Raw genomic sequence first — 144,179 nt, forward strand, 5'->3', positions numbered from 1 at the left:
CTGGGCTTAACCTTAGCTAAGCCACAGCCATTTTTTTAGCGTTTCCTTCTGGACACGCCACCGAAAGCGTGGCGCTGGCGTTGGAAACAAAACCGTGCAAATAAGTGATCTATCTCGAAATATGCATGTGAAAACCGATTGTATTATACTTTTCTTTCAAATGAGGAATGTTATAGCAAACATTTATTCCCGTACTTTAAAGAGCGTTTGTGGGACTACCGAATTGTACAAGTTTGTCTGGCAACATTGGGCTTCTTTTACCGCGTTGGCTGCAGCGTTCCCACCGTAGGGTGCGCACAACAAGTACAGGTTGTCTTCCCACAGTAAGCGTCCATGTGTCCCTCTCCGACTATTATAACCACGGTTTTTTGCGTGCGCCCAGGGCTGTTCTGTAAGCGCGATGGTCGTCGATGCTCAAAATTCCGCGCGCGGTTTTCGTCGTCTGCTTGACGAACGCCTGTAAGCGTCATCATGTGACATCCGCGACACGTTCGAAGTGCTTATGAGAGCACTGAAGAAAATGAGCATTACTGGGCGCACTGCACCTTCTGTAAGACGTAACGTAATTTTTACGATGAGCCTAGGTGACGTAAAAATAGGCAGTTGCTCATTTATTTAATATATAATTCTTGGCGCCCACTGGTTTCGAGGCTACTCTTTTTAGGCAGTAAAAGGGATCGACCAACTCTGTTTCCAGAAAAGGCCGCTTCTGAAAAAGTGATCGCTCCTTGTCGTATGTCTGCGTGCGAAACTCCTTTTCGGGAAAAGTCTTTCTGTTAAAAAACATTCATGAGCCCGTGTGACAGGGGCATGATGTTTAAACCCTCGAGAGGGAGGTATAAGGACCTGATTTTACGCAGTCTGTGTATTCTCAAAAAAAGATATAAGTTTGTGAGAACTCTAAATGTTACGTCAGCCTTATATACAACACTGGTGACCTGATAGCAATTTAAGCACGACTATTGAGGAGTAATCTTCACAAGTATATCATCTATTTCACTTTAAGAATGAGCATTCATTGAGTGGAGAAAACTGGAGTGAAAAGAAGTGCAAATACTCAATCCATCCAAGTAACAAATATGAAATAATACAAACATCTTACTAAAAAAAAACATTTAACAGAACTTTTCACGAAGGTGCCCCAGCGAGAAAGTAGCTTCAGTGTTCGAGATAGGGTGCTACAGATATTTGGCACCAACATCCCTTAAGGACGCAGTGACTCAAAAATCTTCTGTCACTTGTATCATGTACAAATGCAAGTAAGTTAGGAGAAATGTCATTCATTTGCAAATTAAGTGTTTATTTTCAGTGACTGTGTGCAGCAGCAGCCCTGTGCGCAGCGAGAACGTTCCCTATCAGTCAGTCATCCGGAGGGCGATGATGCTGCAGAGAGTGAAAAAAACGCATGTTACATTGTTGGTAGAATATATCTGGTGTATTTCTATAAAATATCTGTGTATGCGACGCTCAGTATCAGTAACTGAATGAAACCAGTTTTCGTCCCACTATGTCATGAAGCATGCATATGTGTGTATCACAATGTTGGCAGAGTGGAAGGATAATTGGGCGTGAATATGCCGTAGAGTGCGTGGAAGGTTCACTCGGGAAACGGTGGCATGCGGAATAATGTGTGCCGCCTCGTATTGTAGCACGCCATGTGACCGCTGCTCATCACTTTTTTCGGTATTTTCAGGACAGACTATCATCTTTGACGCTGGCAATAGTGTCATATATGACAACTGCGCTTATGAGGTGATGAGCACTGGTCTAATAAAAAAATGCCGCTTAAGCCAACATTTCGACAAGGGGAAACTTTTCTTCGTGAGGCCACCAACTGTTTTCCATAGCAAACACAAAATAATGTCGAAGAATTTTTTCCTATGACGTAAAAGATGCTTTCTTTCAACTAGTGTCCTCAAAAAACATAATCACTCTCAAAGCCTATTTATACAGACAACATAGTTCTTATGTCTCTGTTTACATTTAGTCGAATTTAACATAAATAATTTATTAGTGTTTTAGAGCTTAACTACTGCAACAGAGAAATGCATCGCGAATGGGTAAATCATAAACGCGCAGCTTATCTTGCAGTAGCTTTGGCAAGCGCAATGTTGCAGTTATTATGAAATATTCCAGATTAAACAATTTCGCGTTCTGGTCTCTTAGTGATGCGTTGAAAATCTGTCTATACAACTGCACTATGCTTACCACAACGACACACTCGTTGCCCAGCATCCTTGTCGCAATGCATAATACGTGGCGCTTTGCACTTCTCTCCCCACGACAATGAGCATGCTGTCTGATGTAGCACTGTACAAAAGTAAAACAAAAAAAAACTTATTTGCCACTGACCACAATGCCGAACCAACTGAGATGTGCAGACATTTACCAGTCATCAAAATGATTTTCTGAAGCTCTCTAATGTCTTCAAAAAAGGTGGTTACTATGTGCAGCCTTCTGTAAACTCCTATCATTAGCCACAGGAAATAAGCGCACTCCTGCAATCAAATATGTAGAATTACCAGAGCTTTGACCTAGCTTTACATTCTTGTCCAATAATTGTACCTGCTCATTTTAAGAATCATCACATTTTTGTTCACCTGATATACCCATATTCTCTATTTCCGAGATAAACGTAGCAATGACAATGCTATTTTGGTAAATCTAGTACATGCTGTGTGAGTGCGAATACACAGAGTGAACTCTGGAAGATTGTCTAGTTTTATAGAGACGACATGGGTACCAGGGTGCCACTTCATGAGAATACCCGTGTAAGAACTTCAATTTTCAAGGTCTCATAGGCCTCTCAAGATCTCAAAGTCTCAGGACCCCCCTTCCACGCATACGCGTAGCCATACCAGGAACGCTAGTGTCCTGCCATTTACCCACAATATTTGAAGCACAACAATTTCTGGCGTCTAAATTGGAAGAAGGCTCAATGCATTCCCAACATATGATACATACACAATGCAATGAATGGTAGTGCTCACCTCTATCGTCATAGAATAGCTGAGGGCATTTCCCTTATAGGCACTTGCCATTATTATTTATTGGTTTTTATTTGGCAAAATTACAAGCATTCCAAATTTTTCCAACTTGACGTGGTTCTCCAACAATTTATTTATGACTTGCTACCCTTTTAGCAATGCTCCTATTTAGATACGACATTTAATCTTGCTGATACGAGACGATTTCGTACCGCAGCTTTACTAAAGTATCTACAGCTTGAGCCTCATAAGTGCTCTGAAATGCTTACCACATTTGCACTGGCACTCAGGGTACATCACCAGGCAGCACAACTTGGTAGTACTGACGTCACATGGAGTTGACGGCAAGGAACACGAACGACCATTCATTCCTCCTGGTTGAAATGGTGGTGCAAATGCAAGAATCTCAAATAATCTTCCCCACTATGTTTTGCACATAACAGGGAAGCGTAGGAAGAATGAATTCGTCTGCTTCTGTACCCTCCAAGCCGGCACAAACACCAGTGTAAATATTTACCCGTTGACTTAGGTGGACGCCTAAAAGGCTTCCTTCCACTTCGTCTCCGTGTTTTGCGACACAATTTTAGAAAATATACCATAATTTAAAGTGCAGCAAACTGAGATGGTACCACTATTTTAAGCCGGCGAGGAACACGAGGCATACTAGAAAAGAAAACGGGAGAGAGAGCCAGAGGCTGAGATGGTATAAGAAAATACTACTGAAAATCTATCTGTCACAAAATACTGGGGAAAAAAATCACGGCACTTGCCCGCTGAAATCCCTGTTTCTCTTTGCCCTCCGGAACTAGTGGTCGGTGGCAGGCCTTCCAGTTGTGGTCGCTGAACTGCTTTAAAAATTGGTGAGACAAGGTTACATTCGTAGGTGTAGCCTCAAAAATTAAACTAACATTGCCAAAACGGAGTTTTCAGAAATGTGATTTCTGTATAGTTTCGATGATTCAGTATTATGAAATGTAGTCGTGAAGCTGTAGCCCTGTAGTTAGTAATTAGCCCCAATCGTAAACTTGACAGATCTTTTCCGATAAATGTTTCGCTCCCTGTTTTTCATCGCAATTGAAAAACCATTTTTGGAAGATGCTTAGGCTTCGCCTTTAAGAGTGGAACGCGATGGCATTCAAAGATCCGTGACTGCTTCTCATGCTTCATGGTAACTACACCTCGTGTAAGCATGTTTTATGGGAAACACTGGTGGCGAACACAATGCATTAAGGCGAGCTTTCTGGTAGAAACGTCACCTCTTGCGTGGGCTTCGCGTGAGCTTGTTTCGCGCTTTAGTCTGAGAAAATTATAGATAAAATGCGTGCGCTGCCGGTGTTTTGTTTCATGACTTTTGTTTTTAGTTGTGATCCTCACGATTCTCAGCTATCACTTTGTAAATAATGTAACACAAAGTATGAGCAACTTTACTGAGAGAAGAAGAAATTCAGTATCGTATATATATACACGGCAATTTTCGCTCACAGAACACACGACGCCAAACACCGATCGCCGACACTGGATTTTTTGCAACACGGGGCCTTTAATGCTACCGCTTCGAAAAATTGTCCTTGGTGAGAAATACAACCTAAGACGAACACCTTCCTAGGGCAGTAGCATTGCAAAGTAAAGGAGGTTAGGAAGATCGCAAGGCCTTGCCGCTATAATCCTCAACTCTATATACCGGGACACTCTCTCTGGATCTGTATAGTAAATCTGAATCAGTATCTTTCTGAATGTGCCAAACTTGTCCTGTGAAAGCCCCCAAAGAGGGTGAAGGTTCATGAAATTCAAATTTTTTAACCACCTATATGGACCACGAAGCAACAAAGAAAGCCCCTTTTTCTCTTTCTCACTCCCTCATACGCATAAGTTTCAAAACTAACCAAGGTATATTATCAGGCGGCTTCAAGCGAATCGTCTGAAGTACACGCAAACATTAACAAAAACTTTTGCGTTCATTATTGGTTTCTTCTTTAGAAGTGACCATTAGAAGAAAATACCAAAGACAAATGTCTTCGTGTGATCTCAATGACTCCGTTTGTGGATTGTGCCTTAAGAGAAAAGCACCACAAAAGTGGACAAAATTAGCAAGAACAGCTGTTATAAAAATACTCATAGTTCATAACACCTAAACCTGCATTAATATTTGCTCAGCAAGTAATTTAGTGGCCCGAAGTTAGACAGCAGTGAATACGTCTAGCTCAATACAACAATCAAACTAAAGCACTTTACCTAGGAGGCGCAGCTAAATTACAAGTTTGTTTGAAGGTTTAAAGAGAAGACAGAAAGTAAAAGAATTATAGCCGAAACAAAAACGAGAAAAGTGACCACTAGCACACCGATACTTGCAGTATCAGTGACAAACAATCTCACTAGTAAGAGCTGGCAGAGAAGCCACGTGCAGCCTTTGGACCGAAGGGCCTAAAGGAAATCGTCCACGCGTCTCCTATAGGTTTCTCTACTTGCTAGGGCTGATCGGGTACGTGACAGCTTGTTTCCTTTGCACGTATTTCTCTGTAGAAATACATTATATAATAATAATTTACATTGCATTCTCTCTAGTACTCGGCATTCCTCATGCATTGTACTTAAGCTGTATTATTCTATTTCTGTAGTTAGACTTCATGCCTCTTGATAGTAGTTACTGAAATCCAACCATCTTAGAAAGAAATATGATAGCAAAGAAGTATGATATCTATAATACCACTCTACGTGGTACTTCAACGTGCAAAGCTCTCATACTCGTGTTTGCTGTGCCTCCTATTCCAGGTCGTAAAATTACAACTGTTGTCGGAATAAAGTGACACGACCAAGAAATACTGACGCGTAGAAATGCAAGTAGAATACACACAAAATCTCGCAGGAGTGGCATTGGGATCGCAGCTAGTGGGGTGACCATGAATTGACCAGAGTTGGGTAGTTTTGCAATGTTTTCTTCTATAGCTAGGTTTGCTGACTAATAGCATGGTCAGAAAAAATGTGTTTTCTTGAGACACACTACAATCTGCAAAAGCGTCTTTTTAACAATGTCAATTTCTTTTATTCGTGAGCTTGATACTCTGAAACGTGGATGGTATTCGCAGGATAATATTTAGTCGAGTAATTACCGAAAGTATTCTATACAACAGTGAAATTGATTTTATTGATGGTTTTTATTGAGAAAAAGTAACTGTTCAATTCGCGTCATATTCACCCGAAACAAACTTCAAGAATGACACTGATTTAGAGATGTGCGGCCCCACAGGGAGCACCCAGAAACGCCTCTAATGTTTAAGGTAGTCGACGCTTTGTTGTCTCTTTGTTTTATTTGAGTTCTCACATATGAAATCTCAACGTCTCATTTTAAAACTTGCTATTTTTATCATTTGATCCATGCAGACATGCCTTCTGAAATCACTTGGCTCATTTTTTTAAGTGCAATGTGAGCACTAAAGTAATGAAAAATTTATTGCTGATATATTTTAAAAATCTCTCATGGATCTTTCCTGTCAGGCTAATATTCACCTCTTCGAGTGATGCAACTCCGTAATTAGATTTAACTGCACACGGCAAAGGCAATGTTCTTTTTTACTTCGAGTGAGGAAACATTAAACTGAAAGCAATTCCTACTGTATTAGTCAAACATCGTTCTACAATGCCGAAAGAGCCGATCTTAGCGAGAGGCGAGGCTTGATAAGCCAGAAAAGGCATCAAAACAAAAGAAGTGTGTGTCGACGTCATTTTGCAGTTTAAACACTAGCCAGCCACGACGTCATAGATTTTGATGGCTGCTGCTAAAGTTTACTTAACGATTGGTCGATGAGGATTGACTACATTGTATCGTAAAAGACACAAAGATGCAGTTTAAAAGCTTTAACTAACGTTTGCGCCCCGAGAATGACGAAAATGCGAGAGAGTGCACTGAAATCTCGAGCTTCACACTAGGGCGAAATTGTTTTTTTTTTGGCGCGACCTTCAAAGCGATGGGATTCCCAACTTCGTTTTAGGTTTCAAATATTCAAACTGTTATACACAAAAAAGGCAAAATAATTTTTTTAAGGAATAATTTATTGATGAAAGCTATTTTCTTATATCTCATTAGGGTCTCTTTACTGTTAAAAATAGTCAGCCTAGGCTCCGATGGGATTGCGCTTACCACAGCGGCACACTCGCTGCCCAGCTGTCTTGTCGCAGTCGATGACACGTGGTAGTTGGCATTTACCTGCCCAAGACGCTAAGCAGGTTGTATCATGAGACACTGTAAGGATGAAAAAAAAAACTTAATATATCTGTGATGAAATTCATAGCTTCGTACTTAGGCGCGAAACCAGAAATATTTCTATTTAGGAAAGCTTTCGCCATCACAAACTCAGTGAACTCCAAAACCAACGCACCCTGAATTCACCGGTACATCATGATCATCTCCGTCTCTAGGCTTATGTTGAAGCTATCGCCTTAAAATAAATTCTCATGTATTACGTACTAAAGTGGTCATATATATATATATATATATATATATATATATATATATATATATATATATATATATATATATGTATGTATTTATATGTGTGTGTGCGTGTATGAGCAATGAGGCTCCGGAATAATTGGGACAGCCATGGGTGATTTAAGCACGATCTCAAAAATGAATACATCAACCTTTTGCATTTCATCCCCTTGGCAAAGCGACAAATGGGGCCGGAATCCTACCGACAAGGTCTAGCTGAGCAGCACATTGCAATGAGCACTCGGCTACAGAGAGGCTACTGGCGTCCTGTCAGATTGCTAAGCATTATCTAGTGACCCAATTATGGGTCGAGGTAAACGTTGTAATATAATTTTTTTACTAACACTTAGAAGCGTTCGCAATTATGTCTATACGTCATGCTGTAAAGCGTAGATGGTACGGTGCTAAAATGATGTAAATGTCTTAAATGCCCATATTTCATGTGCTCGCGTCCTCCACCATTTGAAACTGTAAAGCGAACAAAACGTTAAAAAATGCTGAACTGGGTGAGTCGGTATCGAGTCATGAAAAGAAAACCATGAGTACTAAATGCCGACAAAAGAGCATTGGGCAAGCGATTCGTCCTCTATTATAAAATTGTCTCTCACCCTTCGCGCGGTCATAAGCGTCACAGAAAAAAATGAAGGTCTAGCTCTTTCCAAGAAGGAATTCGACCTCGTGAATGAAATCGTTAGCTGGTGATTATGCGTCATATGCTGAGAATTAAGGTGAATTTTGGACAAAGACTTTGGACAAAATGTTGGAGTAGCAGAACACGTTTTGCTGATTTAGCTAAGAAAACTCATCGCGCATCATAGGCAGACGGAGCGTTGAATTGCGCTCCGTTAAGCTGAAACTCTATATATTTGTAAAACTTATGTTACTATTCATTGAAAAAACAGGAAATATTACCGGCGCATGCCACAGATATTGTATAGCACACGTCCACTCTTCGACAATGTGCACACCGCCAAGTGCACATTGTCGGCAGTGGTGTACGACTGAAAACATCCTTGCATCTTCAGCGGCATGCATTACAGAAAGCCTGCATTACTTTGATACAGCTAGTGCATGCCGCTGGAGTGTGGACGTCCAGCGTCAATACGTAGAAGTCCCAAGTTCTACAAATGGGACAGCGGATGTTCGATTGAAAGCTTGTAAATTTATATTTAAAAGTTCAGTTTGCTGTTCTCACGTGTAGATATTGCAGTGCAAAAGATGTTAATGCCTTTAACGTAAACACAGTTGTAATAGAACCTAACTCGATTTCATTTGCCTATATTTATGGCATTTTATATGGCAGGTGTCCCCGGCAAAGAACTTTTTGCGTCGAGATTAACCCTCCTCTATAAGATGCTGCAGGAGTATGCCCACAGCGCCTTACATTTAGTGGCCTTTGAATAAATACGGATCTTTATTTTTCTAAAACAACTGCCCTAATTATTAATGCTTGGCGTTTGTGATTACACATTTTGTTCTTTTTAGTTACCTTGCGAGGATGGTACTATTGAGTTACAATTTGTTTTCGGCAGACACAAGAAGCGCCAGTCGAAGGCGCTCTGCAAAATAAACCGCAGTTTGAGACTGACAAGACTTGTGAAAGACCTACCACATTTGCAGTGGCACTCGGGGTACATCACCAGGCAGCACAATTTGCTCGTCTTCACGTCGCATGGTGCTGGCGGCACAGAACACGATGGACGACTGGTTCCCACTATAATTGAAATTGTGGCAGAAATGCAACAATCGTAATTATTTTTCCTTTATTGCTTTCGTTCACGCAAAAAGATAGCGTTGGAAGAGTAAATGGCTCTGTCACGTTGAAATTAAAACTTCTATAAAATATTTCGGCACATGATCATCACCAGGCACAAAAGGATTCATAGCCTTTTACCTGAGTGTGATATATGACGCATAGCGTTTTATATTACCATACAATAAGCTGACATCCTCAATTAGGAAAACCCTGAACAACTTATTCTCCAAGAAACGAGATAAGAAAAAATGTGGCACTTGCCCGGTGAACTCGCTGCTCCTGCTGGCCCTCCGGAAGCAGTACTTGGTGGTATATTCTGCAGTGGCTGTCCTATAACTGGCGGCACTATTCATTTAGACAGAGATATTGTTGTAGATAGAGTTGTAAAAGGGCAAGTATTATGGCTAAGAAATTGTTTTCAAAAATGTCATAATTCCACGTGTTCATCAACGTGGCTATTGTGCCATGTATTTTTGAATCCATGGACTTGTTGCAAGTATTTGCAATCGGGTCTTAAAATGAGCCCTTTTGCACTCTTGCAGTTAAAAAGTGAGAGGTGAACTACAGAGAAATATTGTAAAAGTTTACAATAGCAACACTATGAAATAACTATACTACAAATGTCCCCGGCAAGATCAGGATAAGGAGCATCAATGGAAGCGAAAGGAAAACAATATTACTAGCATTTTACGGCTGTTCGTGTTTCTAGTTCTTATTTTCTCTGTCAGCACGGCATTGGGCGTCTTTAAACTCATAGTCGCTTGATTTTTAACTCGCTTGAGTAGTTGAGTTCTAAGAAGGCGTATTACGTAAGCAGCATACCAACACATATAAACGATGAAGGGGAATATTACAGTGAGGCTGTTTGTGGTTTAAGTTCCGTGCATTCTTCCTATCCGTCAACAAATCTGTCTGCCCAAAACCTATCATCATGAGCAATGGCCCGTGCCAGTGGTCGCGCGTTCGTTGTCTTCTTCAACAGCTCGCGCCGTTGCCGCTCATCATGCCAGCGTTCCATACCACCCCTCCCTCTGCGAAGGCGCTGACGGCAGCCACGAGGTCCCCCAGGCTGGAAAGGACCGTCGCGCGGAATGGGAGCGTCTTCGCTAAGCAGCGAACCTCTGGTGCAGACCTCTGCTTCCACGATGCGATGCCCCTTGTGAGGCAATGATAACGTGCAAACCTCTCATAGATTAGATACAACAACGCAAACAACGCCTCAAGCAAATAAGTCTCCTGGTGTGTTGTGTGGAATGCGCCGACAAAGAGCAGTGTCGCACGTGTGGTAACGTTTACCAGCAACTCAGCACTCTTGTGTTGGACTAAACGCTGAATAACTTCCACTTCAGCTGCCATCATCATCGCTGATTCAACCAACAAACGGCATACAATGATTCAATCAACACAAACGACATACAAAGCTTCGCTTACAGCGATTGCCACAGTGCGTGGAAACCGCAGGTTTCTTTTTTTTTATTGTTCTAGAACTGTCAAGCGCAAGTCATGGTTTATTTCCACTATGCTTTCGCGGTTACATTGCCTCTGGGCTCCTGATTCATTTAGCTAACATAGCTCCCAGTCTATTTGGTCAGGCGGTATTAGTTATCTTGGATGAATGGGAAGAGACTCAAAATGACGAAGTGAAATGAATGTGTTACAGTTCGCGTTAGAAATTTTGTATAATAAGCTACGGCTCTCATTAGCGCATATATATGGCGAAAATTGCGTAACCCAACACAGGCTTCAGACAAAAGTTGTACAAAGACGATGAGGGAACAGTCACAAAATTGAGTCGGAGGGTTTCGGACTAGCTGCAAGAATACAAAGCTGCTGCAGAAAAAAAAAGAATAATGCGTTCCAAAGGCCCCGGGTAAACGTTCAAACAAATTCTTTGTCTGAGCTTACGCACAGGTACTCGTAGCTCTAGAAATGCTCAGAGTTTATATTATCTTGCAGATCTCGGTTAAGTACCCGGGTAATAATTACGGTGCACTTCAGTATCGACAGCGCATTTTAAAGAATACATCAGAAGTTCCCCAGAATTTAGGAGATATGCGAGCCAGAGAAAGTATAGCTGAAGTGCCTCCTTCGCCAGTGCCTCCGACCAGTGCTGTTTTGTGATGCGACCCGTTAGCACGTGCTGTTTTAGTTAGCAACCACAATGTGTAATGGATTACACTATCGAGGCCCATGAGGCGCCGCAAGAAAAAAAAAGCGCTAATGATATACGTGGTCACGCAGACAGTCTACCTCCGTAACAGGTCCCACCGCAAAAATAACAGCAGCAAACCTGTTCTGACTACACGAACAAAGCTTCGCCTTTGTATAATACTGGGCCTTAAAGAGCCTTATGGCCGGCATCTTTTATTTAATGCCGGGAGCTTTCGCTAGTAATTGACATTCCGTATACATTGAAAATATTAATTTTCTCGGCGCGGTGAAACTTCCTCGTCGATAGGAACACCGTCCTGCAGCATGCACCGTGCTGAGATTTCTTGCTGCAAAGGTAGATATAGTTAAAGCAATTGTCAAATTCGCTACAATTGGGCAATTACTAAAGTATGCCATGTGCTCCATATTGTTCTCGCAGTAATGGGCCTACTCGTTTTGACCTGCAGAGTTCACTGTGGCGAATTGCAAAATAAGATACAAATGACTTGAACTTCTGAGCCCCTAAATTACCGGAAACGCAAACGAAAGCCTGAAACGTTGTTGACGAGTAATTTTTACACATTTTCGTCGCAATGACACTCATCGAAATTACTCACGTACCTTCTAGCCCTTATATTTATTGGTCCACGCGGCTCTAGTTACTCAGTGGCAGCAGTAGTGAAGTAGTGCGACATGCGCAGGTCGCTTTCCTTAGCCCTGGCTTCTATTGTGAAATTGAGTTGCTTCATTAAACAAGACCACGGACCAAGCAACAAATAAGATGCTATGCTTATTATATAATATAGGCGCCACGAAAACAGGTGTATATTTCCCATTGTTCTTTCTATATGACTTTAAAAAATTTTTTATTATACTTTCAACAACGAAATACATCTCCACTATAAAATCTTTAAGCAGCAGTCGTCGTGGATGGCACCCTGTATTTATTTGAATGTGCAGCTGTGCTGGCGTTCCGTGCAAGCAGCGCAAGCTGTTAGGGCAATGGAGCGTAAGAAGTTCTCGCGAAATGGCTGCGTATTACTTCGACGCTTCAGAAAATACATCTATGCAAGAAAATGATGGCCGCCTTCTTAAGCTTCGCTATAGGCACTATTCTTGTAGCACTCCTTCCCAGCACTACCTAAGCGCAAGCATTACTCCTGCCAAATATTCCCAGCGAGCGAAGGCACATGTAGAATGTCCACAAGAACAATATTGAATTCTTGTCTTACCTGAAGTTTGTGGCTTCACGGGAGAAAGCGGTGGCTTGTTCTGCCCTCGAGCAGCTGTATGATAACGTGCACGTGTTGTAGATGAAAATGTAAACGAAGAGCGGGCCCTCTTATAACAAAATGATCATTACTACATTTTCCATAAAAGTTAGCCAATGATGCCTCTTTTCCAAACTGCCTTCACCAAGATGGGCACTGCTATTTCTGTGCGATAAAGCACGCTACAGGATTAGTGCCCTTTTTGCATCTAAAGAACTGTAGTACTCACGGCAGGGCTATTTACACTAATTAACAATTAAATGACACCTGCGTCGCTTAACAGTTTGGCGTGATTGGAGAGCAGGACTATTCTCACGTGGAAATTCGCATTCTACTACCTACACGTGATATCGATGATAGGTGGATTTGAGCAAGGTGTGTAGAACACACGGCACCATTGGGTTGAGCTAAGTGGGCTAAGTACATGAAAGGGGCTGTCGTAAGGGGAACAGCCTGTTTTTTCTGAGTACAAACAAATTGGGACACTTTTTGCCCATTGGCGTAGAATTACAGGAAGCGGCCACAGGTTCAACCAGCACCCGACATTTATTGCACGACATCGCTATAGCATGAGTCTCATTGCTTGTCATTCACTTCTAGAATGTCCGAGCATGCACGGCAACTTGCCATACCGAAACCCGTAAGTCCGAAAAGGTCCTTCTGTCCCCCCCAAAAAAGAATTCTTGTATTTAGGTCGGCGTTCACTTATTCAGATTCATGAAATGTAAACAATTGCAAATTTTTACTTGAGTAATAATTTAGCTTTAAAAACAAAGATACTAATGCTTTATCGGCTTTTGTGATGTGATATCACTTCATCGAAACTCGATTATATGGATTCTTAAAAATTCTTTCTTCTACCAAGGACAGAAGAACTTGGAGTAACCCAGGCCATCACTAATTTACTACGGATTTCCTTTTCAGGTCCAATAGTCTTAATGCTCATCTTCGACATAATACATTTTGCAACTCGAGCCCAGTGATGGCGAGGACCTTTTTATTTGAAGAGGAGGCTTCGTGGTCGACTGCACACAAGGCTTCCGTAGAAGAAAGACAGCAAGTCTTTGTAGCTCTAGTTCTCGCACACGTGATCTAATTCCTTCTCTCTTGCATATGATGCGAGGCCTCCGCACTCCTCCTTCCTCACTTTGCTTTTCGGCCATGAATACAGAGGACGACACGGCCTTGAAACATAGGTGATTTCAATGAGCAGTTCGAACGTATGGAAATGCTGTCTTCATTCAACCGATTTCTGACTAGAAAATGAAGCACAATGTGATAAGGAGAAACATATTGGTTCAGGGTGCCATTGATTGATATTTTTTGAACATGCTGATACCCGTTTCAACGCCCTGCATTAAGAATCTGCAAAGTTGCGTTTTCTTTTGCTCACTTCTGCACGTGACACTATTTTGTTCCGCAGATCTATGGTGCCTGTAGAACTAATACCTGCTCTCTATTTTGTTCAGAGCAAAGAAAAAGAAATTGCATTAACAGTAATATTCTTGGCAGTTTCAAGATTACCAGGGCATCAGCCTCGAACACAATAAAAAACCACTTATAGTACCTTTACAAAGCGAGATTCATTACAACTGAAGCCGACCTACCGCATATTTGGGGAAATTTTCCGTATCGGTACCTTTTGCAAGGTAATTCAGGAAAGTTCGGCGTAGGGTTAGTTGGTGAGACATAATAAATACTGTTGCGGAGAGCGACGAAGGGCACGACTTAAGTGAGAAAACAGGACATGAGGCTTGATCGCAAACTAATATTTGTTTAATTTTTCGAAAAACGAGGCATGCATATAGTCTTCTCACATGGGCAGAGACGCTCTTCCCAGTGTGCTAACGCCCTCTATTCTCGGTGATCAAGCTAATCTGTTTCTTGCTGAGCCATATAGGCGGTACGCTCATGCACGAGCCACGTGGGGCTATCTTGATATTGTAGGCTACCACAAGTCCTCAGTTTTCGTTGGTTTCGGCAGGGCAATGGTTTCAGTGAGCAAAGTGTTGCTGCATCTGGTGAAGTACAGGGTGTGTCGACAATTGGTTTCACAGCTTTAGGGCCAGTGACTAGGCTCACACCATTATTGCAACTACCACATTTCCTGGCTGCTCCGTTTGGGGTTTCAATGGTTTAAAAAAGCTTATCAAGCATTGTTGAAGCGCCTGCGTATAGTCTTGATCTAATAAGTAATAGCGGCCACTCGTCCAATAATCTCTGTTGATTCTTCAATAATATAACAGTGAATAACCTTCCTTCTGCCAAATAGAGAAGTTTCAGGCACCGCTCAACTCTGTGTGCCAATTGTTGATGTGTGAGAACATATTTCTAAATATTGATGCTTCCAGCCTTTACTCTAGATAACACCGTATTGTCGCGCTTACGGCAAGTTTTCTCCGTAATTTAGGAAGACCTCGAAAAAAGTGAATCGACGGCCACCCAATAAAAATATTGCTGCCACGGCGGGTAGCTACGTGAGGGTGCCCCTCAGGCTTTTTTTCTCAGCATTATTTTTATCAATCCTTCGTTCAGCGTGGCTGTGATGCACACGTGCTTCCAACGGCACCCTCAGGTTACACATGATGAAAGGCTACGCGCTCATTAGCTACTGTCCCACTGCATTGTGTGGCGTGTACCGATAATACTGTACACTGTTCACAATACTAGTTACGGGTCATTTAGTCCAAAACCTGAGTTCTGAACCACTAGAGCGCGAGAAGGCGCCTCACTCTCACACTGCTTCGACTGACACCGTACATCAAACTTCTATGGTTGGCTCCATTCCGATATATTATTTGAAATTTAATGGAATGCATCATCACACCAGGTGATAGCTAATAAAATAGTTATTCTTTGGACTAAATTCTTTTTCACGTCATAAAATTTACATAAAATTACCCTCTGAATAAATAAACATCAAGAGGAAAGAAAGTTGTGGACTTCCTTCAGCCCTGTGTAGGGGTCATATTATTATGAAGGTTCACTGTGCACAATTAGGTGGAGCAATGCCGTTGATCACCCAGCTTTCATTTCTTCGATGATCTAGTTGAAATACAGTTGAACCATTCCATGCACGCGTGACGATTTACCAGAAAAGTAGTTATGACAGTCTATGTACGGATGCTAACTGTTCACGTCTAAATGAATTTATCACGTTGAGAGGCGTGGGTACAAAAAGGAATGCAGAAATCTAGTAATACTTCTTGCAACCGCCTTTAAAATTCCGATAAGTGGCAGCTGAAATAGCTTTCTTCTGCGCGTTGCCTTTTAGCGAGGTGCGTGAGTTGTGGTCCCTAGACTCACTTCACGTAGCTGCAGCGGTGAGAGCTTGGCCAAAAACAATCTATATTTCAAGATGTTTAGCCTGAGAATATTTACTATCAACGGAGTCATGCGTTTGCCGTGACCTCTACGTGTGGCTGTGTGAGATTGCATTTCACCTGAAATAATGTCAATTTTTTGTTCCATGATCACATACTTCCCGAACGCTGAACAATGAAGCGTTATTTTCCAGAATCGGCAAATCCTCGGTTTGCTCGTAGCGAGCTTGTGGCTACAAATATAGACATACTTATGCATTTTTCACCCTTTTATTATATAGACACATTTATGGAAAATATTTAGACGTATAATAAAAAATATCACTTTTGCAACATCATATTTTAACTGTTATTGCGGTGTGTTCCTATGTGTTTCCTGTATATCGTTAATGCCACGTTAGTATGATAATGCCCGGCTTGTGATTTGCACATCCTATGAAATATATAGCTTCATGATGCTTACAGCCCATTAATAAATATCGCTAGAGATGTCCCCATGGCATCCTGAAAATAACGAGTAAAGTACGGTAATACCTTGCATTGTTTTCTAGGCGGCTAAATGAAATGTAAGGTAGGTCTATTTATTTTAAATAATGGTGCAAAAAAACGTTTAGTGGTTATATGCAAAAAAAAGTACCGCAGGTGTTCTAGTGATGAATAAGCAACGTATGAATTTGTTAAACGTTTGTCGTAATGATGAAAATGTTCACTTACCACAATGACATGTCGTATTACCATACTTGTTAGAGCAAATGGGTATATATTCCAGTCCACAATGTTGAGTTGATTCGGCTGAGCACTGCCTTTGGCTCTCAACTGCCAGACGATAAAAATATTTCCGTTAGGTTTACTAATTCAAACATAATTATTCATTGTTTCAAATTCTAATAAAATTGGTAATAATAGTAACTATCGCACTAATAGTCACTCTGCTAATCGAGTGACTATTGACAATTTTTTTTTCGTGAGTGGCAGCAACGAAAAATGGTATCCGAAGGTGGTGAATTATCGTGAGCATTCTTCTCCTAAAATTTGTGGCGGTCTGTGAACCATACTGAATTGGGCACGAAATACGTGGTGCAGGCTCGGATATGGTGCCCACTTGGACGCGAGGCTGTTTCTGCAGACGAGCGATGCCTTGGGGACTGCGGCTGGGAATATCAATTCGAAGTTCATGTTGGCGTTCTTTTTTTGAGCGATTGTTTATTACGTCTCTACCTCTGCTTTTTGTGGAAGCAGGCAGTGTTCGCGATAATGGACAAATTATAGTCGGTGACTAGTGGGCGTACGCCTGCTGTTCGCATTACTCTTTGACGACGATTGAACTCAACGACGACGCCTGAACTGACAACCATGATCATGTCCCCATTTACTAGCCTCAAATATGTGCGGACGTTATTTAGTGAACTTTGAGTGTTGCGTTGCTTCAAAAGCTTACCGTTATTAGTCGCGAAATACTCACCACAGTGGCAGTAGCATTTATCATTTTTTATGAAGCAGCATACTTCATCCCTTGGAGGACTGAGGCACCGCACTGGAGGACACTTACGGCGGCCTAAAAAAGAGATCACATGCACAAGATTGCGACGTTCATATATATATATATATATATATATATATATATATATATATATATATATATATATATATATATATATATATATATAATATGAAATATAGTGTTTAGAATATACTAGCATAATATACCTAAGCATCGCTTATTCCAGCACTTTCGATGCAAAATAGTATTTCATAGTTGTTATAAACACCTTACAGATAAAGAAAACACATAGCACCACAGCCATTAGAGAATTAACTACAGAATATCTCTATTTTGTTAGCTTTTACTAGAGAAGAAGATGGGTTTAAATGGTGAAAGAAAGAAAATTAAAAAAATAAACACAACACGCGCAGTGCTTGCAAATATAATAAAAAGACTTAGGTTGACAGAGGATACCGCTTTTTCTTAAAAGTCAACACTCCGTAGATAAACAATAGCAGAAATGGTAGCCTCAGCCTTCTTACAACTTAATAAAGCTTCTGTGGAGAGAAGTTCCTCTCCATGAAGACAACAATATTACTCAGGTCAGCAAGTGTAAGGTAAGCGTACTATAGGCGGCATGAAAAAGAAGACAAATGGTCTGGAATAAAATATATTGCTAATAATGCCTGAAACTAGCCACTCAAGTATCGTAATAGAATCTTTCAAAGCAAGGTTTGGTATAAAGGTGTTTACGCAAGAAATCACGCGTTGGGAATGTTGTACGCATATAGTGTGAGATACTTAAACAACTGATTTCAGTAGAAGAAGACATAAAAATTTTGAAGGGAAAACAAACTACGTGGCTGTATGTTACTGTTAAACGAGAAGACGAAAGCAGCGAATCTTCGACTTTCTTTAAGTGTTCTTGGGTGTCCATGAGAGATTGGAATACAATTTAGGTTCTTAGAGGGGGAGAACCCAAGGATCCGGTCATTAGTCATTTAATAAATCGTCATATCCTGATAACTTACAAGAATGAAATAGCTTTTCTTCAATACTAAATATAGCACATGTGGCAATTGCGAAAATGACAATAGTGCTTGTTGAGCCAGTTCTGCTCCGACTTCCACAGATCTCAGTATATATTGCTTTTACCGCTAACATATACTAAAATGTTATTGGAGATCCCACTACATTGCCCTAAACTCGTAAAAGGAGGTTTCCGGAAGCTGATTACAGTAAGACCATTGTGTTTTGTAGTAGACGATTGGGACCCTTTTTAAAAAGGGGGAAAATTCTCGGAATTTCAGGGCTAAATAAAGTAAATTCTCTCTTTTTCAATTCCATATGGCAATTGCAGGATGCGTAACTTACGTGAATTATAAAAGTATCTGTTCAATGTTTTGTAGCGCAAATAAACATTGTAACTTCTCTTGCTGTGTGATTTCTGCCTCTCCTACAAATTCGCCTGCTGAAGCGGTACAAAACTTTCTTACAGGCAATATAGAAAGCAATAATATTAAGCTAACAAAAAGTAGCAGATGCTAAATTGAGTTGCGGCAACTAAACACTATGTAAAATTGCAGTAAATATTGATTTGAAAACACGTCCTTAGGTAGTGTTAACCTCATCTTAAGCACAGTCAGTATGGGAAGACTGCACAATTGTATAAGCTTTATCATTGGTTGCAATACGCAACTACCACGCCTATACCAAATACCTTGGAATAATTAACAAGCAACAAGACAAACTATTTGAACCTGAATACAGATATTCTATTGAGTGACGAGGCGGAATCTCAACCAAGGCTCGTGTGTTCCAGGGAGGAGTTAAATTTCCTGAGAAACGGTGCCATAAGCACGAAACACTTTCGTGTTGCCGGTACGCTGCCCATGAAGTATATGAAAAAGAGAAGTGCGACAAGTAGCAGACAATTTCACGACTTGTAACTAAAAAATGTTCGTAATCCAATAGCGGAGCAAAGGATTTTAAGAATATTACGAATAACACAAATTATACTGCCACCATGTCAACTATTGAGTAATATTTTATAATAAGACTTCAAGCACATTACTATGCATGTTAAAAGTTATATGATAAACTAAACTGCATTCCAGGAATGTGGTACAGTCTATAATTTCAACCGCGTTTTCCAATTAGGCCGCCAGAAAAGACACTGGTATACATCGATTATCTGGAACGAAAACTTTCTTCAAATTAGAACATCAGAACGTCGTTTGTTAACACCCATGACTTGTTTCACAACTGCTTATGCATTTGTGGTTATTTATCTCTCTACACACAGAAGACATGGCATTGTGAATTCTTCTACATTGGTGAAAACGGAAGCTAAAGTCAGAAAGGCAAAACAGAGACGACGCAAAAACAGGGAGCTTATGAAAACGAACCTAACCTCTGATGAGAATTTCAGCGTATACGTTTTCTTTAGATGGATCGCGCACAAGGTTTTTACTTACTTTATAGAAATATATAAAAATAACACCTAAATGTCAACTATATTTTAGTATCTGATATTGAAATAAAGATTGATTGGGAAACGACACTCCAAATAAACTTATATATGTAGTTCTACGTGTTCTGCACAATGTGTGAGGACAACTAAACTCGGATGAACTAGTTTTTCGCAAAATAAGTCATTATGACATGAACTCATTAGACAATATATATGTAAAATGCATACCTGCTTTGCTTCTGTTAGAACGCAGACATATGCGCCTCATATATTGTAACGCCCAAAGGCCCTTGTAGTATGTAACCAGAAACCATATTGACGCATTGTCTTACCTGCAATTTCTGGTTTACTGGGAGGAAGTGTTGGTTTCTGCGTCTTTCGAGTGACTGTAAAATAATTCAGACAAGATATTGACGAAGAGGTTACACAACAACTTGACCCATTGCAAGGAATCAATTACAAAGTACGACCTGTTATATGTGCGAAAAATTTGGATTGTCATCCTTGACCTCGATATGCATATTTATGTGGTATGATAGCTCTTTAGAGTTGGTGTACTTTCTGCCGATTCGCACATGCATATGTAAGCTATAATAATATAATCTGGCTCTTCAATAGTAGCCATGTCGGTTACATATGCCCCAAACAGCTTGTGAGAACAGCGCAGGGCTGCTGTTCGAAGGCGATTGAACACCAACCGTACGAATGAAGCACACCGCACTTTACAGCCATCTTCTGAGAAAGAAGAGCATCGTTCACAAAGGAAATATTACCTTCTTCTAAGAAGTCTACCTGTAAAACTGCAGCCATTAGCCTTGAGTGACAGAGAGGTGCAACAGCAAAAAGAATCTATTACTATTTAAGAACAATGCTATAGGATGATTTGCATTCCACATCAACCTTTTGTATGAGCGTAGGCTGGCACTTTTTTGAGTAGCCCATATTTTTTATGCCAATAAAATGCCTAAAGGTCCAGTCTGGCGATAATCGTTCGTATTAGGCATAATAAAGATGTCCGAAGTTTCGTGTGTTATGATTGCGTTTTTAATCACATTTCAACGTTTGCCTAACAAAAATGGCTGCCCACACGGTTAAGAAAGGCTGCTGCAGCAAAGAAAAATAACGGTGAGGGGGTATCAACATGGACAAGCACAATCAGCATCGACAGTTTGGTTTACCTATTTATATAATGCCATGTTGAAGGAGCTCTGCAAGATTCAATGAGCTAGATTATCAAAATACTTTTTGTGTTTCTGAAGAAGGAGCCATGTACTATTTGGAAGCTTGCGTAACATTTTGAGTACATAATTTAGCCAAACTATTATAACGCCGCTCACGAAAAAAACGCGGTTTTTAATTCACGTCCTTACAAAGCATATTATTGGTCAACTCATCCCGCGAAGAAGAAGCAGAATAGACAAATAACAGTTCTTTTCTTTTTGTTCAGCTGGAAAATATTCTAAACGCGACCACGAACCAACCATCGCTTTCGAATTCAATGATTTGTTGATATAAAGTAGTCTATTTGCACTTCCATTTCTCAGCAAGACACACCGTATATGCCGCTGGTCAAACCATTATAAGTCATAATATGTCCTTTCACAAGTTGTGGTAATATTTTCAATACTTACTCCTAAAATAACCGACTTTCTTTATCGCCTGGACATAAGCATTCTTGCTAGTTCCAGTCACATAGGCTTCCAGCAGAAGTGTTGTTCCTGTTCATCTTTTCTCATTTCCGCGATGTAATAATTTTTGTCAACTGTGGTTGTTTCCTACACGCAACTAACAAACCAAAATAAACCTTCAGCTGTGAGACCTTGCTGACACGAACTCTCGCACTTCGGCGACGTTAAATCCTGCAGACGCCATTTTTTTCAGAAATCTCTGGTATATAAATATTTTGCATGTCACAGATTGATTACGCAACTGGGAAAGTAACTGATGCATCAACACTTGATTAGAAGACATTTTGCGAGCTTGAATTTTCTATTGATGAATGGACGTTATGATTGCAGGGCATTCTCGTTAGTCAACTCAATGCCTGAAGAATGTTTGGTCACGGTTCCTTCTAAAAATGCGTATAATAACGGGCACTTGCACATTGGGGCATTAATTCGTCAATGAATAGCATCCATGAGAAGCATTTAAACAAATAAGTTTCTCACGCCACTCACAAAGGCATACAAATTGTCCGTTTGACTGAGTTAATTCCTGATAAATACTAGCTTTCATTCTAATTTTCCTGCATATCGTCGCGCTAACGGTATGCTATTGCTGCACATTATAATAACTTACAGAAGCAAATATGAACTGGCTCGAAGTATTATCCTGACTTCCAAAGCTGACAGAAGCAAAAGAAATACCCGATACATGGCCGTTACTTGTTTTTATGTCCCTTTGGTGGGTCATTACTATACGCGTTCTCTAACGGCAGCCTAAGGCTGCATATGACGAATGTGTAAGTACGCACCATCGCTTGCTGCAATACGTTCTGCGGCGCGCAGGAACAGATAGTGTGCACAATTTATCTTAATAGTTACCAGCTCATTTAGACGGCTTGACAAAACGCTTTGGTTTATTTCAAATAGGATATCTTAGGAAAAGTCCAATAGGATATCTTCCGCAAAAATGAGCTAGTGACAACAAGCAGCGCACGTATTAGAATTTCTCAGATAGCTTGAATCAGTTTTACTTACCACATCGGCACGTCGTTACGCCATTTCTATTACCGCAAACAGGGATGCCTTCCAGCCCACACCGCTGGGTTGATTGAGCAGAGCAATGCCTTTGACTCTGAACTGCATCACCACAAAAATAACATTTCTAACTAGTGAAACACTGTATGCAGTCTGCTCCGTTTCCAAAAAATTAGCCAGCTGGCTAATCTAGAAGTTTAGGAACGATTACCGCTTTTTGCTACATCTGAACTTTGCGCCAATAAACACCGTTAATCAACACCATCAAGTTTAAAACGGGTGCATTCAACCTACATATCTATGAAATGTGTTTTGAACTTCTCAAATACAGCAACAATAAAATCATCAATTCACATAAGAATGCAATGCCATTTTGCAGCGTGCAGAATATTATTTCCTAGTCCAAACAGACCCAAGTGCAGAGTGTCTCCCAACCATAACTGATGTGTTTGGAAATGGGATCTGAAGAAAGTAATGATTTTCCAAAGCTAGCTGTAGCTCACGCAGTTTGTAGTCCCTTGACATGAAACGGAATGCTGTTCTTACTATATGCTCGGCAAATGCGTACATGGGTATTTGATTACCAATTTGTTGAGATGGCTAATGAAACTCTTTAGGTATTGCTTTTGGGAAGTAACCAGACAAAGATACGGAAAGAAAAGCATAAGGGTAGAAGTGGCTGCCTTAATCGTAGAAGTTGTATCCAGAGAGCAAAGCACAAGGCAAGGCAAAATGCAAGAAGTACTCGGAATTATTTGGCAACATTGGCTCTTTTCAAATAGATTGGCTATGTTTCCTGTACATCACATTACTTCTGTGGAAGCATGCTGTATTTTGAATTGCTTTTAAAGGAAGCTTTCTTTGACTGCTTTCCCGCGTTTCACATGGCTCCGCGGCTGCTGGATTGGAAAGAAAAGCTTAATAAACTTTCTTTCTTTAATGTTTTCTCAGACACAGTCAAAGAGGGGGGCGAGGCTAATGGCAACAGAGCACCTGACAACGGCTCCGGCCCCCTTGCGCAATATGCACAGACGAAATACAACACGCAGAACATATCAAATCAACAGAAATATTTACGAAAGGGACATGATCAAGGACACGGGAACATACGTCTGAAAAGCGACTTCTTGAAAGGAACATACTACAAATAGTCCATGTTGCACAAGAAAGTTTGAAGGGTAGTCCCGGAAAAAAATGCCCAAATGTACAGAGTATTCAACGTCGCCCAACAAAGAAGCCCGTCGCAAAGACAAAAAAATGGCATGCAATGCACCGGTCTGTCAAGTATAGCAGCATGTAAAGCGTCACATGATTGTTCCAAATTGTCACAAAGCGTGTTGGCCAACGTTGAAGAAACTTCTCATACACGAAATCCGCAAGTTGGCTGTTTATATATTGAATGACACGCAGGCGTAGCAGCCGAAGCAAGAGCGACATGACCCTTTGTGGCCGTCCGCCTAAATCCGCACAAACACGCTTTTTCCAACTTGTAAATGCTCCCACACACAAGAATACGTTAAACTGTTTCGCTTCCCTGCTAGGTGCACTTACATACACTGAGAACATACTGCTCAGAAAGTGCCAGAAAGCTGATGCGACTACACAGCTCTGTTGTCTGGTGTATTTCTTGAAATATATGCGAAAGTGAAATGTACCATTGAGTGAAGTGGCTAGATTACCTTAAATGAATGTTTAAGTCTACATCTAAAATTTACATTGCTTTTATGTTACCTTCCTAATAAAATCCTGGACATTTGTTGTCGGCTGAAAGGCACTTACTGATAGACAACGATCTCTTAATGCTATGAATATATATATTGAATGAGTTTGTGGATTTCTTTTATTTTCTTTGATTTTGTAACTCAGAATGTGCCATGGGCCAATGCTCCCTCTTGGCCAATCCTCAAGAATTGTCATGCTCTACGCAAAACGCCAACATTCACTGTTGGCAGACAAAGCCACGAAAAAATCACGTTTGGCCATGGAATGGTGACTTATAATGCACGAATAATTTAACAACATTTTGTTTTATCTAGCGATTTTCTCTATGTACCTCGAGCTGTTTGTTCGTTCTTGGTCAATCCTGCCAAATGCACATTACCCAGTGTGATACGAAAGGGACAGATTTCTTAAATGTTGCTTCATACGTCTCGTGCGTTTCTGTGCATGATCCTGTCTCAACCCTTTTTCCCTCAACAAGCACCTTATGATTTCATTCTTCTTCTTACATCGCTACGTATATATTTCACACTGTACAGCCGGCTAAATAGGAGTTTGCATTGCAGTGTAGGTTGTGAACAATGCTCTGTGCAAACATAAAATTACATGAAATCACTCGTTTCATTGGTGGAAAGCCAACAAAATTGAATGCAGTGCCGTTAGTTGCAAAGCATTTAAATAAATATTTCACTAACGCTTCCTTTCAGCATAGATTCAAACATGTACGCTGGATCTGCATATTCTTGTTTTGTCGAGACGTTTATGATAACATAATCACAAAAATATATGTTTTTTTTCATTTGACACACTGTGGCTTTGTATTAGCAGGTGAGTTTTCATGGTAATTTGAAAAGAAAATAGGTGCGCCTGGTTTCACCAAGCATACAGGCTGAGAATCTGAAAATATATATATATAATGAACTAATAGCAGAGGGCCATGCAAGGAATTTTCTCCACCTATTGACAAGGTTCTATGAAATACTTATCGCCTATTTCTGCAAATAGCATGGGGGCGAATAAATGCTATAGGCGAAATAAACCGCCAGCCATATTGCACAGCTGCGAGTTCATATACAGGCCATTAATGTTGATATTGAAATGCTTTTTATTTTTTCATGTCATGATAACACACTGCGAATGTTTAGGTATCATCCACACCTGCGAGTCCTAGCTTTGTTCCGATTTTTCTGTGTATAACAAAACCTGTTGCATCAACGATAAAAAACGTTTGAATCTCGACAGTTGGGAGAGTCCTGACAATGGACGTAATATTTGTCAAAGACAAGCAGTGGACATCACGCCGTTCTTGTTAAAGACGACGCTCGAATAGGCTCAGCACAAGCTTCGTGCGATAGGTCACTGTGCCTAACCTGAGGGTCATTCTGCAGTTGTGCCTTAATCTTATTCTAATCCTTTCTTTTTCAAAAAGTGGGTCTTACAATTTATGAAATACCTACCACAGTCGCAAACACATTTATGTTGATGTATGAGGCAGCAAATGTCATATTTTGCTGCATTTTGGCAAGGCCTAGGATGACAAGTAGGCTGTCCTGAAAAATATGAACACGTTAAAAATGGCACAGATTGTACATCTACAAACCCAAGCCTAGTTGAAAACCCCGAAATAACCCTTTTGTCAAAATCGATGTTAGTCTAATTAAATGTTTCTGACTGGTAAAATTTAAAGGCAGACAACAAGGTTACGAGCAATCAAGAATTTCAACTGTTGCAACTGCTTGTTAAAAAGTACTTAGTATGGAGATATACGCCACCATAGCCGCCATAAAAACACAATTTTGATTCACTTAGTTTTTCATCAAAATGCTCTTCTATGCACTGAAGCACCAAAGTAACTGGAACGCCAATGGATTTTGCCACACATTTTCAGAAATAATATCTCGAAACCAGTGTGATCCAGGCAATTCATTAAATGTGGACACCTTATGCAAACCCACTGGCTACTATTTATACCTTGCCATATGAGCCGTAAATTAAAGACTGAGAAGTTCATTTAAGAATTTCCGTTACCTGGCTTTTATGTGCTTCCACTTATCGTTCTATTAATGCGCGCGTTGTTGAACTATCCAGCTCAAGGACAAGAAATATTCTATCTGCTACAGCAATTTTGAAAATTCCGTAAGACTTGAACATGACTACGTTCATCGAGCAGACAAGGGTAATGCAAGAGCTTCGTTAGACCATGTGAAAGAAAACACTGATTATTATTGTCGAGTGAGAAGTCCGTCACTTCTCATGTGATCCTATGCATTACACATGTTTGAATGAGGTGCCAAGATGGGAATTTTAGAATACAAGCTGTAGAACCTGTTCTATGCTGATGACGTCAATAGCAACTTCTGTTGTGTCCTTGGTCGCTCGTGTGCACAGAACGGAGCTAACAATTCCGTTTAGTTGAAAATCAATGTTTATAAATTTTATGCGCAATGTGTCCTGTATTCAATTTGAGTTTGATTATCACTATTGAAATGATAGTTTGCATTCAATTAATTTTCATTGAAGAATACATTAATTCGTATTTATGTCGTCTATTTTACTAATGTCGCTACCTTTTATTCACTCCACAGGCGCTGCCATTTTCATAGTACTCCTTCATTATTTAATTTTTTTCGTAACCGTTGTGCAGGTTTGTAAGGCCTCTTACTCCAAAACTATATTTTTCTGGTAGGACTATGCAATCACATCTCATGCCGGTGCTACGTGAACCATTCTTATAGTTTTAGCTGTTAGGCTATTTATGTGCCTATCAAATGTAGCTAGTTACCTAATAAGCTAATTAGCTATTTAATTCCATGAAAGGTAAATGTACTCACAAAAATAAAATTTATAAGCTCTCGCTTAGACTTTGAAACAGTTATCACTTGAGATGGGCACTAAGTGTGATGATTTGTAATGTGTTTTGTAAGACTAGATTGAAGGTAGACTTAAGCCGCTTTCCTCTCAGTGTATGTCGTCATACAGTGCGCTAATTTATTTACTTGTATACAACCTTCTTGTGCGTCAGGTAAAGTATTTATGTCACGGAATAGGTACTTTTCACCAATGCTGCACCTAAATTTGGTAATGATATATTATTCGACGTTGCTCTTAATTCTTTTCTTATTTCTTATTTATTTTCCTAAAGAGCCCAAGAACAGCGTTACGCCTTAATATTGGTGCACCTGCCTTACATGCTCTAGAGCAGTTTAACGGCAAGTTGAAGTTGTGTAAACTGTAGGAAACAATGTGTTCTGAAACTGCACTCTTTTCATGGTTCTGTAGATGCGAAAGAATGTGATAATTACACTACCAATGGCATAATTTGTGTCCCCCCAAGCGCATGTTCGTGGCCATTGCTTGTAAACAGTGACACTTATTTTTTTTTTCGGGAATTCACTGCTGCTGCTTTGCTTTCTTGTTTCAGTTTTCTCAACTATTGTCATACAATTTATTACCCATTTTTTATCATTCCAGCCTTTCTCAACCAGTCCTGATATTAGTAGGTTTACACCGCACTTTTGTTTTTTTCTTGTATAACTATTTTTGCGGGAAGAAAAGCGGATACCAAGATACATAAATAAGGAGAACGAGCGCTAACAGTTGCTGCTGCTCGTCCAGTTTATCTATTTCTCGTGGTCTCAATTTTCTCGCCCCTTATTATTTAAACCAGCATGTCTGACCAACTAGCTCAAACAAAAGCTCTCCTCTTCACTAAAGGAGACGAAACTAAGGCGAAACGCGCCAAGGAAATCTGCTCTTGCAGTGAGAAGGACGTGCTCTTTGTCGAAAGGTTCGCTCCTCTCATGTAATTCCTGCATTTGCCCTTTGTAGGTCAATACAAGTCCAAATCTGTCTACAGCATCTTAATCCCTTAAGTATTCTTAGCACCCTGCACTATTTCTGCAGTGTCTATCCGTGTGCTACTCTTCAATGACAAAAAAAGAAACAAGAAACGTTTCCCTGCTGCAGGGTGAGTAAAGCGCCCGTCGTATACATTCTTACAACCTTGTATGATTTTATTTTCCCGTACGCGTCACGAGTAGTACTCGTAGCCGCATCAATAGATGGCGTTGTTTGTCCTGCAAAAAGCGTGACCAATGAGCCCAGTTGCACTTACACCTAATAAATGGCACGTTTCGGAGCCGGCAATACAGTGTTTAATTACATATCTTTCATTACAACGCGCATTGATGTCGACATTTATGAAAAGAGTGAATTCGGTAAAAGTTTCCGTCTTCTTAACTCCATCCTTACATTTCAAGGACAGTTTTTCCTAACGCATAGTCTAACCCTGAGAACTGGCTGGCGCGGCTTTTCACAATATGATTAAATCAAACATGTCGCTCCTATCCCAGGCCGGGAGGGAAAAGATCCGTGACGGAGACAAAATTTTCCTCAACTGCGAAGCTTTCTTTCCTTGAAATCTGTACCAAACTTCCCTCATAAATTCATGCTACACTCGGTTGGGGGACTATATTCTCGTTCATTGCACTTCCATCACCTTGCGTAATTGCGCAGAGAGAGGTTACTTGCCATGTAGGCAATGTATTGAATAGGTACTAGACACATGACTATTTTTCAAGGTTAACTACATTTATTGAATTTCACTCGCTTTCTTTTTGTGTATTGCTCTAAAGAAATGTATTCTTTGATATCTCTCTTTTCTCTGCTGTCGTATAATTTGACATGTCTCGCGCACCATATCCTACAATTTCTATTTTTTTTATTGGGCTCATTATTAGGTGGAAACCTAGAAACCTTGAATCATGGGAACTCGATCAACGTTCTATGTCATGATTATTTTCAGTTACCACCTCACTTAAATTTCGCTGCTGAAGCTTTTTACCTATTACGATATGTTGCACCATAAATCCCAAAATTAGGAGATTAAGTGCGGAGATATGACCATGCACATCATTTCTAGGTATCACCAACACAACACATGTACATGTAAGCAGAATAAGTGGATACTTTGCATGTACGTACCCTTCTGACTGTTTTGATAGGTTACAATACTTGTAACGAAACCAAGCAACACAACACTCAAGAACAACAAATTCCGTGGCATTGTTTTCTGCAAAGAACCAGAGAACCATTTATTCTTCGCGTTTGGTCACTGGTAATGCTTCAGTCAAAAAAGTGAATGCAAGCAAAATAGTATACTGGGCATTTCACCGAAAACTTCCGAAAATTTTGAAAGATTGCCTTTGCCAGATAGCCTAATCGTAGTTTGTTAGCTGGTCAACTCTAAGAGATAGACATTACTTGCGCAAGAAAATTGAAATGCATAATCGACTAATTAACGAAAATTTACTAATCAAATTTTTAACTAATCACCCTGTGGCTCATATGCGAATTTACAAATTATAGCCGTGCAGTTCACAAGGCAGATCCACTTTGATCGAATTAACAAGATGACACCAGCTTCGAGATATTAATTCCGGAACATTAGGGAGAAATGCTTTGGCGTTTCGGTTATTTCCCTAAGAAGACGTCGTTTTATGCATTTATGTATAAAACAAAGTTATGCATTTTTCTGCAAATTTCGTAAATAATATCTCGAGACTGGCTTCACCCTGAGAAATCGTTTCAAGTGGACGCGCCTTGCGAACTCCACGGCTAGAATTTGTAATTTGCAATGTGGGCCATAAGGTAATTAGTTATAAAGTTAACAAGGGTATGTTTGGTGATTATTTGATCATGTATTTCAATTTTTGTGCAAGTAGTGTTCCCGGCGTCGAGTAGGTCACCTCATGAATAATAATTATGCTATCTGACACAGCCAACTTTCAAGAATTTTTTCAAACGCTCGCTGAAATACCGTGTATATAAAAGCACGAATTTTAAGTCATACTGTTGGAGCACTACCAACTAACTGTTTCCATAACATAACAGGTTGCAATACTGTCCTAATTTTGGTCAGGATGCCTTGAGTGCCTTCATAACATCGTACACAACAAAGATTTCACAGCTTATCGTCTCAAGCTATAGTCCTAGCTTGAAATTTAGCATTTCATCAAAATGCTTACGTATACATTATATAAATAACCACTTCACTTACGACCGAGCGTGTGCTATATGCTGAACTTTGAGCTCTTAAAAGTCTGAACAAGGGCCCCTGTAGCTTGTAAAAGAATTAATGGAATACAGAGGAGCATTGTTGGTTAGGGTTGCCTGCCCTGTTCATCAGCCTTGCAAATATTGCATGCAAGATTGTAAAAAAAATTCATGTTATAGTGGCTGTTGTACTTCGCAAAACGAGAAAGAAATTTGTGACTCTAGTGCTTTTTTTTAGTACATACATATTTCTGGTTTTAACGCTGTAGCTTACTATTCCCCTTGCTTTTGCTGAATTGGAAATGTAATCAGCTAATAGTTGTGGCAAGAAGGGTGTACTTGTTCAAAATACAAGAACAAAAATTAGAAAAATAATTCAGGTGTCGTTATGTATATAGGCCGCTGAACTATAATGGAAACATTATGACAATTTTATAGCCCAACCATGTCCCTGACTTCAGGGAGTTCAATTCATTCGTAACAGCTTTCAGAGTCTCACTGCAACCGAACCAAACAAGACCTGCCAACTTCTCAACCCGCCAAAATATATCACAACGAAAATAAAAGAAACATAACATCTTTTTTACTAAACAAACGGATCTTCTGCGCTGTGTCAGTTGGTTGCCGTTGAACATTAAGGAGAGCAAAGCTAATGGGAAAAAACCAGCAGGACGAATAGGCTGGTTATCAACATATTTTCTAAATTTATTAATGAGACACACGCGATGAAAAAAACAATGACAATCAAAAGCACATGTTGGAATCTGTGTGAAGTGAAGCTTTCCTGAAGCGGGCAATGATGTAATATAAATTATCCTGTTCCATTCATCTCACTTTGGTGTAAAGAAAACTGGCGCACGAATGTGCAGTCTCGCGCTCGTGATACGCAGTGGGACAAATTTTATATTCACTTGTATTGCTTCACTCTTTCTAATGCATTTCAACTGTACCTGCCTCCTCGTAACCGATGGCCTATCGTGAGTGTAGGTGGCATTAGAACATAATTTTCATCATCGTTAACACTAGGCAGTCATATGAAATAGCGAGTTCGCAGCACGATACAACTGTTCACTTCTGCACCGATCCCTGGTCGTATTATGCGCCATAATGCGGCAATAGGCATCGTTATCAGCAACCGCATACCGTTCTTTTGCGAACATCCATTGTGGGCATGTGCCACACGCCGGTAAGCGTATTCAGCAATGAGCAGTGATAATATCAATTAGCCAGTTAGCCGCAATATATGCAACATCCGCGGCTTGGCCAATTGTCTGTTGTTTGACAGGTGTCATAGCACGGAAATCACGATCATAGTCAACATGCGGGCACGCTTCATTGATGATTCTTCGTTTTGGGTGTATGTGTCATACTATGAAAAGAATACCCATACCCAACGTACGGACATGCTTCTAAGCGCTTGCCGTGTTGTAGGTAAAATCATCGGCATAATCAACAAACTGATACGCGTCTTGGCTGATCCTTCGTTGTGGTAATGTGCCATAGTATCGAAATCAAAATCAACATGCGGCGATCATCTCAAAGAGATAGTTTGCGTCAGCGCGAACCGTCAATCCCCTATTGTTGGCTTCTACAAATTTTTCATCCAATTTTCTATAGGTGCCATTGTTTGCAAATCACCATCACTATTAACTACACGATCACAGGCTTATTAGCCAATGCCCCATTGGAGGTGCGTAAAGTAGTAGGAAATCCTGATCATCCTCAACATGCTGTGATCATCACAAAAGACCACCTACATGGCGGCAGCACGTTATCTATCGCCCTTTTCTTGGTCAATGTCCCGTTGTGGGGCATGTGTGACTGTATAAAAATTATCATATTCAACAGGTCGACAGGCCTCTTCCTGGAGCTCCTTTTTTGGCTGTGTGCCCTAGCATGAAAATCATCACTATCAATATGCAGTGAACCTCTCAAAGAGCTAGTTGGTTGCACAATATGCACAGCTCGCTTCTTAGCCAATCCCACGTTGTGGATATGTGACGTACAATGACATCATTGTTATTAACATTTTGCGACCATGTGAAAAATCTAGTTCTTGTTGTCCCGAAGGAAAGTTGCGTGCGTTTGTTTTCCTAATAGCTAGAGAAAGGAGCTGCTGCATTGGCGGCCTCGGGTTCTTAATCGCGCCGCCATACACACTTATCACACTTTTCTTGTTTTGATTCAATCATGAGGGCAATAGCCAGACTAGCGACCAGCTGACACAGGTGAAGCCAAGGGATGGCAAGCGAAGAATGCTTCGTTTTAAAACTTACCGATCTCACACACCACCGGTATTTAGCAAGGTATAGCAGCAGCGGATGACGTGAACACAGCCACGTCGCCTGTAGCTGTAGGTGTGTTTACCGAGGAAGAAGGCGATGTACGTGGATGTCGGCTTCAGATGGAGGGTTATTGATGAGAGCTGAAAGCACAAAGGACTACAACGCAGACGCACATATATTTAGGACTTCGTCCCCTTTGTGTCCGAGTCGTACATGCCCACTTTAGCGAATTAGTTGGGAATGCGCGCATGCGTAGTGGCTAATAGACGTTCGCATGTAAACAATGGGCTAACATATCCTCTCTCGCATAAGCCCGATGGCACATACACAGTCGCGCGGACCAACCGGGCCAAGTCTTCTGCTCGTGAAGATAGCCACCATTAACGAGTTGTCGATTCAAGAATATACCAAGTGCCACATAACCTGTTGCGGAAGTTACGTACTCGGGAAGGCAGGTGAATCCAGCACCCCGAAGTGGGAAAAGAGGCAACAAAAACGGCGCTTCAAAAATACTAATTACATATCATTTCGAAGTCCAGGAGTCTCCAGCTGTCAGCACTATTCGCAGTTTCTCTCCAATGCAGAACAATTAAGGTTTTGTCACTTATAATCGTGTTGCTGCCACGCCTATAATTTATAAAATAAATATTACGTGCATCTATTTAGTACAGTTCTCGCTATTCCATGTAGAAGAAAAGAACCTATAAAATGTTTGATCATAAAATGGCTACGCGTTGTGGGCTAAATCGACCTGTTCATGCATCATACCTGTGTTTGATTCAATTCTGTTTGCAGGTTACTTCTCCAACGTGGAAGAAGCGATGACGAAGGTCTGTTCTAGCTTGAGTTTCAGTTTTCTCGACTGGTAGTGTTTGAACTTCTCACGTGTTGAGGCAATGCGAAAGCAGTGCTGAAGTCAAACCAAATAGATTTTGCTCATAAAGGTCCGTAATTGCTTTCTTTACCCGAAGAATAAAATTCAGGATGTGCGCGTTCAACTATGGACGTGCTATTTTTTTTTTTTTTTCAAATACAATATATGACAATGCGCCGCTTTAACACACCGGTCTGCGTCTGTTCTTTCTTTTTATTCTGGGAACGAACAATGTGAAATGCATCAACTGACACAGTGTTCTTGAGAAATCTCAGGTCGTGTTGCGTAGCCCATTTTCCTTCCCAGCTTTGGTTGTCCTATGAGCGATGTGCCTCCGAGACTGTGGTGTTAGTGCAGAAGCGAATAGAAATATTTATCGCCAGGATATTACTTCGGTATTTATTTATTGATTTTTAAAATTTTTATTATTGTTTACCCACAGCGAGAAGAGGTCTTACAGGGGGGGAGGGATGCAAGTGAAAAATGCAATATTCAGATACAGCGAACTTTAAAAAACGAGGCAGCACAGCAGAGTTGCACAAAAGAAAGGCAAAGGGCGGAAACTATTAGAGCAAAAGAAAGAAGAACGATGCGTGCCGTCATCAGAAAATGCCTGAGCACTGCCATTGCATTAGCGAAATCATGCGCGCAATATCACCTTCATATTCAGGTCTCAAATATTTCAAGGCTTTTTGGTGATTTGTTAATTTCATATGTCTGTGCACTTATTAAATCACCAATGCGGTTATCATCTGGAAAGGAATATATTGTTGCTTTCTATCTCTGAACTCGACGAATATTCAATTTACACTTCAAGGCTGTATATTCAGCTCCTCATGGGATCGCATTATAAAAGTGTTTGAACGGAAGACTGCTGCAGGAAACCTGCGTTATCTGGTGGGCAGTGCATGTGGTCAACGTGCAAAACAAGGCCTATTTTGTATTTACCCTTGAAGATATTTGTTTCACAGGCTAACTTATGGAGCACCAAGAGCTATGTGGCTTTTCCGTAATGAAATATCATCGAGCAGTTGTCGTTAACGTTGAAAAATTGAGTGCACTGGTGCAGCGGACATATCCATGTCAATTTGTTCCTGTATTGTGCCTCAATTTTAACTTCTTACTGGCACTCCTCCGGCTGGAAAGCTCAAGGAAAACTGGCGGCAGCGCTTATGCCGCGCGGTGTATGCGCCCGTGTTATCTGATGCTGTCAATCCAATGTATAAGGCGTTCATTGAAAGTATGTGACGTCACTGTTCACCTGATTGTTCGTCCTCTGATTGTTCGACCAAGTACGCGGTCACTTTTTTTTAGTTGCCTAGTCAGACTGCAGCTCAGCACACGACAAGGACCGTTATGCAGTATAAATATTTCCTACGTCGTGTATCTGACAATCGGTGTCTGAATCGGATTTCTACTAATTACAGAATAAAATTTACCGATTAAAATTACAATTACTTCGTTATAATTGTCATTTAGAGCAGTTATCAATAACTACCCCTCGAAAGTAATCGCAGAATTACTCAATAGTAAGCGATTACTTCTACTTCATTTTCCAAGAAATTTTTATTACCATAATATAGACAACCGAAGGAGCTGTCTTGGCAATTTCAGTGTATCTTCTGCAGCCCCTCATGCATTGTTCACCTATACTTACATTCGTTTTAAAAAAGTTGTTGGTCATCATCCCTAGTTTTTTTTTTTTTTTTTGTGGTGTTGGGAAAACATTAACGATAAAGAAAACTCACGCGAGGGAAACGAAGAGAGGAGATACGGGGGGTTTAGCCAGTTCGCTCGATGCGCACTCTGTGGGGTAACACGGTGATGTGCTACATGTATATATTGCGCACGAGATTGTGGCTCCTCGGCATCGGGGCAATGTGAGCAGATTTCTCAGGCGCCTAAGCTGGCCGAAGGGAGGTTGGGTGGGGAGGGCGTTAGGATATAAAGGAAAACAAAATGAAATCGTGCTAAGAGTTCGTTTTTTGCTTTCGTGGGACTGACGCATGTGTACTTGTTTATCGGGTGACCACATTTCACCGCCTAACAATTGTTATGGTACCGCGCAGTACGCGCCTGCATCTATCGGAAGTTTCTGGAATGTTATCGATGGTTCCGTCCGCTGTCTGTCACCGAAGCTTGTGTAATGCGATTGCATGTATGCGCGACGCGAATAGTGATGAACTTTGTGGAAGACACGCGGGTGCCAGCGATTACTCTGGAACATTCAATGACTGATGTTTAAGAGCCGGCGCGCTTGACGCGCTTGTCAGATTTCAGGCGATCGCCGACTGTGTTCGCCGCTGTCCTTGTGCTTTAAGTTTAACTTGCTTTTGAGGGCACAAGTTCGTCCAATAAAGATTTAGTTTCACCATTTGCAATTTTCCCGTTGTATTATTGAGCGTCACTACTACGTGACAATATGTCATGTCATTGATGTCATGAAGTGTCATTCATGTTACGTGTACATGCATGTCATGCCCCCCAATGCCTGTTATGATTTGTACCCAGTAGAAAAAATGGCGGCGACGACATGACAACGTGAGAGGCTAGACAGACGGACAGACCGACACAGAATAAATGACTTTCGTAAAGAATGCTTTACCTAAAAAAAAATATTTTGAAAGAGTGCAGTTACCCTTTCAACCGCGTAATCGTTCCATTACAAACAATCTAAAAATGTGATTGATTACAATTGATAATTCACATGTAATTCGTTACTTATCAGTATGGTCTGAAAGAAACTATTTCAAATATGTTTCAACATGTGTTGCGCAAGCTCTAGCCACACTATGTGTGAGTAATGTTCACGGCAGTACAACTTCTACAAAAGCCCTAAACCAGTTACTATATGCGCAAGGTGAAATGGAGGATATGGCGGAATATACACATTTGTTCAAGCCTCACTATACGGAGTACATCTTGATTCACTGAGGAATTTGATTCTTCAGTAAAGGATATCCCTGATAATTCACACATATGCACATGAAATCTATCAACAAATTTGTTATTGAGTTCGCTTTTCACTTTCATGGGGCTAACGCTCTGAGCGTCCTATGAAAGCTTAGTCTAGCGGTCCGTTTAACGATGGTTAGAAGAGCATGCCTCATCAATACAGTAATAAAATATCCAGAATCCTGAAATGCGAAAATCTCTGCTGTGCTCAAAAAAGGAGGTGTTGTATACAATTAATACTTTAGTCCTAAGTTAGGAGTTCAGTGGCTGACTAACCTGCCAGAGGCAATTTAAAGAGACACCCCATCATACTGTATCTATCAGTAAGATTACCATAGCTCTTCAACTAAAAAATCATTATGAAACATGGTGAAATGTAAAAATGTACCACTTACAGTGTTGAGGTATCAGCCTTCAGGAGAGTGACCACTGTAGCTCTTGCAATCACGTCTCGCACTTTTCTTTTAAATCATTTTTTGTATAACAGCTTGGCCGGCGTTGCCGGACACCCTATCTACATTGCCGATTTCGTGCACAGCTGTGTCGTTTCTTGGTTAGTGTGCTTCAATTGCTTTGGGTTACAGTACCCTTTTTTCCTACGGAAGTGGGGCCGTATTCAAAAAGCTGTCGTTCGTAATTGATGCTTGCCGTTGACCGTCCAACTCTGCTAAGAGTATGTCCAGCTGTAGGATTGGTTGAAATTTTGTCTTACGAACGTTTCAAACGTTGCGTTCGTCTGTGTTCGTTGCGTGTGGTAGCATGCGTGGTTACACAAAAATGAGGACGCCGTGACACGGCATGGCGGTGACTGCAGCTGCCGTGATGCTCCGGAAGTAATGCCGCTTCTGGTAATCGCTGCCAGATGACGATTGATAGGGAACGGGAATTCAGCCGACGTGTCGAGTTTCTTGTCAGACAAGCGCAGAAAAGTTACGCTGTGCGTTCGCGCGTGGTCGGTGCCGTCGCCACGCTGGCGTTGATCAACGGAAAAATTTCCTTAACAAGACATCAAGCGTAAGAAACATTGTGAATATGGGCCCCGGTATTCGCTTTTCATGTGCTGTTCCCAAATTATGAAAACGCGGTAACGCGTGTGTCAGCTCAGGCAGTCTGTGTTTAAGAACAGCCAAAGCAACACATCCCTAATAAAATAAGTCTTGTATCATCGCGCTATCTCAATGTAAACCAGCAATGGCCCGAACACTCGGATAGCACTTATGCGGATGACTAGCAAATAGGGATTGTTATTATACCAATAGCATTTATGTGGCGCTCGAGGTGCGTCGGCGCCACGCCGCTTCATCCGTTGTCTAGCAGCTCGCTGGCGGGACATGCTCGGCTCGAGCACGGAGTTTCGTTGGATTTCTAGAGACGCGGACGACCACACTTGTGAACGCACCATCAACGCATGGCTCAATCACACTCACAATCAGAGACATAAAAAATATGCGGATCCCACGCACCGTGGGAGTCAATCTACGCGAAGCTTTCTGTGCTCTTTCCTTTGATTGACGATTATTAGCGGTAAGGTTGACGGCTAATGTTTTATTTATTCAACGTTTGGCCGAACGTGAGAGTAGTGCATTGATCTTAACATTTACCTTGCGTGTACCACTGCTTTTGTATGCGTGCTACACAGAACGTGCACGGGAAGGTGTTTGCTTGAGCAGTGTTTGAACTCGATATTTAATAAGCTCTGAGAGGGTTGAGCGTGGTCATTTCTTTGCATGGCACATCGCATCGTGGCAGATGTATTACGTTTTAATTGAATTACGGGGCTGTACGTACGAAAACCCCAATCGGAATATGAAGTCCGCCGTGGGGTGGGCTTAGTATTAATTATGACTCTGTGGTGTTTTTTTATTGTGTCCCTAAAGCTATGCGCACGAGCGTTTTTCTTTTCTTTTTTTCATTTCACCCCCGTCGAAATCCGGCTGCCGTGGTCAGGACTAAACCCGCGTCTTCGAGCAATGCCATAGCCGCTAAGCTACCTCGGCGGGCACAGAAGCGTTTATTGGACGCGCGACCGTTTCCATAGTTTCGCCTAGACCCTGCGGTGTGCTTCATTGCGGCTCCGCTTCTGCACGCACATCGTAAGTTGTCCGCTTGAAAAATTTGCCCGGTGTATATTTTTTAGAAATAGCAGAAAGGTACCGGGCCTTGTACTTAAATTTCTACCGCTTGCCCGAAACTGCTGTCGTGTCCTCACGTCACCTTCCACGCTCACCCCCCCGCCCCCCAACTTTGTATGGGAACTGCGAGCGAAGAGTGGCAAGGCTGTTATTCACTTCTTTTGGGACTCAGTAAGTTCTCCCCCTTCTCTGCTTCCTCTGCCCCCTCTTGTCTGCCATTCTATGTAGATTTACTCTGGCCTTGCAAGTTAGTAAAAATGTAAGCGTTGCAATTTCTGAGATGCTTTCACGGCAGGCCACGTGTAATGAGAGCTTTCAAGAGTCTAATGTGGCGATAACCACGGAGCGCCAGCGGGCATTGTGCGCATTCAACTCGGTGCAAAGGTCCAAACGAGTTTCTCGCATCGTCCTTCGCCTCTGCGATGATCCTGTCGCGTGTACACAGGCTCCGAACCAGCCCCGACGCAGGTTACCAGACAGCAACAGCAGCAGCAGCAGCACTGGGAAAGTCGAAGGAAGAGGCAAAAAAAGCTTCGCTTCAGAAATTGGAGGACGCTTAAGCTTCTCCTTTAAGAGTAGAACGCGATAGCATTCAAAGATCTCCGACTACTTCTAACGCTTACCGGGAACTGCAGCTCACTTAGCCGCAATGTATGCAGATAAACGCTGTTGGCGATCATTGTGCACGAAGGCGAGTTTCCTAGTAGAAAAGCGGCCTCTTGCTTAGGCTGATCCTGGAGGCTGTGCAAAGCCGCACCGCAAGAAGTACATCATTTTCAAATTTCAGTGAGTGTTCCGCACTTTTAATACTTAAGTCTCGGAAGATTTACTATAAAAGGCAGGAGCTGTTGGTCCTTTGTTTCATGACATTTGTGTGTGGGCTATCATTCTCAAAAATAAGGCCGAATAACATTGTCAAGGATCTTAAGTCAAGGTACGAGCAACGTTAGTGATACAACGCTGTGGCAATATAACCCCGATATACCGCATGTCATATAGCAAGGCGTGGCATATACGTGTACCTTATAGTGTACTGAAGTTTTCGCTCACACACAACTCGGCCAACGTCGACACTGACACCGAATTTTCGGCGATACATGGCTCTTAACGAAACAGTGCAACTCATTCCACTTTCCTGGTAACACATCAAGAAATTGTCGCATGTTCGACAGGCAATATTTGTCGCACAGTTGCCTATTGTATTTTCTTGCTTCCTCATAAAAGCGATCCTCGTTTCTAGTTAATCACTCTAGTTCTCGCCGTGATGACTCCACTCGTTTCTCCTATGACGTAAATCACACAGGTGAGTGTACAACATGACAGTATGCTGCTATAATTGTCGCTGTTCATCAATACAACCGGAAGAACTATGTCTTTTTGAACAAAAATCTATCAGTCTGTTGAGTATTAGCTCGTAACTAAAGCCGATCGACCATGGCTGCTTAGTGACTATCGCGTTGGACTGCTCAGCACGAGGTCGTGAGGGGAAATCCCGGCCATGGTAGCGTCATTTCGACTGGGGCGAAATGCGAAAACACCCATGTACTCAGATTTAGGTGCACGCCAAAGAACTCCAGTTGGCCTAATTAATCCTGAGTCCCGCGTTACGGGGCGCCTCCTAATCATATCGTTGTTTCGGCACGTTAAACTCCATAATTAAAGAAAAAATAATCCGATGAAATATTCACGTTCGCATACCCTAAAATAACAAGCACTGCTGAAGACACAGAACCTTCATACAGGAATATATTAATTAGCTCACCTGTTTCTGTGTTAATAGGGCGGTCAACCACCGGATCACCGTGTTCATGTAGCCCATTAAAACCAGTCTGTTGTTGCTTCTCTCCACGAAAAAGGCAGCAACATTTTCGTTCACACGTTGGCTGTTCCAAAAGTATGTAATAAGCCCACGCATAATATATAGATGAATGAAGCGTCATGTCGCCATTCCTAATTTTATAGTCTCCTACCAACCGTGTCTTTGTCATCACCTGTCGTCAGAATGGAAACGAAGAAAAGAAACAGGCACCGTGTAACCTAAAGTATTATTAATTTATTTAGCACTTCCGAACCGGGAAAGCGTTTAGGTATTCCAGGAATGTTGGGAATTATGTTTGTAATTACTGAGAATGCTTTCTTGATCTGTTCTGGATTTGCAGGCGGCACTTTTGATGGCTCTGCGTGTTAAAAGAAAAAAAAAAGTTGTCAATGTGATCATTTTCTTCAGAAATTTCCCGTTAAAGAAAGCGCGTATAAGATGTTCCGAGAAACCTTCTCTCCCATATCTCTGATACTAGTTTCACTTCTTTAGATGAAACGAAGTAGCAATTCACCGCTCATGATGTCCACACGAAATCGAAGGCAAGAAAGTAATATCAACGTGTGAACAAAAATTTTGCGTGGCCCGGCTATCGCACACATCAGAGACCAGCAAATCTGGGGGAAGACCGTTAAAGTAGTGCCGAACCACACCATTATTCTAACTTCTGCTGGGCTTTCCCCAGCTCTGCTAGTCTCTGGCGTTTGCGATAGCAGAGCCACGCATATTTTTTCCACTGTGAGAAGGAGGGCCGCCGAAGCGAGCGCGCGCTAGGCTCCACCCACCATTGCCTCGTCGTTAAGATGCGCGATGCTATATTTAGACTCTGATTTCACTATCTCTCAGCTCTCTCTCCACCAGCTCGGCGAAGCTGCGGACGTGAAGAGAAACCCAGCGAGGTTCTAACAGCTCCACTGTAAAAAAAGAAGACTCGACTGCAAACTTTTGCAGGCATGTTCAGCTTTTATGTTAAACGTCTTTTATTTCGGTCAGCATGGTCGCTTGCTAATACCACATGTAACAAAAATATGTATTACTAATATCGTTTATATATTTCCTACCATATTACCCACGCGTCTTGTTTTGTAATTGTTGTGTTGTAAAAATTAGCCCTTAATATATCGGGTCGCGCACACTAATGGCGTTGTTATCGAGCCATGTTTGATGCAATCGGAGTCATATTTAACGTCTCACTCGGAGTTTACAGTTCAAAGCTTGGCATCCTAAATAGCAGCTTGACTCTTTTTCACACGCAGGACCTCTACTTCTGCCTCTGCAAGCTTCGATGCAGCATCTGTTGACCTACGCAGCATGATACGGTCCTCCCTTCCTAGCAAAAAACACAACAGTGTTTTTAAAGGGCTTGATTAGGGTGTTCACTGTGTGTGCTGATACTGTAGTTGCGCAATACATTCGCAAACGTTGTATTAAACTGCTACTTCATTCTTCATAGAGGCAGTAAAACTAAGTAACATACTAAATGGCCGCATGATCTGGAGTTTTTCTATATTTCTCATTCTGCGTTTGCCTTGTCGCTGCCTTTAAGAATTTATTGGAGTATATTTGAGGCGTGTTCCTAAATGTTGTTGGGGAGTAGATAGAACGGTAGAAGAAAAGCTTCATCTTATATTTAATAAGCTAAAACGGTTATGCACAGCTTCACCAATGTTTAATAATATAGCGCGAGCGTCGGCCACGTGGAATGTCCGCGCCCTTCTGAGAACGAAAAGCGACAAGATCGGCAATAGTTTGCGCAAGCGCACAAAGTACTCTCCTCTGAGCGTCTCCTGCTATACTGCTAACTTCAAGATTGCACATGCATGCGACCTATGTAGTCCGTGAAACAGCATCATTCATATTATAAAAGTTGTATGCCCTGATAGATATTTTTGCTCCTCTTAAATATATGGCTCATGAGTAAGTATAAAATAATGACAAATAAGTACAAGCTCATTGCCAACGACACGTCTTGGTCGTGCACGTGCACTGATTTTTACCACTTTCTTAAAAAAAAACGGGATCGGCTAGATAACCGTGGTAGGGTGCGCGTTTTTCTTAGGCGCAAAGTGCAGTAAATGACACTCGCATGGCACTGTACTTTTTGGGCATGCGTGTACAATCGCCGATATCGCCACATCCAGCTCTCACAAGGCGCCGAAGTCTCGGGCTATCGACCTTCGCGTGATAATATTAGAGTTCCGGGAGCACGGAGTAACATAGAAAGGAGCGCTGGCTTTCGCATCTCGCATTAATTTTGGCGCTGCAAATTATAGTCTCAGGGATAAAATGCGCACAGCATTCCGCCGTGCTCTAAGCATCCGCTCACCTCCTCTGTTTTGAGTCGCCTTTCAAAGGCACTCTCCTTTCTTTGGTCCTTCCCTATAGGTTTTAACAGAAGATGCACGCGCGACATGGCTATCAAGTGAGGAGATAAACCGGCACGATTCCTTTCGGACATCAGAATATTGAACGACCACAGCGCATGCTTGAGCCTGTGTGGCCGCATGAAAAGGCAATGGATGCGGCTGTTATTGTATGGTGATAGCAAACAGTAAAAAGCTATCAGCCTATCTTGAAGAGCCGGAAAGTCGTGAGCTCAAGAAGTTACCTATAACAGTTTCTGTATCATCTATGATACCCACCACAAAGCGTCTGCATGGTAGAGAGACACTAGTGGGAACGCCTTATAAGGAGATTCAGTGCTCCCGTCTATCTTACTCCGTGTGTGGGAGTCTGTACCTTCGGACTGTACTGTATCGCCTCCTGTCCGTTTATTGGAGATAAGCTATTATTTGTGGTCCTCACACGCGTTTAGCACGCGTGGGGTTTTGGTATCTATATGACCACTGGTTAAAAAAAAAAGATGGCCCTTTCAAACTTCCATAATGTCGTCTCGAGTGTCAAAAGATAAATAGGTCTTAACGATACAAGGAGGAGGATTTAGTTGCATGGTAGCCAACATTATGGTATGGGCAGAATTTGCGTCAGTGTAGCAAAACAACCAAAATGGACCGTAGAATGTGTTGTATCCTGGACCGGCCCACCTTAACTTAGGTCATAAGAAAGGCGCGTTAAATAAAGTCGACGCGAAAAACAATACAACTTTGATCTGCATGAGCGCAATATACATATATATATAGTAAACAAACTGTGCATCATTAAAAAAAATTGATGGTCCAAACAATATGTGCTCATAGAATGTAACAATAAAATAAATCGCGTATTGCAAAAATATCATGAAAATCGGGCACATTGCATCATATTGATTTCTGGCAGTGGCTATGCAAAGATGCAACATATCTTCCTCTTTTTTTTTTACTGTAATGTTATTCAGTGCTACGGGCATCAAGTCTGTCCTGATGGCTCACTTCTCAGTGCATGCGCAGAGGGAATCATGCAAACTAACGTCTGCTCCACAGGTAGATGGCGCCAATACAAGCCAGAGCACCGCACTACTGCCTAGTGGAAAGGAGCACTGGTAGCCATAGTGCCGGCATATGTTGAAAGTAAGGGCAAGCCCGGCCTCTTTTAATCACTGGTTGAATATTCCTAATAGCATAAGAATATATTGATTAACATAAAATTACACTAAAGAAGTGTTGAAATCCTCTGAAAAACATAATACACGGGCGTTTATGAGCTATTCTGCTTGCGCTCCCTTCACGTAGAAAGCAGACGTAAAAATGTAGGTTGTGTTTTAAACGTAATGAATTTTAGACACATGGAAATAACACCGTAGGCAACCCTCATCATGGGATAGTAATCAATAGGAATACAATTTCACTCACTGCAACTGCACCTTTCCATTCTGCCTTTGTCCCTGCATCGGGCAATGTAAGGCAGAGGACATTCCCTTGGCCATACGGATTGGCAGAGCAAACCGGCCAAAACTGCAAAAAAATCAGAAACGTCATGTTCCAAATCAAGATCGTACTTAGAGCATCAACGCGAGGGTTCTGTTCCAATAGGAAAGCGCTATATTTAGAAACAAGTTATTGTTATTCCTATTCAGAAGTAGCGCACTAGAGGGTAGCTGCTAATATACAAGCTACGTCCTTTTTTTTTTTCAAGTAAACGAGCTTTGCGGTTTCCTCAATTATAACGCTTTGATTTCAGATTTAAGACTAATTACTTCACTTATGCTTCCCTACAGGACCCTTGTGTTAGAGCCATGGTATGTAAAGCGTGATATGTAATAATTATATTTCAGTGGCGTAGCCAGAAATTTCGTTCGGGGGGGGCTCACATTGCAGCTCGGTCTCCTCCTTAATAGCAAGCTTTAGCTCGCGTGCTCGTATCTAAATACATGTAGAAGGAGAATTCGTTTTTCTCGGCAACCAATGCACCAAATTTGACACGGTTTGTTGCATTTAAAAGAAAAACTTAAATTCTAGTGACTGCTGGTTTCGAATTTTTCATTTAGGCTCTCAATTATTTATTAAAAATTGACCAAAATCGCAAATTTTCAGGAACTTAAACTATCAAGCTTAAATCTATGTAACTCAGCAATGTAAAATGCTATCGCAATTCTGTGAATTGCACCTAATAGTACATCTACACCGGACAAAATTTCTATGTTACACGTGAATCTCCAAAAATTTAGCATTATGGAAATATGGCTTTCGCAGAATCCTTGTACACAACGTAACCAATTCACGTAAGATATGAATTGACACACCAAATTTGTCCGCTTTGACTGTTATAATAGATGCCGTTTACTGAACAGCGACATGTGTGCTTGTTGCACAGCTATTAGTTGGTAAACATAGTGCTTTTATTTTTTTTTACTTTCGAGTTTTTCAAAATATTTAAACAATGTTCAGGCCCTAAATAAAAATTCCGCTTCCAACAGACACTAGAATTTAACTTTCTCTCTGAAATGCAACAAATTTCATTAAAAGCGACCCGGGGGTTATCACAAAAAAGCGTTTTAGCGTTTTACATGTATTTGAATAGGCCGCGTCGGAGTTGGGCGCGAGCTAAAGCTTCCTCTTAAACAATTTGTCTGGGGATCAAATACATCACTAATAACTGCATTGTCATTACTAAAGATGCTGCAAACGAATTCTTGAACGCTGCGCACTATCAAAACAAGTAAAATATGTGTATTTTTATAAAAGAATATGCTTGTATGTGCCGAAAATTGTGTCCAAAATAACCGATATCAATGCTTCCGTGTTTTTTCTCTATTTAATAAGTAAATAAAATATCACGCGAACTTTAGAACTATATCAGTTCGAAACCAGCAAGGCAATGCATGCCGCTGATATGAAAAATGTAAAGGCCATGAAATTAGCAAGCTGAGGATGAATATTCTAATGAAACTTTGTCATTCAGGAACCTTGTTTGCATTCTTATACATATGCATCGGCCAGTGAAAAATCTCAATGACGCTGTCATTTGTCCCAATGTATTGCGCAGGAGCAGCTGTCACCGGTCGTGTATCGTGGGTAATTGCACCGAAATTATAGCCGCAACAGAGAGCACGTATAAAAAGCAGGAGTTCTGCAAAATAAACGAGGGCGAGTCAAATGAAAGTTAGCCAATGTGAATATATGACAAACGGGGTACTTTTTTTAAATGTAGTCTCCATGATCATTTAGACATTCGTCCCGTTGTCTAACGAGTCGCGTGATTCCCATCTCATTAAATTCCTTGGGTTGCTGCTTCAAAAAGTCTGCAACTGGCTCTTTCACGTCATCGTCCGACACGAATCTGTTTCGCTTGAGCTGTTTTTTTCAAATGCTCCAAAAAGTGGAAGTCGCAAGGCGACAGGTCTGGGTTGTATGGCGGATGTTGCAGCGTTTCCCACTTGAACATTGCCAGTTTTGTATTAACCACATCAGCGACGTGGGGACGGCATTGTCGTGGAACAAGATGACCCCGTTCGTCAATTTTCCACGTAATTCGTTCTTGATTGTGACACGCAGCCAATCTGGCGCTTTACAATAGCGAAACAAATTGATAGCCTCTCAAGATTTAGCAAATTCTATCACTTATGGCCCCTGACGATCACAAAATAAAAGTCAACAACACCTTTGCGGCAGAAATGATGGCCTTTCCTTTCTTGGGGGTGGTGAATTCGAATGTTTCCACTGTAAGCTTTGCTGTCGTGTTTCAGTCTCGTAGAAGTGGCACCATGGTTCGTCCCCGATCACAATTGGAGACAAGAAGTCGTCACCCTTATTGTGATACCGGATCAGATGAGTCAAGGCAGCGCTGAACTTCTCCATCTTCTGGCGGTAGTTCAAAATCTTGGGCAACCATTGCGCACACAAGAGCGGATAACCGAGATGTTCATGAATTATGACGTGAACCGAACCGTGACTGATGTTCACACGCTCTGCCAGTTCATCGATGCTTATCCTCCGTTCTTGTCTCATCAGCTCATCAACCTTTGCAATTTCGTTAGGGGTGATTGCACGATGGCTTTGGCCCGGCCTTGGATTGTGCTTGCAACTTTCACGTCCTTCTTTTAACCGTTTGCGCGAACGCTTCACAGTGGCCAATAAAATGCAATGTTCAACGTACACGGCAGCCATACGGCGACTAATTTCTTTTTGGGAAATTCCTTCAGCTGTCAAAAACCTCAGGACACCACGCTGCTCAACTTCTAGAGTGTCCATTATGTCCATGTCCATTATGTCCAACCATGTTCAACCCAGTGGATGACAGCATTAAACAACCTTAATACTCACAGCTGCGTGTCACTTTTGTAATAGAGAGATGCCTCTGTGTCACGTGCATGCCTCGCAGATAATGGACCGAACAATTATTGCGCGGGGTGGGTTGGCTGGCTTTCATTTTACTCGCCTTCGTACATTAGAAATGCGAAGATACAGTGGAATACACCAATGCGAAGATACAGTTTGATAAAAGGCAAAAAATTGTCGCTGGAAACAAAGTTCACTGCAGGTATACACATAACCCCGCAACAAGATATATAAATATACGTATAAGTCTCCAATAAATCTACGTATCTAAAAAAAAGTCACTGTATACAATGCGTCAAACAAGGCAAATGAACATGTTGCGCAATTAGAGATTCACAGAATCCTAGATCCCACCCCCATTCCATCCGCTCCTCCCGATGTGTCGCGGGCGACAGAAGTAGGCACGCTTGCTCCCCGTTTTTCTCTTTTGCGCACATAAGACTGAGCCACCATAGTCGTCTCACCCATTCTCTCCCCCCCCCCCCCCCCCATCCCCCTCCCTACGCTTTCATTCGCACATTCAGCATGCGGCGCGCGGTCACGATGTTATCGCCCTTGGACTTTATACGAAACATGAGGGCGACGGCAACGGCAGTAATGCGCCTGGAGTGTCCATATAATTGCTATCGCAATACTATATAATAAAACTATCCGGCAACTGAAGCGTCCCGTGGCCCATTACTGTCCGCAAAAGAAGTAGGAAAATCGAACTTTCACGATACGACAATTCGCTGCGCCACAGCAGTCTTTTTTTTTTTTTTTTGATGGGCTGGCGCACCGAAATGAAAAAGCGCAAAGTATGTTGGCCACAATCGAATGTCTACTTATCGAAAGAATATCGAAAGAAACGTGAGACGCTTGGTCCACCGAGAACCATACGCATACTGCTCGGTATCCTACACTGGCGAGACAAGACTTTCCGGAGAGGTTACGCTCAAGCGAACGTGGTGCAATCCGTCGAGTCCCCACAGTGATGACAGCGAGCGACGATAGTTTCTTTTTCTCGTCTGCTAGCCAGAAAGTGCCCAAAACACTGCCAGGAGAAAGTCCACTCGGCCAGAGAAAAGCGAACGCGCACCGAAGTGCGCCGCGCGGTGGTGGGAGCAAAACGAGAAAAACGCATGCGCTCTGGCGGCCTCTGGCAGCCCGCGGGTAGGGTCAAGAGGCTCAATGGGTCCTCGCGAATAAAAGTCGAAGTAGAAAAAATAAATAAGAACGAAGTTACCTTGGCTGACTTTAGTGTCTTTGACGCGGATGCTTTAACGTAGGCGAAAAGAAAATGATATTTTTTATGTGTCATGACGGCACAAATTAACCACCACAACGCTTCATCTCATCCGACCTCGCTGCTGGCTTTGTCAACTTGTCTGATAGTGTGTTGATTTGGCTTGTCTCGTTGTATGGTCCGATGCAAGACCATAGAATAAAGAACCAGTAAGACTTTAGAAAAGTCAATGCACCTTTGGCGTCCAATATTTACAGTAACATAAAACCCACAAAGTTCCGCAATTGAAAATCTAAAGCACAATTTTGGAAATGTCAATGCACCTTTCAGATCAAAAGTTTATGAGAACTTTATACCCATAAATTTCAGAATTGACATCCATGCGCTGCGTAGATTCCGCGGCCTCTGCAAGATGCCGTGGCGAGCCCGTTCGCCATCAAAACGCCCTTGAAACTTTGTGCTCGGATGGGGCTGCTTGGCGTTATGTGACTCCCGGTGCATGGGCGCTGCCGTGAAATCCAGCCCAAGTTCGCAAGGTTCGCGCTGAAATGTCTTTTCGAGCGTGAAAAAGACACTCTAGAGAAAATTCAGAATGATTTCCGGCACCGGGGATTGCTTGGGTGGGCGGTGCATGGACAGCACGAAAAAATTTTGGGGGGGGGGGGGGGGGGGGCTGAAGCCCCATAAGCCCCCCCCCCCTGGCTACGCCCCTGTTATATTTCCATACTGAAACTTCTGCCTACAGAAAGGTTGTGCCAGTTTTCTAAAAGTTCCTTCAAGCAATACCGTTTATATGTATTAATCATATAAACGCGATCTATTAACGCGAAAGCAATGAATGCCTCATAAGGCAGAAAGTCCGACGTTGGCGGCATGACCACACGGTGGCACAAGAAGACTACGAACCCTCGACACTTGGTGGGAGTCGAACCCACGACCTTTGATGTTAGTTAGGGCAAATTAAAACAAAGATAATTAATAAAGATTTCATTAGGACACACCAACTCACGACTTTGGGTCTTTATTAAGGCACACTGAATTAACGCAGAGTTAATCAAGGCACTCGAACCCAGAATCTTTGTTGGGAGTCGAACTCACGACTTTCCGTTGTGGCTGAAGTTCTGAACATCGCGCGGTGGTCGCAATGATTTCGCATTCATCCATGTAGGGATAGCTAAATGCGCCTTGCATTTTCTTGTTCATACAATATAAGAAAATCATAATTAGGTAAATGCAGTGGAAGCCGTATGGGAAAAAAACTAGCCAGAATAAAAAAAATTTCGCTCACTTCGAGGAAGTACGCTTAAAGGAAGGTCAATTTAGCGAATGATGAGGATTGAATTGAAGTACCTTTTTTGGATTACACAAAACAAGCTTGAACATCTGCAGCGCAATCAGACCACCATAGAATGGAGTTTTCGGCTTTGTATAAGATGGTTCAATGCGTCATAACAAATAGCGAGTGCTTGTGGTTGCCCAATTACAGGCGCATCCATTTATGAAAGATGACAGAGATGCTTAAATAGTGTTAGGTGGCCCAACTACGCACTATGGTTGCATGCAAGTTTTGAGATTTACAGCTTGCCTAAAAATTTGACACTCAATAATCAAGATGAATCAAAGCCACCGTATCGACTGATTACCCAATTGCTTTTCAGGCACAGTTCATACTTTTGAAAGTTCCGAAGGTAGCGCATGTGCATTAGAAATTAATAAAAATTTAGTTAACTCGGAAACAAAAGGTGTTAACTCCCTACACCAGTGTATTATGTGAACAAAGTTGAAAAGGAAATCAAGTTTGAGCGAAAGGATGATAGTGTCGCACCCGCCGTTATTGACAATTAATAAGTAGATTTGAATCAATGTACAAAGAAACTGGTTCTGCGCCCTACGTAGTAGATTATGTTTCAAGCAAGTAGCAAAAATGCCAACAAAAAATATTGTAACGTGCGGAAAGGAAGCACGACGAAAAGGGGATACTGCATCCTTTATTATGCAGCTAGCTTCTCGCTGGCTGTCACACGCTGTGTAACAAAACTTTACCTCTGGGCAAATTGAATAAAGTAAACACAAGTTAATTTGCGCAGAAGGCTTATACATCCACAAATGTATGGCCGTATAACAAAAATGTCATATGCCAAGTGGAAGAAAACCACAACAATAACTATTCTATTTCCGCTTTGAATCATTGTTCCTTGAAACTCTGGTCTAAGTTATTTCTTTACAACACGGAAAAAAAATGTCTCATAACTAGGTTACAATTATACATTATCAGTAATAAGAACGTAAACCCGAGCTTCTACACAAACCCACAGACTCATTGCAGATTTTCAGGGTTTGTTATGCACTCTCGCAGATAAGGCCCAAGTACCCACCGCATTTACAGACGCATTTTCGATTCATCTTCATGCAACAAGTCTTGTGGCCTTGTCTGCATGGAAGTACTTCACATCCGATATATCCGTTGTTTTCGTTCACATTTTTGCTTCCGTCGTCGTTGTCGCCGTCCTTCTTGTCATCGCTGCCTTCGTCGTTTTTGCTGTTGTCGTTGCTGCTGTTCTTGCTGTCACTTTTGTCGCCGCCATCGCCGGGGTCGTCATTGCCTGAGAGCAGAACCATCCGTCACTCAGGAAATCAAGAAAATTTTATCGCGAACACCTGAAATTCCATCATTCCCACTTCTGGCAAAACCTCAATTGTACACTGTGTATTTTCTTAGAACACAATTACCTTGGATAAAGAAACAGTCCACCTTAAAAACTTCCTCAATAGTTTCGAGAGCACACAAATATGGTCAAACCTCTCGTTTTACAAAGCCCAAATGAAGCACAAAGTGACATGCGCCAATCCGACTAGATTCAATCCATATTCAATGAGGTATTTTCAAAGCGAGAAAACTGAGAAAGTTGCTGCAACGAACGAGAATTCAGACAATGGCTGAAGCCCTGTGCAAGCTGAAATTTCAGAACGTTCAAACTAGGTGACATTTCAATTCTTATTATTGGTCTTAATTTTGTTGTATGTTGCCAAACGGCTGTCGTAGCATTGGCGCTTTTCTCTGCGGCTATTATCTGCTAGAAGTTAAAGACGAACAGAGCAAAGTGCAAAATTTTCAACAAAAGCAGGAGGCATGAACAAGATGCACTTTGTAGGCACTTGACCAATGCGTGGCTCTAAATGGTATTTGCCACAGAACCCCACGCTTCAGGCATAGCTCGCGCTCAGGGCTCGGTACCCCTGGATATTTGATCCCCTCTACACAACTGCAGCGTTGTTATTTTACGCAATGTGAAAGCCACGCACATTATGCGCCTTCCCACTCCTGCAGCGTTTCTGATTTCAGTGTGAAAAAAGAACTAGCATATTGTATTGTTTCTTTACCGACTAAAGATATATGTATATCTGTTCAGCATTAAACCAATAACTTCATAATAGTCCATGCACGCAATAAATGTCTCATAACATTTGCACAATCAGATGGTGAGAATGGCCCTGTAACTTATAGGTTTCACTTCCACATACAGGCTTCAGTGAACACCTTCGAAAATTCTTAAATGTTGCTTGTGGCAGATAGTACAAATCTAGTTCATGAGGTGGTCTACTCGATGTGGCGAACATAACTTGCACAAAAATAGAAATGCGTAAGCGACTAATTAAGAAAAATTCACTGATTTAGCTTTTAATCAGTGACCTTATGGCCCATATTGCAACATACAAATGTTAGCTGTGTAGTTTGCAAAGGGGATACACTTGGAACAAATTCTCAGGATGACGCCAGTTTCAAAATATTCATTCGCGAACTTTGAGGAGGAATGCATTGGGGTTCCTATTACTTTCTTATCAACACGTCGTTTTGTGCATTCAAGCACAAAAAAACTAACTCTTGCTACCCTAAACGTACTATTCCTAGAGACAGGCACTAATTCATATTAAATGGCTTGTCAACTACGGTCAACGAGCTCCATGAGCAACTTTATAAATATAACTTTTTTTCCTGCAGTAACTGCTGCTTTCTAATAACATTTAAAATATAGTGATATCATGTTCCCCTTGAATACAATTAAGATGTGCGCTGAATAATGTATTAATTAACAATAAACCTAATATTAGAACAACGAAAAATAAATGCTTCCGCATGCTGCAAGTATCACAAAACTCTGTGTTTCGTTTGCATTAAACGATTTTTAAGCCATGTGCGCGGCAATGACTGCGTCATTTATTCAAAAGAGACATTATTATTAAAGCAAAATACATGCTTACCTGCGCTATTGGAGGATATGGCCACGACAAGGTAGACAAGCAAGAGCAAGCAAACGAAAACATTCTTGCGGGTCATTGCTTCCTGCAAGGCGACAAATTTAAGCAACTTGCATTAGGTGGATTTCCAAGCAAATTTATTTTAGAAAAGTGATATCAGCTAATATTAGATTATTTTACAACCTAAGTCAAAGAGAAAGAGAGCGAGAGAGATTTCTTTGATCCTAGAGTGGTTTGCCTGGATGCTTGCCTAGCATGCTACTGCTTAGTTATGAAGGCATCTTGCGCTTTTCCTTTTTGTGCACGACAATATTTTTTTTTTAAATACGACCCGCATAATATCATTTCAACATCGACCTTGGGCCCCATAACGTAAAACTAATCCAATGTGTTTTTATTCCAATCTCCTGACGTCAGATTTGTCTAACCGCCGACGCAAGCCCCGGGCGCTCACCCGCATAGCAGGGTTGTCTGAACTGACCAATCAAACGCCCTCCTCGTTCATAGGAGGTCTCTGTTGTTTGCTGGAAAAACAAATAACATTGACTGCACTGAGCGGCTTCTCTTATCTAATTGGCTGACAGGAGGCGAGGAGCACGCTCAAGTGGAAAGGGATTCGATAGGGCCAAGTAACTGCACTGAAAGTCGATGACCGGATGAAGAAGGTGGTGCCAGCGTCTGCGATTGGTCCGCTTTTCCTTATTTAGCTTGCGGTGGCTGGTCGAAAATCGCGTCTCCACACAACGGAAGCTTAAGAATGACGCTAAAAGGATCCTCAGCAATAAAGAGTTGGCAGAATGAGGTCGTAAGTGTGCCGAAAGGGCACAAGAACATTACACGGCCACGCCAGAAGTTTTATTATACGCAAATAAACCCCTGCTCTCCCACAGGCGTGAGTAGCCTGCGCCTGAGCGATCGGCGGTAGCCGTCTTTTATTCCTTTCGGAACGGGTAGCCTGCGGCTATTCAGAAGAAAATTCAGTTTTGTTTGGCATAATAATGCATCTTAAAGGCGTACACGTCACTTTGACACGGTGAGTTCTTGCTGTTTTGTGACGTCGCGTGACAGGCAGGTGAAGTGGGTGCAGCCCGAAAGCTTCTGACCAATAGCCGGGGGGCTAATGGCGAAAAGGCATCGAATCGGAAATAACTATTTTTCTCTTTTCGGTCGAATCATGCATAATCAGCGTGTACGCGTCATATCAGATGGGAAGCTATCGTGGTTTTCGTGACGTCGCGTGACACACAGGTGAAGTGGGGTGGTCCAAAAATTGTTTTTGACCACCGCGGAGGGCTGATTGCAGAATTGAAATAGAAAAGTTTGGAATAGTCACGTTGTAGAGCACCTTATCTCACAATCAGATTTCACATATTCAACGAAGTAGTCTGAGCGAATTTTCACTTGTGCTTATCCTCCTGCCTTCTAAGTGTCCAAAGACAAATTGCTGAAATAAAGTAGTTCTTTATAACTCCCTGCAGCTCTCTTACTATTTATCGAAGCTTCAGATCAAGCACACACTAAATGCTAGCTCCAATGTATTTCAAGCGGAAGTTTCTACAGTTTTTCTTTTTTTGTTTAATGCAAGCGGGGTTCTCTCGTAAAAAGCTTCCATGGTATTAGCGGTAAATAAAACTTTATTTTAGCCAGATATTAAGAATATTACACAGCTAGAGAAAGCAACTGAGCTTGTTCTATTAGCGGCGTTATTCAGGCCGTTTTCACAGAAACATATTACACGAGAACTTGCACGACGAGGAGCTTGAATGGCAACAGGGTCTTTAAGGCGTAAGTGGCACCGCTGTGCTGTCATAACCTGTAACAATCTTGAATGAAAACTGCAGAAGATCAAAACATGAAGCCTGTTAATGTGGCAGCTGCCTTCGTGCACTGTTAAAACAATAATGCTGCCATCCAAAATCTATAAATCATTGAACAGACCTGGCAACATTTCCTGTCGAAATATACTAAGCGTAACACTTGATCTGGCTATGTACGTGGTTCCCTAACATTTGTTTCCCTGCGTGTTCTCAGAAACTGTCATTTTTTGCACCGTTTACCACGCGCCGCAGTAATAATACAACCTAATAATACACGTTCAGTCTTTTGCCCGTTTAAATTACCGATCACTCACAAGTTTATTTTGCTTTTCTAGAGGTGTCTATAACAGAATAAATTGCAGAAAAATGCCAGTGCGTTCCGCTTAAGATTTTCTGATATCGTTTCGTTCAATGAACCCGAATTACAGTTAGGCGTATCACATTTGTGCTCTCCTATAAAGTTTAAGGGCAAACATATGGTTTGTTCAATAAAGAATGAGACTGCTGCTGCTTTGAAACATTTCATTCTGTAAATTATCCGGCACATTTGTGCCATTTTATATGCTATTCAGTAAGTAGAAGACTTCAGTAAGTAGAACACTTCTACCACAATGATATGTCATGCGACAAGCGATCTTTTCCCACCCGCACAAAAATCACCTCCTATGTGTTAAATGCGCTTATAGAGTTTCTATACTTGCTCCATGTATTAGAAATTCATTTTTGAGCCATTACTCGGAGCATCGCAAGAATCCCCATTAGCCGTCTTAAAGCCCACATGTGGTATTCTCCCATTTTTTGTGTACTTCACGGTAAAAGTGAACATTGCTTTGACACGAAATAGCGTATACTGAGGGCATTCGAGGCGATGTTGAAGCAGCAGTAACTTAAAAAAAATCTCGTTTGGTAAAATGCGCCTGAGTACTTCCATTGTATAACCGAAATTTCCGACCTGACCAACTGAGGTCCCCTTAATTACACACTGGTCGTTGTTTCTCTCTGCGTATTAAATCACCTGTCAAACGCGACTGACTGATAATGTCACCATAAATGTCACCTATAGGCACACGCTAGTTTAGAGGAGTGGCCTCCTGACTGTTATCGCAGTGCCTATTATGACAATGCAAGTCGAACTCATAAACAGAATGGACCTGGCTGTAATTGTGGCAATTAAAATGCAGTTGCCTGAGTGACTGTACTACCAAGGTAATGAATATCTTAACCAACGCATACTAACATATATTTAGCACTTACAACGACGTTTTTACTATAAGTGTGACTCTCATAGCTTTTTCTTAGCTTCACGAGGTGGGGAATCTTACTAACTAGAAGTTTCCGACTTTCACTTAACACGAGAGCAATGCTTTTTTTTAGGAAAAGCAACCCGGTTCTAGTTAGATAGTGAATGGGTGCGGCCATTGATTTATTTGCAAAGAGTACATATTTATCTAAGGTGGCGACAACTTATGTTTACTGTTATTATAACTTTTGCAAATAAATTAAAATACGAGTGCCGCATAATATCCTACGTATGATAATGTTGTACCAACAATCGCATCGAATGGTCCAATATATTCTCTGGAGACATTTTGAAGAAACATTTCGCATGAATTGTTCAACACCGGGATAGTATGATTGATATTACAACTTGCTGATTTTAATTGTTGACTCATATTGTGTGTCCATTGCCCTCCCTAGCAAATCGAGGATTTGTAAAAAAGAGAAAGATTTCATGTGTAATCTAGGAATATATCACTGTGCCTATTGCGCGCTACCAAAGCTTTAAACAATTCTTTGTTTCCATAAGTACACTTTGGGAAAGCCCAAATAGACGACCATTGCCAGAAGGCAGCCTTACTCCGAAGGCAACGTTTCGACTATGCGACTTGCCTTCTCAAACTTTAGCAGTTTGTTTTAGAAACTTCATATTTCATAAAATTCAGTTATCCCTCTTTCTTTTTTCTGCACTCAGCCTAACTGACAATAATAATATTCGGTTTCCAGCTCCATGCAGGTCCGCAACGTGGCATTTTAACTACTGATTCTTTTCTTCAATTACAAAACTAATTCTATGGAATTTGTTACTAGTTGATGCTCCACAATGTGTTCTATTCAAAGTTCAGAGTTCAGGAGACGTACAAAATAAGCTGGCAGGCTCTTTCCACATCGGCCGATGCTAAGCAATGCAAGTTTCTCTACAAATTACCTTGGGACTCGTTAGCACACCAGAAACCAAGGTATCTGATTTTGTAAGGAGAAATGGCAACACATTTCGCACGCCCTGTTCGTACTGCTTTTAGTTCCTCTTAAATGAATATTCATTGCTGAGTGGACTTTTCCTGCCATCTTTCGAGTGATAGCGAAACCTGCCTTTTTCCCTCTTCACCAGATGGCGCCACCGCTTCGACACTGGGAGCGAGCACTACACGTTTACAAACTGTATTCACTTTGTTGTGATTTCGCGCGGAACTCTGGTTACTGCGTACTGTTTCTTACTCCATAATGTTTTTTTTTATTGCACTTTCGTGGGCACACGATATATCGTAGTGACTTTCGTGTTGAGCGTTAAAGCGTCCGCTCACATTACGAGTAAACCTCCGTTTTTCCCTGTGCAAGGTAGTAAACCGGAGTTTCTTCTGGTGAAACTTTGATCGTTTCATTGTTTCTCTGCTTAGCTTGTCAGTTTGGTGAAGAAAGTGCGACACTGTGGATGTGAAGGAAGATCAAAAGTATCGGTGTCGAATTGGGAGTATACGTTATCAATTTATTGCGTAAAACCTGCAGCACCATAAAAACCATATTGCAGGACAGGGATTACAAGTAATCAATAAATGAACAGAGGGACCCTATGCTTTGCATGAAAATGTAGTATATGATTTATCAGAAGCCAGAATAAAAACAGAAATGTGCAATCACAGATCGACTAACAAAATTATACCACATGTAGGCCCACTCTTGCACTTGCTGGAAAAATAACTAAACGCACGCACCGAACTGAATAAAAATTGAGAAAACTTGTATGCCATGCCGTCAGCACATGCGGCAACTTACTCAACAGTGTAGAACCTTACGAGCAAGACCTCAATGGGCCCGCGCAGATTTCGACTGTAACAGATAAATGCTTCCATGTATACTAGTTTTATCCGGCGCAAATTTCAAAAAAAAGATAAATAGAACAGTCTTCTACGACCTTGTTGAATCACGGCGCAATTTACAGCTCAACTGTTTCTGTGAAGTGTTGGCAAAAGAATATTAGCTGTCTGTACGCAAATCACACACTTCAGAATGTTGCCCCATATAATTTACCACTGGCTTGGTCTAAACGTTTGCCGCATATACCACTACATCGATCTTTTAAAGGAACTTTATCATCGGCAGCAATTCAATCACGAAAATTTTTTCTTCACTAGAACATTGGCTGTGGCTACCGCCTTTCCCCCCTTTCGCTCCCACATTTTCGCTAAACTTGATTTCGGGTGCGTTCACAGTCCTCGCAGGGCAGCGGGATAAATTATGCGTTGTCCAGAAAACACAGATGCAACGCCCCGCATCGCTTCTATAACTACTTTACTATAAAGTCTGTATAATAGGCCACACACTTTGAACTTCATATACACATTTCATTTCATTTTCATTTTATTACCTTAAAGACGCCATTAGGGGTATTACACACGGGGTGGTTAACATGTGGACACAAGAAAAAGCAAGTGTTGCATAGAAATACAAGTTTGAACAGTTTCTTGAAATTGTGAAGGGCATATGATGGCAGCGACATTGAAGGGTAGGCCGTTCCAGTCCTGAAATGAAGGTTGAAAAGTGACAGTTTGGTGTTCTAGGACAACAAACTTGGAGTTCATCGCCTGTGCTCTGTGACATGCGTGAAGATGATGGCGTGACGTAAGGTGGGCGGCTTAGTGAGAAGTAAAAAAACAGTCCTGTAAGCTGGTCCTAATAAATAAACATAAACAGGGTGCCTTTTTTACTTCACCAAGGATACAGGGGAGCCTACTGCGATCTTCGTGAAGCGCATAAAAAGAGAAAAACAAATTTTCAGTAATCCTTTGCTAAAATTATGATTACTCAAGGAACGCTAATGTTTTTGCAAACAAAACGCTTAACATGACCCTCTTTTTCACGAAATATAAACGCAGTTTTACGAATGTCGGGACATTAGCAAACCCAGCTGGGAACGGATGTGTGACACTTTTGAACATTTGCTTATTTTTGTTTGGTAAATGCTGCAGTTCGTCCACACAGTTTTCCCGTAGTGTTTCCCAAGTTTGGATAAAGTTTTATTGCAGTGCCATTTGTAGTTTTGCAGGGAAACCAGCAAAAGTCTGTGCCGTTCGGGAAACACAGTTATTATGCGCCGGAGTGCTTGCTTGCATAATTTGTTGCAAAGGCCACAATCCATCCACCCTTCTTTGAACTTTTCCTACACATCACCTATTAACTTGTCCTTGCATTAACTAAACATAAACCAAATCCTGCATTTAGTACATCGAGGACACCGGGAGAAGTTCGTATAAGGCCTGGAAAACCTAATGTATATGAGGGTTAAATTATTGTTTGTAGCGCTCACATTTAAGCCACACATTGCATATGTCTTGCGACAGATTGCACCTTTAGTGGCCTCCGGTTATACTGAACGTAATGTTTGTGTAACGCAGAAGTCCTTTAGTATATTTCTAAACGTAGATAAAAATGGCTAGGGATGCGCACGGACGGCATATTGCGTCACTCCTAAACCTCAACTGCCACACTTAACAGTGCCTAAAAGCTAAAATTTTTTCGCAATTCATAATAGTCGCGACAACCTTGTATTCCTTCCAGCCACAATCCACTACGTGTACCTTATTTTCACAAAATATGAATTTTGGGTAACACTGGGAAGCATACTGTACAATTGTCATATACTGCTGTCGAGCACCTTTTTAAAAATTCGTTGTACAAAGGCTGTTCTTTTTTTCTTCAAATGCATTTAAATTCCCACGTAACTTTGCCAGAGTGCTCACTAAGCAGGATCCTAAGTACACTTGTAGTTACGCCAGAGCAGGGAGATAAATAACGCGTGGCTTGTAAAGCAGCCTCCTAAATCTTCCGATCAGTTGCATACGTAATCTCTTGCAAAGGCCGCATTTACCCTGCACATGCGAACTTAGGCAACCACATTACTTACAGCGTCTTCCTTATTTTCGACAAATACAAGGTCTCTTGTCAGAAATACCATTTTTATTTCTTAAGGCCTCCTTCCATTCTTAAACACCTAGCACAACCGCGTGTATGATAATGCCATGGAGTTTTTCAGGAACGAAAACAGTACGATTCCGATAAATTTTATCCTACAGGCACTGCAATTCCATGATGACGCAAGTGTTCGACGCTGAATATGTGCGGTGTATGATATTCCTGGAAAAGAAGTTTCAGTCGTTCGAAAGCCAATAGAGCAGATGTTTCCGGCATTCTGCAGCTATGTCCACGACGGAGTGTCATTGTGTTACTGTGCGTTTCCTTTTCTCCTCCAACAAATTAAAAACAAGAGAAGAATAAATGCAACTACAAGAACTGACAAAGAATGCATTTTACTGCGAAGCTGTATGCCTCTACCGTCCAAGGAAATTTTCGTGTCGTTATGGGAAGCAAAGAGCTTCCCATACGTGGGCCGATCCCGGAGATTGTGCAATGCCGAGCCGACTCGCGGTGGAGGTGCAGTTCGCCATTAAGGGGCCCACATACATAGCTTCGCTGGTCATCCCTCTTTACAGAATGGAAGGGCACTGAGTTTTTTTCATCTCCACTGAACGCCAAAATCAATAACAGTGCCCTATCTCTTCCTTCTTTTATCCCCACTTTTTTTTCTGCCACAGAATTCCCTTCGCAAGGACTGCTGGCTCTAGGGATAATGGAAACTTGCTTGCTGCGTCAGCCTAATAGCTACTACTTCCCCGATGCACCAATACCATAGTTGGCGTGTTGGCATTGGGTGAACACGTCAGTATTCCCGTGTTTATTTGTAGTCACTTTGCACGAATGTTCTTGAACAGAAGTAAAGAATGGAAGGAAACATATATAAGTTATCTTTTACCACTGGTTTTCTTTGCCCTTCAAAATAATTGGGTTATGCAATTTCATTATGAAAATTGAATGTTCTTTCGCATTGAAGGCTTAACTTTTCGAGTGCATGTATGCACATGAACTGCGTTTTGCCGGCGCATGCGCACTAACACCACTACTATTGTATCTAAGAAGTTAGAATGTGTAGTCTGAATTGAACAGGAGGAGAACTCCAGCCCAAAATTATTTTAGAAACAGGACGTTTCGGAACCCTAACCCGAACCCGCACTTCAGGGGTGAGATCATGTCAGGTGTGACAGGCCTTATATGCGTTTTTGGCCCGTTGATAGGCGCGCAGACACTTTTTGTACACGTTGAGCGTAAAGGGCGGAAAGTGTTTTTGACAGACGAGTGATGTTGCCCGGCGTCTTTTGAATGTGCCAGGATTCTGAAGGGAGCCACCGCCGGTGTTAGTTTTCCTCTCTCCAAGATGACAGTGCCGTCACGACTAATCCGGTAATCAAGAAGCAAGCATTGCTCTACCACAGCACTGCGTTTTCTCATTAGGTGTCGAAGGTTATTCTTCTGTTGTCAAATTATTTCCAAGGAGTATCTAGGCTCTCCACTATACTACGTGGGGAATTCGTTAGAGGTGTTCTTGTATACAGTGCTCCACGCCTTTTCCACTGGAACGCGGTCTTGCGGACGATGGAGGAGGCTACCGACCCTACAGAGAGGCTTGTCAGCTAACTTGCACCCCTGCCCTTCGCAGCACACGGGCTACTGTCTCGCTGACCCGTCGAACATATGGTATCGAGACACGACGCCATTGCTTCTGTTGTGGAGCAGCCGCTGTGTTCCTTTCATTCTCGTTCCGTCGTCGGAGAGCACGGTGAATAAATGCCTTTGTGTAACTGTTCCTCCTAAGGTTACGGATTACTGTGTTATTTTCTTTCTTCTGTACGTAAGAGGACGAGTGAATTCCTTAGGCTGTCTTGACGAGGCTTCGGACTTCTCTTTAATTCCGTTGTCCCCAAGCAGGCAGGTATCTTCTGAATATTTACCTTTGGTATCTCGACTTGCATGTTGCTTTGCGCAGTTTTTTTACAAGGTAAATTGGGACTACCTTTATCACAGGCAGCTGATGGTTATATTTGAACATCTAAACATCAAGTCTACTCTGGCACTAATATACAGGAGAGTGTATATCATTGTCTAATTGTGAGTGACTTATAGACTCAGAAATTGTCTTCAATCCCAATACGTCTGCCTCTTGTTAAAGAACATTCATTTACGTTGTGTTTTCTAGGAACAGTACACAATATTAAGCGATCAGTGAGGACCGTACAGAGTCAACTGTCACAACAAGCACAATTCTTTGTTTGACGGTATACATCAATCATAAAGCAAGCGTAGATCCACTAGGTATATATATGCAATAATAAAGGTATTCGCGTTGGTCTGAATCTTTCCCGCCTGACTACCGTAACTATTACTTTTCGCCCCCAAAATGTGCTGGACCAGTTTCCATATTACTTTGTTCTCTCTCCGCTCAGAACATGCCTACAATAATTTGAGTTCTCATGTATAATAACAGCACAAAGCATTTCACTTTTTCTTTAGGTATTATTTCAGATCCTTTGTCTATGTTTCACCATAAAGTGCATGTGTGAGAAACGTACACGAACTAGAAATTTCAGCAGACCGACCTTCCGCTCAAAGAAAGCCGCAGCATTGTCCCAAGGCTGGATTATTGACAGTGACGACAAGGTATTAAAGTATTGCATGGAGTAATGCTCGTAGTTTTAAGGGCAATATACATTGGGCAAAACATTTGCTTGCTCGCTAGCAGTCGCGTGGCGTCATGCGTCTAAAGCCCCACAACTGAGTTCATTCCACTGCGGTTAGCACTCGTGGTTACGACGCTGCCGTCATGGCGCGGGCGCTCGTCCCAAAGCGAATGGTTCGTACTAACGCTTCCTTGACCATATCGCCTTGTCCTGCCTTCAAAGCTCAGTGAATAACGTGCGTTATGTAATTGGGCTCGCGCGGAAAGGCAGTGTGCACTAAGGCAGCAGCCTTCTTGTCTTCACTGCTCGACAACGCTGTAACTCTCGCATACTTGTCCTGGCACACGCTGGAGCCCACGTCACCTCCAATGCACCGCGATCAAGTAGTACAAGCGTCGTCGTGCACGAGTCAGTCCGGCGGCTGTGACGGCGGACGAGGGAGCGGGCCTAGAGTGCCCAGATAATATGTATTCGAATAAAACGTACCCGACAAGGTGGTACCGTCCCAATCTTGCGCGAGGAACGGTTGCTCGTTTGAACAGCTTGGGTCGCCTGTTTTTAAGGCACACGCACTTCACGCTGAATCCCAAAAAGGGCCTGTTATTTTGGTCGTGAAATTCGTACCGCTGTTTAGATGTAGATTGTCCTGCCTATTGTCCATGCACACGAAGCTCTGTTATATATGTAGCTATTGTCCGTGTATGTGCAGCAGAAATGGCTACTGCTTATCCTACAGCTGCCTAAGCAAGAAAAAGGTGTTATTTTTCTACGTATAAGGTATTCTAGCCAAAGATATGCGACGTGATGATGGGGAAATGGAGCACATCTTCCATATTTCACAGTCCCACTCAATGATTATACAATGTTATTGAGACAAGATGCAGTCTTTGACGTAGTGGTTAACGCAGACCAGTAAACGTAAACGAAAGGCGTATGAACACAAACGTCTCAGCAGAAACGCGCATCTATCTCAAGAACGAAAGCTCCAGCGAGCTGAAAGGTGCAGCATTCTGCATGTTTTTGTGACTCGGGGTAGCGATTAGACAAGGAATCCTTCGTGCCATGTGGATGGGTAAGTACGGAAGTAGGGGGGCAGTCTTCATTATTTACATATTAAAACTAGTCGTCAGATTCTAGTCAGAGCTCACAGATGTCTGCAGACGTCAGGATATCACAGCACTTTTTCTCCCCGCACCAAAGGTCCGCTTTTAAAACGTTCTTCTTCCCTAGTTCCTTACCCAAGGGAATTCGATGACCTTGTTGCGGCCAACCAGATGTGTCTTAAAGTTCAGAGAACTCCGCCTCTGATATCCAACCTTCGAAACAAGGAGAAGGTAATCTGGAAATAGATGTCGATCGCACTCCTTTCACGAAACAGGCCACGCTCCTTTCACAAAAATCGTCGACGGGGTTCCTTGCTCTAGGTGACTGTCATCTTGTAAGGCTCATGAGATTAGGCTTCACATCCGTTACCTCTTCCACGAAGGCGACGGATGCTGTTGATTCTGAGTCTCCTTCTTCGAACGTGGCACTCGGTGTCGGGCATTATCGCCGCCTCGGCGGAGCTGATGATAGGGGCTGCCTCGGCCCCGCAGGGGCGTCTGCGTCAGCAGGCGTTTGGTGTGTTGCGACACCACGGACCCGAGCGCACGAGGGTCGGACCCTCCCGCGTGTAGCCGTGCACGGCTTAGCCGTGTCTGGGGAAAAGGGGATCCTGGGGGTTGAGCCGATGCTGGGTGTTTGGACCTTTAAGGCCCCCCGGCGGAGGCAACACACCCCTTTGGCCTCTGCTTCACATAGACGGCACCCCCGGACTGACCCACCCGGGGGAAATCGGTAGTTGCCTTTTCCTGTCCCTCTCTCCCTCCAATCTTCGTCTTTCTCTTACTTTTCATCTTTCCTGTCTTCTCCTAGCTTCCGCTTACTTCCAATTTTTCCAGGCAGCAAGGGTTAACCCTGTGTGAATAACCAACCTAGGTTATCTCATATTTGGTTATAGTGATAACGTACAGCTGGCGTTTGCAGGCCCTGTTTTTCAGGCCCTACAGCGTCCCCTTGTAGGGCTCCACGGTGGGTGGTTGGCGTTATTGCCGAAATTTACATTATTCTATGGCTAGTTCCTTCCCTGCCCTCCCAGATCGCCCTCACAAAAGAGGGCGCACCGAAGATGTATTTCAGTTTTTTGGACGACAAAGACCGAACTTTCCACGATTTCACGTCATTCATTCAGAAAAGCCAGATAAACAAGTACGCACAATCTCCCCATTTCTAGTTTCGAAGTCTTTAACTGAGGCTCTAGGTCCAGGTTACAAGGCATCAAGGATGGCAAGTGGAGATCTCCTTTTGGAGCTCCGTGACCTGAAACAATACGATAAGCTACCCAATCTAGTGTCTTTTGGAGACTTTCAAGTGACAGTGACTCCGCACCGCACTATGAACACTACACGCGGCGTTGTCTCAGATGATGACCTGCTTCAGCTGACAGAAGCAGAGCTCCTAGAGGGCTTCAATGAGCAAAATGTTGTTAATGTGAAAAGAATAAAGATGAGGCGCGATGGTAAAGAAATTGCGACCAAACACCTAATTCTCACCTTCAATTCAAGTGTCCTGCCCGAATCAATCGAGGCCGGGTACATCAAGCTCCGTGTCAGGCCTTACGTGCCCAATCCACTCCGATGTTTCAAATGCCAGCGCTTCGGCCACAGCTCGCAGAGCTGCCGCGGCCGCCAAACGTGTGCTAAATGCAGTGCCAAAGAACACACCACTGAAACTTGTGAGAACGCTCTCCACTGTGTAAACTGTGATGGAGAGCACGCCGCGTACTCGCGGTCGTGCCCATCCTGGAAGAAAGAAAAAGAAATAGTAACGATCAAAGTGAAAGAAAATATCTCATTCAAGGAGGCACGCAGGCGGGTAGCATACCTGCCAAAGAAAAGCTTTGCCGAAGTGGCGCGTCAGGGGGCAGCGTCACAACGGCCTCCGGCGGCTGTCCGACCCACAAGCAGTGAGTCGACAGCTACGCCATCTGCCCCCGCGGCGGTCGCAGCTAGCGCTGCCCCGTCAACCGAGAATGAGGGATCATCGACCCCGAAGGTTGGCGCAGCCGAGGCTGCCCCAACCTCCCCGGCCCCTTCCAGCGCTGGCAACAGCCGGCGCAGCCAAATCCCTCAGGGAGCCCCATCGACCTCCGGGCTGGTGGGCGCAGGGGTCTTGCCTTCCGAGGGGGGACTCACCCGGAAATCTTCTCGCTCTCAAGAGCACGTGTCCGGCACCTCAATAGAGGCAATGGACACTACACCTGTCCTGAAGGCGCACCAAACGCCTAAGGAGCGGCGGGGCTCCCTCGAACGCTTCAAAAAGGGCAAAACCCCGATTACAGGGCCTCGAAAGGGCTCTGTAATCTAAGGTATAACTTCCATTTCCATACACACAGCACCAAATTAACTTCACTATGGACACGCTGATTATGCAGTGGAACGTCAGAGGTCTCCTCAGAAACCTTGATGATGTTCAAGAACTTCTCTACGAACTCACTCCAAAAGTGCTGTGTGTACAGGAAACCCATCTGAAATCTAAACACACTAACTTTCTTCGTCATTATCTTATTTTTCGAAAAGATCGTGATGATGCCATCGCATCATCGGGCGGTGTAGCCATTATACTCGATAAAGATATAGCGTGTCAACATCTACAACTACAAACGCCCCTAGAGGCAGTGGCCGTTCGAGCCATACTTCTAAACAAACTTATTACCGTCTGCTCTCTGTATATACCCCCGCACTATCAGCTCCATAAACATGAATTTTATGCATTAATAGATCAATTACCCCAACCCTATTTGGTTCTAGGAGATTTCAATGCACACAGCAACCTATGGGGTGACTCTCATTGCGATGTGCGAGGTCGGATGATTGAACAGTTTCTCTTTTCATCTGGTGCATGCCTTTTGAATAGTAAGGCACCTACATATTATAATACTGCACATAAGACCTATTCCTCTATAGACCTCAGTATTGCATCACCCACCCTTTTACCTGATCTTAAATGGAACGTTATTAGAAATCCATACGGGAGCGACCATTTCCCGATAGTTCTATCTACACCGAAGACGAATGAATGTCCCCCACAATTTCCTCGGTGGAAAACTGATTCAGCCGACTGGGAACAGTTCCGAAAAATTACTCTCATAGCGTGGGCTGACGTTTCTGCTCTAAGCCTGGAAGCCGCGGTTGAATACTTCACCTTTTTTCTGATTGATGCCGCGACCAAATGTATCCCAGAAACAAAGGGATCATCTAAGAAGCGCCGTGTTCCATGGTGGAATGAGGAATGTCGTAACGCGCGTAAAAAGCAGAACAAAGCATGGGGGCTGCTCCGCGATTCTCCGACTGCAGAAAACCTTGTTAATTTCAAGCATGTCAAATCTCAGGGAAGGAGAACGCGCCGACAAGCTAGAAGAGAGAGTTGGCAAAATTATATATCAGGAATTAACTCTTACACGGATGAGACAAAGGTCTGGAATAGAGTGCACAGAATAAAAGGTCGACAACCTTACTCGCTACCCTTAGTAAATACACAGGGAGATAGTATGGAAGACCAGGCGAACTTTCTAGGCGCACACTTTGAACGCATATCCAGTTCGTCGCACTATTCGGACACATTTCAAAAACATAAATCACGAATAGAACGGCAGCCATTAGTAGGAAAAACTGCAAATTGTGAGGTATATAATAGACCATTTGGCATAGCAGAGCTTCAAGCAGCACTAAACGGCTGCAACAAATCTGCCCCAGGCTCTGACCGCATAATATATGAAATGTTAAAGCACTTGCCATCTGAAACACAATAAACCCTTCTTTTTCTTTACAATGGTATATGGTCTTCCGGCCAGATTCCCTCTGTTTGGAAAGAGGCCATTATAATTCCCATTTTGAAACAGGGTAAGGACCCTTCTTTGCCAAATAGTTATAGACCGATAGCGTTGACAAGCTGCCTATGCAAACTCTTTGAAAAGATGGTGAATAAACGCTTGCTCCACTATCTTGAAACCCACAAAACATTAGACCCATACCAATGCGGTTTCAGGGAAGGTAGGTCGACGACAGACCAGCTTGTCCGCATGGAAACGTACATCCGTGAAGCCTTTATCCACAAACAGCTTGTCGTATCTGTATTGCTTGATATGGAAAAGGCGTATGACACTACGTGGCGCTTTGGGATCCTTCGGGATCTTTCTGGAATGGGTATACGTGGCAACCTGCTGACCATTATTGAAAGCTACCTGTCTGACAGAACGTTTCGTGTTAGAGTTGGCAATGTGCAGTCACGATCATTCGTACAGGAGACAGGTGTACCGCAGGGTGGAGTGCTGAGCTGTACACTCTTTATTGTGAAAATGAACTCCTTACATACCATCATACCACGCACACTCTTTTACTCGGTTTATGTAGACGATGTACAGATAGCTTTTAGATCATGCAATCTTAGCATCTGCGAGAGACAGTTACAGCTTGGCCTAAACAAACTCTCCAAGTGGTCAGAAGAAAATGGTTTTAAATTTAACCCTCAAAAAAGTACATGTGTTCTCTTCTCAAACAAGAGAGGCATTTCACCGGAACCCGCCATTGACCTTAACGGAGAACGACTATCGGTCAGTCTTGAACATAAATTTTTAGGTATTATTTTGTACACAAAACTTAATTTCATTCCCCACTTAAAATATCTTAAAGCCAAGTGCCTAAAGACTATGAACCTGCTGAAGCTGCTTTCTCGAACAAGCTGGGGAAGTGACAGGAGGTGTTTGCTTAGCCTGTATAAAAGCCTTGTACGATCACGCCTCGACTATGGAGCCGTGGTGTACCAATCCGCATCGGACAGTGCTCTCAAAATTCTCGACCCGGTCCACAATCTAGGTATACGGCTGGCAACAGGCGCATTTAGGACAAGCCCTGTGGAAAGTCTGTATGTCGAAGCGAACGAATGGTCCCTACACCTACGCAGAACATACCTAAGCTTTTGCTACTTTTTAAAATGTAAATCGAATGACGAACATCCGTGTTATTCAACTGTACTTGACTTATCTTCTGCAAGACTTTACCGTAACCGCCCGTCTGTTCGAGCTCCTCTATCTGTGCGCTTAGAACAACTGGCTAATGAAACCGGTATTCAACATCAAGAAACAGTCCTAATGACTCCCACTAACCTTGCACCACCTTGGGAATGGCAGTCTATCCAGTGCGATATGTCTTTCGTCGCAATAACAAAACATGCGCCTGAGGTGCATATACATTCACACTTCCTCGAACTCCAGGCGAAGTACTCCTGCGCAGAGTTTTATACAGACGCTTCAAAGTCTACTTAAGGTGTAGCTTATGCAGCGCTGGGACCTTCGTTTTCAACGTTCGGTGCATTAAATCCAAACACCAGCATTTTCACAGCGGAGGCATACGCGATCCTCTCTGCTGTGAAACATATCAAACAAACAGGTATAACAAAGGCTGTCATATTCACAGACTCATTAAGCGTTGTTAGCTGCATATCAAGTATACGAAAACACAAAAACTCCATCCCTAATGAAGTCTATAACCTTCTATGTTCAGCGTACCTGTCTAACCAAATGATTGTTCTTTGTTGGGTGCCTGGCCATAGAGGCCTAGAGGGCAACGTAGCTGCTGACGAAAGGGCTACATCCGTACCTTTTTGTGATGCAAACATTAATATACCTGTACCCTACACAGACCTTAAACCATTTTTACAGCATAAACTACGGAAATATTGGCAACGGCAATGGGACACTCAGGTATCCAAGAAACTGCACCTAATCAAACCGAAAATAGGAAACTGGATCTCTGAGAAAACAACGAGACATAAGGAAGTACTGCTCTGTAGGTTAAGAATTGGGCATACCTATAGCACTCACTCATACATTCTAACTGGAACTAACCCTCCGACATGCACTAGGTGTGGAAGTAGACTTACAGTCCTTCATGTTCTCGTTCAGTGCCCATTATTAGAAGAGGAGAGAAAAAAGTTCTTCCCTTCCTTATACCGTCATAATATACCTCTGCACCCAGTTTTCTTTTTAGGCAACGACCCTCTAATTAATTTTAAATCAGTACTCAAGTTCTTAGAAGAAACTAATACCATAGAAATCATTTGGCAAGGCTATTTGTAGCACAGCCTCTGCTTAGAGGCTGTAGCTGCAATGAAATCACTTACAGAGCACATGCCTCGCAGCCCTTGCACTGAAGGGCTCTGCAGAGGCACTGGTGCTGCTATAAATTAACATCTTTTAGTATCTTATCGTTCTCAACGTACTTTTACAACCGTAGGACTCACTTCTCATTGACATTATTTTAATTGATACATATTTTACAGCATTTACAGCGAATATTTTAGGCCAATATACAGCCACTCGATAACCGCCATATTCATCGATACTCATTGCCATTCTTCACCAAATGTCATGGCGCTCTTTGGCCATTTCTGGCCCTTGCGCCAAGAAACAATATTCATCAATCAATCAATCAGGGGCTGCCTCGGGGGAAACAACCAAGAATGTGCTTTGCCCATTTGGGGCGCAACAGTGTGGAGTTGATAAAGCCAATGTGTTGGCTATATTACAAGCGCGGGAGAAGATTATAAAGCGTCTGAGATGTCAATTGCTGTAATTGTTGTGCGCCGAGACACTTACTGTCTTGGTCGTCTGCGGGAGCCGACCGTGTATAATATGTGCATTCGAGAATGTGATGAGATTTGAAGCCGTTGAGTGCAAATAAGACAGCAGACGGACGATTTAAAAGTTCTATTAATTGTTGTTTTCCCTGTGGCTTGCCTCGATACTAGAACATCTATCATAAAATAACTACTTACTGGAGTTCACGAATTGTAGGAATGGTGTGAAAAGATGTACATGCTGCAAGGATGTCCCACCACTGAGTTGACTAGTGGAGCGATATTAAGAAATTAGGGTGGAAGTTGCGTAAAAGCATTTTCAAGTAGAACAGTGTTTTAAATTAGCTGCTTTAAGAGAACCCGTGCATATTTGAAGGCAAAAGCTTGCACATGATCAAAGCGCTCTACAAATTTCAGCGCTGCCTAAAGTTTCTTGTTATTATTAAATATTACTTCAAGCGGGTTTGTAGCAAGCAGATGCGCTTTCGAAACTTATAATGTCTGAAAAGCACCAATGGTGACACTACACATAACGATGTTTCTGATCAGCCTCGAAGGCAACACCGAAAGATGCAGCAACAAAAAGGGCAACATGACCAGAACGTTCCTCACTGTCTAAGCGTGGAGGCTAACTTCAGCAGGAAAAATAAATACGAATCAGCTGACACGGCGCAACTGTCTGCAGTCCGCGAGATCGCTGCAATAATTTCTGCGCTGCCAACGTGCGCCCCTGGTATCGCTTGTAGAGCAAGGTCTTAAACAAAAATACTTCTAGAAAACGAATACATAATCCTTACTTGAAGTTCTACTTCGGTACTATGGAGAAATATCGGCAGCTTTAGGAGACTGCGAAGAGCAGTGTGTTGGAGCAGAACGAAGACGCAATAAAAGAACAGAAATAAATGGTATTTTTTGACCGGGACGCAAACGTAACCTAAATGTTATTTACTGTCTTGGTGCGGAGTGAAAGTAAAATATTTTTTTATCGTTTTTTTTTGTTGTTGTTGAAGGGGAAAGTCGGCAATCTGAAAGAACCAACGTCAGGCCGGTTCAGAATTAACGCGTATCTCTGGGGCACGCGTAAGGGTGTATCTTTGTCAGGGATAGTGCTGGCGATAGCCTGCAGAGCACTCCACTAATCTAAGCCTTCCGCTCTGTACAATAGCACATCGGCATCGAAACAAAATCGAGGGCTTGCTCGCTGAATTGCTTATTGTTTCGTTTTCAACAGGTACAACGCTTTGTTACCGAAGTTTTATCGTCTGCTTCTCTCGTCCAAGTTCGTGGTATTGAAACAACGGTCTCGCGTTTTGGTGAGTACACTCGACGAGTGCTACTTCTGAGATCATGCTCAGCATATCGACTCAAGGCACGAACCATGATCTCACAATTTATATTTCAGTTATTGAGAAAAATAAATGTTATATTTATATCTTTACTTTGTTACAAGAATTTTTCAGCCGTAGCTCTACTACTCCAGGTACAAATCCCAGAAAATGTCTGGTCCCGCGAACTTGTCCTTCAAGCTCAGCCAAGGTAAAACTGGGACTTAGCCTGCCACTACCGGCGGCTGCTTCGTACGTCGCGTGGTCGCCTATATCTTAAAAGCGATCTGCTGCGATGTGCACAAAGTGCGCCGAGTCCCGGTAGCTTCATATGTGCTGTGCTTTCGACGCTTAGTTCGCGCTGAAGCGAGACACAGCATGAAAGTGAGTGCGCTCGCTGCTGCTGCCACGCCGAGCACCGTCTGTGTTCTTTCCCAAAGCAAGCGAAACAGTGCTATCGCTCGACAAACTTGGTTTAGACGCGTTTAACGACAGCAACTTTTTTTTTTTTTTTTTTTTTGCACGCGAACCAAGACCGTCATGAACCATTACGGATCACTGTTTTTTTTTTTTTTTTTTTTTTTTTTTGTACCACAGCAGCACCGAAACGAAACTTTCTTCACTGGAATGAAACTAAAACCAGAACGAAAAACATTTCGTTCCGACACCATAGCGAAGAGTATGCCGTTCTTCCGACTTTACTATGATGCATCAGTTCTAATTGGGTTCCTTCATGTCACGCGCGCAAAGAGACATATTGAATCAGACCCATAACGCTGGTTTAAAGAAAGTTGAAAAACAAGCACGTCCTGCCACGCAGTCGCTCATGCGCATGAGTGTGCCGATGTAGTAGCTAGCATAGAGAAAACTCCGCTCCTATTGTAACATCACCTCTTGCTGGTAAGCTTTACGACGTTCGAGAGCATATGGCGGCGAAACAAGACAGTAACCAGGAGCATGTGCGGAGAACTTCTCAGTAAGACTCACGCAATTATAAATAGGCATACTAATTTGTGTCAGCAATCGGAGACTTTTCACCTGACAATATCAATATATTCAACTAGAAAACACTCAAATGGCCAGAAGTGCTTAAAATGACGCATATTTTGACGACAAAGCGGTTGCAGCGAGATAGAGATGGACTAATCAAAGATGTGGGGAAAATGGCTTGTTGTTTTAGCACGTAAAGCCGCAGGAATCATTTTTAAGACACTCCCGTGCCTGTTATCTTGGGTGGACGTTCTTAAACAATTCCTTTTACGAAAAATAACCTGGAGTGCTCCAGTTTTTACGTTGTCTTAACCTCCTTTCTTTCAGTAATGTTAAATATACCATCACTGAACCATGCAGAATATTCAACACCCACTAGGCACTTTCGCAATATTCAAGGTAACTACTTTATTGTCGTCATCATCATCATCATCATCATTATGAAAATTTATGTCCACGGCAGGACAAAGGCCTCTCTCTCTTCGATTTCCATTTACCCCTGTCCTGCGCCAACAAATTCCAACTAGCGCATACGAATTTCCTACTTTGATCACCCCATCTTGTCTTCTGCCGTCCTCGACTGTGCTTCCCTTCTCTTGGCACCCATTCTTTAACTCAAATAGTCCACCGGTTATCTGACCTGCGAATTACATGACCTGCCCAGCTCCATTTCTTTTTCTCCTACTGTCAGTTGGAATATCGGCTATCCCCTTTGCTCTCTGATCCACACCGCTCTCTTCCTGCCTCTTAACGTTAAGCTGAGCATTCTCCGTTCCATCGCTCTTTGCGCGCTCCTTAACTTGTGCTCGAGCTTCTTCGTCACTCTCCAAGTCTCTGCCCCATGTGTCAAGGTAACTTATCTGGATAAAATACTTCCCTAATATGAGACGCCAGAACAAAATACTGGCTATGCTGATGTTATAAATTGTCTTCTATATACTGACATTTATAGAAAAACTAACGTATCAATGATGCTAATTGTGATTCACGTGTTTCAAGCCACTGCTAAGCCACGTGTACCACTGAGAGGGTCAGAATCATAGAATAAGCCAATAAGGCTATTCATTTTTTTTTCTGATGAACAGAAAATTCACGGTTTACAATCAGAAGCCATGCTAAACTCATGGAAATAGTAATAAATGCACAGTCAGAATTGAGTTCAATGCTGTCACTTGTTTTTTTAAATAATATCATAGCGCGAGTAACAGTTTGTCGTAGTTTTTTTCTAATTCCACGGTTGTTAATTGCACTACCTTCATTTTATTTTAAACTAGGTATAAAAATGAATGCAGATGAATTCGCATCAGCGGATTCCCATGTAGCCCTGCACTGTATTATGCGCCTAATTGTGGTGTTATCTGAAAAGCTTCTCTAGAAATCTACCAGTGTGCGTAATGCGGAACGTATTTATTTTCGCAAGCACGGCCTTCGACGGTCGGTTGAAAAGTTCAGAAGCTTGCACGAATTTGACCGTTTTAACTGAGCAGCTCAAACTACTCTGACGCTAGCAAGCCGATGGGTATTTTTGAGCCGACTGAAAATGGCCTTTATATTTGAGAGCACGGCAGCCAGTTATATTCAATATTCGCGCTCCATGGCTGTATATTGTCGGTGTATTTAAACCTACGTAAGGCAGTTTTTAAACTACAACTCATTTAATAAGTTAGGATAAGTTAGCTGACCGGACGCGGCCGCCCTGAACCTAAAAATGTCGTTCCACAAAGTGCGGGACTTACTTCCTGATACCAGTCACAAGTGTTGGCGATGCTTTCTTTTCTCACGCGTATGAGTGCACCATGTGCAAAGACATTAATGAAATACTTCTAGAATGAGACAATCAGTTCATAAGCCTACTTTGAACACACACAGTGTTTCGGTAACCTGAATAATGTATGACCAGCTATTCCGGCTGTTAGTTCCAACCGCATGTCAACGTGGCAACAGTACCAGCAAATAGAAATATGTGAAATCTGTTTAGGACAATGATTGTTACAGGGTGCCTCATTATGCTCTTTATTTTTTTGTCTGTGTATGTGTGTGCGTCTGTGTGTGTCTATCAGCGGAGAGCGAAGTAATATTGAGATGTTTGAAAGATTACCTGAACTACGTCAGCAGTAACATAATAAGGAGCCTCATAATAATATTAAATATGTATAAAACGCCGCAAACGACGGATTTTCAACAGCGATTTCAACAATTATCTTGTTACTGGACTAAACTGAACTGGGAAACGACAAATACTGGGCGAGTTGCCGCATCCAGCTTTATTCGACTAAAGACTAACTTGCGCAATGCCAAGAATGGGCGTGCGAAAATCATACCTGTATTGAACGGTTGGTATCGAGTATTCCTTCGGCTGAAGATACACTGAGAGTAGGCAAAACACCCTTATAGGTGGAATGCCTAATTTCCTCACTAATGAATGTCGGCGACAAGTGTTACCCATAGCGTAAGCTTCAGAAATCGTAGGAATTAACTATACCCGAAGTCGCGCATTGGAAATCGTGTTTCCTTGTTCAGTTTGAATTTTCATCAATTGAAGATTGGAGTTTTCGAACGAGGACAGAAAGCGAGGTGCACCGGTGTATTTGTATTCCGCCTCTAGTTATTTAAATTCGATATCTGAGGGCGCAGTTGAACACGCGTCATCAAGCCGAAGAAAAGAATGCATTATCTAATACTGTGACTGCGATTGCTGTTACCAAGATATGTTTATTCTCCACTTTCTCCCCCCCCCCACCTCCAACCCCAACTAAAATTGATGACAGCTACGAGAGACGACTCGCAAGAAGGTGTATTGTACGAAGGAGCAAGTGTAAAATTCAAATCAGTTTGCGCAAGCATGCGTATTGTACGCCATCAGCACATAAATGTTAGCGGCTAAGAAAATACGACAGCACGGAACAACAAGGAAAGCCCTAGAGCTGTCGAAAACAAGGTAACTCATTAAAACCTTGCGGAAGTGCATCGAGTTTTCGGTTGATAATTAATAATACGACATTAGACGAAGGGTCGCGAAAATGCTTTCTTTAAGAGACGTATGTGATCGTTCGAAAACAAGGACGGCGTTCAGGGCATGCCTACTACTAGACCGTTGTTTCCAGCCGAAAATACCACTTGACAATTTCACGGACAGGAGGCAGCAGAGTTGAGCGAACGATGAACTAAGCAGTCGAACTCGGATTATGAGCCATCAAGGCGTTTACAGGTGCAAAGTTATTGGATGGCTGTTGCTCGGCTGTAAGCATAGGGATGAAGAATTTGCAACTGCGTCGTAGCATTTTGAGGGGGGGGGGGGGGGGGGGGGGGTGAGAAAAGTCTTCCCTATTCCTGCTGTTTGTTTTTCGGTTTCTTGCTCAGTGCACCGATTGCGAGGTTCTAGCACGGTTTATTTAGGCAAATCCGTACCTTCACGGACTTTTAATAATACTCTCAATTTTACCATTAAATGTCCAAACTTCCCATTTTTATTATTATTATAAACCCTTTATTATTAGGTTTTATAATATGATGCACGGTATTCCTAAGCGCCTATTACTGCTCGAAAACTCTTATATGTCTTTCTTGGTACTCGCAGAAGTAACACTCACTTTTCTTCCATTTCATTTCTGTTTGAATGTGTAATGCGCCCTCAATTTCTGCATTCTCACATCGCCGTACTGTGTTCTGTCATTGCTGTCATATGCTTCTCTAAAGCTTGGTTGTTCAGGCTACTGGACGCAACTATGATATAGAAAATTAGGATGTGCTGTCATGCAGCAAGTTATGTGATCTACAAAATTGTTGAACTTTATATTCGCGGAAAAAAAAATACCATTAGCTTGATAAAAAAAATGGTCTGCTGATAACCAGCATCTCTAACTTACTTGAATAGGTTATATAGGAGTATTTTCAGAATGTTTCTTGTCTGTTATAAATCATGACGTGTTCCGGAAAACTCTGCGGTTAAAATCTGCACCTGACCTGTCTGACTTACACGACTGCGTGTCAAATTCTTGAAAAATAAAGCCGAAAACGTTCAATTTAAGTATTAGCATTGCGTACGATAGAGCTTTACGAGAAGGTAACGCGATCAAGCGAGGCTGAGCATGGGTGCAAGGTTAGTGCAATTACCAAGTGGCCCTAAGCAATGATGCAGTTGTTTGCATGTAACTGCATAAGGTACAGAAATTCGAACTTGTTTGAGTGACCGGAAGAATAGCTGTAGTAGGTGCAACAGTGTGCTATTGGCGAAACTTCTCGTTCGTTATCTCTTTTTTTTTATTTTCATGTTCTTCATTCTATTAGAGCAATAATTTTTTTTATACCAAAAGCGACACATGGGGCAACATATAGATGAGGTTGTACGAAATCAAGTTCACTATAGGAGGCTCCCGCTAAGACTTATTTTGAAACATTTCTCCCCGCTGGACATCCAAATGCAAAAAAGAAAAGAAAAAAAAAGGCGAAGTGATGGGCACTTCGTCGAGTCGGTTTATAGCACGTGGTGTGTCCTCTTTGCGCTGCTTTTCACACTAGGACCTAGTAGCATTTTGCAGTATTCCACCTTCGACGTAACGCCCAGACGCTACAGTCACGATGATTGTTATGGCTACTTACTACTCTGATTATGATTACTGATTATCCTGGGTATTCCGTATACCAACATCAAGCCACACGAGCGAGCCACATGTACCTATAGCTAAATATACGGGAGCCTTGCGTAGTTGGAATGTACGAAGCGTCCTTCGTAATACGGGAACTCGGGTTCGGTAATCACACCCACAATCTCGTACTCAACAGATGAAAAGCACAGCCAATGGAACACAGTGACGGACTTCACTCAATCTGTTCCCGCGACACGGCATTATTTTTTGGGGGGACATTTTAACGAGCTACAATGTGTTTTCTCGTACGAATAGTAAAACAGAAGTAGCTGACTACTGTTTCTGCCCAGTCCCACCGTTCATTTACCACTGAGTTACCGCGACACCCCGCCCTAGCCTACGTACGTATTATCAACATTTTTACTTCATCTTGCAGGATACACTAGTGAAATTAGGAGTACGATTACATACAAAGTGAGTCCAGAGAAATAATCCAAAAACACAACAACGTTTTCTTATTACCAGAACCTTTATTTAATCATTATGTTTACTTTACCGCAATCCAGGGAGGAATATCAAAGAAGGCGACTCGAATGTAGTGGCACGTGTCGTGCCCACTTCAGCCATCAGCTGTCGGGTGTCCGTCATTTCAGAACTGCAAAAACAAGCATTTATTCCAGGTTTATTTTAGTAGACAGAGAATTAGGCTCTGAGTAGAATAGCTACAAGCTGCAACTATACTGCAGACGTCACTTACTGCCAACTCATATCCGAGAGTGCAGGATCGCGTCCCGCTTGGCGACGTTTAGGCGCTTGTAGAGTGAGTGAAGAAAATTGCAAATTTGAAACCAAACAATTTAGTTGTAAGATAGGCAATACGCAGGGGTTCTTTACGTCGCTACTAGAACGCACATATCGAATGGATGGTTTAATCGTAGCCACCTACATTTTTCGAAAAAAAAAATGCATTTTCGCTTTATTTGTTTTCTTAACTTTGGTTAGCAACATCCTTTTACCGAAATACTCAGCCCATGCTCATGAATAAACTTTAAAAAAACAGTGTAATCTTTTGTTCCACTTCTAGATTCGATAGATTTCGCGCATCGCGGTTATGGCTTCGACAACACGTTCACGGTGAGCGCTGTCAAAGTTTTTTTTGCGGAAATTAAAAGAAAGTGGCGCCATACGATTGTCCCTGACTTCTAAAAGCCAAATACAATGTGCTTATTCAAACTCGAAGCTATAGTACCAGACATAGGGTAGTGCAGAATAACAACAGCTTTCTCGCAGGCATAATTGCCTGTATGAAATTCTCGCTCGTTCAAAATTTGAAGATTGTATACTTGCTTTCCATGCTTAAGTGTATACTTTTTGCTTTGGTGTGACGGAATTTTTACGCACCGCATCGGCACTTGCAGGTGATGGCCTCGCTTGTACAGCTGAGCGTATAAGCCTCAGGGCAGGGGTGGTTGATCAAGGACGCACAGGGGTCGCTGTCAGAGACTGCAAGTAATCCGAGAAAAAAAAAAACGAATAAGCCACGTAATAATTGAAGCATCCAGTGTGGTACCATACATGCAACAGTGCCTTTTATTACTGAAAGATACCTGGACGTATTTTTGACAGCATCGCCACTGCGTAATCTTAGGCTAGCTTTAAAAGAAGCGTGTGACGTCTGCTTGCGTAGCCGTAGGATAGGTATATTCCATTTCCATGTTGAAAAATGAACCCAATGTAGACTATCAAGGGTTTGGAAAGGTTCAATATGCTCCTCCCAAGCCCGCTGCACACTTTAATCCAGTTTAATTTTCTTGGTAGTAATATCATTTGTTTAAGCCAGAACTATATTGCTAAATTGGTCAAACGATACTTTTTATCGACGCTGAGTAAGAAAGATGATGTACAAGTGTGCAGTTGTTGCAGTATTTTCTTAGACACGGTGTCTTGATTTGCCACAACAGCTACACGGACAACAGAGCGAAGGAAGCGACTGGCCGAGCACTTTCGTTTCGTTCATTAATGTCGAAGAACCAAGGCCTGACTTTAGCTGTTTAATTCGTGTACCGTAGTTTAAATTTATGAATTTATTAATATGGAACATATCCAGCACAAGCAAGCGCGCACGCGAAAATGCAAGAGCCTCAATCTCCATGTAACATCATTCAAACATTTCTTTAGTTTGGTTTGTGTATGCAACGCGCGTTTATGGAATTTAGGTTGCGAATTAAAATATTCATCTTACCACATCGACAGTGACAACGCTCTTCATCGATGAAACAGGCCACTTTATTACCAGCACTACATTTCAGTAGTGGGCACTCAGGTTCGACTGAAAAATAAAAAAAAAATAGGAATAACATTTGGAACAAATTAGCACCTTTTAAGAAACCTGAGATGAAGGCCTATATGTTTTTTATGTACTTGAACCACCTACAAGTTCACTTGAGTCGGGTAGTTTTAAATATAATAAATGTAAACAGTGCTTGAGAAAATTTTCAACATAGGGTATTTTTGAAAAATTATAACACCAGTCCAATGTGTGAGGTGTTCCGCAGAAGTGTTGAGTTCTTATCAATGGCGCTTCGAATTAAGCGTGATTGTCACTGATAAAAGTTTACCGTAAATTTCGTGCTCATGTGACATTTATTGCTCGCAACAATTTGTAAATATGTGATGGTTAGATGCAGTATGTTTAATTCCTGCCTATTTAAATACCAACTGCTCATTTCAAATGTATCGTTTTGCGTATGAATTACCACAAGATATTTATTCGTTTCTGCAGCGAATACGTTTTATTGTAACCAAAATTCTCAACTGCAAGAAGGAGACATGGGTTGAACACTATACGCTTCTCAGAACCCATCAATGTGATGTTAGCATGGATGACGGTATAAGCGGGCAGTTGAGCATCTATTATTCTTAAAATCTATGCTATCTAATCATAATGCACTGGTAGATTTTACAGTATATGTACAAGGGCAGCATACGATATTTTACAAAGAAGCGTTGCGCGATAATCGTTCTTGGTTCATTTTAACACACAAATAAGCGGTATTCCGCTAAGAGCGGCGGGGATCTAAAATAGCCATAGTTAAGGCAGGATAAGTAATCTTTTAAAACTTTAATCGCAAAAGAGTCGCACTCGGTTGTTGTGACTCGACAGTGGCAAAGTTATATACTAATTCCCTTAAGCAGCTGCCTCGTCTTCCGGTAATATCACGTGCCGCGGGTTGTCCCGAAAACAGCTGCCACTTGCTGGAGTGACCTCCTCAATATCTTTTATAACTAGATAATTACTTTAAAACACAAAAGGTAACCCTGTGTACTGCACCGAACAGTGTGCTGCGGGGGCCCCGCTTCAAACGCCATATAAGGCGGAGTTCAGTACCGATGCATTCCTAATATTCACATCTCAGATGCCTGTACAGGGGTTACTAAAATATAATGATTACTTTATTCACATTCCATTGTAATCATGGTGGCGATAAATAGTTAGGTAGCCTGCTGGCGGTTCTCAGGTATTCTGCACATTCATAACCATCTAGCGTTTCGCCTATTTATCCTGGTTCTCTGCCCACCTTAAAACCTGTATCTTTATATCGTATGACCTATACCGGAATGAATCCGGTTCTATGAATTCCCTGATTGTTTGCCGACCGACACTCTAAACGCATCTTCTTTGCATAAAGTCATTTGTACGACATCTTTCGGGTCATGAGCAACAAGGTCGTTCGAATATTTTCAAAGTGTGTGGATTTAGAATAACTTTAGAAAAGCTGACGAGTAATTCAAAATCTCCTTAGCTTACCAGAGAAGGCAACGGCCAGGAATGAGAGCAGCAAAAACACGAGGGCTATGAACCTGCTTGCCATGACCGGGCTGTAACGAGAACATTTGTTAGTTTAAATATCATGTAGTAGACAGAAGTGTTTTCAAATCCGTGTGACATTTCATCCAGGTCACATGGCGACTACAAAACAAAAACTGGGGGAGCACGTTTCCTCAATGAAAATGAACAGCTTCGCATGTGACCTAGCTAGTTCGCCTACGCTAGCAGGTCACAAAAAAGGGAATAAATATTTGTTGCAGCAACAGAAATTTCTTCTGTCGCTGCACTGACATGGCAAATCAGTTCAATGTCCATGGTACTAGCTTTCTGCTTGGGTATCTTTACCATGGGATCCTTTCTTTTACTAGGCGTATATATATATATATATATATATATATCATATTTAATAATTCCATGATGCCTTCTCCCCTTTTATTTTATTTCATGCAACACGGCGGACACTATACGCTCGAATAGCAGACACAGAGTGCGCGAATGAATGAACATTTACTAACGGATTTTTTTAATTACTCGTCTTAAAACTAACGATGCCATCGCTGTATTGGAGGTGTGTGATGCTGCGTAGAGCTTGCACCAGGAAACTTTCATCGCTACAGCCATCGGCTACAACTCGACTGTACAGCAAGCACTTTCTCGAGGAAAATTTATGTTACGGCGTTGGGGATGCGATGGTCAGTGAGCAGCAGAAAACGCTAACTGAGACACTCGCCCGCGCGCACTGCCCGGCTAATGTCAGGAAGATTTTGTAATTAACTTGTTGATGCTAGATACTTCCACGCTCACTGGAATAGAAACGGAATGGTAAGAAGCACACTAAAATAAAAAGGCGTGGGATATACTCGTGGTTCCGTTAGCACCAAACAAGGAATATATTGGATTAAGAAAAAGAAGCAGCGGGGAAGTTGCTCGCTGAGAAGACCAATAAACATTCAGTGTGACGCAACGTGAGATATAAAGATATTGAAACGTCCATGAATACAGATGAAAAGGAAAAAAAAAAAGATTGAAACGTTACAACGGTAGATCACATGTCGCCGTAGGCGTCGAAGTCCCTAGCTATAACGAATTTGTTTCTGAACTGCGGTCACAGCGTCCTCGCAACAATGTTTGCGTGTGTACGGTCAGAAGCTCATATGCTGCGGCTTAAACATCATGGCCCGGTGCAAAAAACGCGTTCGCAGCGAAAGCCAAAAATTGTGCGTGGACAAGCATACAGACGCGTTGTCGATCGCTGGGATCCCGTGCGATCGCTACTTGCGGCTTTATTCTTTATGCTCTATTTGGTTTAATTACTGCCCACTATCAGCACGCATTCCACATCGTTTTCTCTTAGCTATTGCCTACCTTCCACGCAAGAAACCGGTTCGGGGGTCTCCATCACGGCAACTGCACGCAGTGGGCGTTCACTGTACGTATTCGGTAAAAAGATAGCGTCTGCAAGGCATTCTGACTTTTCTGTTTGCCCAAGGTTATCATTTCGACAGTACAAAACTGCCGTTGTTTCGAGAGTACTTGCAGGAATGTTTACGAGGGCTGCCACGTGGGGGTGTTATTGAGCGCCGACAGCCAAACCTATGAGGAGCGCGCCGCGTCATCCCTCACACTACGCAAGCGAGGCGCTTCCGACAGACGATGACGCCGTAAGTCCTCGCCCCCAATGTATCAAAGACTGTCGTGCCGTCTGCTATGGCGCGTACGTGTCTGATCAGCTCAGCGCTGCCTGTGAGCACATCAACGAACGCACATCTACCGTCCCGAGGTTGAACGGTCTTAATCAGATGGTTAATTTGTTTGCGCATTGCGTGTTACAATGAGTTTGTGCACTAATAATCACATGATTGTGACAATATTCTCTTCTGAGTAATAAGAGCGTACTCCGGGGCCCCGCGGCGACCAGCCATTCGCGGTGAGCGGTGATAAATTCACGCTCAGCTTCCTTCGGCCCCAAAAGACGAGCCAAAAGAAGGAAGAAATAATCGAATCGTCTGGGTACTCCTGCGACATAAAGGCGTTCGCGCATAACCAGGTCCGCGTTGTGCAAACCACAGAAGGCAGAAAACCAACCTACCGTTTCTTTTACTGGCTATGGCTCTTTTGTGTACTTGTTCCTCTCTGTTACCAGTCGCCCAAGCGCTACTGCGTACTGCGGCTGCCAGCTGTCTCGTTCCGAAACTAAAGAAAAAGAAAAAAATCGCCGCCACTTCATGCTGCGCTGACTGCACGCCAAAGATAAGCCTAATGCTCTTCTCACGTGTGCCTCCCCGGCCGCCGCAGCGGGGGCTTTCCGCAACGGATGCTGCCTTTGAAAGCGGACGTGGTAGGGGCGTGAATACGATATTGTTTTTCCTGGAAACCCGAGCTCGCGCGACGATACAGCAAACCAAGGTTTTGCACAGAACAGTAAGCCTAGCTCCTTCATGGTGGCAGACATGCTGACGTTTACTAATTTTTCGTCGTGGATGCACGCTTAACTTCAGCGTTCCTGTTTCTTGCACGTGCTTAAGTGAAGCGGAGAGTTAGCTAGGGCCGAGCGAGTATTTCTGCACGAGCACGTGTTCGAAAAAGTTGTCTCCGTGAGGAAATTTTCGGTTAGCGTGTGCATTTGTTACATCGTCTTATTAATTTAACCTTATCTACCTGCGTTTTTGATTAGTGCACAGATTGCAGATGTAGACCGAATAATGTTTCTTCTCACTATCATAGATCGTCTGGCAAGGCTTTAGTTCATAATAAAATTTGTTAGGCCTGGCAACCTAATAAAGCGTCATAAACAAACAGCACATAAAGCGATTTTCGATGAACTGAGTGAAAAAAAATTTAATAAAACTTTTAAATTTACAAAAATATAAGCACGATATCATTTTATACACCCTTGGAGTGCCTTTTCAGGACTCCCCGTTAATTTTGTGCACATATTCTCAGAGTTAAAAGAGAAAATGAAGGACAAAGTTTAACTTGTGTAATATAGGACTGGAACCGCAGAGCTAAAAGTCACTGTGACGTCAGGCGTTTCGATCTATTTTCTTGTATTGGACGATCGTGGGTCAGCAATATTCCTAAATTATTGCTAAATTCAGCCTGTCTTCCTTAGAATACAACACAGTCACACTTTACTAATGAAAAGCTAACGAAGCCCAAACAGACGCATTTAATATCTATGATACCATGACTCGCTTGCGCGAAAACTCCAAGGGCGTCGCGGCTGCAGTTTTTTCGTTCTCGCGTCTTGTCTCGTTTACGATGCCTTTTATCGAGCTATAAGGGTATCGTTATTTGTGTCGCAAAATGGTTATCTACTACTACAGGGCAGGTAATTTCTCTTCAGTGTCTCTCTAAAGAGCAGTAGCAAAGTCAGCCATGTCGCAGATTCTTTCTATCACGAAACGTGTCAAGGTTTTGTTAACATCACTCGTTTGAGCAGCCTCGTTTGGCTAGACTTCAAACAAAAAGTGTCTTAGTAAATTGGTAAAAGAACCCGACGAAGATACCTGATGCTGCTATAAACGGGTCGTGCGTCACTTGCGCCCCTTGAGTGGTTTGTAACGCTGCACAAAAACCTACATTTGTACAAACAACAACAGAACTAAACACTGAGGCAGAAGACACTGATAACAATATGAAATTAAAGCACGGAAATCGAACACATTAGCTGTAAAACCTAAATGGAGCCCACTAGATATGCCTATATATATGCAGGGTGTGTGAGTCTACAAGGACCACTAAAAAAAAAAAATATTTTTTTTTTCACTCACCGTGGTATCTCTACGGATATGGCGTTCAGCTGTTGAGCACAAGGTGGTGGGCACAATCCCGTGTCTGATGGAGGCACTCCGATGTGGCCGGAATGCAAAAAAAAAAGTGTTCTTGCACCGTGCAAAATGCGCACCGATAAATAACACTTTGTGGTCAAAATTGTTCAACACTCTAGAACTACAGCATGCCTCATAATCAGGTCTTGAATTCGGCACATTAAATTGGAAAATTTATTTTAGCTACGATAAAACCCTTGTGCAGATAAAACCGACTCCATATTGATGGCAACCTTCCGGAGGAGCTTCGGCCATCTTCGTGCTGGTATTGTAGATAGTGTTGCCTATTTGTTAGGCTCATGTTAGAAATTTCAATGCAAGTTTTGTAGAGCGTACCTAAAAACATTAATTATTTCGCACAAGTTATTGTTAGCCTAAGTGTTTTCTTTTTCTGTGCTTGAAAGAAAATATACTGCGGAGCCCAAGTAGCAGCAGGAGGTATATTTTGAAATGCTTTCGTTGACCTACTTTGAATAACGCAAAAGAGCTCCGCAAACGGTAAAACCGCGACCACGCTATACTCACGGTCAACCTTCTATGGCTATGAAGGGAAAACTACGGAAGCAAAATGCACACAAGGGAAAGCGTTTCTGAAAAGAGTCCCGCGTTTAAATCCACGTCAGTTTAGGCTGGGGAAGAGAAAACATAAACACCTTACTAGCGACAGTTAAGTAAGATAGGACACACGACTGAGTGTGAAAGTTTACTTGTTTTGAAGCTTTTACCTTCCGCATTTGGGCAAACACGAAGCCCTCGCACATGGAAGCTGCTTCGATTCAGCGTCTGTTTCGACCAACGAAAAGTATTGTCAAGCGCAGCCGGACTACTTGGCGCTGTAACACATGTACAGCAGCGACTCGTCCGTAGCTTTCACTTCATAGCCACCGAAAGATTACCGCGAGTATGGCTGAAAACAACGCTGGGAAATCCGCCCGAAGAAAAACGTGCTAGCATTGGTATCGCTATCTTTGTGGGCGTCCGTATACCCCCGCGTCGGGAGCTTTCTAGGTTGCCACTGAGGTGAAAGTGCTGGGACGGTGATCAGCAATTCTGAGACCGTGATAGCACCTCATGGCATTTGCGTGCGTGAATGAGTGGGCCGCTGCTCAGTTATGTTCGTGGTCTGCAGCAGAGAGACATGCCGCTAAATATGGCTTTCGAGACCAAACCACTCGGCAGCAGGAAAACATGGCCGCTCGCATGTTTTCCCGGCACACCGTGGGCCACCTGTGGCATGCTGCAGGTGTCTGACAGCTTGTCGCACAGAACGTTTTGCTTTTAATATAGTTGAGTATGGATATAGCCCGCGTGTTAAATGGTTTCGAAGATATATAGGCCAGGAACTTGTTCTACGCCATAGTCCTCTTTTCAAGTCCCCTACTCAGTCGTCTACTAAGTCTACCCAATAGAATTTGCTGAGCTCTTAGGCTTTGAGTAATCTTACCGTAATCTGTGAGTTAGATGACCAGTTTAGAACGAGCTGAACTTATTAAACAGTGCCGCAAGTGCCCCGTTTAGCAATTAACCGAAGTGAAAAGCCTTCATTAGCGACTTGATATAAAGAGGAAATGGCACTGTAGATAGAAGCCAATTGATTGAAACTGCTAACCAAAGGAATCTTATAGAGCCACGGTTTGATTCGTATAGCACTTTTATTCCTGCAATGTCACATAGTACACGGGGTGGGTTTTAGAACAGGTAGGCGCAATGTATCAGTCCACTGAAGATCTGTGTTGAGAGAGAAACATTGCCAAGGCCTCACTCAGGAACTGAAATGAGAATAAATGAGATGATAAATGTGCATACTGCATGATTTTCATGAAGCGCGTCCTATAAAGTCTCTACAGCAAGTGAAGTTTGAACGATATTGCAAGCATGTGCATGGTGACAATCCCGTGCACACTAGTAGGCGATGTGAATGCCGCACATGCGAAGGACGTTTGCGATAATGGAGAAATTCGGGCGTGAAGATTCCGTTGTGCAGTTGCCAAACACTTTTTCGTTTTGTAGACACGAAAGAACAGTAGTTCGTCGCATCAGAACGCGCGTACGCGGAGAATGAAAAAAAATGGCACAGCAAGAAAGACTAATGTATGTGCAAGAACAAACGGAGGAAGGATTTGGGCAGAATATTTGCGGCCAACAGATGGGAACAGCAAAAATAGCACTAAAGCCCTTCATGCAACCAGATAGAAGAAGAGGAAGTGGAAGACGAAGTTTATTTACCACATAAGAGCACTGATGTATACAAAGCGGTGGAGATGGCAGTATAAAAGCTGCCTAACGTCAGTTTGACTAGACCCACCTCCACGTGAACAGGCAGCAACATTGCAAGATATTCGGTGTTCATAATTGTGGCAAGGTTCAGACACACATGTATATACGCACTTGTATACACACACACACACACACGCATATATATATATATATATATATATATATATATATATATATATATATATATATATATATATATATATATATATATATATATATATATAAGTGTGTGTATATACATACACACATGCATATACACATACATATATGCAAGAAAACCAGAAGTGACAACTTTGAAATGGCAAAGAAATACTCTTGAAGCGACAAAATAAAAAGTTCACATTAACAGAAATTTATGACGTATGTTTACATCACTTAGACTGTATTTGTCAAGTGTTGAGGGAAGACCTACGGAGCAGGAACCTGGCGGCTTACGAAAAGGGTTCTGCTTCAATTGAGGACGACGCAACTAGTTTTGCAAAGAAGAATGATGGGTGTAACGTTAATGGATAAGAACAGAGCAGATTGGGTGTGGGAAGAAACACGAGTTAATGGCATCTTAGTTGAAATCAAGAAAAAGAAATGGGCATGGGCAGGGCATGTAGTGAGAAGGGAAGATAACCGATGGTCATTAAAGGTTACGGACTGGATTCCAAGGGAAGAGAAGCGTAGCAGGGGGTGGCAGAAAGTTAGGTGGACGGTTGAGACTAAGAAGTTTGCAGGGACGACATGGCCACAATTAGTACATGACCGGGGTTGTTGGAGAAGTATGGGAGAGGCCTTTGCCCTGCATTGGGCATAACCAGGATGATGATGATGATGATGGTGAGGGAAGGCAGTAGGAGAATTTTTGAAGGCCATAGTTAGTGAAGGCCATAGTTAGTTCAGTGTATCGATTTAGGCGAAAAGAATCAATCTGCTGCAAGTTCGTGATGTTTATGATATGACTAGTACGCTTAATCATGTCACGTTTAAAAGAAAACATAAGTTGATACTCGTCATCATCAGCCTGGTTATGCCCACTGCAGGGCAAAGGCCTCTCCCATACTTCTCGAACTACCCCGGTCATGTACTAATTGTGGCCATGTTGTCCCTGCAAACTTCTTAATGTCATCCGCCCACCTAACTTTCTGCCGCCCTCTACTACGCTTTCCTTCCCTTGGAATCCATTCCGTAACTCTCAATGACCATCGGTTATCTTCCCTCCTCATTACGTGTGCTGCCCATGCCCATTTCTTTTCTTGATTTCAACTAAGATATCATTAACTCGCGTTTGTTCCTTCACCCAATCTGCTCTTTTCTTATCCCTTAACGTTACACCTATCATTCTTCTTTCCATAGCTCGTTGCGTCGTCCTTAAGTAGAGGCCTTTTCGTAAGCCTCCAGGTTTCTGCCCCGTACGTGAGTACTGGTAAGACACAGCTGTTATAAACTTTTCTCTTGAGGGATAATGGCAACCTGCTGTTCATGATCTGAGAATGCCTGCCAAACGCACCCCAGCCCATTCTTATTCTTCTGATTATTTCAGTCTCATGATCCGGATCCGCAGTCACTACCTGTCCTAAGGAGATGTATTCCCTTACCACTTCCAGTGCCTCACTACCTATTGTAAACTGCTGTTCCCTTCCGAGACTGTTAAACATTACTTTAGTTTTCTGCAGATTAATTTTTAGACCCACCCTTCGGCTTTGCCTCTCCAGGTCAGTGAGCATACATTGCAGTTGGTCCCCTGAGTTACTAAGCAAGGCAATATCATCAGCGAATCGCAAGTTACTGAGGTATTCTCCATTAACTTTTATCCCCAATTCTTCCCACTCCAGGTCTCTGAATACCTCCTGTAAACACGCTGTGAATAGCATCGGGGAGATCGTATCTCCCTGCCTGACGCCTTTCTTTATTGGGATTTTGTTGCTTTCTTTATGGAGGACTACGGTGGCTGTGGAGCCGCTGTAATATCTTTCAGTATTTTTACATACGGCTCGTTTACACCCTGATTCCGCAATGCCTCCAAGACTGCTGAGGTTTCGACTGAATCAAACGCTTTCTCGTAATCAATGAAAGCTATATATAAAGGTTGGTTATATTGCGCACATTTTTCTATCACCTGATTGATAGTGTGAACATGGTCTATTGTTGAGTAGCTTTTACGGAATCCTGCCTGGTCCTTTGGTTGACGAAAGTCTAAGGTGTTCCTGATTCTATTTGCAATTACCCTAGGAAATACTTTGTAGGCAACGGACAGTAAACTGATCGGTCTATAATTTTTCAAGTCTTTGGCGTCCCCTTTCTTATGGATTAGGATTATGTTAGCGTTTTTCCAAGATTCCGGTACGCTCGAAGACATGAGGCATTGCGTATACAGGGTGGCCAGTTTCTCTAGAACAATCTGCCCACCATCCTTCAACAAATCTGCTGTTACCTGATCCTCCCCAGCTGCCTTCCCCCTTTGCATAGCTCCCAAGGCTTTCTTTACTTCTTCCGGTGTTACCTGTGGGATTTCGAATTCCTCTAGACTATTCTCTCTTCCATGATTGTCATGGGTGCCACTGGTAGTGTATAAATCTCTATAGAACTCCTCAGCCACTTGAACTATCTCATCCATATTAGTAATGATATTGCCGGCTTTGTCTCTTAACGCATACATCTGATTCTTGCCAATACCTAGTTTCTTCTTCACTGCTTTTAGGCTTCCTCCGTTCCTGAGAGCATGTTCAATTCTATCCATGTAATACTTCCTTATGTCAGCTGTCTTACGCTTGTTGATTAACTTCGAAAGTTAATCAGTTCTATTCTAGCTGTTGGGTTGGGGCTCTCATACATTGGCGTTTCTTGATCAGATCTTTCGTCTCCTGCGATAGCTTACTGGTATCCTGTCTAACGGAGTTACCACCGACTTCTATTGCACACTCCTTAATGATGCATACAAGATTGTCGTTCATTGCTTCAACACTAAGGTCCTCTTCCTGAGTCAAAGCCGAATACCTGTTCTGTAGCTTGATCTGGAATTCTTCTATTTTCCCTCTTACCGCGAACTCATTGATCGACTTCTTATGTACCAGTTGCTTCCGTTCCCTCCTCAGGTCTAGGCTAATTCGAGTTCTTACCATCCTATGGTCACTACAGTGCACCTTGCTGAGCACGTCCACATCTTGTATGATGCCAGGGTTAGCGCAGAGTATGAGGTCTATTTCATTTCTAGTCTCGCCGTTCGGGCTCCTCCACGTCCATTTTCGGCTATCTCGCTTGCGGAAGAAGGTATTCATTATCCGCATATTATTCTGTTCTGTAAACTGTACTAATAACTCTCCCCTGCAATTCCTAGTGCCTATGCCATATTCCCCCACTGCCTTGCCTCCAACCTGCTTCTTGCCTACCTTGGCATTGAAGTCGCCCATCAGTATACTGTATTTTGTTTTGACTTTACCCATCGCCGATTCCACGTCTTCATAGAAGCTTTCGACTTTCTGGTCATCATGACTGGATGTAGGGGCGTAGACCTGTATAACCTTCATATTGTACCTCTTACTAAGTTTCACAACAAGACCTGCCACCCTCTCGTTAATGCTATAGAATTCCTGTATGTTACCAGCTATGTTCTTATTAATCAGGAATCCGACTCCTAGTTCTCGTCTCTCCGCTAAGCCCCGGTAGCACAGGACGTGCCCGCTTTTTAGCACTGTATATGCTTCTTTTCGCCTCCTAACTTCACTGAGCCCTATTATATCCCATTTACTGCCCTCTAATTCCTCCAATAGCACTGCTAGACTCATCTCACTAGATAACGTTCTACCGCTAAACGTTGCCAGGTTCATATTCCAATGGCGGCCTGTCCGGAGCCAGCGATTCTTAGCACCCTCTGCAGCGTCGCAGGTCTGACCGCCGCCGTGGTCAGTTGCTTCGCAGCTGCTGGGGACTGAGGGCCGGGGTTTGATTGTTGTGTTCATATAGGAGGTTGTGGCCAAGTACTGCACCAGGGTGGCCAATCCTGCTCTGGTGAGGGAGTGCGCTACCGGTTCTGGTCACCGGGATCACGCCACACTCCACGCCTGTTTATGCAATTTTATCAACATACGGAATTTTTTTTATCCTGTGGAAAATTGCGTGGCACCGGGATTCGAACCACGGACCTCTTGCACGCGAGGGGGTGTTCTACCTCTACGCCACCGCTGCACGCCACCGCTGCACTGATACTCGTAAAGGTGGTCTACTCCTAAAATTTTAAACTTCTGGATTATATCACGCGTATGTGCATTGTAAGGCAAGTCTGAAATAGCACGTAAGGCATTCTTTTGAAGTGAAGCTAAATTACCTAACGCTTTCTTAGTACTATTTGAGCAGACGAGGTTACAATATCGCAGGTGAGAAGCAAATAGTGCGGTATAAACCATAAGTTTCTGTGGTATTGGTAGCAGCCTCTGGCATCTGCGCAACATGCCTAACGCTTTACTAAGTTTATTTCGTAAGTAATCGGTGTGGTGGTCCCATAGCATCAATTCATGAAAGATATTACCCAAAGTTATTGCTGTAGTGGAAAGTTCTATTTTTGTGTTATTGAGTGTGAGGCACTGGGTGACATCACAAGGCGTGGACTTCGCTCTTAAGAGGACCGCTTTTGTGTTGGAGCAGTTTAACAGGAGAGAACTTTTACTGACCAGTTACATATTTTGCCAAGCATTTCATTGGCAAAATTCATTAGTTCAACCTCCTTAGTTCCTGAGAAGAATAAACTAGTGTCATCTGCGTACATAACATAATTAATCCAGTCATCAATATTCACAATGTCATTTACATAAATAATAAATAGTAGTAGTCAAAATATGCTACCTTGAAGCTCACCTTGCTAAATAAGTTTAAACGAAGATAATTTTCTATTTATTGATACGCATCGCTTTCTATTTGTTATGTAACTTCTAATTAAATCTAAAACTATTCCGCGTGTACCATAACAGGGGCCCTACAACGTAAAACTATTCTAAACTTTTCTATTCTAATTCTGCAATCAGCCCTCCGCGATTGTTGAAAAACTTTTTTGACCACCCCCATTTCACCTGTCTATCACGCGATGTCACGAAAACCGCGATAGCTCCCCATATGATATAACGTGTACACATGAATTTTGCATAATTTGACCGAACAAAAGAAGCATAGTTATTTCTGATTCGACGCCTCTTCGCCATTAGTCCTGGGCTATTGGTCAAAGGTTTTCGGGCAGCGCCCACTTCACTTGCCTCTCACGCGACGTCACCAAACCGCAAAAACTCACGCGTCAAAGTGACGTGTACGCGATAAAGAAGCAGTAATATGCCGAACAAAACTGAATTTTCTTCTGAATAGCTGCAGACTGCCCCATTCTGAAAGGAATAAAAGATGGCTGCCACCGATCGCTCAGGCACTAGCGACTCGCACCTGCCGTAGAGCATGTGATTCATTGCGTATAATGAAACTTTTCCCTTGGCCGTGTAACGTTTTCAAGCACTTTCGGCACGTCTACGACCTCGTTCTGCCAACTCTTATTTGCTGACGATCCGCTTTAGCGTCATTCTTAAGCTTCCGTTGCATGCCGCCGAGATTGTTGACGAGCCACCGCAAGCTAAGTAAGGGAAAGATGAGCAATCACAGACGCCGGCACCACCCTCTTCATTCGGTTATCAATTTTTAGTGCAGTGGCTTGGCCCTATCGAATACCTCTCCACTTCAGCGTGCTCCTCGCCTCTTGTCAGCAAATTAGATAAGACAAGGTGCTCAGTGTAGGCAATGTTATTCGCTTTTAAAACAAACAAAAGTGACCTCCTATGAACGAGGAGAGCATTTTATTGGCCTGTTCAAACAACCCAGCGGGTGACCGCCCGATGCTTGCGTCACCGTTTACGCAACTTTGACGTCAGGAGATTGGAATAAAAATATATTGGAATAGTTTTACGTTTTAGGGCCCCAGTTCAATTTTTCTAATTGTGTTCCATGGTTAATTCTGGCAAAAGCTTTTCAGAAATGAAGGAATACTCTCAATGTTAGTTTCCTTGTCTCTATATTTTTCAAAATTAATTCTTTTTCTTTTGATAGAGTGCGATAAATCGAACATAGCATTATCCCTTGAATCGGCGCTAACCTACCGCACCGACACTTGCAGGTGGAAAGCTCTGTGGAACACTGGAATAACTCGTCAGATGCGCAGTCATCCAGGAAATTCTTGATGAGGTAATGACAGGGAGCTTCGTCCGTGACTGCGCAAACAAAAAAGGATAGTTTCAATTATTTGAGCGTAGAGGCAGTATAACGTAAAAATATTGCAATATGGTATTATTCCAATCTCCTGACGTATGTATGTATGTATGTATGTATGTATGTATGTATGCACTTTAAAGACGAGTGACAGTTTTCACATAAACGCTCGATGGGCAAGTGAAATATAAATAACAGTGCTGGGAATGCATTGAGCATATACTGCACACGGGAACTCGACAAAATTTCAATGTTTTTATTTATTATGAGAGGGCACTCCTATCAAAGTTGAACTAGGACATTGTACACTCACCACAATAGCACTGGCACTTGTCCACCTCAATAAAGCACCCCACTTTTGATTTATTGGGGCAATTAACTTGACGGCATTCCGGTTCTTCTGGAATGGGGAAGTTGAAAACAGAGACAAATATTGAATATTTTGGATAACCGTTCTGAAGGGTTAAGCTAGATGGCATTATTCATAACCCTGCTTCATAAAAAGCAGAAATAATGACCGACCATAGAAAGTTTCTTGGCATCATGCAGCTGTCGGCCATTATATGTTTGCTAGAGCTTACCTCCCTTTTATCCCACAGACATTATAGTTACAGCCACAAAGTTAAGTATTACCGTAAACTCCACAGCTTTTACGAAAGCTATAGAGTACTTTCACTTCACCAGCGGCAGGCTGCATGGCAGTGTGGCGTGACGCATGATTGAGACAATAAAGTGAAGCAGGGAAGCATAGCGATTGCGTGCAACCTTGAGCGTTTGTTCGTGCGAAAGAAATAAATTCCGAGTAACCGAAAATCAATAGGAACTTACCTGAGACAACGGGGACTGCAAGGCCACAAAGAACGAAACTGATCACGGCGAACTTCATCGTACTGCAGCCGCAATAGAACAAGGAGTACGTCTGTACTTTTTGCACCAGCAATGCAACTGTTATGTCAAGTGGTGGCTGCTCTAAAAGACTGTACCTAATGAACGAAGCAAGAAGCATACAATTTGTGAAAGGTCGAGCGCCAGAGGATAGGATTGCGAAGCAATTTTAAAACTAATGCACGACCTACTGCGACAATTGTAAGTGGCGAAATTGATGGCCGGAAGGCGGTAGTAGAGGAACGATCTGTGTATTCGTAAAGCGAGTACAATGTTTCCGCTGTTGATTCACCGAACGGATACAGGAAGCGTGCTAGACATGTGCTGCGTCTTCCGGCCGTGTAGGACCGAAGCAGAAAAGAAAACAGGCGCTCATGATTTCTACCACTTTTTAGAACACGTCGGGCACTCTGCTAGTAGAGATCATATTGCGAAGCAGTCAGTTATTGTGAAGCAGTGAGTCATAACGTAAGCTGTCAGATTACGGCGTCAGAAATGGACCTGGGGGAATATTGCAAAGGGGTATTCCGGCGCTCTGGGAAGCTGAGTTTACTTTCTAAATAAGCAAAAAACACACTTAGGGCAAAAGAAATGTATAAAATGAGACCTATCGTATTCGTTCGCTTCTGTAATGCTCTCGTGCACAGAGAACTGTCGGTGTCCGCGAGTATTTGATAGAATAAAAGTTACACATCTAAGTACGATAGTTCAAGCAGGTTTTCCTTCTCTGTTTTGAAAAGCCTTTGATAAGCGCCTAAACATGAAGTTATGAATTCCAAGACTGAGGAAAACAGATCTGATTGTAATAAAACATTCTGAAGTCATCTTTATATTTAGTCGCGTTCTTACGTGGAAAAGGGTGGTGCGCGTAGCACTTGCAATTCTTTTTCTGTTTGCATTGCGCACGTGCTTGACGGACGTCCGTCAAGTTACGAATGTGAAAAAATAGTTACGTTAATTCGTTAGGCGATGGGCATTGAGCTTTTTTGGGAGGGACGGAGTGTCATTAGAGCGAGTATAATGGAACTGCTATTGAAATTGAGATTAGACAATGTGAAAGTATTATAACTTCAAAAGCCCTCGTTTGTGGAACGCGAATGAGGAGAGTGAGAACAAAATTGAGATTGCACAGCATGGCAGTGTGCTGGTCAGATTGATAAATGCATGCTTAAAGAGCACAGTTGCTTTTTTGTAGTATACAGATTTATATATAAAAGGTTATGAGCATGATGGACGCGCGTTTTACATGGACGTTCTTTTGGCGGTGGCCATACCATGGCCACCGCTAAAGTTTCAGTCGACTAATTAACAAAGGTTTTTTTAAATATCTGTTTAATTAGTGCCTTAGGTAGAGGCAACGTATTTGCAGATTTGGACAGAGTCACATACTAAAGTTTCTCTGTTTTGTGAAACCTAGAATATCGCATGAAATTCGAGATGTTCACTATCGAATTTTAACTATCATTCTAGGCACTATCGCAGCCGAGCACGTTCTCATGCTACGTGGACTGGAAATGCCCCGTAACGAAGTGTGTGACGAAGTTTGAATGATGGCATGTTGAAGCAAATACTAATAGGGTACACCGAGGCGCATGCTCGCGAGGCGGAGCACGCCCAATTAGTAACTGCCATGACTGGCTGCCGAGTTGAGTTTCTTACGTTGAGTATGTTTGCCAAGTTGAGTTTGTTGAGTTTGAGCTTCGTCACACTATTTGTCGCGGGTACTAACAGGCTGATATGAGAGCGGTACTCGTTTGTCAGCACTGCCAGTGCACTCAGCTACGGTAATGCCTGAGATCTGCATTGAAATTTGCTTATCTATATATCGGAGTCGGTGCAATTTTCTAGATTTATTAAAAATTGGCGTAAATTAAGATCAGACTGGCTCTAAATCTGCCCTTTGGACAACTGCCTTTGAAGCCTTTCTGAAACTTAGGGTATTAAATGCAAAGCATTACATTGCAAAGCATGAGTCTAGCAACTCATCTGCAAAAAGGCCATGTACGCTGCGCTCATAGTCTACTCAAAGAGTCTGTATGATAATAAAAAAAGTGTCTTAATAAGGGCACAATACAACGTGGTATCTAGGCCTGATTCTTGTACTTCCGTGTTGGCACTCCAATTGGAATAGAACGGTATGCAGCGTTTTATATTCGTTCAAAGCAAAAAACTCCAGGTCCAATGGCAAATTATCGCTTCTCCCATCTCCCAGTTTTGACGTAAGAAGGAATGCGGGCTTAGTAACCTCACGTTACTAACACGTTCCTATCATTCCACAAAAGTCGGCGCAATATTGTGTAAAAGAAGTGTTTTTAAATACTCATTTTTTGCCCACACCATTGTTCGATGGAATGATCTGCCTGGAAACGTAGTCAGTTCCGAAACGGTGAACTTGTTTTTACAAGCCCTGAGTGAACAATAGGGCACACATGTAATTTGTTTTGAGTCGAGTGTTTTTTTTTTTTATTCTACTGTGTTTTGCACTCTGGTCGAGTCTCGTTGTTTGCTTCTTTTGTTGCAATGTACGTTTTCTCAGTTCCTGTTATTTCTGTACCCCACTCCTGCCTAAGGCTCGTAATACAGGCCAGCAGTATTTGCTAAATAAATAAATAAACGTTGGTATGCTGTGGCGCCTATGCAGATCCAATTTTTAATGCGCATCATTATAATTTTAAGTCATCTCTTCACAAAATGTTTGTAGGCGACCTGGAAACACCACTTACACAGCCCCAGGAATGTGATCGAGAAAGCGTCTGTCGTGTATGTTGCTGTATACAGTTTTAATAATAATCAAATTCTTCATCTAGCCGACTTGGCTAATTGCATCAATTATGCCGGCGATTCAAGTCTTTTTTTCTTTTGTGGTCGCTCTCCTGCCGATGCCCTGAAACAGACCGACAAAGTTTGAGTAGTTGTCAGGAAACAATCGAAAATACAATGTCATTAAAGCAAGAGCAGTCGTTTATGATCCACATCACAACTTTCTCACGACGCTACCACTGACTCTGAATAATGTATCATTTGAATACGTGCAATCGTTCAAGCAAATAGGCGTTTATTTTTCTGATACATTGTATCATGATACTAATCTCAGCTTTCTCGTCGACAAAATGTCTCGCACTGCAGGTTTTATGAGACGTAACTGTAGAAATGTTCCAATTTCAGTCAACGTTGTATTGTACAACTCATCGTTCTTGTCCATTCTTATAGACATTGCGCTTCCCTTGGCGACGACAAGCCACAACAAAGACCAGCGGCAAACTTTAATAAGCTTTTGTTTCGGCAAAAACGTGTAATTCGCAGAGTGTGTAGACTGTTCAACAAAACGCACATAGTTATTGTGGCGCTACTTTGTGATTTCAAGCTATCCCACTTCTATGCAATAAATAAGAAAGAACAACACATTAAAAAGACTTGTGAGTCATCAAATGATGAAAATGCATATCTTATATGCAATGGTGAAAGATGGGCAGTCAGTCAAGACCGTGTGAATTTGGAGAGCAGGTGCTACGATGTCGGCTCGCTACCCTCTTAAATAACTTTTCGAAATAAGTCCACTGACCTAAAAACAATACCTGTGAAGGTGCTGAATGACACTTTTGTGGTGACTGTTTTCAATGGAAAGGGTAGTGTTTCTTCATTTTTTTCTAGCCAAAATTTTGTTAACAGGCCTTTGACGCCCGGCGTCTCGGGAAGTTATCTTTTGCATGTGATAACTTTTTTTTTATTTGCTGCTGTCTGCTGTGTGTTTCCGACAAAGCAGACTGAGGCAAGTAAAGAAAATCAGAAACAGCTGAGAAAGCTGCATATATTACCTGCACGTTACAGTATTTGTTTGTATAGTATGTCTTCCCCAATGTACCTTTCGTCAGTATGGCTAAGTAGCAGTCATGTCTGTTGCGGTCTTGTCCACGGAACATTTAATTTTTAAGCTACTAAACGTAGCGGCGTTTTGTGAATGCCTATTGCTTTTGATGTCGTGAAAAAATAAAGGTATTGCTTGAATTTGTATGTTTGAAATACACAATGCAAAATTGTAATTTCAGTTCCCCCTATTGAAGGGACAATTCGTTTTTTAATGCCGGTGAATCGAGCATTCTAACCAGTGCCAAGGTTATAAAATACGCAATGGAGGGGAGGGGGGGGTAGTCTGGCCATAAATTGCAAAAAATCTCAGTTGGCAGTATCAAGTATCTACAATTTGGCTGCACTATTTGCATAGTTTTGGGCGGGGTAAGACTTCAGCCATTTATTAGACAGTGCTACTTGCGCCGCCTGAAGCACTTTCTTCCACTTGATTTCACACGGAATGTACTTTTTGAGTATCTCATTGTTCATGCGCAATTCTTGGTTTGAAAATGCAGACCTTATTCAAGCTTCTTGCAGCTGACTAGGATGTGTCAGCGCTATTTGATCAGGGATGCATGAGCTACAGTATTGTGCGGGTTTCTCACTTCAAGGGTCAGTCTAGCATGCGGAATGAGGCACATTGGAAGTTCGAAGCCTGGCTTATGGTCCGGACTCACTGGTGGGAACTACAAAATTGGACATATTAGTTTGCTTTACTTGTCTTTCTCTTTGTGTGTGCTTTCTGTGGGGAATGCTGAATTCGCAGAAGTCCCTTCATTGTCACGGCGCAATGTTCTATCATTAAAAAACAAAGAAAATTGCCAAGCGATGGATTCAGCCTTTTTTTTAGGTCCTTGAAAGACAATGTTTCTTGAGCGAGTTATGGTTGAGACTGTGGCTGAGTCACTGCGCACCGCACTCTATAACATCAGCCCTCTAATCCGGGGAGTTTCAGAAGCGTTGGACGCCTTGAATTCGCTGACTCTACTATCTTCGAATCAAACCACATTTTTGGACAGCACGTGCACACAGAAACGTCTCACATGTTTTTAGGCAACAGGACCTTCGGGATCGGTCTCTACTTTAGACTCTATAAACGGACGAGAATGACTTTAGGCTTCACACCATTCGGCATCGGCCCACATTTTGAGGCTGCACAATATGCGGAATCTCAGTACGACAAATGACAGAAACAGACTCACCCGATGCAGAAAATAGGGGCCGCCCCACCTAGAGAAGATATTTTCTTCAAAGACGGATTACGCTTCGCCTCGCTATGTACCCACCTGTCCCAAACGTTGACTGCCTGGACGCCTATGGCTACATCTCCTTGGCAGCCCGCGAGAATGTCCAAGGCTGCAGTTTTCTTCTGAATTTGGAAAGAACATGGTTTCTGCACGCGCTGCACTTTGCTCACATATTCCAACCTTTTATAACAGCATCCAGGACTCTCATGAGAAATCCTTAAGAGGAAGCTTTAGCTCGGTTGATCGTATCTAAATACGAGTAGAAGGAGAATTCATTTTTCTCGGCAACCACTGCACCGAATTTAGTGATATTTCTTGCATTTAAAAGAAAAACGTAAGATCTAGCGACTGTTGGTTTCGGATGTTTGATTTATTTCGTCGACATTTTATTAAAAACTGGCAAAAATCAGAAATTTTCTGAAAACGAAACTATCAAATTTACAAGTCTAGCTCAGCAAGGAAGAATGATAGCACCATATTGTGACTTAAATCTAATAGCACATCTAAAGCGGACGGAATTGACATGTTACACGTGAGTCTCACAAAATTTAGTAATATGAAAATACAGCATTTGCGGAACCCTTGTAAACAACGTGACAAGTTCACGTAATATATATATTGACACACTGAACTTTTCCGCTTTGAGTGGTTTAATGGATGCCGTTTACAAAACTGCGATATCTGTTCTTGACGTAGTATCTGTTCTTGAAGCAGTAAACTTCGTGCTTCTATATTTGGCAGACTTGCAAATTTTTGAAAACCTTTTTATCAATATTCAAAGCCTGAATCGAATTTCTGCTGCCAACGTTCGCTAGAATGTAAGTTTCTCTCTCAAATGAAAGAAATATCATTAAAATCGGTCCAGGGGTGATCTCAGAAAAAGCTTTTTTTTGCGTTGTACATGTATATTAATTGGCCGCATCGTAGTTGGGCCCGAGATAAAGCTTCCTCTTAAGGAATTGCATGCGAATTGAAGACTGTCGACATAAATGCCTTTTTTTTCACATCGTCAGCCCTGATTGTTCCACTTGACATAACGGATTCAAATGTTGTTTCTCGTACTTTCGATAGTTGCTACGGATTTGCGTTCGGTGCCTTCTGCAGAGAATGTAGACCTCTTGTACCGACAAGCAATGCACACGACGAGAGTATATGTTGAGAAAAACCATCAAGTTGTTGTGAACTGATGTAACTTACTAAAAAACCCTAATTAAATCTTTCATTGCTGCGCCTTAGTTCCCCTTGAGGCCCCATATGCAGTACTACCATCGTCGCGATGCAGACACACACACGGCGATTAAACGTTTCCGCAAACAAGCATCTCCACCTTATTAAATGAGTTCGCTTTATTTAGAAGGTCAAGAAAAATCACAAGCAGTAAGCGGAGTAAATGGTAGTACCGATACACAATACGCGTGTTTTTATTATTCAAAATGCCTTTTATTAGATATGTGTACATTGACTTGGGCGACTCGACTATGGTACACATTTACATGTGCACTTGTTGCCAGCTCTTGTACAGTTGACGGAACGACCCGGCAGGCAATGGTGGTTCAGCATAGGCACACAAGGATTTTCATCCCCCACTGCCAATAGTTGTGAGAGAAAGATTAGGTAAAACACTTGACAATGTATTAGAAGAAACATACAAAAACCTTACGTGCTCTGGTAAGAATTGCGAAAGTTGTGCGCAAGCAATCATATGATACGTCATGGTAAGTTTTTTTTCATCAGTGAAGATTTATTTCGGTGCTTACTAGAGTGCTTCCATTAAACAAAACTCACCATGAAAGAGTGAACTTAAGAGCCCACAAACTCACGCCTATACAACGAACAAAACACATTATGCAAGACTTCTACGCAATCTTAGCAGGGAAAACGAGCCATTATCGTAGCCTCAAGAGATATGCAAATAAACTCCGGGGAAACAGAAAACACGGACAATGCTTAATGAATTAGACTGTTAAATATATGTTTCAATTTTCCCTGTTGTAGTTCGTTGCCTAGAAACTCATTGTGTAACTAATATTGTGTATATGCGTTTAAAGACAAACGCCATATAAATGCTCTCCGTACATGTTGAGCAGATGTTTGTGTATTACTGGTGAGTTTGATACCCCTCAGTTTTCGTAATAAATAGCAGCCAGTTTACCTATCTGGAAACGCTTGCATAACACGATCTACTTAGTCCTCTTTTTTTTTTGAATTCCAGAGAACATCCCTGCACAAGAAGCTCTTTCGCAAAGCCTGGAAAGTGTGCAAACGCAGACCGACAACATCTAGTGATCACGCTGAAAGCTTCGAGACTTTTGCCATTTTGAGCAACTGCGCTGCTTAGCTTTCAGTTAGTGCACAAAGGGGCCAACTAAGAACAAACCTTCCAGAAGGAAACTTTTTTTTTTAATATCTGACAGGATCACGCTAGGGCACCATCGTGGAGGGATTTTTTTTGCTTAACTCATCCTGATGGTTGATGTACTATCGTGAGCAATATGAGCGGGAACACGCGAACGCGTGGCAAACAGCCTCGAAACCGAGTTAGACCGATACGCGGATGGCGCTGTCGAAAGCCGAGGGGAAGAGGGGACGCTCTTGCGTTAAATGTTGGCACTCCTACCACGCCTGCGTTTTTCGATACCGGCAGCTTAGGGCACTTCACTGACCTCCGATAGCCGGCAAGGCGGTTAAGTGCACAGTGACTTGCAGCGAGTCTTTTTTTTTTTTTTTAATCATGTTTTTTTTATTTACTTTTTCATTATTTTTTGAGAACCCAGCTCTCAGGCACACATTCCTGCGTTTAGCGTAAGGTATTTTTGGGTATGCCCCGATAGGACCTGATGTATATACTATGGAACGCACCGTTTCACGCGTTCCAGAAAGACGGACAGATTCCACAGGAGAGTAGCTATCGAATGTTTACGCTTCAAAACCGCACTGCTATTGGCCGCGCTTCGGTGCACAAATTTATCAGTAACCGCAATATCAAACAGCTTTATCTGTGTGCGCTGGCGATTCAAAGTTCCGCACTTTGTATAAAGAGACACACGATGAGAGTGCCAACAGTTATTAGAACAGCGTCCTCCTTTACACTTTGTTTCTGACGGCGCCCGCCTCGTATCGCCCATAGCAGGGTTCCAGGCTATCTGACACGCGCTGCTGTGTTCCCGCTCATATTGCTAACGATAGTACATAAGTTATCCATGCTTCCTAAACGAAATGCCGCGGTACAAATTACGACAGATGTATGAGTAAAGCGAGAGCAGAAGACCCACAAAAGTGTTTGTGCTTTCACCTCCTTATTTATTGCGCTTAATTCGTAGAGGTGCGTTTAACTTGTCATGTTTTACGAACTCGTCCAGCAGTCTATCCTAGTACAGCTTCATGTTTATATTTGGATCGACTTCTTTCTTTTTTTGTAAGCACGATATGCATGTTGTGGCTCTCTCATCGTAAAAAAAAAATTTAAAAAATAAAAAGAAACTCAGCAATTCTTTGTGGGCGACCACCACAGCAGGCCAGTCGATAATCCGTTGCGCTGCTGAGCTAGATCGCGGGTTCGATGCAGACCGCGGCATCTACATTACTATGGGAGCGGAATGCAAACACGCTCATGAACCAAGCGTCAGCTGCAAGTTAAAGAAACCCAGATGCCCAAAATTAATCTTGAGCCGTGCTTTTCGCATGGCAAATTCACGGATATAGAAAGACTGATTGGCTCAATGGGCAGCCTTTAAGAGACATGTGGAACCTCTATATCAAATGCGCTTACAATCTAAAATTGCCAAAAAAAGATTAGCGGTCCGCAAGTGACTATGCAGGATCCTCACTTACCGCATCTGCACCTGCACTCTTCGTCCCCAACAAAGCACGCCACATTGTACGGTCCACCGCACCTGACTTCCGGGCAAGCTGGTTCCCCTGTGTTGTAAAAAAAAAGATGCGAAGTATATGGTCGCAGCCTTCATCATATTAACCAAGAAAACAAAGCCGACTCATGCTCGTTAATTTCCTAAAAAATTGGCAGACTCAGTCTGAATTTTCCCTAAACAAAAGCAGGCACCAGCTGTAGACAAATTTGTGAGGTCTTTATGGATTCTTTGAAAATTTCTACGCTGAATTAGTGAAACTATATAAATGTACGATGTTCATGGACATAGTATGAGCGACTCCTGGATGCGTTTGAACTATTGGTGATAATTATAGAAAGAAACTATTGAGAATATCCTTTCCATAAGTTTTCCATAAGTAAAGTAATATTGATGCGAACGTTTTTGTTTAGCGCTTCAATAACACCGAAATTCCTAACATTAGGGAAATAGGCATAATCAAAAGTCTATATTCTTTTACGCACTCACACTAAGAGGAGTAGCTTGAGCGCGAATGTTAGATTGAGCGCGAATCTTAGCACAGCTTCCCGTACTAACCTATTAGTTGTCTTATGAAAATGTTCGCACTTCTGCATTGTTCAATGCTTTTCAATGACAAACAATTCCCTAGTCGCTCCCTTATCTTAAATGAGCCTGAGTACTACAGTTGAATTTATAACTTCTTACACAGTGACGAAGAATACTTGACCAACATATCATAAAGACCCACAAATTTATGCCACCTAGTGAGAGGTACTATTGCAACTTTTGTGTTTGGGGAGTAAATCTATATCATGACAGATTAGTCGCAACTTCAGGTGACTGGAGTAGGGTAAATTCAACACATGCAATATAAAAGTTGACTCAATATGCAAGCACAGCCCTCATGGCTCCCCTCCACTTAGCCAGCTAAATAAGCGTACCGCTGCACTTATTACTGTAATCTAAATTTCATAATGCCACTGCCCATAACTAGAAGCCATGATTTCTGAGGTATTGTGTGGAAATCGCATTCCAGTCAGATTCCTGTACACATTCAGAAGACCTTTAAGTTAGCCTTAAAATAAGTCAAAATCTGAAGTATATCATAAACTTTATATTACCTGCAGCCACAGTTGCTACCATAGCGAGAACCAGTAGTCCGAGTGGCAGGAGGTTTCCTGTCATGGTTGGCTGTAACGAGAAAAAAAATGAGTGATCGATGCTTTCATTGCAACACGGGTGTTTTTAAATGCTTGTAGCTTCTTATGGGCGTGAACTCAGGGAAAAATTCTTGAAAATGAAATACGAAATACGGCATAAAGTACGATACGACGTTATTAAAAAATTACAAAAACATATTTGCTCCCAGTGCTATCCCATGACACTGTTGAGTTATACCGAAAAGACAAAGTTCACCCCTACTTGAATTCCATTGTGTATTGAGCGTTTGTGAGGTTATTTAGAGGAAGCATATTAGAATAAATCGGATGCACATTTTTTAGGAATACAGTATATAATTTCAAGAACAACTCCTCTCTCAAAAGTACTGCTTATGCAAACCATTTTCTTATAATATTGAATCACATTTGTGCAAATTCAGTCCGATGCTGCCAGAATACAAAATGATGCTTGATCACTGACACCGAACCACACATTGCAGAAACTGCTGCCTGTGTTTACGACCCAAGAAACATAAAACAGCTTCTTCGAACCTTCGATTGTTCCTAAACGCACTCGTTTAAGCCACTTGTACGATGACCACTTTCTTGGAACTCTTTTGTCGGTGCCGGCGTTACTTGTGCTGGCGATACTGCAGCGCTGGCACCGTTAGCCGCTTATTTATGTAGTTCCCTTGTCGCGTAGGAAAAAAAAGTTTAGTAAAATTGAAAAGCACCAGAAGTTGCACACCGCTGTGGCAAGCTCGTTTTGAAAGCGGTATAGCCCGACGTCGAGGATATGGAGAGGCTGTTAAAAACAGTTTACCACGGGGATATTTTCGTCCCCACTATATGCTGTTGCAAGCTTCCTGCTCAAGCGCGAGTTACGAAATATGTGGCTTTTGATTTTCTTTTCGTTGTTCATCGGCTGTTATATCCCGTTCGCGCTTAGGCTTACTGCCATGCGGTTTTAGTGGCGCCATACAAAATCACGATTAATTTATTGCGAACCTTTCTTCGCCTCACTCTTGGCCCCTCGGCCGCAGTTATGTAGCTACGTAGGTGCTTGTATTACCTCGCTTTAATAAAATGCAAATAATGCGTGATCGATGTCAGAATTGAACCTCTGCCGTCGCGCCCACCTGCCCGATGCTCAAGCCCTTAGGCCATCATCGAGCGTGTATTTTCCTTGTTGCAAAGCAAGTTAACTTTCTAACACGACAGGCACATGCTCCCGACTATCGCTTCCAACTCTTCTTTCCATGTGACTGCTCGCACTCTGAGGCATGCTGGCCTACACTATATCCCGGACCGGCCCGCTTCCTTCACTAACTTACGCGCACCAACTACGTAGAAATTGTGCGGCGTGGTACCGTCTTCATGAATGCATGAGCTATTCATGCTTTAATATTAATATAATAATAGCTATTATTTCTTTGCAAAAGTATAAGTGACATCGCAATCTAAAAAAAAACACATCTCATGACATGCCGAAAGGTTTGGACAGTTGCATAGGGCGTAGTCAGTGAAGACGTCTCAATCTATGTTTCTCTTGTTACGCTAGTACACTGCGTGTTTGTCAACCAACAATTACCGTGTCGTAAGGTCGCGATGAACGGCCGGTGTAAAAATTGTGCTGCGGCCCCCATACGATCGTCTTCAAGGTGGTCATCCGTCGTCAGATAAATAACACCAGGTAAAATGCTCATTTGTATAACACGGCTACGGAATCAACTAAGCTAGCTAACAGACCTGGATCTCGGCGCGTGGGCCAGGTACTTGAGGAATGTGCAAATATTATCGAAAGAAATGTTCAACCAGGCTGGTCTGTTCAATTGTAGTGGCCACTACAGAGAAGGCACAGTTACATCATTGTACACATACCACAAAAGCGCCAACACTTCTCCTAGTAACCTTCAGGCAACTACAATGGGGACAATCAGGATTGTTTGATTGTTTGATTATTTGATGTGGAGCATTTAGATACGGGATGCAGGTACAATTGACAGAATTGAAATCGGTGCTTCGTGAAAAGAGGAAGGAATGACAGACCTAGAAATGTATGGCCTCGATGACCTTACGGTCAGCGTATAATAATTGCTAACAAGCTGCAAATAACCCATTTTCAGCCAAAAGGCATACAGATATAACCGTAAAATTATTATAACCACAATGTTGATTCCGTAGTGCTTAAAACAGCCACAGGGAACATGCTAACCCGGTTAACATCACTGGCTTTTCTTTCATTAGCGACAGGCACGGAACGCTTTATATTAACCTGCAAACAAGAAGGATGTCATTACCCCCTATTCGAAAGAAAAATCGAAAGCAGAGGTAGCATAAACAGTGTATGTTATCCTGTGCATTCTCTTGCACAAAACAGGAATAAGTAGGGAACAGTGGGAGACAGAGGCAAAATAAACTTCTTTGGCGCCACAGAGGCTGCAAGGACACAAAGAAGGAAACCGAGATAGGTGAACATCATCCTTACGCAGTTGTAATAAAATAGAAGGTAATGTCTATACAATATGCCTACGATCCAACTATTATATGTAGTGGTGGCTGCTCTAAATTATTAAGCAGGAGAAGGAATTCAGTAGCGCAAAATTGATGGAAAACCCAGATCCAGAGGATAACCTTGTAACACAATTTAACCAGTACAAGTGCTGCTGAAACGCCCGTAATTAGTGAAATCGATGGCCAGAATGTTGTATTGGAGGACATATGGGCGTTTTTGCCAAAGTAATATGATGCTTCCGGTTTCGACGCAACGAACTGATACAGGAAATGTACCACACATTTCCGGTGCGTTCCTGCCATGTATGAGATATGTTCAAAGTGGAGCAGGCACTTGTGATTATTTAACAATTTTTCATTCTTAAATAATTACAAAGCGCAAATTGTAATTTCATTAGAACTTTACATTTGTTAACACTGCGGTTTCTCAAGCCAGCGATTGCAGAATCCTACGCTACGTAAAGGTAATGCAGTATGCATTTGTTGGGCGTACGGAAATCGATCACACTGCTCTGAGGTGGCAGTGTTAAGTATAATCAAGTTCGCTGCGAGATTGACATTAACTGGCGAAGAGAAACACTTCAGTCTTATTTGACAGTGCTACTCAAGCTGCACATATTTCCATTTGACTTGATGCAGCAGGCAGTTTTGCAAGAGTTTTCATACGATTGCTGCTACGTCCTGCAGCTTCTTGGCCGTAGAGGAGAAGGTGCAGCCCTAAACGAGTAGTGGTGCTTGGACTTTAATTAAAATTTCTCACTGAAACTGTTAGTCCAGCTTCCATAAACAAGTTCAAGAGAAGTTGGAAGCCGGAATAGTTGTCTTGACTGATTGGTGAAAACTGGGAAAGTGTCACAAAAAACTGGGAAAGTGTTTCGTGCGGCAAGTTCACTTGCCGCACAAAATATTTTTGAAATTTCCTACGGCTTTGCTCTCAGGTTCGTTCTGAACAGAATGAAGCCCTTCTTGGCGGGGGGGGGGGGGGGTAAGAAACAATTCAAATGTCCCGAGTATAATGTAGTAAAATTGGTGACGTCACTACGAACTAATGCCAGCACCTCAGGGCAGCGTTATCACCTCTCTTTCAATTATTGCATTTTTGCTTTCTTACTAAGCCGCCCGTTAGGGAGAGACTTTGTAATTTGAATTGTGTCTGCGTAATTTACTACCAAACGTTCATTTGTTTCTGCTGATTAGTTGTCCTGGAGCCCCCATATGCTCTAGTACAAACATCGCAAAGCTGAGAGATACCCAATGCTTACTCCTTTCTACTAACAAACATCGGCGCCTGATGAAACGTAGTGGCCTTATTCGAGAAAATGCAGAAGAAGCGCTGGGGCCGTGGGTGCGGTATATAGTCGGATCGTTACACGACGCAGTTGTTTCTTTTCTTGAAGACGAATTTTATTAGACATTTTGGCATTTCCTTGGACAAGTCGTTTAGAAAACGCATTCATGCGCGCATCTGCCAGGGGCTCTGGTACAGGTGGTGGAACAGCCCTGTCCGCACGGGAGGTTCAGCAAAGAGGCGCGAGGGTATCTGTCCCTCACTGGCGAAATAAAAGAAGGGTAAATATAGAGTTGATAATATTTTAAACGCAACATACAAGAACCGCAAAGGTGAATTGGCCTTGTAAGCAATAAATGGCTCATGCAACGAATAATCCGTTATATTTTAACTACCTTTCTTCGGCAATAGGTAGCTACGTTTTCCGTATTTTCCTAAATGCATATTCTAAACCAGGCACACGACAAAAGGCTAAGAACACGTTACAGTGAACTAAAACGTAATCAATAAACGAAAATACAATGCGCACCGCTTCAGTGACCAACATTTTCACCAGATAGGAGAGGCTGTGTTCATTGGTTTGAGATGTTTGCAGTAAGCGTTGCGTAAACTGGGAAAAAGAGGATGCTTCAAAAAAGCGATAGTTCTCAATTTATATTTCCGGAAACTTTAGTGTAGCATTTCACCACAACACTTGCTGTATTAAAATATTCCCTTACGTCTCCTCGTAGACCAACGCAATGTCAATTTTGCCCATGCACGCTCTGCAGCGTTAGAAGTTTGAAGTTCATTCTCGACTCTTTGGCTACCGTGATTAGTGCGGACTGTTAGAAGTAGAAAATTGTTGTTTAGAGAAAAACGTGTAATTTGTATTGGTAAGTCCTTGCATGAAAATAAATTTTAGAAGGTGATATTCTTTTTTTTTTTTTGCTTGAGGTGAACATAGGTGAACATTGAATTTCACAAGATTACAAATGCAGAATATGTTAAGATCGCGGTGCAGGTATGTAACAAGTGATCGGCATTTAATTTTAGTAATATTAGTACAACTGGCCGCGCCTGACCGCCGAGGTTGTTCTACTTTGTTACCCTGTTTCTGTGCTTGTGTAATGCCTTGTGAACTTGTTGGGAAGTGCTTATGCACAGTGCCGACAGATCTAAGGGTGCCCCTGGCGATTTGACGCTCTGAGCCATTTTCTCTTGGCGCCCTCTTTTTTTTAAAAACAATGTAACTTTCACTGTGATAGTACTTTGATAGTATGTGCCACTAACCTTGCTGCACTAGTTGATGTCTGCATAATGTACTCAATGTATAATTGTAGTTTCAGTTTAACTTAGTTTCTGAAACACTGTGGTCCTTCAAGTCAGTGACCCATGCATTCTAAACTCTGTAAATGTACTATAGTAAGCACTGCTAGGTGTATGAACGCAGATCGCAGAGGCCTCAGGTGATATCGCTAGATATCTTCAATATATGACTGCACGACTTGCATGAACTCGATGTGGACAATACTTCGGCGCTTAATATGAAATCAATATTCGTGCACTCTGCACCAAATTACTATTTTCTTTTACTTCATGCAGAAGGTAGTTTTGCAGGAGATACATGTTCTCGTACGCTTCTAGGTCAGGATGAGCACGCGGGGTGAAGCTCATGGTAGGAGAGGAGTAGGGCAGCGTTTATTGATGATAGCGCATAGGCTGCAATATATGCTGCTTTCTCGCGGCAAGGATTGGTCTAGCATGCATGAAGAGATACCATATAAATTAGAGGAAGGCCTACTTTTCACTATCCAGTTGTGAAAAGTACAAGCGTGTCATTTATCACTCCGATTACATGTCGTTTTATTTGAATGTGTTTTTCTAAAGAAGACGTCGAATTCACAGGCGCCGTATTATTTGCGCCACCTAGTATTTGATTTAAAATAAAAACGAAATATCCGGCGTGTTCATATGTGTGCAAAGGTGGAAAACGTTCACTAGCTGCGTGCCCACAATTGCATGTCGGTGGCAGCCAGCTCTTTGCGATGACGGGCCATCTCTTGAGTGAAACGTCACCTTACACTTACGCCACCGAGCTATAGTGCAAGGCTTGCCACTTCGACATTGAAATGTCTCTCACCAATTTCTCCAACACAGAGCCCGTGGACTCTCACAACGACAACACAACTCACAGTGACCGAAGAAGAAATATTACAAGAGATCTAAAGTCGTGAGTACCTACGCCGTCAGGGCCTATACACGAATGCCTATTTGTTCTCAACGTCAGCGGAAATTAGATAACCTAGATAAGCAGATTCACCTACCTTGGTTATGTGGCTCTTAAATGAATTAACACAATGCTGTTAAGCACCAGGAAAATGTATTTCCAGTGGAAGTAGCGACACTCACCACCCTTGAAAAAGCACAAGCAGTGTGCGGGCTAGGACTGATCAAATTCGGCTCGTTCACCATGCACGGCGGGCGCACTAGGACTTCTGTCGTTTACGACGTCGTCATTGACGTCAGCGACGAAGGTTTTCAAGCGATCCTGCCTTCAACATTGAAAGTCATCGATTTTCCTCGCTTCGGCCACTCTTCGAGCGTTAAACTTCTCTTCAATGGAGACAGACTACACGATCTTGTCAAAATGGGCTACGTGAGACATCCGGCGTGTCCTCATGTTATCCGACTCCTGCTATTTCAAAAGTTCTTGAAGGTAAGCCACGTCAGGACTGTCTGCATAGTGCTGATTCCATGGCTCCTCTGAGCAGGCAGACGTGAATAATTATTATGCACAGTGACAGAAATAAAGTGCTCGCCTTGCGACTGACTCCACAAAGTGAATTTTAATGATGGTTCAAAATAAAAAAAAAACAATGGGTAAAGATACTCGACCGAATAAGTGAGATCAGTCTGTTATACAACGAAGCGGTAGCGTCTATGTAGCATCAGAGTGGGCAATCATGCGTCGTTCTGGAGAAGCTGCAGGACCACACATAGCTACCTGGCTCAAATTGTCAAGGACGAGCAGGAGCTGCCTAAATAGCAGTCGATTGGCCTTTCCCAGCCATTTGATCAGGTGAGCAACGCGAGCCCAGAATCAAATGCATGGCCCCCACTGCCGGGTGATTATGCAATGATCGTGCACTGGGATATCGTGATGTGACTCTATAAAGGCCATGCTGTGGCGAATAAGCCACGCCCTGGAGCTGCTACTCTATGGCACAAATACTCCCGTTGCGCTTCCATCTGGAAAAAATATTAAAGCTGTTGAAAGCCTTGTGGCTACACCGTAGTCACCTCTAGCTATGCCTGCGAAGATGCAGCTGCTGAGAAGTTTGAATGACTGCTTTGCTCAGGAACTTTATACTGTGAAGCTCTCATCCCCTATCTACTTCACCAGCAAACCCTCCTTCCTTTTCTCATCTTATCTTTATTGTTCCTCTAAACCCATTCGCCAGCGTGTAGTTGAAGGCTAGAGGCAATGCACTCAGACGGACGTCTTCCCACGTTTATGTCACTAATGACCCTTGTGGACTTTGAAGTAAAGCCTCGTTGGGCTCAGCGGAAGGAGTGTGCTTACACGGTGCGTACTTTTAGCACCGCCCATGGCTCTGTCGAGAAGTGGTTCAAATACTGCAACTGAACTAAAGACGTACACTAGATGCTTTGTGTTGGCGCTTCGGTGTGATCGCGAATTTCAAAGTATTTTGTCGCATTTCGGACACTTTGAGGCAGAAAAAGTTTTGGACACTTGCTACGGGCGGATCCTCTTGTTGCTTCACAAAGAAATGTAGCTCTTCACCGATAAACCATTCAGAAGATCTAGGTATGCGCCTGAGCGTATTGTGGCGTCACTGCGAACTGATGCAAGCTCTTCTAGGCAGCGTCGCCACGCGTCTTTTTCTTTTTGCTCATTTTTGCTGGCACACTAAGCCTTTCCTTACAACAAAAATTGCAGATTCTCACTTTTCGTTTCTTTATTTAGCACAAGTAGCAGCCGTTACCTTTGTATTGGTCCTAGGCAGAAGCATACGCAGCGGTACCTTCCTGTTCAAAAGCATCTGCACGGGATGAAATTTGCGTTATTCAGGAATCCGCGTAAGACACCGTAGAAGAAAGACCTGCAGATTGCTGCATTGACATATTGCAGGCTTGTTTATTTTTTCAATACGCCTTTTATTAGACACGTCTGCACTGTCTTGGGCGAGTCATTTAGAAAAGACATCTGCACGTGCATCGGCCTTGGCGTCTGGTACAGCTGATGGAGCGGCCCTGCGTGCACGGGATGCTTAGGAAAGCCCCACAAGGGTGTCTGTCCCCCACTGGCGAAAGGAATAAACAAAGGCAGTATTAAGGACATGACAAAATTGTAGTGTGGTATACAGGAACCACAAGAATTTTGTCGGTGCGGTGAGCACAACAGAGGTCGACACAGTGTATCACTTCTTGCTTTAAAGCAAATAAAACATGGTTACCTGCGTTTTTGGAGTTTTGTAGCCGGCACTAAAGAATGAGCTTAAAAGACTGGGAACTAAAGCGTGTACACTGAAAAAAAAAGAGGAGCACACGACTACAACGACCTGACACTTTGACTACTAGAAACAGGCTGGGTTGTTTGAACTGAGCCTGGCAAATAAACTTAGGGGGATGTGCAAGACGGATGATGCTTCACTATAGTCCCGTCCTAATATATTTATAGCCTTATCTACAATATTGTGCAAAATATGCTCTATTGCAATGTTTCTCTTTCGTCCCCTCGTATACCAAGGCAGTATACTTTTTTACCATTCATGCTCTGCAATGTTTTCCGCATTAAGACAAAATTTCATTTCGTTTCAAATTTTCCTGCTGTATAGCTTTTAGTTACATTATTCGTGAGCTGTAAACATTTCATGTTAAAACATTAGTGCAATTTTGTTCATTTACCTCAAATACCCTTCGACAAGAAGCAGCTTCTCAAAAGCTAGAATGCGCACAGGCGTTGATTGAAAACTTAATCATCACGCTAAAAGATACGAAATGTCCGCAATGTTGAGCGACTACACAAGCGGCCATAGTTATTTTTATGTGAGGCAGGATCACATCTTTGCTGCGTCGTTGCGGAGGGCTTCTAGCTGAACTCTTCCCGATGCTTCTTCAACGTACCCTTTCCATTCTTGATGAATTCAGCGCTACAATGCATGGTACAAGTATAAATAACGCAAGAGCATAAGCCCCACAAAAGTACTTATGCTGTCGCCTCTTTCTTTTTTATTACTTTTTTGTAGCAATGCATTTACTTTTCCACGTATTAGGCAATCGTCCAGCTATCTACCCTATAACAGTTTTCTTTTAACATACAGCGCAAAATTGTTGTTGCTGTCTAAGCACACTGCAAGTGGCCACTACTCTCTTTAGAATACTCGCGGGATTTATTGGTCGGACGCACATGATCGACGACATACGTGGGATCTCTGGATGCGGAACAGCCACAACAGGCGTGGCCAATAATACGCGACGTACCGAAATAACTGCGAGAGCCTTACTTACCGCATGAGCAAATGCAGCGCTCTTGCCCAATAAAGCAAGCGACGTTGTTCGAGCAGTCGATATCCGGACAAGTTGGGTCCTCTGTGGTGAGAAACCAAGAAAACATATTATGATAACTCCGGGTATGCGGTTTTGATCGAGAAACAAATGAAAGAAAGTCAAATTAGGCTTAAAAATTGATTGAGTGATCTTACGAGCGACAGGTAGGATCTGATTACGAGGTAAGGCGTAATGGGGCACTCAAGAATAATTTTGACCGCCTGGTGATCCTTAACGTGTGGCCAACGCACAGCACACATGCGTTTTTGTATTTCGTCCTAATCGACATGAGGCTGCCGCTGCCCGGATTTCATCTCGTGATCTCGTGCTTAGCAACACAACGACATAGGCGCTAAGCCACTACAGCGAGTTCGAATTGACCTCCTTTCATTTCTACAAAGAATGATGAACTAATTTCGAATGCTGTTAGAATATGTGGGCATTTTAGGTGCATCGCAAAGCAGATAACTGTATGTAAAATGGTTGGGAAATTGGGCAGTTATCAGAATGCATTGTTTAGTACGCGATGAGTTGCGACGTAGAGGATTGCCACACTACTAGTGAAGCTGCCGTTATGCAGCTTTTATCCTGCCATCCCCACTGCTTTGTATACATCAGTGTACTCATGTGGAAAATCAACTTCTTCTTCTTCTTCTGGTAATGTGAATGGTATTTCTAATTCAAGGACCATATTATAGAATATTTTTTTTTGAAATTAGATGCCTACTAGATGTAACCGCATCAGGGTACCTTCAAAATCATGATGAGAAGTTGTAGGAATGAACCAACATATGTGTGTTGAGAACTCAAACACCACCAACAGGGTAGAGTTGAGCTCCCATAATTTCTCTTATTTTCATCATTTCGTTGTAAATGCTTTTAAACAAATAGGCACTTTAAGTGAATCCAAACAGGCGATTTAATGTCCGGCAACTCTGCATTTCATTGAAATTGTCTACGCTATCAAAGTAAAGGTTCGTTTAACTATAGGAACTTGAGAAACGCGATATGAACGGCTGCAAGATGCGTTTGAATATATTGTGAAAAACTGCAGAAGGGAATGAAAATGTATACGTTGTGTACTCAAGCGTCATCGCCATATTTGTGCGAAATAAACGTTTAATGAACCAGTGAACTTTATTTATTGCTGATATATACCATGCAAAAGAGCACATTTGTGAGGTATGCATGTAGAAGAAAACGTATATTTATTATGAACTGAGTGTAGGGACAGTATCTTACACGGAAATAGTAGCATATGTTCCATTACTACACATCCCATTTCCCATTTGTGCATTTGACAATGCTTCCGAAAGGTAAATAGAACCCGGCTCGTGGTTCTTCCCTAATACGCTAGTGGCGGACTGAATTATCATCTAGCCACTCAGCGTCGAAACCCACTTGGCCTACACTTGGCCTACACTTGGCCTACACTTGGCCTACACCCAGCGTGCCTATCCCTCGCGTTCCTATCCTCGGACTCCTCAAGCTCCGCATACAACGAAACCTCAAGAATAGTGCAACTCAACATCATCTTAGCACCCACGCTGCACAAGTAGGTCGGCTTATCTTACGTATCGCAACCCGACATACTGGTATGAAAAAGGATAGCATTCTTCGGCTAGTCTGGGCTTTCAGTATCAGTCGCATCGTATGTTCAGCCATTCCATGCCTCTCAGATGCGGAGAAACACTATTGATATCATCAAGAAAGCATACAAACAAGCACTCCACCTTTCGCCCAACACTACCAACGTAAAGCTGGATGAGTTGGGGCTGCCTAATACCTTCGAGCATCTCATTGAGGCCAAGTCCTCAGTAAGCTGAGCATTCCTTACTTCACACATACTGCAGTGAAGCTCCCGATACCGCTGTACATTCGTGACACTTTCCTGATCCCCTTCCCCCGAAGAACATGCACCCCGGTTACAACACAAGCAGGTCGCACCGCAAGGGCTCAGCAACTCGGCAATAGGTATAAGGACGCTTCGCACGTGGCTTATGTCGACGCCACGGGCCACCGGACCCACTCGGCCATGACACTTGCTCTAGGTGCAGGCTCGAAACTAGATATCGCAATGACCAGCGCCATACGCCGAATTCATGCTGAAGAAGGCGAGGAGGCTTCTATAGCTCTCGCCTATGCATCGACGACTGCATTGTGCGTCATGACTGATTCCAAGACCGCGTAACTATTCCAGAGGACTCATCAAGTCCCAAGCACACCGCATTCTAACCGGCCCACACCCCGCACGTCGCCGCAGCGTCCACCTGGGGCGCTATAACGTATAGCTATTCCAAAATTTTCTTTTCCAATTCTGCAATCATCCCCTCGCCTTTTGTCAACAACATTTTTGAACCACCCCCACTTCGCCTGTCTGTCACGCGACATCACGAAAACCGCGGTAGCTCCCCATCTGATATGACGAGAACACAGGATTATGCATGACTGTAAAGAGCAAGAGAAAAATAGTTATTTGTGATTCGACGCCTTTTCGCTATTAGACCTCAGCTATCGGTCGAAAGCACTTCTTGTTGGGCTAGTTGGTAGCTGTTCATTATAAAATATGAGGACGCCAAATAAACAGACACACACAAGAGAAGAGAACGGGACAGGGTCAAAAGTTTTCAGGCTGCACCCACTTCACCTGCCTGTCACGGGACGTCACAAAACGACGAAAACTCACCGCGTCAAAGCGAAGCGTACGCGTTAAAGATACATTAATATGCGGAACAAAACTCTATTTTTCTCAGAATAGCCGCAGGCTGTCTCGTTCCGAAAGGAATAAAAGATGGCCGTCGCCGATCACTCAGGCACTGGCTACACGCACCTGCCGGGCAGCATGGGTATTTTTGCGTACAATAAAACTTTTTGCTTGGCTGTGTAACGTTTTCGAGCACCTTCGGCACGTTTACGACCTCTCTCAGTCAGCTTTTCATTGCTGATGATCCTTTTTAGCGGCATTCTTAACTTTGCGTTGCATGCCGCCGTGATTTTCGACCAGCGACCGCAAGCTAAGTAAGGGAAAGGGGCTCAATCATAGAAGCCCCACCACCCTCTTCGTCCGGTTATCGATTTTCAGTGCTCTGGTTAGGACCCAACGAATCGCTCTCCACTTGAGCCGTGCTCCTCGCCTCTTATCAGCCAATTAGGTAAGACAAGCCGCTCAGTGTAGGCAATGTTGTTCGCTTTCTAAGCAAACAAAATTTACATCCTATAAACGAGGAAATCATTTGATTGGCCTCCTTAAACCACCCTGCGGGTCACCCACCGCCCGATGCTTGCGTCGGCGGTGACGCAAGCTAGACGTGAGGAGATTAGAAAAAAAATTTTGGAACAGTTTTACGTTATAGGGCCCCTGATCTGGGCTCCGAGCCACGCAGGTCTTAGCGGAAACGAAGCCGCGCATGACAGCGGTAGAGCAAGCGCCAACCGTGCAGGGCAATTCTCTTCCGGCCAGCAGTTTTCCGGACGGCCTCACCATATGCAAGCCCCTGATCACGATGCCATAGACTCCTGGGGCAGCCATGCGCGCCAGCGCATGATCATCTATGGCGAGATCCTCACGTGCTACCCTAAAGTCCGCCACAAATTCCCCTTTCCCTACAAGTCTCAGTGGCACGTGGCGTCAAGCATCAGTGGACCACGTGGCGGCTCTTACAGACGCGCAATATTCCTGCACCATCCCTGTATCGTCACATCTACCCCGACCTGCAAAACATGGCACGCACTACGCGCAGATCTCGAACACATTATCTGGGCATGCCCGGCAGCACCACACACCTTCAAACCCAGCTCCCCTCCTACATTGTGAATTACCACGAGCCGAGCAGTGGGAGGCCATGCTCTTTAGTGAATGTCCGGTGGATCAAATCTGTGTTGTCTGGCTGGCCAACGACACCACCAAAACTCAAAGTCTGGCCATCGCCTGACTAAGGGAGGCTCCGGCGGGGCTAGTGTCCCGGCCCCCCACCTACCTTGACCGTAGAAACGACTTTGAATCAAGCTTTTTCTCTCTGTCCCTCAGATATTTACAACCGCTAGTGATTGCTGCTGATGAGACGTCCACGTTACCTAGTAAATATGTCCGAGATTAAATTGCTAGTAAACTGTATTCTTTCAAATAAAGCCTGTGAAGAAATTCACGGAAACAAATTGTCTGTATAGGGAAGAACCTCCTCCGCTTCTTTTTCACCACCGAAAACAGTAGAAAAGGAGCATTTCCGCACTCATTTGCGCCAGTTCAATTTCTCTATACCTCTACAAGTGTCTAGACGCGATGATTTGCGAACCCTTGTATTGAAATAAACGTTACAGTAATTTTTTTGCATACGTTAGGGGTTTTCTTCAAACTTTGTTCTAAAATTGTGGGAAAGTAGAAATATCGTAGAGTTTGTTTTACCTGAAGCCACGCTTGCCACAATGGTGAGCAGCAGTAATCCAAGTGTGACAAACGTTCCTCCCATGGTTGGCTGTAATGAGAAATGAAAAAAAAAATAGTCACGTACGCTTTGACCATGACGGAGACATTCTTAGATATTTTGTAGCTTATCTTGGTTCAAGAATTCTTGACGGAATTCTTGAAAACAAGATATAAATTATGGCGCTACGTACAAAGACTTCTTTAGAAGCAAACCCCTATCTGCTCCGCTATTTATCGGGTAACGTTAAGAGGCAAGTCTTCCCCTTTATTCCGTTGCCACAGGAAAGTGCTCAGTGATACCAAAAAGACAAAGTTCTCTTCTACATTACTTTGATCGTATTTTGAGTATACGGCCGTATATTCATAAAAAAAACTTTCTTAATTGGTATCAATACCAATTATGACAGACCAGCGTAAGGCTTTAGGAAAACATTTTCTCTCGATTGTTTAGCACTGTTATAGAACCACACTTATCTGAAACTACTACCTCATCTAGTGACCAGATGGAGAAAAGAAACGAGTCGTCGTACCTTTGATTCTTCGTAAGCGTACAGCTTTAGATCGCACGCAGCAAGCGCACTTCCGAGCAGTAGCTTTCCGTAGGTGCTCGCCTTACTTGCTACTATGCTCCTCCGATACGTGGATGGCTCTCCGAAGAGATGGGTCGGGTTGCCGCCTATTTATATTGTTCCCACAACGGTTAAGATAAATAAAAAAAATGGAACAATAGCAGCCGACGAAGCTGCACACCGCTTTGACTAGCACATTCCAAGGGCGTTACCTTGGAGGTTCGAATATCGAGAGGCTTCTCATTTTGAGACGGGGATGTTTTTTTAACGACAATCTGTTTCCGCATGCTTGCTGAACTAGCGCAACGTCAGCTACGGATAATTATAATTACACTTTTCTTTTTCTTCGTCATTGTGAGCTGGCTTACAACCTTCACACTCTGGTGACTACGATAACCTCTTGCGACGCAGCAGCAATCAAACATTCGCTTCTACCATCAGCACGTTTTTTTTTCAGTTCGAAAGATTACCCTAACGCCAAGTAGAAAAACTGTTGCATAGAAATAAAGAAGGCAATCACACATACACGAACAAAGTTAGTTTTTTGAATGATGTTTAGAAAGAACTGGCGAAATTGCGCATGTATCCAACTTTATATGTCAGGAGAGTGACCGAGATAACGATCGTATACCAAACGGGAGGTCTCTGGTGGTCCATTTCGAGGCCTGATTCTTTAGCTTGCTTCTAACCTCACTTGAGGGCTCTGTCAACCAATGAACACGGCGCTTTGGAGATCTTGCGTTGGGGCTGCCATTATGTCTGTTCTTGCCGTCCTCAGGTCAAAACAGTGTCAAGCAAAACCAGTGTACTTATTTAGCCTTTTGTACTCCACTAGCGCAGTGAAAGTGCTACACTTGCCGTCGTCAAGGGCGGGCATACAAGCCTGTGGCACCTTATACACTTCTTTATTATGAGCCTTTGCATCGCTGCTTAGCGAAAGAACACTAAATAAAAAAGAATATTTGTAATCAAACAATGACACCACGATAACTGTTTATTCACTTCCACAACGTTGAAGTTGTTTAGTTTACACGACCAATTGATTACAACACCATGGTATATTGGTTTTTGTGAGCCCACGAGTCTATTCCCAGGACGCCAACTTTGCGCCTCCATACAGTGCTTCAGGAAAGCACCAGATGCACTGGCCGTCGAGTGACGGATTAGCAATCTTTCATTCGGGGCTGCTTTCTAGTCCCGTCAGTATCGACCTCTCACAAAAGATTTGGCTAAAACTCTTTGCCTCGGAATACTTGAGACTGGAAAGGGGCTAAAACTGACCTTCAAAATGCTTGCGGCTCGGGTGTATTTTAGAGTGGCCATATAACAATATTCTATTATGCATTACAAGTAGGCGTAGGCGTATTCGCTCTGATATACAGTGGAATGGTTGAGACACCTGACGTGGAGGCCTCCAAATAACCAAAATCATCACTATTAAATTTCTGTTGGAGCCTACACCATTTTCAACATTCTTCACGAAAATAAGGGCTAGGCATGTTTTATTCAATATAGCATAAAAATCATTGTTGTGACGGAAAAGAAATCAAGAAAAGAATGCTAATATTAGTCTTGTAGGAAATTAGTAAAATATGAGCTACGCGTTCGATATACACTAAGATAAATTGAAAAGTTGCATTGACGGATCTCGTGAGTAACTTTTGTAGCATCCTGAACTCTCGTAATCCTTGTATCAACGTAAATTGTGTACAGTATGGACGACCGCATTTCCGAAAGATAGGTTATTTCGAATTCCGGGCGAATGTAGATTTTATCCAAGGCGTTAAAATTCTACTATTTCATCAAAACATTTACCAGTCCCCATTCCTCGACTGCGCTTTCTTTTCCTCGACACCAATTTCAGTACTGTAGCAGACAAAAAATTATCTAATCTACGCATTAAATGTTCGTCCTAACTTCTTTGTTAGTCTTATTCTCAAAATGCACATTGGCTACTTTTGTTAGGTATTTAAACCACGACGTGTTTTTCTGGTCGATTATTGTTCTTATCGTTCCAGGTTGCATCTTTAGTTGAGTGCGCTTTATCTTTTCCTTTAACTTCCTTGTTAATCATCTGTAATAACGCCCCCAAATTAATTACGAAAATATTTCAATTATTGTTTTCTTTGAAGCCAGCGCACTGCCTCATTTTCCACGCTGCGAAGACAAAGTTAGTCAGCATGGCCACAAAAGTGCGGCCGGGACACCACGGACACTGAACTCCCCAACCACTGAAGAAGTCATAGCGTTCGCAATCACCTCTTCGTAGGAGCCCCCAACAATACTATCATACTCACAAGTTGCCTGTAGGCACTTCCAACTCGGTCGACTCGCAAACACCGCACTTGTCATGTTCCGAAACAAGGTCATCCCAATCATAAACCGGGGCCTGCTTGAATAAGCCTCTATGAACGAGAATAATAACAAATTTATGAACGCGTTCTAGTGCGGACTATGAGTTATCTACGGAACCATTAAAAACGCGTTCTTAAATTCTTTATTACTTTCGGTATTAAATGTTCATGCAGGCTGCCCAGGGTTTCGACCAGAGGAAACGTATACATAGATAGCGACGTGCAGACACATGCCTTCCACCCGCGAGAGCGCACGCCCGGCAGCCCCACACCCAGGTGACCGCGCTCCAGCAGAGGCACTATGCCCAATCGCACAGAGCCGCACCGACATCCTAAGTCTCTACCATTTATACCACTGACGACACCCGCTACCGCACCTCACCATTTCGCGAAAAATACAGTTGCCCTCATGCAACCACAGACTAACGCATATCCACACGGAGCGCCCTACAGGCCATGCTCCCTTTACAATATGACCATCAATGCAAGCAATGTACGCCGCCCTGCACATAATCCAATATATGATACACAAGAAACACGCCTACCATCCAACTCCGAACCCACTATCGAGCCGAGGGAGCACCAGCTGACCAGCACGCACTATAGCGTAAAACTATTCCAATTTGTTTTTATTTCAATCGCCTGAAGTCAAATTTCCGTAACTGCCGACGCAAGCATCGGGCGGTGACCGGCAGGGTTGTCTGAACAGACCAATCAAACGCTCTACTCCTTCGTAGGAGGTCACTTTTGTTTGCTTTAAAAACGAATATTGTCTGCAGTGAGTGGCTTGTCTTCGATGGTACCGATCCAGTGCCATGAAAATCGATAACCGGGTGAAGATGGTGGTGCCGGCGCCTTCGATTGGTCCGTTTTGCCTTACTTGGCTTGAGGTGGTTGGTCGAAAAGAGCCACGGCGTGCAACGTAAGTTTAAGAATGTCGGGAAAACGAATCCTTAGCAAAGAAGAGTAAATGGCTACAATATTCGGCTTCAGGTGTTATTCGCATAGAGTTTAACTCTATAGAACATCAATTCACACCTCAAACATCGCAGTGAAATGAACAATACCCGGTGTGCCAGTGAAAACTTTCAAAAGTTTCTAAATGTTGCCTATGGCAGATGACACAATTCTAGTCCAGGAGCCGGTCTCTTCGAAGAGGCGGGCGTTACTTTTCTACATTACAATATTTGAAATCCATAATCGACTAATCGAATAAAATTAATTATGTGTTTAACTAACTTGTGACTAAAGGTAAATAAATGTTTGATTTGACTTGATTTCAATTTAACCATGCAAGGAATTACCGCCATCACAAAGAGTTAGGTGTGAGGCGCGTACTGGTAGGGCCGCGCCCTTTTCGCTCATTTATAAGAACATTCGGCACTGTGTGGCGCTATAGCCCTGAAGCCTGGTCGTGGCCTCCGAAATGCGTGGCGCGCCGGTGGCTGGCGAAAGGCTGCGAAGCGCTTAGTGCGGCCACCGCGCACTCCCCTCTTGTGCTTCCGCACGCATTCGAGCAGCACTGCCGAGAAGTCCGTGCGTGGCCTGCAAAACGATAACTGTGGCATGCCGGTGGCGGCCAATGCTGAGAGTTTTTAACCCTCGCTTACCACAAACTCAGCGGTCGTCATGAGTGACTCAAGTTGGCGAAAGGTATATGGAAGAGTGGGGCATACCCCGGTGCATTCGTGGGATATGTCTGTTTTGCTAGTTTATGCGAAACCTTCATTTGGGCCTACTGGACGAGAAACCCGACAGCAGTAAAGGATGCGATTCACGGCCGTTTCTCAGTCAATATGCCGTTGCGCTCTTTTGCACGAGGTTGCGGATTCAATCCCTGTTTTGGCGGCTTCATTCTCATGTGGGCGGAATGCAAACATTTTCTTCTACAGCGCGTTGGTTGCAGGTAAAAGAAAGACAGAGGATCAATGTTAATCTAGAGGCCTCCACTATGGCGCCTCTGGTAACGCAGTGTGTAGTTTTGTTGCAATTAACCCCTAAATTATGCAAGGGATCCAAATGGCTGAAGAGTTTAGCACAGAGATCTTCACTTGAAAAATAACCTGATACTTACCGTAAATTTTCCCAAGAAGTTTATTGCTATTTCCTGCAAACAAAGACAAAGAAGGTTATTTTGTACCTTATCTTTCTAACCGCGATCCAAGATAGACGCCCGACAAAAGATGACGTGATCTTCGGATATGCTTTCCGATGTTGAATTCGTGGGTTTTACGTGGCAGAACCACGATTTGATTATGAGGCACGCCGTAGTGGGGACTGTGGATTAAGCTTGACCACCCAGGGATTTTAACCGTGGCATCTAGCAAGGAACATGGGCATTTTCGCATTTCGCCCCCATTGAGACGCGGCCGACACGGCCGGGATTTGATCCAGCGACCTTGTGTTTAGCAGAGTAACACCATAAGCACTAAGCCACCGCGGAGGGTACTTTGCAACGTTGTCAGTCTTTCTGCTTAAACGACAAATGTTTGTCCCTTATTTTGCGTGTAGGATTATGTAGTCTTGGGAGTCTTTTTTTCTTTGTGTATAAGACCTATGGTTGGTCCTAAGTTGGAAGAGTTGAGGTTGACCGCGCAAGGTAAATGGCTACAATATTCAGCTTCAGGTGTTAGTCGCAAGGAGTTTCTCTCTGTAGAACATCAATTAACATCGCAAACATCATAGTGAAGTGAACTATACCCTATCTGCCAGTAAAAATTTTCAGAAGTTTCTAAATATTGCCTGTGGCAGATAGCTCACTTCTAGTGCATGAGCCGGTCTCTTCGAAGAGGCGGGCGTTACTTGACTGCATTACAATATTTGAAATCCATAATCGACTAATCGAAGAAAATTCATTAATTATGTGCTTAACTAATTACCTCAAGCCAATTATTGCAATTTACGAATGCTAGAAGGTGACTTTGCAAGGCGGATTCACTTGGAACGAATTCTCGTGATGACGCCAGTTTCGAAATTCTGATTCACAAACTTTGCGGTCGAATGCCTTGATGTTCCAGTTAGTTTGGGCTTCAGTGCATGAAACGACGCTTTACTAAGAAAGCAAGTGGAACAACAGCGCATTTTCACAAGTTTGACAGCGGATACCTCGTAAATGGTGGCATGCGCACAATTCTGCTCAAGTGGATATGCCTTGCGATCTCAACCACTAGAATTTCCAAATTCCCATATGTGTCATAATGTTTTTGCTTAAGAACTTAATTACTCATTTTTTGTAATTATTCGATCATGCATTTCGAGGTTTTGTGTAAGCAATGTCCGCTTCTTCGAGTACACCAAACTCATGGTCTAGAATTTTGATATCTGCCACCGACAATTTAAAAAAATTTTTGAGCGGTCGCTTGAACACTTTGTATTCAAACAATGAACTTGCCGTTTATCCCTTTCCATTGTTTCAATGAAGTTGCATGTGGTCATGCATTGCAAATGTTTGACTTTTTTGCAGGAACTCACTCATTTATGGAATGCGAACTTTTATTTAACTCCACAATTTGAACTTTCTTTGAAGATCCAACGACTCTCAAGGTTGTAGATCATAACCTCGCATGCGCTGTTAACCAGATATGGAGAATACGACTATGGAGTCAAGAAAAACAAGGTTTGAAATTCATTTTTTTATGCGCAGGATTTTCTTTGGTCCCCGGTGAAGGCGAGCAACATGCAGAGTGAATACATCAACGGGAGGAGCATCGATGACCATGCTTGGCCGTATGACATCTGCTGTATTCATGACGTTATTTGGAAACTGTAAGAAAACATAGGAAACAGTGACATGAGTGTAAGCGTGGCAGTTACTTATTGACATATTGTATTATCGGCGAGAATTTGCGCTTGGTAATAATGCAGATTTTATATCAATAACTTATATATACATAGAGAGCCAGCATGACTTAGAGGCGACAAGGTTTGGACAAAATGGGCTGCGTATTTAAAGGGACGACAGAAGCTTTGACGATGGTCTTTACACTCTGATAAATTGGTGCGATATGTTGGAATATGACGGTCAACTTCAATACACCCAATCTTCCTTCAATTCAGACACTGCGTATACATCCACAAATGTTATAGGTGTCGCAAAACCCACGGTAATGATTAGGAACAACTTCAGATAAGGAAAATTCGTGCGAAAATACACGGTGGCGGGCAACTTCTAGAAAGGCTTCAAGTCCCACGAACTGGTAGTCATAAGACTGTCCACGGCCGCTCGAGAATGAGGATAATGTTCAGCTAAACCAAACAAAAGTGGAAGGGCATCCTTTAGGAAAATTGGCAGTGGCTTAGCTCGGCTATGCCGGGATATACGTAGCGAAAGCTAATGCATAGCATGATTAGCATTGGCATAATCTTGATTGCAAGTCCAGGTTAGTCTGGTTGTCTAGCTATGTTGCGGCGTTTAGCCAGTCGTTCGGCGCACTACTCGTCTCTTTCCTGGGCGATTTGTTTCATCTTCATACCGTTCCGATGTCGATTCCAGGCCTCATCCTGCTTATCGGAATTGTCGCCGCCCATACTGCCGCCTCAACTGTGGTTGCGGCGTACGCGAGCTCTCCTTTTCAATCCTCCGACATGTTATCAGGCATGCGACGCAGCTGGCGAAGCGAGCCGAGGCGAGCGCAACGACGAGGTACGCGGTCTGACCTCATACCAAACGCCGGCGGCGCAAAGACGCGGGGCTGCACTGCGGCAGAACACCTGTGACTCGGGGCTACTAGTGGCGCATGCGCAGTAGTGACTAGGGAGCGAGAGAGAGAGAACTATCCGCGGCAAGGCGCGTTGTAACGTTATGTGCCTCCTCGGAGCACCGCCACGGCGGAATCTCAAGTTCGCGGCCAGTGAAGCTTCCGCTTTAAAAGAAACTTACCACAGCGACATCTGCATTCATTACCATTGCGTTGGCAACTCATGAACTGCTCAGCAGCGCAGATGCCGTCGTAGTTGCGGGTCACATATTCGCAGGAATCTTCACCCAGGACTGATCGAAGACACAGAATTATTAGTACAAGGTCAGCGCACTCTTTCAAAGGCATGATATTTTGCAGCTATACATGTGAAATCAAATAAAAGAAAGCACTTCTAAAAGCCAGCTAAGAAAAACGCAAATCGTATTGCCTTGATATTTGAAGGGCAGCTCGCACTTTTCTAGTATCAGCAGCCGTTAACGGCAGTGATACCAGCAATCATGATAACATATGTGTCGTATTATTTCTGGCACTTATGAATATACTTGGAAGCTATAACCAGAACTCTGAGGTGTTCGTGCAACATTTATGAAGTTACACGATTTACATGATATACACATGATTCTATACAGTGTCTCTACAAATAACAAACGTGTGTGTCTATGTGAAGAGAGCGTGGTATGAATGTTATAAAGAGGGATACGGGGGACCTAACTTCATAGGCTATCTTCAAAGGAGGCCTTGTCATCATCGGCAGGTTAGCTCTAACAGATTAGTAGAGTGTTGTCACATGTCGTTGTGGGTGGCGGTTGGTTGTAAAGGGAAATACTGTAAAGAAAAATTGAGCGTTGTCACCTGACATCTTTAAACGCGGCTTATAAGACGAGGGCACAAAAGCGACAGAGTGGAAAGACGGCAGAAAAAGAAGACAGAAAGGAAGGGAAAGAAAAAGAAGGCCTCAGGATGATGCTGGGAGAGTTGGGATAACCTGTTAAAGATACCCTGCCGAGGATGACAAAGTCGCCTTTGCCGAATGTAGTTCCTCCTATCGAAACGTTGGCCACCCTTCATGAGGCACCTTATATATATATAGAACCTTTATAACACAGTGTGCTACTGTAACTGTAAGCCCGCTTCTAGATTTTGTAAGAGATAATGTATGGTATGTCATTTTTGCGGATGCCCAAAATATTGAGGAAGATTCACTGTGATGTTTTCTTTCTTAAAAATTTCATGGGAGTTCCCTGGTAAAAAAGTAAGGAAATTATTATATTTGGCATTAATGAAACTCCCTCAACTTCGCGTGATTCTGCAGAACTAATTTGCCTTCTATTAAACCTGCACTGTGTTTTGTACAATTATAAGGGCACGCCGTCTGATTTTCTAGACACATAATTATCTCCCATATAGAGCGACCCTTCATTAATGCATTGGTCCCAGGGTTGATACCTGGCCAACAAGACATTTTTATTAAACTGCGAAACTCTTTCAGACTCCCATTTAAAATCCTGTTTAAATTCGTGCTCCAATGAATGAATTCATCAACCTTTATTGAACATCATATTGATGTTTATGACACAGACAGAATCTGAGAACGCTTCTTTTTTTATTAATTATTTAATTTGTTTATTTATTAATTAATTAATTTATTTATTTATTTATTTATTTATTCCTCAAATGCCCCTGGAGAGGAGCTTGACAGGGTACTTATCGCTGAAACAAAGCTTGGACGAATATCACGCTCGCAGAATGCAATGGGAAAACAAGTAAATCAAGGCAATAAAAGATCACAAACACGTAGCGAGCTGAAATAGTTCAGAACAAAATCAAATCAAAGTAACCAAATGAAAGCACGGTCTTAATCACAAACAATCACATACTTCTTACATTCAAGTCTATGCTGTCAGGATAGGTATAGCGTGTTCAGATCTAAATATACATTAAAAGCATATGTAGGCAATAAGGTATCTCTGCTACCAATCTATACATACAAGTATATAAGTCACGCTTGCATGCAACAGCAAGAAATAAACGAGTGCTGGAAGATAACTCTAGGAATTAAACATGGAACATTATATGATTTTGCTCAAGCACCAAAGTTCCATATATAAAGGAGCAGTAAACGTACGTGTACTAAGAACTGCATGAGGCTGAGTAAAAACACATATCAACATGGAGCATTATGCATTGGATTGATTAATTCAGGGTGCATCCTGGAATGTGTTGCACTCTCGCGGCATTCGAAAGGTATTTTCTCAAATATGGGCACTTGAAACCTGTCGCTAACTAAATCGGTGATATACCACCTCTAAAAGCAAGTTTCCCGTACCTGTGGCTTAACGTTCGCCATAAATTGTCGAATTTTAGTTCATGGTTTATTCTATGTGAAGTAAATTCAGCGTGAAATGTGTTTTAAAGTGGCCTCAGGAGGAAATATACTGTGCGTTCCTGTAGATACGTGAGGGACACAGCGTACCCATTGTGTCGTAGAGCGGGCGCTTATATAATTGTAATATCTCATGAACTTTTATCATCATTCATTACTTTACTGTCAATCTTATCCTCTTATCTAAGTTTGTAGCATAAAACTTGAGGCGTGTTCCTTTAGCCAAAGTCCCTGTTTTAATTTTTTTTTACTATATGCTACTAAGAGGAAGCTGTGCGTTGGAACCAAAACCTCGACGCAGAAATAGAAATTTAATCGCACTCGAAGTTGCGAAAGATGATGTGCGAGAATTGTAGGTTCAATAAAGGTATCAAGTACTAAAGGGGGACCAGGTAGACATAAAAACTATGGCAGCAGCGCTGCCTGAAAGGTGGAGTGCTGTGAGTGATTGCAGACTATGTAAATATTACACGAAGGCTAGAAGCGTTGCGGGCAGTATTATTTACAGTAAACATTCGCTTACTGTCCAAAGAAGCGTTCTTTTACTCTAACGAAGTCACACATGAAAAAAAAATTGTCTCGATCAGCGTGGTCATTTGCGGTCACAACATTGGCGCGATGACGGCCGTCAAGAGCTTTAACTGCGTGCGCATTCCTCAAAGTGAAAGTTCATTGCTGCTGCTCCCTTCGGAATTTCAGCCAAGCCGTACCTTCAAAAGCAAGCAGATATCGGGACATTTAGAGCTTGGCGAGCGGGCAGCCTGAGCTCGGCTCCAAGGGCGGCGAACACGCCACCGCACTGTGGTGGTCTAAACGCACGTGCAGTGTCCTTGCTAGTTGCTAAAACTGTAGAAAAAAAAAGCTAAAGCAGTACCGACTTACCGCAGAAGCATTGACACCTCTCCTCCGTAAGTAAGCACCCCACTGTGGAGTCAGGCACGCAGCTTAGGCGAGGACACTCTGGATGTAAGCAAAAGGAAGGTCAAAAAAGTGCTACGGTTCATATGAATTTTCCCGTTTGGGCTCATTTCCATAAACCAGAACATGAAGTGACAAAACTTTTGAGAGTTATATACAAAGTACGAATAAAGCACTGCTCGATTTCAGGTTGAGCTGCGCTACATTATTATATACATGTGCTCAAAAAAGCGCGTGCACAAAGTCATTGTGTGAAAACGTGACCACAAAAAAAAAAGCACCAGAAGGTGACCAGTGCATAACATAAACATACTAATGAAGTGTTGCATTTTAGCCTCCCGAAAACATTGCAGGCATCATCACTCTCTTGTACATTTGAAAAGCCAGGTTTTATAGTCTGTTAAATCACAGCTGCACAAAGGTAAAAAAATACCGCTATTTACTTATACATTTGCTAAAATTTATGCATCAGAAATTCTTGGCTGTATTCCGTGCTTGACATTTTTTTCCACCCATTGTCTGCACAAAGCATATATCAATTTAGATATGCCTTTTCGACAGTGTAATTTCCTAGGACGCTCGAATGCAGCTCATCACCAGTGCATTTTCTTGCCCTATGGATCAGCGAGCAATCTCTCAGGATGCATATCAATCTTTTACCAAGTATTTCATTGCGCTTATTGCTGTTAGGTCAATAGAGAAGGCGGAACAGATGCTTAAATCTTCGAGAGAATCGAAACAAATATGAATACATAACGTGCTGTTGTAAAAAGCGTTACGTTCAGTTAGAGGTTATGCTGCAAATTTGCGCAGCGTATGAGGTGATTGTAGCTCTACTTACCTCCATCGAATATGCGTTGTTCTTAAAACTGTGTATAACGGCACACGCATATCCGAACGCGAAATCTTGATTTACGAATGCATAGATTAGAGCACATTCTCTGGACAAATCTGGCTCGATCAAATAACTAGCTCTGAGAAACATCGTCTATAACTGTCTTTTCAAGTTTTATGAAAACACAAGCAAAAATGTTATTCTAACCCTTCATCATTGTCGCCGTGCTCTGTTTCCCCTTCAATTATTTCTTCGTTCCGCACCAATCAGAATTCAACCACCGTGGCCGAGCCTCGAATTCAGGACCTGGCGCTCGGCAGCAAAACCCCGTAGCCACTGAGCCACCTCCTCTCGTGATCTTACTTCTTGCAACTAATTATGGCTATGGTTGCATGCCACATATATTGACGTTCATTTGTAAACGTCCTTACCCACCAGGTGCTACCAAAAGCATCGAAGATGCAAAGATGAGGAGAGGCCAGCAACAGCACCAGTCGAGAATGAGACATAGCGTGACAAAATTGTGGAAGAGGCCGATGGCCGAAAGGAGCGTCGTGCGGCGCAAGCGCGTTTTGTTTGCCTGGCGAAGCGCGTGGCAAAACGCAACCGCTTGCTTGCTCGTAAATGACTTATACAACGCCCCTTGCAGGCTACGAGCGCTGTGAGCACGTTGCACACAGACGTGAGGCCAATCACCAACTCCAATCGAAACATTCGCGTAATTACATTTCATTTGCATTATTGCGAAAGCTTACAATCTAACTACGTTAGTAGCGTTACCTTCGCTTAAAAATTTATTTTGCTTTCGTCATGTGCGCGAACGTGAAAGAAAAGTTTGCTTAACACTGATCGTGATTTCTTGCGCGCAATCCGCCGATTTTTTGTTCTCCGTATCTCCATTAGCCAAACCATGAGCCGGATTAAAATTGGGCACGTGGAGCTTTGCTCTTCACGATGACCTTGCGGACGTTGGAGCTAGTGTCGGTGAGACTAAAGAGTAAGAAAAGAATAAGATACAGTACTGCTAAGTACTAAGGGAAGTACCAACGGCAGTATTAAGGGAAGACAAGCTCTTACCTGAGCTCACCAATGTCAGATAGCCGCACAAGACGACGCTGAGGGTGATGACCTTTATCATGGCGATCCTGCAACGCAAAAATAAATGCAATCATATGAGTTCAATTTTGTCGACTGGAGCTGTAATATATTTGCCTAGGAGTTTGATATATCGACGGGAATTTTAGAATATCTGAAAAATAAATGTGCCTTTATGTTTCAGGAAATATATGACCTGTTTGTTATCCTTTATATCACTATAAACGACGCGTCAATCCAAAATTCATTTGGAAAAGTTCACCGTATACCCGCCTAGGGTCTCGAAATTATAATGAATATGGTGTTTCTTTCATATCTTTGAATAGTTTTTGAATATATTTGCTGGCTGAGATACAGCTGCTGTTGGGATTAACCAAGTTCTGCCTAGTTATGCGGTTTTCGAAGCACGTTTCTTGCGTTTTATAAGCTTTTTTACATAAATCATTGAATAAGTATGATGCACGAAATAAAGAATCATGTTAATATATCTTGTCTACAGAAGTGCAGGACTTATCAACTCTTGCGAGAAAAAAACATTGTACGAAGGTATGCGACGAACGATTAAATGTTTTTCCACAAAACTTTACGTACATAAGCATAAGTAACCTTGTTTCTTTTCATCTTCTTCTGGCTCAAACAGTTTGCGTAAGCCTTCCCGTTTCCTCGTACGGCAGATAAAATTATCTTTTGCGATCGCATTTCTGCAATATTTTATTTAATTTCGGACTACTTTCACAAACTGAAGTCTCACTGAACTCCTTTCACAAACTATGAGCAATGAATTATGAGTGCCGACTTTTCGTTTGAATTAAGGAATTTGGTGATGCAAGTATACTGAGCCTAAATAGACCCGGCCACAAAGTCAGAATTTCATGTACTCGCACAAGCGGCAGGCAAATTTTGCGATTGTAAACGCCTGTTTTCTCGATAAAGTGTGTCTTCAATGCTAAACCGCTAGACACCCGTCTAGGAGAGCGTTTAAAACTACAGGCTTCTGTCCTTGATGTGACATTTTTAACTTTATCATCCGGCGGAGGGGACTGTGAATGCGCACAATTCAGGTAGAATGAAATTACCTTGGTAAAATAATTTTTCGGGCGACATTCTTTCTGCCGTAGAACCTGCGATGGGACCGAAAAGCTGAAACACGAGGAAATTTGAAAAAAGCGTCGGCAAGTGGCTCTGCGTGCCCGAATATCTAAATTCCCTAAAACGCTGTTTGTGAGCTTTTGAACTCTCTTTGCGTTAGTTTCAATACGCCCGGCCAATAGCGCCCCCAATTTCTAAGACTTCTTTTTTCGTGCAACAAAAAAAACATAAATATAAATAAACGATACGTTAGGTTTCTCCGATGTCACTTCTGAGGCGGTAATGTGGGCAGCCTTCTTTCAAGAGGTGCAATATGACGATACTTTGAGTTGAAGTACAAATTCAAATGCGCGAAGCAGTGAATGAATTGGACAAACCTGCTGTTACCGGTGAGACTACAGAGCTCAGATTCACCTTAGCACCGAGATGATGGTTATACTCTAGATAGAACGACGCCGAACATATATAATAGAGGCTTTCCGGAGAAAAAGAAACAAATAACGGAAGTTTCCTTGGCACCGTATAAAATGCAGCGTCCGTTATCGGATCAGCTTTCGTTCTTTTCACAGGCGAGCGTTCGTGCAGATTTTTCGCGCGGTCGGCTCCCACTCAGAATAATGATCTTGGATCATTTTACGGTTTCTGATGAATCGCCCATGCATGCACGTGGATGCCTTTCAGTTAATTGCTGCAAGTGATCACATGCCTTTTATTTTTTTTCACACAGAGGGACTTTGCCTGACTAGTGTTTTGTCGGGTATAATGTTCCCGCCAGCGTGGCTTGGCTGCGTCGGCGAAGGCGAACATACGAGAGAAAATAATAGCTCATTAAAGAAGGCGAGAACGTATTGCCACTAGGAAATTCTGCTATCAGGTGGTCCCGCTTTATTTTTTGGGGGGCTTAGGGGAAAAACTTTGTCACTCTTCCACTGTATGTTCTACCCTAAAACGACCCAGTTGTTCCTAACATAAACAAATTTACTCACAGAAAGTTTCTAAAGCATAAAAGATTGTCCCATGATATTCTTCGTTCTAAATGTGGAAGTCACTTTTAAAACAACCAGTTATAACATACTCGTTTAAAGCTGTACTAAATAGAAATGTAAAGTACATCTCTCTACTAAACACAGAACTGACAATATTGAATGCAGTATAAGCACCTACGTGGGCGAAACCTTGCAAAACATTTTACTCACGATATATAGGGTGGACTCGCCGCTACGAGAGAGAACCAGCCTTTCGCTAAAACACTGCATGGCAGTCAAGGCTGAAAAAGTGGCCGTTGCTCTAGTGGCAGCAGAGAGCTATCAAATCGGACAGTCACTAACAATACCGTCGGATTCCTAAACAGCCTGCCACAACTACTTGCATGGCGGAATCAGTCATCGAGCACTCCGCATACTCTGCTCAGTAAACTGTGAAACACAACAACAAACAGGCACAGAACCACATGAAGCGATCACGCACAAGATCGTATGGGAACCCGAACACACGGGGATGGCAGGGAACCAAGAGGCGGACAGGATAGCCCAAGAATACACTAAATAGCGAGTGTAAAACGCCGACAGTCTTGAGGAGCCCGCTCCTGTACCCGGGAGTACTCGACCATCTTACACAGCAACAGAGACAGCAGGAAGCGGTACCCCTGCCCCACGTCCCTTGGAAGGGAAGAAGCTGTCGCACGGTGACAACTACTAACAGGGTCGCACCCTAACCTTAACGTGCTAAGTAAAATGCGCCCAGCAGTACATAAGGACAAATGTCCATGATGAAATGAGGAACTCACATTATACCACATAACGTGGGCATGTCAACAAACTGACGTAGTCCCATTCATATCACACCCAAGTGCGGAGCAATGGGAGGAACTGCTCTCTAGCGACCGCTGCAAAGAGCGGCTAGGTCTAGTGCGGCGTGCACGACGGACAGCAGAAGCCAGCGAAGCCTTGGACTAAGGGCAGCCGACCATTCTGCTAGAGGACGGACAAAACAGTGGGTGGAGTCCTCTGGGGAAGGCACAAGGAGGAAGACTCCCCTGTAGAACCCGCCCCAATGGCAGAAGAACACAATTGCTAGAGCTCAGTAAGGATTTCACTCACTCACTCACTCACTCACTCACTCACTCACTCACTCACTCACTCACTCACTCACTCACTCACTCACTCACTCACTCACTCACTCACTCACTCACTCACTCACTCGCTCACTCACTCGCTCACTCAATCACTCACTCACTAACGATTAACAATGCGTTGACGGAGTGTTCCTTTTAAATACCTTAGGCACAAAACAGTTTTCGTCCGCCTTACACGCTTTCCTAGTCTTTGTTATCTTAATCTAGCAGAGAATGTGTGATGTTTACGTATACTCTGCGGGCGCTCCATCTAGATATGCCTCCAAGATTATATTTACCTCCGGAAACAAAAGGTCAGTCTAAATGGTGAGTCTAGGTGATGCCTAAATACGGCTTTCCAAACACACGCTGATAGTAAATAGACGTTTGAAGGTGCGACAGACGTCCTGTTTATTTGAAAGAAGTCATTCCTTGAGCAAAGAATCCGTGAAACAGCACTTCTACAAGTTTTTCCAAGTTTTAGTTTGCCTGAGGTATGACTGCCGGGATGTTCATTGCAGGGTTGCTTACTGGAGACGGAAGGAATGCCCGCCTTTGCAATAGTACTTGGCGACTGCTGTCAAAGTTGCGAACAGAGCTATTCGCACAGAATACACCAGATCTCAAAACCATACAAAAATAGTTTCTGCATAAAGGTGCACGTCGGATCGAACTTGAATAACATAATCCTCATCCAGACAAAGAGTTTGCCACTATTGGTACTTCACCCAACGAAAAAATATAAATACTTTTGATCTCACCAAAACATATTACGTTTTATAGAGCCAAACAATAAATTTTTTTGTTTCCTCGAATGCCCTTTACCTTTATCACAATCGTAAAACTTCTCACGATCTAGAAACACTCCTGCAATGGCTTGAGCACGCAATGTGATTTTGACGGCGACAAAGAGAAGTCTTCTTTCAAATTGGTGGCGATGGTGATAGCGAGTCAAAAAGCAAAGCATACATTTGTTGACTTAAAGATTAGCGCACAAAATAGAGCTTGTTATTCTTAGAAACAGCATTCACAATAAAATTAGGTGCAAGTGAAGTCATTATTTGCAAACTCAACAAAGAGATCAGTCATCACGAGCCAATGCAATACAACAAGACTTCACTAGTACCAGTCCAAAGGACGCGTTCCGCCAAGGAACTGCGTGGCCAATCATTACCCAGCATGGTCGTAAACAGCCCTAGAGTGAGAGTAATCTTTTGCTGGTTTTTTTTTTGCAGTCTGGTAGATTTGATTACCTTGTAATGTTAGTATATAAAAAGAAATGTTATTGGAAATTACTTCTGACTCTGCTTTCAATATTACTTATTTTTCACTCATTGTTAACGTGGTCAGTGCGAAAGCTGTACCATACCTATCCCATGTATTTGTAGGTATTAATTGTTCTCAAAATTGAAGTACTTATCTGTCAGAACCAATTTAAGAAGAGATTAATAGACTTCAATGCAGACTTGCGCATTGTCTTTGGGCAGGTTTCCTTTTATCTAAGATAAACCATTAGAAATTGGAATGTTATTTTATAGAGCCGTAACGTCTATTTCTGCGGGAATTATGTTTTTCAGTAGTGTGTCTTTAGCGTCCATATCCTCCATAATTCTTTGTATGCGGAGACACCCTGTACAAATTACGGAACTGTTTGGTTATATCACCAAGAAAGTAATTAAAATGTAGAAAGGCTCTTAGTCGAGATGTTATTATTGGAGACTATCGGACGCCCTTGGATATTATCGATGTATAGTTAGGTATAGATGGAATTTTATGAATTGTCGGAAGGACGTAGGAGTGTCCTACCATTTTGTTGCTTGGGTTAAGAAATTTCAATTCTAATAGTGTTATAAATTGATTAGTACAAAGTATTTTCAGCCTGTTGGTAATAGTCAGTGTGTATGGCAATGTCCGAACGTTGTCTAGGCTGCCGTAGTGTTAAGCGTTGCTTAGATGCCCGTAAGTCTCCTTCTTGTGCTTATATACTGTAAAAATAATTATACTTCCACCCTTATCTGCTTCGTCAGTGACGATGTTTTCTCGGAGAAGATTGATTATGATACGACTGTCTGAGGCAGTTATGTTCTTGGGTCGCTTAGCTGCCTTGGATTGGCGTGTAATTTCTTTAGAGACAGTTTCAAGATAAACGTTGAGTCCTATACTTTGTCCTGGTCCGCCAGTCCAAATGGATTGGACTCTAAGAGGTGTCTTCCCAGCGTCTGGAGTGTTGTTCTCTGCGAAAAAATGCCTAATAGGGATACGTCAAGTAAATTTTGTAAGTTCATTGTCAAGCTCGAATTCCTTTATTGTGTTGTTCGTGGTGCTGAAATTTAGACTCTTGCTAAGTACGCCTAGTACTTCCCTGCTGAATATCCCTGCCAGGTGCTTCAGCCGCACCTGGCGTTTCTAGATTTGAGGTCCCTCTTGTTGACGTGACTCGACTGTTTGCATGGAAGGTTGTTTTATTCAGATAGCAATTATCTGTGTATGTACATCCAGGCGCATTTCTGGCGTTGGCGTCGGCGTCGGCATCGCTCTGAGGTTCTGTATAAAGTCCAAGGACGATTGATAAAATCGTCGCCGCGTGCCGTATGCTGTATGTGCTAGTGAAAGCGTGCGAGGGTAAGCGGGCGATGGGAGCTGAATCTCGCGCACGCAAGGGAGGAAAGTGGGGAGGAAGTGTGCCGTCTTCCGCCGCACTCAAGGCTTCGGGGGAGGGCAGAGTGGTGGCGCGCGTTCTGCTCTGGGATTACCTGCCCGCCGCGCGGGCCAGCCCGGGCCACTGTATCTTATAAGCAATATGCGACGGTACCAGCGGCTGCCGCGCACTGTGTTTGGCGGCTTAGTTCGCTTGATGCGAGACGGAACACGAAGGCCAATTCGCTCACTGCTCGGTCGCTTTTCCTCGCTCACGCGTTTTGAGATTGAGATACCGCGGTCATCGACTGAGATGTGTGCATGTTTTCTTGTGCGTGTGCGACACCGTGCATGTTAGCTTATACGGGCGATAAACCTACTATACATACTTCGTATGGTTGTCCACTAGTATGTTATGGCAATCAATGCCTCGCCTTTCCAGCGAAATTGCGAGTACAATCTTAAAAGTAAAATAAGCTTTTTCTCTTATTTACCAATTCTTCTAGACAGCTTTGTTGTTTTAGTGGTCTAAATCTTTCCACTAATCCGGTGACAGAGTAATGTTCTGAAGTTGGTGACGAAAATTTTGCACTTGTTATTCGCAGTGCTCCTTAAAGATGCTCCAAAGCGAGAGTGAGGCATTGTATATTGTTGTTTGCCAGTTTTCACAATGGCCTGTTTGAAGTGTGTCTAGATCTGATATAGCCTTCAGCGGTAGTCTTTTAGGGTATTCTGCTGTGGAAGTCGGTCTACGTTTTCGGATGGAAGATGTAGTCATTGTGTCTTTCGGTAACATTCCGACGCTGTGGAAATTTGGTTGGTTATGTGTTTTTAACAGCTGTCATTTATTTGGATTTAGGTTGGTAGATCTGCGTTGCGTGTTTATATAAGGTTTGTTGTTGGGCGAGTTGGTTCATAGTGCAAGAAAATAAATGATCTGTGCGGAATTTAAGACATATTGACGAGCGACGAAGAATAAGATTAGTTGAAAGTTAGCGCTTGTCCGTGTCACTTGCTACGTCGGTGTCTTGAATTCCCCGCACTTCATTTTTTTCTTGGATTCTCGGGTTGGCAGGGCCGACATAGCCGACATTCTATTGTTAAAAATGGAGCCGTGTGGATTCTGAAACGGCATTTTATTTTTCTTGCACCTTGGTCTGTGACCATCATAATTTTTAACAGAAAACTAACATGTGCGTCAACGCAAGATATGAACGCACTAATAAGCGTCGCCAAGAACAATACGGGATATATCGATATACATTGCTCATTTTGTGCTGAGTGGCAGTTTTAGACATTGCTACGTCCTCACTAGAAAAGCTTAGAAAAATGATAATCGAAGCTGCAAGATTTTCTTTAATGATACAATTCTTAAGTTCCCCTCGCTGACGCTAAAAAAGGGCAAAGCGACTTTAGGGTGTTCCTGAATAAAAGCACGAAGTTATGATGAAGCAGCGAGCACGTCCATGTGATTGTTGTATATTTTGGTTTGAATATACTTTAATGTCTCTAATATGACATAAATTTTGGGCACTTTTGAGAGTAAAAAGTATATCGCATTCAACGACCATTTGCGCTGGCCTCTCGGCTTGTCCATTGTCCATTGGCACTGTGAAATATTCAACATAGCCCCTGTGTTACACCCGCGCCTTTCGGTTTTTGCCGCAGATGGAGCTTACCTTTGTGTATTCTATTTTTTGCTCCTATAGGATTCATGTTCTAGATGCTTGGAATGCCTTGACGTTTTTCTTGAAGTGGCTGAGTGAAGGCGTTGTGGATAACCGCAACAATGCCGTTTTATGTAGAAGGTACGCGCCTTTTTTTTAGTTGAAATGTAAGGCCCGTGAGAACATACAAAACAAACACCTTAACAACGATGATTTTTGGAACGTTGAACGAAAATTTCTGAATAATCGACGAATCCTGCTGGTATATCATGAATGACGAAGAAGTGCTTTCATTCTTGCCGAAAATTTCCAACGAATCATGCCTACCTAACCGAGTCAAGCAATTGTTTCTTACTTTCCTTCGGACTGGTAGAGCTTCTCGTTTATTTGTCCGAAGTGCTCTGCGTGATGAATGCGGCCAAGGAAGGAGTAATTCTTACATCTTAACGGGTCCTCGATGCTTCCGTCATTTTTAGCGGCACGTGTGATTTGTTTACGAAGGTCGAAATTTGCTCAAACTTGTTGAAAAAGAAAACAATTAGTGCCTTTCCTTTAGAATACCTTAGCCCTGCTGATGTTATCAATTAATATAGCCTTCAAAGCTGCACAGCGTTAGCACACATCATTAATACCTTTAAACAGTAGTGGCAGTTTATAGAGCCCTGTTATTTCTCCAGGCGAGGCACAAGTTTTGGTTCCTCGTTCTCTAGCAAGTTCCTTCTGCTATCCTGTTAGCTATGTTGGGGGCCTCTACATGCTGTTCTTCATTGTAGTATAGGCCTGGTAATACGGTCGTGGTATTGGAAACCTAGGCTAGGCTCCTGTCGGGTGTTGGTAGATGTGTTCCCACGTGAAAGTTTCTTGTTAGCCTCACACACGTCCTGGCGAATGTTTCCTGACAGGAAACATTCACCATCATGGTGACTGATGTAGGTGCAAAAGTTATATTGACGTCTGTCTGTGTTTGTTTTTATTGTTTCGTAGCAACGAGTTGAGCTCCAGGCAGTAGAGATCACTTCCAATATTGTCTGTTCCACCACGCGCACACAAGTCTGGATGATGCCCACTTGATGCGTACTATTTATCTTGCTATAGCTGGATTCAGGCCATCCCGGGTGGTGCAGTTTTTATCATTTGCTAGGAGCCGCCCGACCATGAATGGTTCTTCGTTTACTTTCTTTTGCGATTGCAGAGTTTCAGCACATGAATATTTCGTCGTGCGGGCAAATGGGCTATTGTGATCACAGAGTGCGGCGAGTTCCTTTTCTGACTTCTGAGCATTTCACCAGTTGCACTGAAAACCTTCCAGGAAGTGAGTATTTCAATTGTAGCAGTGGTGTCAACAAGTGTTTAGTGCTGCACCAGTCGCGGAATCATAAGGAATATATTTGTTGCATTATGTTGCTCCTGTCGCAACCATTCCTTTAAAGAGTGGCAAGGTTTTTTTGCCCAGTTTAGCAAATGTATGAAAAGATATTCGCAGCTCATCTATAGGCAGGTCGATAGACATATATAAACCAGAAATCAAAACAGTTTGAACTTTTTGGGTGCTGGTAGAGCTCAGGATGTTATGGAAAGGAGCAGTACAAAAAGCTGACAATCAGAGCGTCAACATATTTGAGCAAAGATGTGCTCATAACAACGAAACGAGCTTTTAGCTGAAATAACCATAACAAAGCACAAATAAACACAAAAAGCAGGAAAACAGTTGGCAAACATAATGGTTCATTTCAATGGATTTTTCGAATTGTTTCATTGGCGATTCATTAATATACCAAACAGTCAAGACAATGCTGCGTATTATTTCTAGTAACTTTTTCGTGCAGACTGCAAGGCCTGGCTGGGAAGTCTAACATGGCCTCCCCTATAGTGCAGACAACGTTTTTCTGCCGTATGCCAGCAATAAGTATTGTATTGTATTTCATAGGAGAATCAATAGGTTTCTTCAACCCATACTTCATTTCAACAAGATCAGGATACTATTGCTCGGAACTCGAGAAACTGCATTGCACCATTAATTGTGTTATATACTTTATTTCCTTCTATTTCAGCTGATCGAAATGCAGGAGTAATCAATGAATCAGAGGAGTCGGAAGAATAGACTGGGAGAAAGACACTTGTGGCATCCATGGAATTACAGAGCAACCGAAAAAACAGAGAAAGAGGTGACATAAATGTACACGCTAGAGTTATGTATACAGTTTCTTAGTCAAGATAATTGAACAGCAGTAAACCGAAAGCCAGTGGCACGCATGGGAAGCTAACTGTGCGTAAATTTTCCGTCTATGCTGATTGCCAACTAAATTCAAACAGTGCCCTCCACAACTTTATAAAAATTGGATAAATATTGGAAACTAAATGCATGAAGTAATAAAGTAGTGCCATATCAAAGCTATAATCGCTAACTAGAGCTTAGAAGCGTTCGTACACACACGCTTATTCCTGCCCGATTCCTCGCACCACATCCCACTTATTGTGCACCTGGAAAATGTCATCTTTAACTATAGCTACGTTTGCTTCTCCTTCATTCTCTGCTTAACCTAGAAAGACAAAATCTATGACCTGCGGGCTGCCACTGCTTAAGGTTGACACATGTGATGGTGCAATTGGGATGGCTCTGAGAGAGTAGAAGAGACTTCAGAGTAGGAGAAATACGCAAAACATTTTATTTGTTTACTTTTTGTAATTTTTCCTCTCTGACAATTATACGCACGTAATTCGCATTGCTGAAACGCTACTAAGCAGTTACTAACTAATAATGAGTTATTTTTTGATTTTCTGCCTCAATAAGCAGTTTAGAGTTTAGAACAATACTAAAGCTTAGAATCCGAATAGGGCAAAGAGTATTACTCTTTGCCCTATTAAATAGGACGTATTTTTGGTTTGTGTTTTGTTCTCACATTGTGTCTTCGCGCTAGCAGAAAACAAAAGCACATGCATTTTCTTATCCGGTTCCGACGCGCGATCGAGCTTTTGGTTCACCTGCGTCGTCCTGAGTGCTCATGTGGAGCTGCAATGTACAGATAATCACGTGTTCTCGCGCAGAGAGCACAAAATCATGTGCTACGCGAAACGAGACGAACGCAACAGCTCGGGCCTGAAAGTACGAGCGGAAGTGTCTAGCACAGCAAAAACACGAAAGGGAAAAATGAAAGATAAGGCGGAGTGCGTGACGTCTGCGTTATGTGATCCTCGGCTCCGGTATCAAATAACGCCGGGCAGGAATTTCACTGGCGGAGTCAAGACGGATGCGAGTGAAACAGCACCTGTGCTTTCACTGACGCTCCCACCATGAAGTCATCGCTTAGCGTCACTTCAATTTTTTCTAACTGTGCTAGTAATCAACTAATCTAAAACACATATTGCATTAGAACGCTCCCTAGAGGGCACGAAATTGAAGTTAGTTCAGTGTATAACTAAAATTTACTAATTGGCCTTGTGGGGGCTATTTAAGAATGTTGGTTGGCTTGAAGCAACTCAGTTTTTGACCTTCAAAAGGAAGACGAAAAAGTATGCAGAAATTCCAGTGGAGTTGCCTAAGAATGCGTAAGAATACTACCCAATTTCAGTTGCCTCACTCCCAAATTTACATTGGCCCCACATTAATTTTCAAATTGGCCAACACTCAAATTTGAATTTGCTCACCCCCAAAGCCAAGTTGGCCAACACCTAACTTTCAAGTCTACCCCCCGAACTTCATTTGGCCGAGCCCTAATTTTCAAGTTTACCCATCTCCAAATTTCAATTGGGCAGCGCATAATTTTCACGTTGGCTCCAACCCAAATTTCATGTTGGCTCACCGCCAAATATAAGTAGCCCACCCCAAAATTTGAGTTGGCCCAAGCGCAAATTTGTGGATGGTCCAGCCACACATTTATATTCGCTCATTCGCCAACATTAAGTTGGCCCAGCCCCATGTTTCATTTGGCCAACCCCCAAAGTTCAAGTTGATCCAACCCCTAAATTAAGTTAGTCCATCCCTACGTATAGGCTTCCTCATCCATTTCTTATGAAGTCATATGTATCCCAATGGGTATTATCTCTCATCAAATGCATTTCTTTAATTTGGTCTCCATTGTTCCGTATCGCCTCTAAAACTTCGTATCATCTACACTTTATAACGGTGTAGATGATACGAACTTGGAAACTTCGCAACTTACGCATTGTTCCGTAGATACTAGGCATTGAACTTTGGCGTGACGAGCGGGGGTCCTCGCCAGAGAATGCTGAGCATTAAAAATACACATCGACAGGATAATCGGCACGTCCAGTCGGGATGACACTGTTCTCACAATCCGTAGTTTTAATCTGGTAGTAGGATTTGGCTACGTACTCTCACTCATTTTCTGCTCAGTTCATAATTTGGTCAGCAAGGCTTTTTTTCTTTTTTTTTTCAGGGCGCCGCGGGGTTACAATTTTACTGAAGTGGTAGATTTTGTGCCGCAGGTCATCTCAAATTGCAGCACGCCCTATTGCATTTTGATAAACCAGATGTACATAGCGAATCGAACTTGTTTAGAATAGCTGAGCGGCAATCTCTATGTCTATGAACTTGCAAAATATGCCGATAGACACTGTGTTCAAGATATGTTGAGAAACATCGCCGTCTACACCTGGCTACAAAAGTTTACGGACCAAGGGATCTCAGAAAACGTTCAATTACCGAGCTCCATGTACCTGTAGCCAGTGCAACTGTATGGGACAATGTTAGCATATTCTTGTCGAGTACCGGAATGCAAATACCAGCCTGCGTTGTGAAGTTGCTGAGACATTCAGCTTTTCCTCACATTTCGTGGTCCGTAATATTTTGTGGCCGGGTGTACATACGTTCAACATGACAGTTCGTCCTTATCAAGACGCATTCGTAAGCGATGCTTTGCTGGTAAGCGTGAATTGTGGCTCAATGATAAGTATGTTGAGATATATAATACCGCGCGGAAGAGATAACATGCAGCCACTGTCTCGATCAGCCCTCAGTTGGCAAACTCATGGCAGTCTTTCTGAACCGGTGAACAGCTTAACAGCTGTAGTTACAAGTTACAGGCTTAGTGCTGAGTCACCATGACGACAAGTGCGATTGCTTTGTGCAACCACGATCCCTATAAATTTGACAAAGGGCCGCTTCTCGGGCTAAAATTCTCCTTTTAGCCTAACATGAGCTCAGGGAATCCCATTGGGCGTTAAGAGTTCCACCGAGCTGTGTGCGCGCTAGCGCTTCGCTGTTTATTTAAAAACGTCGCCTTCGGGTGTACGGCTCTGCAATAGACCACCAGCCACGTGGCATCAAAAAATGAGCTCTCACACTTTATTTTTCCGCCTCCTTGACGAGTAGCACTAGGGTTCCATTTGCCAAGTATCTCAGCGGAACAAATTAACATTGCCCTCAAACATGTGGATCGGGATTGTGACGGAAGCATCCGCGTTCTTTTGAGTCGATGAACGGACGTCATAAAGTCTTAATGGTGCGGGGTGCCATTAGAGTGACGTCGTTGACTGATTGGTCTTAAAACTTGGCGATATCATTGTATTTATCCCACAACCACCCTCATTTAGGCAACCCGACAAATGAAAGCGCGAATAAAATTACAGATGCATTGCAGAACTGCCTCATGCTAGTTGGTTTGCTAAACATATATTTGGAAAGATAATAGATGGCACAATAGAATGATGTTGCTACGTATCCACGTTGTAATTGCGTTTGATGTGAGGTAGGAGAGTATTTTCTACTCTTTGAAATTATCGAATTAGATAGCAGGATGAAACCGAGCCCACAACCTTCGCATTTCGCGTGCGATGCTCTACCAATTGAGCTTCCGCGGCGCTGTTTCCTCATCCACTTTCTTGGGTACTTATGTGTACTAGTAGAACCTCTAAACTATGTCTCTAAACTAGTAGAAGCGTCTAAAAATATGTATTTGCAATTTGTATATTTCATGCAATAAGTAACGCATGCATTGTAATTATTCACTTTCTTTTCTAACATCGATGTCAGTTGCTGT

The 144,179-nt window shown here is 42.6% G+C and overlaps 3 protein-coding genes and 1 long non-coding RNA gene across 10 annotated transcripts; all 4 read right to left on the reverse strand.

Annotated features, from left to right (window-relative positions):
* Window positions 1–1,279: 1,279 nt before the first annotated feature.
* Window positions 1,280–34,034, reverse strand: LOC126533817 (uncharacterized). Of its 7 annotated transcripts, none has more exons than XM_055072413.2 (16): window positions 33,456–34,034; window positions 32,679–32,843; window positions 29,332–29,419; window positions 25,806–25,898; window positions 22,630–22,731; window positions 20,263–20,316; window positions 17,437–17,529; window positions 16,689–16,790; window positions 12,613–12,666; window positions 9,491–9,574; window positions 9,083–9,187; window positions 7,123–7,200; window positions 3,758–3,835; window positions 3,257–3,361; window positions 2,209–2,310; window positions 1,280–1,383 (listed from the first exon to the last, which is right to left on the reverse strand). In XM_055072413.2, exons 3-16 carry the CDS (start codon window positions 29,411–29,413, stop codon window positions 1,364–1,366), a joined length of 1,152 nt encoding a protein of 383 aa, XP_054928388.1. In that variant the 5' UTR covers window positions 29,414–29,419; window positions 32,679–32,843; window positions 33,456–34,034; the 3' UTR covers window positions 1,280–1,363. The 7 variants fall into 7 exon arrangements, with proteins under 7 accessions (XP_054928388.1, XP_054928387.1, XP_054928386.1 ...); XM_055072412.2 differs by having other exon boundaries at window positions 7,123–7,224; window positions 9,491–9,565; window positions 33,456–34,032; XM_055072411.2 differs by having other exon boundaries at window positions 3,758–3,832; window positions 7,123–7,224; window positions 33,456–34,032.
* A 6,647-nt stretch (window positions 34,035–40,681) lies between these two features.
* On the reverse strand, window positions 40,682–62,895 carry LOC126534532 (uncharacterized). Its single transcript, XM_055072002.2, has 5 exons — window positions 62,810–62,895; window positions 52,666–52,747; window positions 50,781–51,008; window positions 44,256–44,357; window positions 40,682–40,825 (listed from the first exon to the last, which is right to left on the reverse strand). Exons 2-5 carry the CDS (start codon window positions 52,739–52,741, stop codon window positions 40,686–40,688), a joined length of 546 nt encoding a protein of 181 aa, XP_054927977.1. The 5' UTR covers window positions 52,742–52,747; window positions 62,810–62,895; the 3' UTR covers window positions 40,682–40,685.
* Window positions 62,896–77,408: 14,513 nt separating this feature from the next.
* On the reverse strand, window positions 77,409–83,004 carry LOC126533821 (uncharacterized). The gene is made up of 5 exons (XM_050181027.3): window positions 82,817–83,004; window positions 80,707–80,777; window positions 79,141–79,227; window positions 78,300–78,401; window positions 77,409–77,553 (listed from the first exon to the last, which is right to left on the reverse strand). Exons 2-5 carry the CDS (start codon window positions 80,768–80,770, stop codon window positions 77,543–77,545), a joined length of 264 nt encoding a protein of 87 aa, XP_050036984.1. The 5' UTR covers window positions 80,771–80,777; window positions 82,817–83,004; the 3' UTR covers window positions 77,409–77,542.
* Window positions 83,005–111,984: 28,980 nt separating this feature from the next.
* Window positions 111,985–118,471, reverse strand: LOC140219335 (uncharacterized). Its single transcript, XR_011895537.1, has 4 exons — window positions 118,351–118,471; window positions 117,800–117,869; window positions 113,359–113,439; window positions 111,985–112,151 (listed from the first exon to the last, which is right to left on the reverse strand). It is a non-coding gene; the product is annotated as an uncharacterized lncRNA (long non-coding RNA).
* Between the last annotated feature and the right edge of the window lie 25,708 nt (window positions 118,472–144,179).

The sequence above is a fragment of the Dermacentor andersoni genome, chromosome 7 (genome assembly GCF_023375885.2).
Source record: "Dermacentor andersoni chromosome 7, qqDerAnde1_hic_scaffold, whole genome shotgun sequence".
In the NCBI taxonomy this organism is placed as follows: Eukaryota; Metazoa; Arthropoda; class Arachnida; order Ixodida; family Ixodidae; genus Dermacentor; species Dermacentor andersoni.

Bases quoted from the DNA above. Each gene is read 5' to 3' on its own strand.
- LOC126534532 (XM_055072002.2), bottom strand. From the start codon at position 52,741: ATGACCCGCAAGAATGTTTTCGTTTGCTTGCTCTTGCTTGTCTACCTT. The intron at 51,009-52,665 runs GTAAGCATGTAT...TTCTGCTCTCAG, and splicing joins CATATCCTCCAATAGCGCAG to GCAATGACGACCCCGGCGAT. The intron at 44,358-50,780 runs GTGGGTACTTGG...ATTTTTTTGCAG, and splicing joins AAAATGCGTCTGTAAATGCG to TTTTGGCCGGTTTGCTCTGC.
- LOC126533817 (XM_055072410.2), bottom strand. From the start codon at position 29,413: ATGCCACGGAATTTGTTGTTCTTGAGTGTTGTGTTGCTTGGTTTCGTT. The intron at 22,732-25,805 runs GTAGGTATTTCA...GTGGTGATGCAG, and splicing joins TAAATGTGTTTGCGACTGTG to TTCAGAGTCAAAGGCATTGC. The intron at 16,791-17,436 runs GTGAGTATTTCG...ATCGTCTGGCAG, and splicing joins TAAATGCTACTGCCACTGTG to TTGAGAGCCAAAGGCAGTGC.
- LOC126533821 (XM_050181027.3), bottom strand. From the start codon at position 80,770: ATGGCAAGCAGGTTCATAGCCCTCGTGTTTTTGCTGCTCTCATTCCTG. The intron at 79,228-80,706 runs GTAAGCTAAGGA...TTTATTTTTCAG, and splicing joins CCTGGCCGTTGCCTTCTCTG to TCGAACCTGAGTGCCCACTA. The intron at 78,402-79,140 runs GTAAGATGAATA...GATTACTTGCAG, and splicing joins GCGTTGTCACTGTCGATGTG to TCTCTGACAGCGACCCCTGT.